This window comes from Aristolochia californica, unplaced genomic scaffold (genome assembly GCF_029961685.1).
Source record: "Aristolochia californica isolate CCGP_79_NKW_82.1479 unplaced genomic scaffold, dmAriCali1.0.hap1 SCAF_1, whole genome shotgun sequence".
Taxonomy (NCBI): domain Eukaryota; kingdom Viridiplantae; phylum Streptophyta; class Magnoliopsida; order Piperales; family Aristolochiaceae; genus Aristolochia; species Aristolochia californica.
Genome location: NW_027181770.1, coordinates 8,354,579 through 8,498,757, shown reverse-complemented (window position 1 = coordinate 8,498,757; position 144,179 = coordinate 8,354,579). Strand labels below are relative to the sequence as shown.

At 37.1% G+C, this 144,179-nt stretch overlaps 7 protein-coding genes and 2 pseudogenes across 17 annotated transcripts; 5 read left to right on the top strand and 4 right to left on the bottom strand.

Moving 5' to 3' along the window:
• The first annotated feature begins 140 nt into the window (after nt 1-140).
• LOC137945676 (protein farnesyltransferase/geranylgeranyltransferase type-1 subunit alpha-like) lies at nt 141-1,354 on the top strand (annotated as a pseudogene).
• Nucleotides 1,355-22,294: 20,940 nt separating this feature from the next.
• Nucleotides 22,295-28,012, top strand: LOC137945668 (endochitinase EP3-like). Its single transcript, XM_068791638.1, has 3 exons — nt 22,295-22,609; nt 27,176-27,455; nt 27,553-28,012. Exons 1-3 carry the CDS (start codon nt 22,295-22,297, stop codon nt 27,960-27,962), a joined length of 1,005 nt encoding a protein of 334 aa, XP_068647739.1. The 3' UTR covers nt 27,963-28,012.
• Nucleotides 28,013-39,338: 11,326 nt separating this feature from the next.
• On the top strand, nt 39,339-39,965 carry LOC137945661 (agamous-like MADS-box protein AGL29). The gene has a single exon (XM_068791625.1). It carries the CDS (start codon nt 39,339-39,341, stop codon nt 39,963-39,965), a length of 627 nt encoding a protein of 208 aa, XP_068647726.1.
• Nucleotides 39,966-40,696: 731 nt separating this feature from the next.
• LOC137945651 (protein farnesyltransferase/geranylgeranyltransferase type-1 subunit alpha-like) lies at nt 40,697-41,908 on the top strand (annotated as a pseudogene).
• Nucleotides 41,909-57,856: 15,948 nt separating this feature from the next.
• On the bottom strand, nt 57,857-62,486 carry LOC137958503 (uncharacterized). The gene is made up of 4 exons (XM_068805560.1): nt 62,110-62,486; nt 61,685-61,743; nt 58,910-59,091; nt 57,857-58,258 (listed from the first exon to the last, which is right to left on the bottom strand). Exons 1-4 carry the CDS (start codon nt 62,279-62,281, stop codon nt 58,183-58,185), a joined length of 489 nt encoding a protein of 162 aa, XP_068661661.1. The 5' UTR covers nt 62,282-62,486; the 3' UTR covers nt 57,857-58,182.
• A 9,352-nt stretch (nt 62,487-71,838) lies between these two features.
• LOC137958490 (B-box zinc finger protein 24-like) lies at nt 71,839-74,347 on the top strand. 2 transcript variants are annotated; one of them, XM_068805552.1, is made up of 4 exons: nt 71,839-71,959; nt 72,562-72,850; nt 73,487-73,792; nt 73,913-74,347. In XM_068805552.1, exons 2-4 carry the CDS (start codon nt 72,668-72,670, stop codon nt 74,141-74,143), a joined length of 720 nt encoding a protein of 239 aa, XP_068661653.1. In that variant the 5' UTR covers nt 71,839-71,959; nt 72,562-72,667; the 3' UTR covers nt 74,144-74,347. The 2 variants fall into 2 exon arrangements, with proteins under 2 accessions (XP_068661653.1, XP_068661643.1); XM_068805542.1 differs by lacking the exon at nt 71,839-71,959 and adding an exon at nt 72,033-72,262.
• A 5,163-nt stretch (nt 74,348-79,510) lies between these two features.
• Nucleotides 79,511-81,118, bottom strand: LOC137944658 (probable fructokinase-3). Its single transcript, XM_068790373.1, has 4 exons — nt 80,607-81,118; nt 80,056-80,388; nt 79,817-79,933; nt 79,511-79,734 (listed from the first exon to the last, which is right to left on the bottom strand). The coding sequence occupies exons 1-4, from the start codon at nt 81,018-81,020 to the stop codon at nt 79,609-79,611; spliced, it is 990 nt and encodes a 329-aa protein (XP_068646474.1). The 5' UTR covers nt 81,021-81,118; the 3' UTR covers nt 79,511-79,608.
• A 4,204-nt stretch (nt 81,119-85,322) lies between these two features.
• On the bottom strand, nt 85,323-88,474 carry LOC137958474 (two-component response regulator ORR41-like). 3 transcript variants are annotated; one of them, XM_068805538.1, is made up of 6 exons: nt 87,976-88,063; nt 87,000-87,522; nt 86,343-86,578; nt 86,080-86,226; nt 85,792-85,911; nt 85,323-85,665 (listed from the first exon to the last, which is right to left on the bottom strand). In XM_068805538.1, the coding sequence occupies exons 2-6, from the start codon at nt 87,007-87,009 to the stop codon at nt 85,582-85,584; spliced, it is 597 nt and encodes a 198-aa protein (XP_068661639.1). In that variant the 5' UTR covers nt 87,010-87,522; nt 87,976-88,063; the 3' UTR covers nt 85,323-85,581. The 3 variants fall into 3 exon arrangements, with proteins under 3 accessions (XP_068661639.1, XP_068661628.1, XP_068661619.1); XM_068805527.1 differs by having other exon boundaries at nt 87,000-87,827; nt 87,976-88,059; XM_068805518.1 differs by lacking the exon at nt 87,000-87,522 and having other exon boundaries at nt 87,976-88,474.
• A 3,217-nt stretch (nt 88,475-91,691) lies between these two features.
• Nucleotides 91,692-136,546, bottom strand: LOC137944604 (putative metallophosphoesterase At3g03305). 8 transcript variants are annotated; one of them, XM_068790313.1, is made up of 5 exons: nt 136,141-136,546; nt 135,330-135,571; nt 132,764-134,374; nt 131,693-131,834; nt 91,692-91,919 (listed from the first exon to the last, which is right to left on the bottom strand). In XM_068790313.1, the coding sequence occupies exons 1-4, from the start codon at nt 136,415-136,417 to the stop codon at nt 131,718-131,720; spliced, it is 2,247 nt and encodes a 748-aa protein (XP_068646414.1). In that variant the 5' UTR covers nt 136,418-136,546; the 3' UTR covers nt 91,692-91,919; nt 131,693-131,717. The 8 variants fall into 8 exon arrangements, with proteins under 8 accessions (XP_068646414.1, XP_068646423.1, XP_068646450.1 ...); XM_068790322.1 differs by having other exon boundaries at nt 91,692-91,904; XM_068790349.1 differs by having other exon boundaries at nt 91,916-91,996.
• Between the last annotated feature and the right edge of the window lie 7,633 nt (nt 136,547-144,179).

Genomic DNA, 144,179 nt, shown 5'->3' with positions numbered 1-144,179 from the left:
AGAGAGTTCCCAATCTGCCTAGAGACTCCTTTTGAAAACTGCTCAGGCAGATAATTGGCTGATCTTAGGATATGGAACCAGTTGATTTGTCCATGAGGAGACAATTTCTGAGACCTCATCAAGAATGTATCTGACCCTCCATGGGAACAGCTCGAGGTGCTTGGACATCCAATTGAGAGGAATAGGATATCATGATCAGTCTGCAGTTAATTTTAGGCACATCTTTCATGGTCCTTGCAATAGGTTTAGGCAATTCTGGGGATCAAACCTAGCCCTCTATTGTGCCGCATCATGCATGAAACTTCAATGACAAAAAGTCCCTTGACTTTCTTCATTAGCAAATGCCTTCAATTTTCTTCTTCTTTACGATACTATTTTTGTATTGTTTTAAATTCAATGGTAGTGTAAAATTATATTTGGCTTCCATTTTAATGTCTTTAGCAAGGTATACTATCCAAAGAATGGATCTCTACAGGCATCACAGATGTTGGGTTTGCAGAGAAACTAGGAACTGAAGCAACCAGTCTGGAACTTCAATTCACAAAGAAAATTCTGGCCCTTTGATGCTAAAAACTACCACATTTGGTCGCATAGGCTGGTGAGCTTAGTTTTAAGCATTAATAGCTGTGGGTTTTTAGGTCATATTTTAGGTGGATTTTTAGACTGAAAGGTTTCTATCTGCAGTGGGTTCTGAGACATTGGGAGGCAGGAAGACGAGCTTCGAGTACTGTGAAAAATTGCTTGAGGATGACATTTTCATTAATTCTGCACTGAATCAGGTCAATAGTCCCCGGAGGTTTTTTTTTTTTTTTTTTTTCATTTTCTCCTGAATATCATTTTTTTGCCTTAATCTAATCATCTAGATGGTATTGAACAGAGAAATTTCATGACGATCCACTCTCCCCTCCTGGGTGGTCTGCAAGCTGTGAGAGAAATCTGAAGTCAGCTTCACGGTGAAGGCCAGTATGTGTAAACCAGCAAATGAAACTCCTTGAAGGTACCTTAGAGGGTTAGTGAGAGATTCCAGGTGCCTTCACTTAAGACGAATCCCGACCGTGCTTTTTGCTTTGAGCCTGCTATTGGATCTTCTGTGCTATGGTTTCAAACCCAGCGTGAATTCACAAAAGTGTCATCGAAAGCTTCAAGCATTCTGCGAGTGACACATCTGATGTCAAGTTTGCTAACACCATTTGCTCTGTCTTGGAAAGAGTGGACCCAATTCTCGTGATGCAGAAGATTTTGTTTGGGGGAGGGAGGAGGGTATGCAGCAGTGACAAGTAGTAACCTGGCAATCTGGTCAGTTGGGAGTGGAAGGGACCATTCAATTCGCTTGTTGTGGTCACCATTCTGTAATTTGAAAAGCATCACTCCTAGGTGCTGGTTTCTTACTAAATGAAACGAATTTTTATTCCGGCCTCCAATGGCCCGTGGATGTTTCCCCTGTCTATGGGGTTTACCACGTTAAATATCTGTGTCTTCTCTCTCTAACGAAACTCCCTGTTTCCACTGCAATTTGTCCACTAACTTAACTTACAGAAATTATCTTCGTGAATGAACTAGTTATTATTACGATCGGTTGGTGGTTCGCTGTCGTCTCAGTTGATGGTGTTTATAATCAATATAAAAGAAGTCGTGGATAAAAGAAGTTATTCGTCAACATTTTTAGGCGTTCCAAAAACTACAAAACCAAAAGAAAATTGTTATTTTCCTATCCATCTGATCTCCTCAATAATTTCATCTCTTACTCACAATTCCAAGATATAGAATAAGCATCTCGTGAATAACCTGCTTTGCTGGACGGTCACTGCAATTTCAGTTGACATAGACACTTGACATAGTAACTATACTAATTTGAGAGATCAGATGGACTGACAGCAATTTCAGTTGCCCGTCAAGTTGGATTTGGTGGGTGTTTCCACCGGTATGATGGATCGGTTAATTCTTTGTTATGACCTTCTTTCTTATGCTGGTCCATTGGCCTCGCTGATCGAGGTTCATGGCCTCTTTAGTGACCCACACAAATTTCTCATGCTAGATATCAATAGCCTTTATTAGTGGAAGGGATTCCAAATCAGTTATTTGTTGTTGTTCTGTTAATGCTAGACCTCCTTTGAGATTTTTCAATATGTTCCACAAAATAAAAGATTTATTCTCCCATGCTGGAATTAGTATATCATTTTGCGAATGATGTAGTCGGGGGGTTGACTGTAGTGTCATGTTATTAGGCCTCACACTAGATACTCTTCCATGTGACTATTGAGCTAAAGGCCCAAGTCCCATTCAAGATTTATTCTTTATTTTTCATCTCTTATTCAAATCCTAACTCAAAATATTATTTTCTTCATGCTATTCTAATAGATCTTTCCAAGTACTAATGAAAATGTGACCAAATTGACACGATGAGCAAATGACTTTCATCCCAAGCATCTCTTTGCCTTCCAGTGTGACATCTTTTGCCTTCAAGAGGCAGTTCAGTCCTTGGGATAAATCGAGGCAAGCAACATCAGTGCCTGAATCTTCAAATTCATAATTTAGTTACAAAATAATTTTCTACTTAATGTCTAATATTTGAATGTGGGTTCTCTTACATCTATTTTGTATGTAGAAGAGAATATGTAGAAGTATTGGAACTGAACTATTTCTAACTTGTATTTTGTATAATGGTCAATTAATGGTATAACTTTGATTAGTGCATATGCATTAGTGAAAATAATTTAATTAATTTTGAAATGTGTGAGAATGTTGTTGAGAATTTTTGAAGTGCTATGGAATGTTTTTGCCATGTGGTGAGGAGATTCGGGTATTATACATATCCACCACATGGTATTTTTTTTATGGTTTGTGTTGGTATTTTTTTTTTATGGTTTGTGTTTCTGTGACGAGTAAAGGTTGTCTGATAAAGTTTTTCCGTGAGGACCGTCTCGAATTTAGATTATACATGGCTGCAAGAAGACAACCAAGTGGTCGAACATATGATATTTGGACATTCAATGATGATAGCAAAATGCTCGATCTCTTGGTCGAGCAAGTCATTCTAGGGAACAAGTTACCTAACGGGGTGTGGAAGTATGAGGTATACATGGACTGTGTAAATAAGTTCAATGAAGACACAGTCATGAAAAAAACTGTTGAGCAGGTGAAGAATCGAACAAGAGCATGGAAGAAAACATACAAAACGATAACGAGCTGTATCAACAATAGTGGGTTTGGTTGGGATGCAACCACACAACGAGTTACTGCATATAATTCTGTATGGCTTGATTACATAAAGGTCAGTAAATCTGTATGGCTCGACTACATGATGTACTATAAAATATTTTTTATGTTTTCCTCGTTAGTATAACTCTATTCTAAGACGTCTAAATGATATTTTATTCTTGTAGGAGCATAAAGATGCTGAGAAGTACAGACGTGAAGGCTGCCCCCTGTACGACAAATTAGCTATGGTGGTGGGAAACACAATAGCGATAGGGTCAGGAGCTTTAACCTTTGTAGATCAGGGCGATGAGGTGATCCGTGAATCGGAACATGTCCCGATGGATGAGCCAGAGGATGTTGATATAGTTAGGGATACTCCATCACCATTATTAAGCATGGATGAGTCTCTAGGTAATCAATCTGAAAGAAGTAAAAGGTCATATTCAAGTCGTCGTAGAAAGAGAACCGAAATGCCCGATAATGACACTAGTAGAAGAATCATTGATGCAATAGATCGAATTGCTAAGACATTTGAGAATTTCATGATGAAAGACGATATTGTAAGAGATTGCGTCAAAGCCCTCAGGGAAATCCTGGACTTGCCTACAGAATTGAAGTATCGCGCTCCTTCATGGTTGGATACACCAACTAAGAAGGTCATGTTTATGGAAATGACAGTGGAAGAGCGGGTCGAGTGGCTTAAATTTTGGTTTGAAAACTAATTGTAATGCGTTATAAATACACTATTTTTTTGGAATATTATTATGTAGTAGACATGATATTTGAATTATGACGTTGCAAGACTTATTAGTATGGTTTGTATTTAAATTTGATATATTGTTGTGTTTATATATTGCATAGATGAATATGGTGTTTTGAGTATGGATGTGGAATGTGGATGAATGTAGGACGTGATTGAATGTAGGATGTGGAATGTGGATGAATCTAGGATGTGATAGAATGTAGGATGTGGGAATGTCGATGAATGTAGGATGTGATTGAATGTAGGATGTGGGAATGTCGATGAATGTAGGATGTGGATGAATGTAGGATGTGATTGAATGTAGGATGTGGGAATGTGGATGAATATGGTTGTTTATAAGTGTGATTGCAAATAGGTTATGATTGAAGATTGATGTTTACTTGTGTTTATGAATTTTAGGCGATTGAATTTGTGGATTTCCATGGATACTATGACAGACAATGAAAAGGTTGCAACTATGGTTGCATTCACAACTTTGTTGATCGCCATGGAAAGGTACTATCTGTACCATTGCAACAGACGTGTACCACGTTCTTGTGGGATGAATGGTCCATTGTATTTGCAAAAGGCACTAGAAAAATCTCCAGTTAAATTTCGGAAAGTGTACAGGATGAACCAACTGGTATTTCACAAATTCGCAGATATACTTACTAGTAAAGGGTTTTTATCAGCCACAAAGACCATCTCAGTTGAAGAACAACTTGTATATTTCCTCCTAACTGTTGGTCAAGGACAAGTGTATAGTGTCACAACAGAGATGTTTGATAGATCAAACTGGACGATAAGTAAGTATTTCAACAAGGTGTTGGATGCAATCCTCAAACTTCACTCTCATTACGTCAAACGGCCTTCGGAACACACACACTCGAAGATTTTAACAAATTCAATGTTTTATCCCTACTTCAAGGTAACATCACTTCCTATAACTAAATAATTTTAGATTAATATACAAAGTTAGTAAATATTAATTGAAAATGTATAATTAGGATTGTATTGGAGCTATTGATGGAACTCATATCAAAGCCAACATTCCACTTGAAGATCAAAAGGTTATCTCTCACAAAATGTGATGGCAACATGTTCATTTGATATGCAATTAACTTATGTACTTGCTGGATGGGAGGGGTCAGCAGTCGATTCCCATTTACTGAAGGATGCATTGACTCGTCGAGATAAAATCTTTGGACCTGAAGGTAAGTAATATATTTTTATGCAGTAATTTTTTATCTATTTTATCTTCAATTATTTTATGTGGTATATAATTTTTATTATAGGAAAATATTATCTAATCGATGTTGGTTATGCAAATCTTCCGGGATTTTTGGCTCCATATCGAGGAACCCGATATCATCTGCAAGAATTTGGAGATAATATTCCAAGAAATGAAAAAGAATTATTCAACCGAAGACATTCATCTTTATGGAATATTATTGAGCGAACTTTTGGTGCTTTAAAAGCTCGATTTCAAATGTTGAAAGGCACTCCATTTCTTTCAAGATCCAGGGGAAAATTGTACATGCTTGTTGCATATTGCACAATTATATACGTGCAGAATATTATGATGATATATTTGAAGATGAAGATGATGATTCGGGTGGCGAGCTCGGTGGAGGAGGTGATGCGGTCCAATTAGGTGGAATGGATGATACAGACAGTGACGATTGCGATGATCTTGAGGATGTGGGTAGCCAAGTAACAAGCATTCGGAGGCAGAGTGCATTAGAATCCACAAGAGCCGCACAATTTCGAGATGCCATATCGACATCCATGTGGAACGATAAATGATGGTTTACTCTTATTACTTTTGAACATGCGTAATTTATATGTACTAAACTTGTAACTCGTTGATTGTAATATTAAAGGCACGAACTCGTTATTTGAATAATTGTTTTTAGGTTATTTTCAAAGTTGTATATGTATTTATTTATTATTATTTTTAATTTTATTACTATATTAAACTTCATATTTAAGTCTCTGGTAAATAAAATATAATTAAAGTATGCATTTGATTAATTAATTACTTTTAATTTTGTCAAAATATATTATTAATTAATACAATGCAAATCAATCTTATGTTATTAATATAATATTTTTTATTCATTAATCATATTTTTTTTATTTTCTCTATTGTATTAGTGATTTAATAGTAGTAATTAAAATATTGTTAACTCAAACACTTTGTTTAATTAGCTCATTTTTATAATTAATAAAATCAATGATTTTAAATTTCTAAGATGAAGATGAAGATGAAGTTGTCCACACTAACACCCATTTCGAAGATGAAGATCATGGTAGATGCATAAGATGAAGATGGAGATGAAGATCAAGATCAAGATCAAATTTTCATTTTGTTGACTAACCCCCCCTAAATAGCCGAAGATGAACTTGTAATGAATGGACACCAAAAAGAAACTTTTGAGGCTCTTCAAGAACCCAATGCAGTAGTGGCACATTCATATGGGGCTTATGAATTAGGACATGAACAAAAGAAACTTATCATGAAGAAGTTTTCATCTACCTTGAGGCAGCAAGCAACCCATCAAAATCTTGGGTAGTTGCAATGAACGTCTTTCTTGATTGTCTGAGTTATTTATCACTTGTAATGGCCGTCTATTAAATTTGAGATTTGGACATGCTTAGGAGGGGTTGGTGCACATTGAAAGTGAAAGTGAAAGTGAAAGTGAAAAGGAAAGTAAAAATGAATTATATTTTTTGTGTTAGTGTGCTCAGTAGAAAGTGGTGTAAATAACTTTTTTGTGTTAGTGTGTACAATGAAACATTTAGTGGAAAGTGCAGAATGAGTCTATTAATAAAATACTCTGATAGATTTAACTTTATTAAGATATTTTTATTTAACCTTTTAATTAACAAAACAAGATAATAATATACTTTTTAAATAAATATATTAAATCAAATAAAAATAATAATATACCAAAATAAACATGCTTACTTTTATTTTGTCTATATACTTGATTGAATTCTTACTATTACATTATCTAAATTATCACTCCTAAATTAGTAATTTAATATATCATTAAAAGTCATGAATATAACAAATAAATAAAATAACATATTTTTTTAGTCTAAATTAATACAATAATTACAAGGAAAAATAAAAATAAAATTTTAATTAATTATAAAAATTGAATATTCAAACAAAAATGCTTACTCTTAAATTTAGAGGAATGTAATAACTATTCTTACTTGATCAAATTCTTACTTTTATTATCTTAATTATCACTCTTAAATAAGTAATCTAATGTAGTATTAAAAGTAATGAAAATAATAAATAAATAAGGTATTTTATTAATAAAACAATACAAGTATTTCCATTAAAATCCAACTGAATTAGTGTAGTCTCAGTGTAAAGCTACGAGTGAAATGATGAGTGTAAGTAAATTCATTGGTCTCATGGAGTGAATTCACTGGTTTTTTCACTTAAACGAGTGAAAGTGAATTACCTGTGCACACACACTTTTGGAGCCAGTTTTCCTAGTAAAAGTGAATTTTCTTTTTACTTACACAATGCACTAACAAGCCCTTCACTAGTTCTTTCACTTTAAAGGTGCAACACATTTTCTTTTAGCTATGGCATTCAGAAAATATTAAAATGATTTGAAATCATCACTATCGCTTTTTAAAACTTTATTTTGGTGTTACATTGTAATTCAGCCATTGACACAAAACGAGTAAAAAAAATCCCATAAAAGAATGTTTAATGATCTGAAAAGACAATTAATGAGAGTTTGGAGGAGGTAGTTCTTATGAAACGCACTTGGAAGCTTGGATTGCTTCCCCATTTTACAATTAACAATGAACTATGCATATGAGTCTTATGCCATGACAAAAATTTATTGGCATTTAAATAAGAATAACGTAGAACAAGAGGAATATGAGCCTAGAGAGTTTTTGGTGGAAGCCTGAGTTTAAGAGAAGGACACTGGCTGGGAGGAGAGAGGGAGTCCTTTTGAGTCTTAACAGAAGATTGTTTGGACAAAAATGAGTTTGCCCTGCTTTTTGGCCTTTTGATGCTAACTGAAAAAAGATGCATTAACAAAAGAAGTAGTTGTTGGTAGCCCAAGTTCATGGCTGATACTAGCTATTGTGTCAAAGAAGTACATAAAATGGGAAATATAATCGAAAATGAAGAGATCACCAGTCTCCCTATAAAGTTCACGAAACTTTGATTGATGCAGCACAAAATCCTTGGCACAATTTATTTCAAAATCCCTATGAAAGAATCTTGATATCAGCTTGTAGATGCATCAGGCCTAACCTTTCTAGGAGGAACTACCTTATATGTTCACACTTCCAATTGTCAATTCTAACGATGGCCCAACAACAAAATACATCAGTAAGCAAATTTATGAACACAAAAAATAACAATTGAACACTTCTTGTTGTGTAGTTCATGTGAGAGAAGATAAACATTAAGCCCTTCTCACCCCTCAACAAACCACTGAATAGCCCCATCTTATGAGGATTATCAAGTTGTTAAATTCTTAAATAATTGAATAAGATACAGAGTCTAGTCATTCATTTTCTTTCTTGTAGATATTTCAGGCTATAAGTGTAGACATTTATTAACACTTTCATTGTCACTCCCAAGTGCTATGGCATCAACCACAATCTTACAACATCTTTTCTCTCATTTTTTTTCTCTGGTAGATTTATATGAGCTCCATACTCCGCAGCCAAGGGAATTTCCCCAAAAAAAAAGACATGCCTCTCACATAATCATCAAACATTGGAAACAAATGTTGTACATCACTGGGTAAATAGGGTTCAGAGAAACCAGTCTCGTCCAATCAACAACAAGCTATTAAAATTTTGTCACCAAAATAAGTCATTTACATGTATCCACCCAACAAGATTCATGCAGGGAAAGCACTCATAGCATTACTAAATAAAAGTTATCACCATTCTCAAGGAAAAAATGAATCATACAAGAAAAGTTAGCAGAAACATACCTTATGCTCTCTTTTTGCTCTCCATGATCATCAAGCAAAACTTACTAATATTCAACCACGCAAAATGGGAATTGGTCCTTCTATTCCTCAATGAAGCCAACAAGTTCAGGATAGAACACAAGTTTCCTCATGCATACCATATAATTGCACTAACATAACTAATTGCAGTGTCATGTACAATTGACCGTGTTCATCAACCCTTCTGATACCATATGAAGTGCATTCAATTTATCAGAGTGTACATCTAAAAAGATTAGATACAATTTTCTTTAAAAAAAGACAGATTCAAAGGAATGCAAAAAAAAACTTCAAATAAGCACAGATACACATTTTCCAATTTAGTCAAAATAAGTTGAATCAAGAAGAAATGAAGGATAATGTGCTAAGCAGATGTACTTTTTGTGTGGATTGAACGGTTCTAGTTAAACAAACAACTTCAGAATAGAAACATTGTTTGTCAACAAAACTATCATCAGAGCCATTTACATTTATGCAAGCCTGATGGGCCAAAAGTCGACAGAATCATCATCATCGTTCCTTTTCTAGCAACAGTTTTTTCACCTTTAGACAATGATCACATTGACAAACAATTGAGGATTGGACCTTTTGCTCAATGCCCGTTTGAGGGGTTTCTTGGATCAATGCCTCAGGTTGAATTCTTACAAGTATATGGAGCATCTCGTGAGCAAAAACAAGTATTCTGAAAATATTGACAAGTAGACAAACAAAGAAGCCAAAAGAAAATACTTACTACTAAAGACATTCAAACGATGTGAAAAAAATCTGGAATGACAACATTAGGAGCGAAGACAAAAAGGTTATGGTAGTTGCCTTTTGATTTTTTGAACAATCCTCATAGAGCTCGTCAGTTTTCTCAAGTGATGAGTTTTTCCCATCGGATTCCCCTCCTTCATGATGGGTATTTTCTCCTCGCCTCAAGGAAAACTTTTTATTACACTTCAATGTCTCAATAAATATAATTAAAAATAATTAATAAAACAAGATTAAAAATCATAATAAAAAAGAATTAAAAAGTATAATTGAAAAACATAATGAAGAAACATAAATGAACAACACCCCTCACGAGGCGAATACCCTCGGCTTGACACACTACCCCTTAGCCCAACAAACCACAACCAACCCTCCCTCCCCCTCCCCTGGCCCATTACCCATTGGTCGTAGTTTGTGACCTCTCCCATATGAACTTCAGTGTTTTGAAGTAGAATATTTTTCAATATAGTTGGACATTGTTAAGGGTGATTTGTGGTATATATTTGGTGCAATGCATAAAATGGATAAGAGTTGAATGAAAATTATTTTTAACAGACCCTTAAACAAAGAAAATGGAATTGAAACATCTTTACAAAAGGGGAGAGGAGTGGAATCCATTTCAGAAATCGAGAAGATTCTTATAGGTTTCAGTTGAATTGCAAAACACTTAAGGGATTCGAATCCATGACATAGTTTCCAACTCTTCTACCTTTTCCATTTAATATCCCAAACCATACTTCTTGAATTGATCAACACGATGTTATCCATGAGAAATGATGGTGCATCATAGTGGATGAGTAATCAAGTAGGGTTTGTCACTATGTTTGCTACTATCAAACTCCTACTTAGAATCTTATAGCAGGAAAAACTAACACTTACATGTCATGAAGCTCTGTTTTATAGTGGTCATTGTTTGAATATTTGAAAAGGTACTTACACTTGCAACTTGTTGAGGAAGCATTACAGTTAGTTCTTACATCTGATGTATTTGGTCTTGTCTTAGCATTGAGAGAATATTAATCTTAAAATTACAAAATTACAAAAATTTATAGAAATAACGTACCTTAGGAGTAGGAGAAATGAATAAAGAGGAGTCGCCATTATTTTGGCGAGACTCAAATTTGAGTAAAAACATAAAACTGATTGGGGCCTATCTTTAGAGCATGTGCTCGTAGTAGGGGGTATGGTGTATGAGAATGTAGAACAATTTTGACATGACCATTGACATTAGGATAGGGATGATGGTAGGGCTGGGGAGGTCTAGAATGGAGGGTTGAGGAGTAGGGTTATTGAGTTCCAAAGATGATGGTGGAGTGATAGGGAAATAATGATTATTTTTTTGGGGTAGTAACAATGATAATCTTTGTAGATATCATTGTAGCCTCAAAAAATGCTACGAAAGGACTACATTTGAGTTTCTTTGTACTAAGGTAGGAGTAAGAGAGACAACCAAAAATACAAAGCTCGGTGGTGTACTCAATTTTTATGAAAAAATTGAGTAAATTGGGTGATGGAAGTCTGTTCACGATATGAATGCTCGTAGGAAAAGCTTTTACTTGACAAATTAGAAAAAAAAGGATTTTACTATGACATAGAAGGTCCATCTCAGTAATGTGACTATGGTCTCAATGCATGCAGAGGGAAAGTGAAATTCAAGGGTTCACCCTCTGAATACACTTTCACTCGCTCTCTCAACGCTCTCTACATCCCTCTCTCTTGACTCTCTCTACATCCCTCTCTCTCAACGATGTCTGCATTCCTCTCTCTCGATGCTCTTTGCATCTATCTCTCTCGACTCTCTGCTCTCTCCTTCCCCTACCCTTGTCTCTCTCAATGCTCCTCTCTTTGATTCTCTCTCAATTCTCATCTCTCTCAATGCTCCTCTCGCCAATGACTGGTTGCTTCCTCTCACTTTGCTATCGTGTTGCTTCCCTCTCGCTCAGTCTTTGCTCCCCTGTGGTTTATGCTTGGCCTCACCCTAGCCCACGACAACTTCCACTCAACCGCCCTCTCTTCCTCTCAACCCTAAACCCTCATCCTTCTTATCCATTCCTCTCTGTTCATCTTTTCGACGCCCACTCTCTCAAAACCGAACCCTATCCTCTCGCAATCTCTCTTTTCCCAAAAAAATCAATTAATGATTTGTTAAAGTTATTTTTTATGTTTAATTGAAATCTAATTGAATTTTAATGTCTATGTTTAATTGAAAGTGCAATTTCTATGTGTTGGCTTTTCAATTGTTAGGGTTTATGGTTTTATTTATGTATTTAGGGTTTAGGGTTAATAAAGTTACAATTTCAGTGTGTTGAGGGTTTAGGCTTTTCAATTGTTAGGGACGAATCTTATAGGAGGTCATACAACATGTGGACCTTTTCATGAAGACAACAAGATGCTTGATCTCTTGATTGAGTAGGTCACAATGGTTTTTGGAAACATGAGGTTTTTGCTTACTACGTTAATAAGTTCAACGAAGACATAGTGAACAAAAAAATGCAAGCAGTTGAAAAACCGCAAAAGGACATGGAAGAAAATATACCAGATAGTGACTAGTTGTCTCAATTCTAGAGGCTTCGGCTAGAATCCGATAACTCAAAGAGTTATTGTAAGTAATTCAGTCTGCCAAGAGTATATCAAGGTAAGTAAATCTCACGTAGGAAAACATGTTTTTTGCATTACTAAGCACCATTCCAAGATTTCTAAAAGATATATTTTTTTTGTAGGAACACAAGGACGTTGATAAATATAGACGGGAAGGGTGCCTGCTATATGATAGATTGGTTTTGGTTGTGGGATAGTCCATAGCCATGGGGATAACTAGTCAAACCTGTGAGGAGCTAGGTTTGATGAGATAGCGGAGTTTGATGCAATTAGGGAGATCCCTTCACCATTCTCTAGCAGTAATGAATCTGCACATGAGCAGCAACAAAGAGGCCATCCATCATCGTAATCCAATTCTGCATCATTTTCTACGCGTCATAGGAAAGAAGTACCAAATGTCCTCTAATGACATTGGCATATTCATTGATGCTATGACCAGTATTGCAGAATCATCTATGAATGTTTTCCAAATTAAATATGTCAATACAAGACTTCCATGGTACGAAGCCCTCTTAGAAATCTCTGACCTACTAATAGAATTGAAATATCGAGTTTCTGAGTGGTTGGATAGTGTAGATAAGAAGGACATGTTTGTTAGGATGACAGTGGAAGAACAACGTGATTGGCTTTATTTTAACTACCATGAATTGTAATCATCAATGTTGTACTGAGTTTTTAATGGTTGTATTGAAATTGGGACGTTTGATCTTCATTAATTATGTTTTGTTAGTTATGACATTGTAGGACTTGGATGAAATTGTTATCAATCTCATTATGTTTTTGAATTATTATGTTTTTGTTAATTACTATGTTTGTGGATGAATATGTGATGTGATTTTAGTTGTGTATGAATACATATGGATGTGATTGTAGTTATGGATGTGGTTGTGGTTAAGATAGAAATGTGTTTGTGAAGAAGACAAGGATGTGTTTGTGTTTAGGTTTCTGCATTGATACAGGTTATGTTTCAAATAACGATATGAATATGTTGGTACATGGTTTGTTTTTGTGTTGATACAGGTTGTGTTTCAAATAACGATATAAGTGTGTTAGAACATAGTTTATTTTTGTGTTGATACAGGTGTTTTTGCATTGATACATGTTGTATTTCAATTAATGATATGGATGTTTTGGTATATGTTGTGCTTTTTTGTCGATACAAATTTTATTTTTGTGGTTCAAACATTAGTGGTGAAGTGAGTGATTTGTTTTTGCGCCTTTCTTTCAATTATTAAATGTGTACCTTTGCAGGTATTCATGGATAATTTATCGGAAAAACAAAAGATTGGCATTATGTTTGCCTTCACCACAATGTTATCTATGACAAGATATTATCTTGGTACTTGAAAGTAAATAATATATTTTTATGCAATAGTTTTTTATCTATTATTATCTTCAATTTTTTATGTGGAATATATCTTCTATTGTAGGTAAATATTATTTAGTAGATGTTGGTTATGCAAATCTTCCGGGATTTTTGGCTCCATATCGAGGAACTCTTTATCTTTTGCAAGAATTTGGAAATAATTTTCCTAGAAATGATAAAGAATTATTTAACCGAAGTCACTCATCTTTGAGGAATACTATTGAGAGAACTTTTGGTGCTTCCATTTTCTTTTGAGATCCAAATAAAAAAATTATAATTTCTTGTTGCTTATTACATAATTATATACGAAGAGAGGATTACAGTAATATGTTTGAAACGAAAGAGCATGATTCGGCTGGTGAGCCTAGTGGAGGAGATGATGAGGTCAAATTAGGTGTAAATAGTGTTGAAGATAGTGATGATAGATATGGTCTTGTGGATGAAGACAACATTTATTATTATATTAAATTAGAGATTTAAGAGTGGTAATTAAAATATTATTAAAGTAAGCATTTGATCAATTATTTTTGTTTAATTATTAAATTTTTATGTTAAAATATATCTTTTTTTATTAATAAAATAATATATTTATTTATTATATTCATTTATGTTTTTTTTACTTTTTATTATCTATTTTTTATAATTAAGTTGCACATAGTTAATTGTCACTCGTAATTATTGTATTAAATTAAAATAAAGCAGGTGTATATGGGCAAAAAATTTGATGATGAATTCCATAGATACGAAGATGAGTCTGGAAGCAAGTACTTGTAAATTCTCCTCCACCATCACTTAGAAAATTTTTAATATGTGCTGAACACAAGTTTTTGAAAGTGGGTAAAGTATCATAAAAATCTGATTTGAATTTCAAAGGATAAAGCCAAGTGAATCAGGAAAAATCATCAATGAAGATAATATAATATACATATCCTAAATGGGATTTGACAGGTGAAGGTCCCCATATATCACAATGAATAAGATCTAACACATAAGACGATTTAAGTTCATGACGTGGATAAGGTATACGATGATTTCTTGCAAGTTGACATGAACTACATGAGGATGGGGAAGGCAATAAAGAGGTAAGATAGAGATGCCCTTGTTTTTGTAAAGAAGATATAACATAATGATTTACATGTCCTAGGCGAGCATGCCATAAATCATAGAAAGCATGTAAAAATTTATTTTTAAGGACAGAAAGAAGGGCAGGGTTGCCACGCTCCAGCATATATAAGTCTTCATCTCTTTTACCAGTTGCCACCACCATTCCTGTGAGACGATTCTGAATTGTGAAAAGATTGTTAGTAAATGTAACGATTAAAGGAAAATCATACATTAATTTATTGATGGAGAGAAGATTTTTAGTGAGATGTGGAACATCTAAAACATCTAACAACTGAATATTTGGGATAGGAGAGAGAATACCAGTATGTGAGATAGGTAAGGAGGCATCATTCCCCACAATTACAGAGTCCTTACCTGTGTACGAAGCGGACTGATCTAGGATGGATGTGTTATTGGACATATGAGTGGATCCCCCAGTGTCCAAGAACCAATCAAAGGGTGTTGATCCAGTGAGAGCACACGATCATGTGAATGCCTTGGTAAGATGGACAGGAGACTCGTTGGACTCACTGCGGGCATAACGTTGGTTGCATCAACCAGCATAGCGACCATCAAGACGACATATCTGACAGCGAGGAGGGTGGCACCCTTGTGCTAAATGAGGCCGTCCTTGGTTGACATAATGGCGGCCATAACCATTTGTTCGGCCATGGGTTCGACTAGAGTCGCAGCGGATCGACCGATCTTATCCTCAGGGTGCGGCAGTGAAAGCAGCAACGTGAGAGACAAGGCTTTCTAATGATTTTTGAAAGAGCTTAAAACTCTCTACTCTATAGATGAGGTCAGAGAAGCAGGGGAGAGGTGTGAGGGCCATTCGTGTGACAGAGAAGGTGGAAAATTCGAAGCCAAGTCCACAGAGAAACTAATGGAGGTTTTCGGTGTTGTCGATAGGTCTGTCGATCGCGTGATAAGCGACAACAGATTGATTGCCGTGCTTTAAATACTGGAGATCGTCTTTGAATTGGATTTTTTGAGCCTTTGACCATGACTGAAGGCATTTTCCAATGTGAGCCAGACCTCGCGTGCAGTGGAAAGGCCAACGGCTTCGGCCATTGCCTCCTTGGTGAGGGAGGAAAGGAGGAGGCTGAGAAGGAGTTGATCCATTGCACTCCATTGCAAATCTTCAGTAGTAGGGATGGTAGAATCTGTGGCAGTAAACTGAGGTGGTGGCGTGAGGGTTCCATCCCTATAGGTAAGAAGATTATTACTTTCCAAAAGAGGAAGAAGTTGGCATTTCCACAAGAGATATGTTATGGAAGAAAATTTAATGGTAATCATATGGATGAGGGTATGAAAAGGGAGAATATGAGAAAAGGAGGTGGTATATGATAGAGATAAAGATAAGAGTTAGTTCGAGATAACTCCAACTATAAATATTGTATCTAGTTACAACACGTATCATTTATTAATGTAATATCTTATTTAATTAATTACTATATTAATATATTTTAATTCTACATTAAATTACTTATTAGTGTAGTAACCATATTTTTTTAGGTTAATTATCTGTTTAGGTATATGTTCTATTTAGGTATATTATAAAAAGTTACTTATTCTCTTGTTTACATCATATTTTTCATTTTTGGCTCTAACACTGGAAACTGTTTTTCAGTGCACTTGAACTCATCTACACTTACACCAGCAAGTAATTCACTTTCACTTAAAGTTGAGCCCAAAGTGCACTAACCCCTCCTAATCTAATCAATAGCTTGCTAGTTTTCTACTTTTCTGATGGAAAGCTACTTGTTCATAAAGACAGGTAAAAGTTCATACAATTCAATAGCTTGCTACTACTTTTTATTCAATAGACAAAAGGGATTTGGGGAGTTCTCCCCTAATATGCTGGAAGGACTGAGAAAAAGGGCAAAGTGAATAACATGAAGGAACAAAAATATATTTATGTGAATAATGAAATGAGACTAAGATGAATGCAGAGGCAAAAAGTCTTGCCCTCCCACCCGGGGGCTCCACCATCTATGCATGAAGGGTGCTTGGTTGCAGATGATGTCTGACATCATCTTAGACTGAATGGATTTCAAGAAAATAAAGGGCAATGAGAGAGATCTCATAGTCCACGAGTGGAAGCACGGAGAAGAATTTTATTCATTGTTATGATGAGTGCTGAAATTGGAAGGTTAGGACCTCTTGGTCTAAGTCCAAGCATGGCAGTCACATAGACTTTCTTATAGCTCTTCCTTTTTCTTCTCACATATGTTCTACAAGATGACTCTTGCTTAATTCGTAAACACAAAACCAGAAGAGATCACTATGAGAAGGAAGAGTTCAAGTCAGCTCAAACTCGTTTTCCGTCTCATGTACGTTCATACTTGCCTGCTTGATACACCCTAAAACAAATGACATTATTAACAACTTGACATTAAGAATGAAAATAGTAAGGAAGACTCTGCAATCTGCTTCAATTTTGATATTACAGAGTAGGTGCACTCTTGATTCGTTCAACTTATTCAGCTGCCGCCCAAAGTTTAAGTATCGGTCTTCCACTACGCTCTTATTTTTCTCTGTTTCAGCTGCTATAAGTAGAGGTCACTGATCTCTCTACTTACAACTCACCCATCCTTCCTATTCTCTTCATGTTACTGTTTGCACCCAGAATGAGAGCCATCTTTCTCGCCGTCGCTTTGGTCGGATTCGTCGGCGGGTTCTTGCCGGAGTCAGTTGTGGGCCAGAACTGCAGCTGCGCTAGAAAATAAACAAGACTACCAATCACCAACCAATATAAATTGTAATTAGAAAGGGGTTCACCATATGTAAACAAAGTTTAACATTGAGTTCAATAGGGGTTTCAGGGATATAATTATTGGAGAGCCTTATCTTTTTATATTTGTTGGAAGATATGCCCAAGCCCACACAACCAAGGAAGACCCACATATCCAAGAGTATTATAAGAGGGGTCACACAACCAAGGAAGGTATTTTTATATTAAATGAAAGGTATCTTTCTCTTATGACACAAATAACCCTAGTGACAAAGAGTGAACTTCTAGGCCCCAAAAAATAGCTTAACAAGTCCAAATTCTTCATTTAGAAAAAGGATGTAACATGAACTTTTTAACTCTTGAATAATAATTGTATAAACACTAGTAATAACAATATCATCAACATCAAGCACCATCATGACAAGTTATTCTACATAGTCAAAATATCACATATGCGTTGAGAGCGAGTGAAGCATTTGTTGAATACCTCATTTACATGATGTAGCATAGATTCATATTTTGTCTAGATGTATATTTTTGTATGTTTCAATTTGTTAACAAGCATATTTTATAATAGTTTTTTAACTACATTGAGTATATGTAATTTCATTAATTTATTTGATGCGTTCTTTATTTTTTATTATTTTATTAATATATTTTTCATTATCTATTAATATAAAATATTTATAGGGAAACAAAATTATTTTTTTAAAATTAAAATTCTCCTCACTAAATTTCAAATTTCATGGACAAGGGGGTAATTTTTTTTTCAGAAATGAAATTTCTACATGTGAAAATAAATATTTACAAGTAGAACTGTAGGCTTTACCTGCAAAAATTCGACTTCATGGGCAAAGGCTTTTGAATCACTTCCCAAAGATTTTGAATCTTTGCCCTCAATAAATTCATTTAGCAACTAAATATGTTAGATTTGATACAAAATATTTTTTTGCAAGTATAACATGTAGCAACGAAAATCCGCCAATGAAATCTTTGATGGAAGAAGGCTCAAGATTCCTGTAATTGTTCTAATTTTGATGATAACAAACTTGGACATATAATCATGGTATATGAGGAAATTTTGCAGAAAACAAGGGCAAATAAGTCACTCTAGAGAAGTTGAGTCCCTACAGAGGAGTTCAATCCAACAACATCGAAAGAAGGAAAGAGGCGATGAGCCCATGAAACAGAAGGTTTGAAAAATAAAAAAGGAGTTGACCCCATCAGGCAAGCATGAAATAAATGGTGTCAATCCTTTGGAAAAAAAAGAGTTGACCCCTATACTGAAGAGCATACAACAGGAATTGACTATGTGAGAGGAGTTGAACCCATCTAAGTAAGAAGTAATAAAAAGGAGTTGACCCCTCAAAACAAAGAGTTTTGAGAAGGGAAAAGGGGTCAACCCTAGCTTTCAAAGGAGTAGAAGGAGTCGATCCCTGTAGTGGAGTCGAATACAAACTCAAGCCATTTGTACAGAAAGGAGTCGACCCCAAGCACAAGAGTCGACCCCTTGCAATAGAAATTCAATTGTTTGGAATGCCAAACCAGATCTAAGAATTCAACAAAAAAAATTATTATTTTTTCACAATTTTTGGTCCTAGTTTTGCCTATGTTTACAAAATAAAAAAATAATCTTATCCACTTGTAAAGTAGTTTTTGATTGTTGATATTCATGCTATATAAACCAAACTCACCCCAAATATTTCGATACCCATGCCTCGATGAATTTCAAAACCCCCAAATGCCTCCATTGAGATTTGCAAGTTATAGCCCTCTCAAAAGCTAAAAAAAGAAGCTATTTTGCAAAGATTTTTAGTCAAAGCAAAGTGTTTTAGTGTTTAGATTTTGAAATTGGTTTTCAATAAATGGTTTATTGATTATTAAGTATTTGTCATTTAATTTTCATATCACATTAGGCTCAACATCTTCATATTGAGTGATTGATTAGTAGACTTCCTTATATTACCACCTTTCTAGTGTTTTGAGTGCCTTTTATTTTAAACATAATCCATTAAAGTGGTGAATTGCAAGTAGATTCACCTTAGGATTGGGTATAATCTTGTCTTTTGAGTTTGAATGAAACATTTTCTTATCAAGAGGCTTAATTGTGTTTTGACTAGATAAACTAATAACCCTTGCATTTGCAAGCCAATCTAGACTAGATGAAGCTAATTGATAGTTGATCAAAATCCCTTAATTAGGCTTGGATGCATACCTAGTAGCTCCTGGCCATACGTGCTAAGTGTTGGACAGGTGCAATAATTGAACCCATAGTACGTTTTTGTTTTAGATGTTATTGATTTTTAGGACTACATAATTACATCTTGGGTAAAGAAGAAAAGGAAGAAGAAGAAAGAAGAATGCACACGTTGAGGAGAAAAGAGGAGCAAGAATAGGGTTATGGACTTAGTCTAAACTCTCCCCCGTAAGCTCTATTTATAGATGCTAAAAGTACCAATATTACAATTATACCCTTCACCCTAGAAAGAGTGAAGAAAAGAAAAAAAACATAAACTAATTACATTAATGATACTCCAACTTATTCATATCTTCCAACACTCCCCTTCAATCTAGGAGGTAACGACAGTGATACCAACTTGAAAATAATAACATAGATGTAGTAGTAATCTCCTCCATCACGATGTCCCAAGGATAAGTATGAAACTAGGCACAGACTCCAAGGGTAGAAATGGGTGATAAAACATAAGTGGAGACCAATCTTAAATGATTTTGAACAAATATAGTGATAATAATCACTAAAGTGGGTAATGTCTCTAATTCACAAGACGTCAATAAAAAACCCAAGGGTACCAATAAAAAGTCTAATTGAACTTAAAAACACCCATATATATAAAAAGAACCAACCAAAGTAACACACCAAAAGGGTTGGGTCAAAGAGGGATAACGAGAGTTAAATAAAGGATGATAGGAGAAAGGCTGCTAAATAATAAAAGGGTAATGGAATGATAAGGAAGATAAGATGAAGAAGTCAGGGTCATTGTGTGCTTTATTTTCTTAAATAATTTAAATTCTTCATCATATGAACCAATGCCGACAACAATTATCAAATAAGATTGATGGCAACTCTCAAGAAAGAAATTTTAATCTTACATGGGGACATCTGAAACAGCAATGCAGATTAAGAGGATCAGAAGCTTTAGTAGTCTAGCATCTTTGAAGTATTATTGTCGTTGATGAGGTCTTCCCACACTTTGCTAATCATTCCAACTTTCTCGTACTCTGCTTCTACCCGACAACAAAGAAGACGAAGATAGACGGAGTAGAAGATTACCAGAGAGAAGAAAATTTCCAAACAAACAAATCAATGTTGTTCACGTCTTTGTGTAAGGCTTCTTTATGAGTTCTATACAACAATCTTTGAGCGCGTCAGAAAGGCCTGAGAAGCTACTGCTTCATGGTCTTTGTAACAGAAAGATAACCCAAAGCTAGAGCATAAAAAGCAGCAAACGTGCAAAGTAGAAAATACAACCAACAGATGAGGAGTAGCAGCAACGTGAAACAGAGTTTGTGAGGCAAATTCTGAGATGATTTTTAGAAAGCACGACCTCGGTGGTCTATTGTTTCTTCATACGCAATCCGATTTTCCTTGTGCTCAACAATACTCATTAAACAAGCAGTAAGTCAAAACTCTGGAGTCTTTGTTTATGCCCACCAGCAAAACACAATTACTTAGAAATCTTAGACGAAGTCTTGGTCTGCCAATGAAGACAACCAGACAATGTTGTACATGTTGGATGGGATCCTAAAAAATCATAGCTCTGGGTCCTAAAAATCAATCATTCCTCTGATATCATGTTGATTTTCAAGACTCCATATATTACATCTTGGGTAATGAAGAGAAGGAAGAAGAAGAGAGAAGTCCTCGCATTGAGGAGAAAAGAGGAGAAAAAATTGGGTTATGGACTTAGTCCAAAATCTCCCTCTTAAGCTCTATTTATAGATGCTAAAAGTACTAATATTACAACTATACCCTTTACCTTAGTAAGAGTACAGAAGAGACCAAAAACATAAAGTAATTAAATCAATGATACTCCAACTTATTCATATATTCCAACAAATGTCATTGAGTAAATCTTAGTACATGGATGCTTTAATTCTAGGGCAAGGGCTCCCTAGGAGTGGATTAGCAATATGAAATATTTAATGTAAACCATTGTAAAAAATTGAGGCGAGTGGTTAATTACTTATTTCTTGTTTAAATTGCTCATTGGTATTGCTTTAGTTTTAAAACTGTCATTCAGTTCCCCTCTAGGTTTATCTTTGTGAGACCTTGCAAGTAGAATCAGAATTAGTATACTCTTGAAGTTTGGTTAAAACTATAGGTTGAATATCAAAGATCCACCAAAATCTAGCCACAACTCTTCCCCTATATTTGTCACTAGCATATCTGTACTGAAACCCTCTTTGTTTGATAGAAACAATTATTCTTATTAGAAATATAGAATAAGATATGAGTTAATGGAAACAAATATTCTCATTGGCATTTGCCACTTTCTCTTAGAATGAAATACTACTCAAGGGCTCTACATTCCCATGAAATGGGAAGGTGACAAGGAAGTTGAAAAATCCCCAAGTAGAGTATACTAATGTGGATTAAAGAAAGTGTCCATAAATCACGAAGCATTGAACATGCTCCTTTGTTCTCTATATTCTATGTAGAACTCATGACTTATTGGTGCATCTAGTGGCAAGGAAGTAGGGCCAAACTTCTCAAGTAAAAGAAACCAAAATGAATATTTTTATAAATGTATATGAAAAAGTTTAAAATGGAGCCCAAGGAAGCAATTGAGAGCATGAGTAAAAGATTGAATGAAATCTCAAGCAAACTAGCACTATTAGACACTACCTTCACTGACAAACAAAATGTGAAGGTGGATAAAATCTTTAGGCGTCTACCCAAGCAGTGGATGCTTAAGGTTACAACCATAAATGACACTAGAGTTATAAACCCTATGACAATTGATGAGTTAATGGAGAATCTTCTTACATATAAAATGAGTCTTAAAGAATTTGATAAAGAAGAAAACATGCTAAAGAAAGTAACAAATGTTTTGTTGGTAAATGCTAGTGATGACTTTAATGTGAATCTGATATGGATGATGATGGCATAGCCTTGTTTGGTAGAAAATTCAAAAGGTTTTCTAGGTATAAGAAGAGCAAAGAGTACCCAATAAGAAGATGATAAACGAGCCAAAAGTTCAAAAAAGTGAACAACAAGTGCTTCAAATGTGGAAGCAATTATAACTTTATTGCTAATGGGCCACTCAAGATGAAAGAAGAGACAAAGCTAAAGAAGGAATAAGCCAAGAAACCCAAAAAGAAGTCATTGAAAGCTAAGATATGACACACAAAAATTTCTTGTTCAAAAAATGAACGTGAAGCCTCTGAAGAAGAAATGGTGAACTAAGCTCTTATGGTCTTGGAAAATGAGGTATGATTTGAAATTGAAAACGATGAATTTGATGTGGATAAGCTAATTGTCAAATGTTAATCCCTAGTAAAAAAATTAGAAGTTGATCAAGCTATTCATTGGTGAAAATATTTAGAAAGATAAATTAAATGCAATTGGCAATGAGAATCTCTCTAAACTAGACACATTAGATATCGATTAAATTTCACAATTGTTGTGTTAAGGTTGTTGAATTTAGGACCCCATGCTTGAATCCTCGAGCAAGATGAGAGAGGGAGAAGAGAAGAAAAGAGCAAAGAGAGAGAGAGCTCAGGTAGAGATGAGAGAAGAGAAAAGGGATAAGAAAGACTTTAAGCTAGTAGAGATATTCTTCCACGAATTTGAGAAGAGGAGAGCTTGATTGAAGACTTCAACCAAGACCCATATTTATACCATTTCTATTACATATTTAGGGAAACAATTCATGAAGATTTAGAATCCATAATTACATCAATCGTGATTAGCTAAATTACATCAATCAAAGGAAGATCAATCAATTACATTAATCAATGAAGATTACCAAATCTTCCACCTCTTGTGATGAGGATTCCATCTCGTGTTATGACTCATCATGCCATCTCGTGAGGGCATGGTGGGGTTGGTCCCACCTTCAAACAAAAGGAAAAGGTGCACAAAGATTTAGAACAGTTGAAAGATGTATGTATTAGCTATTGAAGAACAAATATGAAACATTAGGGTTTGGGCTTTTGAATTTTTTCGGGAGGGGGTTTTGGATTCGAGTTTTGGGTTCAGATTTTAAAAAACCTAAACCCTGGTCTGAATCCATGCTCAACCCTATTCTCAATACACATGTATCATAAATGGGGTTGAACCACTACTACTAACCAATAGCACACAGGAGTCGCTTAGTTCCAATTGAGGGTTAAATGGCATAGGAGATTGAGTTCTAATTGAGGGTTTAATGAAAGTAAGAGATGATTGTTCCCCACCAATTACAGAGATAACACGAATCAAGTCAATCTCCTCACTTGTATTGATCTCATGCTTCTCCTATAATTTGCAAAGAATACAATTTACTGATTCATTGGGAGCTGTAGATCCCAATCGTCGGCTTCGAAATGGAGGTCTTCATTACATTCGAAAGAGCAAAAACAGAGTTTTATTAGATTCTATAATCTACACATTTGGTCTAAAACTCTGAGCTTCTTTCACTTCTTTTAATTGATATTTTTAATAGGTGTTATTAAACCAACTCATGTACAATACCTGGTATCACAATTCATAGCTCAAAAGCATCTAATATCTTATCAATCGAAGAAAAGCGAGTCCAGAATGAAGATAGACATGAACTGAATTACCGAAGAAAAGTACCTCCAGGATAAGGTTAGGTAATAAGCATTACGAGCGAAAAAGAAGGACAATTCCTGGTTTTCGATGTCAATGTCCGAGGACCTTTCCTGTGACTAAAAATAGTTCCCTGACCTAACATGTTTTCACTTTCAGTTTCGTTCATCTGTTGCCAAATTCATGCAAGATGAACGAAAACTTTGAAAAGATTGATCATTCAGCAAAGAACAAAAGGTCCCAAATTTTTTTGAAAAATATTTACTTTTCTTTTTGGACAACACATTGCCGACTCACCCGGGAGATTTGACTGGAAATTAATGAATGCGGCTTCTTGCTTCATCGGAGGGAAACACTGTTCATCAAGTTGCCTGCGTACCCGCCGTTGGTATTTTCTCTGTTCATGCCTGCTTCTTACTTAGTCAAGGTCAAAGTCTGTATTGTTCATCAAGTTTATCAAGTTGCCTGCGTACCTGCCGTTGGTATTTTCTCTGTTCATGGTTGCTTCTTACTTAGTCAAGGTCAAAGTCTGTGATCCTATCGCCTGCGTCTAGGGGTGGCTTCGAACCGAGCCGGCTCGCGAGTGGCTCGTGTTTGGCTCAGTTCCGGCTCGGTTCGACTCGTTATATATCGAGCTCGAGCCAAACTCGAACTCAGAAATGGGCTCGTTTAGGTTAACGAGCCGAACTCGAGCAGAGCTAGGTTCGGCTCGTCGGCTCGCGAGCCGACTCGTTAATGAGGCAAATTTTCGGGAGTCTCGCACTCTCTCAAAAAAAAAAAAAATTCGGTCTTGCTCCCGCCTTCGCTCTCTTCGTCTCCTCCTTCCGTTCTCTCTTCTTCCTCCGAAATTCCCTCTCTCGGCCTCCATCTCCCTTCTCCCTCTCGTCGTCGGTGCCCCTTCCGCCGCTGCCGCACCTATTCCTTCCCCCCGCTCATCGCCTTCTCTGCCTCTCATCGTCGTCGCCGCCGACTCCCGTATCGCCTCGTCATACCCCAACTAGAGCGACTGCTCTGGACCCTCTCCCATCGTCGTCACCCCCCTACCACTGCCTGCTACCGCCATCAAATCAGCCGGCCACCGCTCTCGCCGGAACGGCACTGAACCCCCGGATACATGAAGTTCGGATACCTAAGTTGAGGGGGGATATTATTTTCCCCCCTCGACGCTCCGTCCCGCACAACGTGCGAACTCGCACGTGCAGTTCACACGTGCCAGTTTCGCACGTGTGGTTTTTATAAAAAAAAAAAAAAACTTGTAAATCCTATTCTCAGCCTGTTTTTCCTCTGGACGATGCAATAATACGTAAAAATATAGTGTGTTAAAGTTAGCATTTGATCAAATTTTCCTGTTTATTTTTTTATTTTTTATAATTAATCATGTACACAGTTAATTGGCTCACATAATTATTGTATTAATGTATAATAAACTGTAATCATTAAATAATATAATATATAATTTAATTAATTAATATATTAATTTATTTTAATTATACATTAAAATAATTATTTGTGTTGTAATCATGTTTGTTTTACCTAATTTGGGGTTTAAATATTGTGTTATAATTAAGTATACTATTATAAGTTACTCATTTTCTTGTTTTTTATATTTTTCTTTTTTTGGGGCACTTACACTTGAAACTGTTTTCTAATGTATATGAACTCGTCCACACCAACACCAAGTTTGAAATTGAATTTCATGTAGATGAATTAAATGAATTTGAAGTAGGAGATGAAGATGAACTTCAAATTTTAAGTTTGTTGACTAACCCCCCTTAATTATAATTCTCATATCCACAGTAGCTTCGGAGTCATTATTTAGTGTTGGTGGTAGAGTAATAGACTCGTATCGTTCTTCCTTGGTACCAAATACATTTCAAACTTTGATTTGTGGTAGTGATTGGGTTCGGACTCTTCACGGTATAAAGAAAAATCAAAAGGTGAATTTATTTGATTAATTATTTATTACGATATTTTTTAGTTTTATTTATTAAAATTTTGTTTTATGATTACAGCCTGAGAAGAAGAGTGCAGAAATAATGCTATATGCTACATGATTTTTCATGTTTTTCTCATCATGGTAATTTTAATATTTTTAACAACATTAAGTAACTAGTAGTGGAAGAGTATTTTTTTATCTGACAATAACTAATTTTATTTTTTTGTTTTTTTCATAGGTGGAGATTTTGCTCAAGCAAAGACGTATATTATTTTCTAGCATGAAGAGAAATAACTATAGTTTGTAAATTTATACTGGATTTATAGTTTTTATTTGGGTGATTGTAAATTGATAGTGATATTTCATTTAATTTTGTTTGTGTTTGATTATTGTATGAAATTTATTTATAATATTATGCAGTGTATGGAATGTTTAGACTATTTTATGGAGTGTATAAACAATTTCTTGGAGTGTTTATGGAATGTATAAACAATTTTATGGAGTATTTATGCAGGTATTATGTATGTTGATTATGCCCAATTTTAAATAGAGGTCATGTCGAATTTTATACAGGTATTATATATATAGATTATGCTTAATTTTAAGTAGAGGTTATGCCCAATCTTATACACTTATTATATATATAGGTTATGCCCAATTTTATGTAGAGGTCTTGTCCAATTTTATGTAAAATGTATGCATAATTTTATATATATTTTATTTGATATATATTTTTTGAAAAGTTTTAAATATATGTTGAGGCTCGAGTTCGGCTCGAAGCTCGGCTCGAACTCGGTGGGCTCGAGCTCGATAACAATTTTAGGCTCGAGATGAGGCTCGGTTCGAAGCTCGGCTCGAAATATTTAAATCAAGTTCGGCTCGAACATAGGCTGGTTTGGGCTCGGCTCGGCTCGGCTCGATGCCACCCCTAACTGCTTCCATGGCCCCGGAGTCTAGACCGATCGGACTAAGAGGGCTCCACAAGGATGTAGAGAAGACCCATGCGATGCGCCATCCGGTGGCAATGGGGTGTCAGTCCCTGACCTTGTTACTCAGGCGTTCTTCGACGGAATTAAAAACGAAGTCACCGGTGACTGTCCTGCTTGGGGCTTCTACACCCGGGCCGCGTTTCTAGAGGCCCTCAAGTCTTACGCCGGCTTCGAAACTGCGGGGTCGGCCGACGACTCCAAGCGCGAGATTGCGGCTTTCTTCGCTCATGCCTCACACGAGAGTGGACGTGGTTTCTTCTCTGCCATACATTTCTTTCCGTTATGTCGTCTATCCTTGAAAAGAGGACACCTTTACATTTAATTTGTTCTCGTCTTGTTGCGCAGGATTGTGCGTCGTTGAAGAGAATCTTGATCCAAACAACCCTTACTGCGACCGGGAAAGAGCAGCTGAGTACCCGTGTAACCCCAACAAGAGATACTACAAACGTGGGCCTCTGCAACTGACATGGAACTATAACTACGGGGCTGCCGGAAGGTGCATTGGATTGGACGGCCTAGGAAATCCGGAGATTGTGGCATCTGATCCCGTCGTGTCATTCAAATCGGCCCTCTGGTTCTGGATGAATAATGTCCACGCCGCCATAACGTCCGGCCGAGGATTCGGAGCAACGATCAGAGCCATCAACAGTATCGAATGCCGCGGCTCCTCCGGTCAAGCTGCTAGCCGCATTCAGTTGTTCCAGAAGTACTGTTGCCAATTGGGAGTCAGTCCAGGTGGTAACCTCAACTGTTAGAGCTAGAGCAATTACTTGTATAATAACATTCCAGGGGATTCCACCGTATATGGTACCTCTTTCTTCTTTCTGCTACTGTATGAGATTATAGTGAATAAAAGAGAAGAAATAACGGGAAGTAGTTTCCCTGTGGATTAAATTTTGTGTTCACCGTACGCTCCAGTGGCTTTTGTAGTTGCCTTCTGATTTTGCTAAACTACCCTCATAGAGCTCGCTAGTTTTTGCAAGTGAGTTTTTCTTTGGATTTCCATCCATATAAGAGTTTCATATGTTTGCCACTATCAAATTTGAGTAAAAACATAGAACCAATTGGGGCCTATCTTTAGAGCATGTGCTCCTAGTAGGGGGATGATGGGGTAAGAGTATGTAGAACAATTTCAATATGACCATTGACATTAAGAAAGGGAAGAGGTGATGGTAGGGCTGGGAATGTCCTAGAATGGAGGGTTGTGGAGTAGGGTTAGTAAGTTCAATAAGTGATGGGGGGAAGATGATGGAGTGATAGGGAAATAATGATTTTTTTAGGGATAGTAACAATGATAATCTTTGTAGATATCACTGTAGCCTCAAAAAATGCTATGAAAGGGCTAGATTCGAGTATATTTGTACTAAGGTAGGAGTAAGAGAGACAACCACAAATACGAAGCTCGGCAGTTTACTCAAATGTTATGTAAATTGGGTAGATGGAAGTTTGTGCATGATATGATTGCTCTTAGGAAATGCTTTTAATCGACAAGATTAAAAAAAGAGGATTTTTCTATGAAACAAAAGGTCCATCTCAGTAACGTGACTACGGTCCTATTAGTGCATGCTGAGGGAAAGTGAAAGTGAAACTCGAGGGTTCACCCTTTCAATTCACTTTCACTCGCTCTCTCGTAGCTCTATGCTTCCCTCTCTCTTGACTCTCTCTCTGCATCCCTCTCTCTCAACGCTCTCTACATCCTTTCTCTTGATGCTCTTTGCATCCCTCTCTCGACACTCTCTACGCTCTCTGCATCCATCTCTCTCGACTCTCTGCTATCTTTGTTAGGAATTAAATACCCTAATTCAAAACTAACGAGAGAAATAATAATAATCACAAAGAACACATGATTTATACATGTTCACCTCAAGGTGAGACTACGTCCTGTCTTCTGCCGTTGTTGTAGTTTACAAAGAAGATGAAATAATTTACAAGAAAAATCGCCCACACTTAAAGAGTTTTTCCCTAACCTCTCTCAGCCACAACTGATGATCCTTCTCCGGGTGATAACGCTAACAACGATGCCCCAAAATTTAAAGAGAAAACTACGATAACCATAATACAACTGTGAAATCTCCAAACTACCCTTAATAAAATAGTAGTCAATATATCGTGTACCAACTCAGTGTAAGGCATTAATTAAACTCCACAACTTAACAATCTCCCACTAGGAGACTAATCCATCATCAATGTCTCCTTTGCTGCAGAAACAACTTCTCAACCTTCAGATAGAAGTCCAACTAAAGTTGAACAAAACTTCAGTTTCTCAATCATAAGAGTCTTTGTCAACGTATCAGTCGGATTCTAACTCTCTTGAATCTTCTCAAGTGCTAATACTCCATCTTCAATGGCCAATCTAATAAAATGATAATGCACCTGTATATGCTTTGTTTTGGAATGATAAACAAAGTTCTTTGCTAAATGAATAGAACTTTGACTGTCACAATACAACACATTCTTTGCATGCTTGAGACCTAATTCTTCCAAGAAATACTGAAACCATACCATCTCTTTGCTAGCTTTGGTCATGGTGACATATTCTGCTCAATAGCTGAAAGACCAACTATCTTATGCAACATAAAGATCCAACTAACTTCTTTACCTTCCAATGTGTATACATATCCAGTGGTACTCTTCCTGCCATCAATGTTTCCAGCCATGTCAACATCTACATAACCCTGTAATCCCAAGTTTGACTTTCTCAAACGTACGGCCGAGTCCAGAGTGCCTCTCAAATACCTGAGAATCCACTTCGCTGCTGCCAAATATTGTTTACCTGGATTACTCAATTATCTACTCATAACTCCCACTGCAAGAACTATGTCTGGTCCTGTGTACACCATGGCATACATGAGACTGCCAATAGCAGAAATATAATGCACATTGGCCATGTAGGCTCTGTCCTGCTCTGTAGAAGGTGATTGCTCCTTATATAGCATAAAGTGACTAGTCAAAGGAGTACTCATTGGTTTTGCATCATTCATGTTGAATCTGCTCAGCACCTTCTTCACATATTCTTTTTGTGACAGTTTCAAGACATCAATATCCCTAGTAGTCCCCATCCTAAGGAATTATTTTGCAGCACCCAAATTCTTCATAGTAAACTTCTTGGACAACTCCCTTTTTAACTTATCTATTTCTTGTTTGCAAGCACCTGCTACCAACATGTCATCAACATATAGCAGTAGAATAATGTAGGAGTCATCAAGTTTCTTCACATAACATCAATGATCTGCCTGGCACCTCAAGAAACCAATACTACTCATGAAGATGTCAAACTTCTTATACCACTGTCTTGGAACTTGTTTAAGACCATAAAAGTTCTTGGAACCTGTTTACACACCATTTTCTCCTTTCCTTGTGTTTTGAAGCCATGTGGCGACCTCATGTAAATTTTTTCCTCCAAATCACCATGAATAAAAGTTGTCTTTACATCCAACTGCTCTAAGTTCAAGTCTTCATATGCCACTAGTCCAAACACTATTTTAATAGTAGTCAATTTCACTACTGGAGAGAAAATCTCAGTGTAGTCAATGCCTTCTTTTTATTCAAAGCCCTTTATAACCAGTCTTGCCTTATACCGCTTGCTGTCATCATGTTTATCTTTTATTCGATAAACCCATTTATTCTGGAAAACCTTCTTCCCTTTTGGTAACTTAGACAACTGTCATGTCTGATTAGATAATAGTGAATCCAAATCATCCTTCGTGGCCAACTCCAACTTAGTTGATTCACCAACTTGCATGACTTCCTCATGTCTCACTGGGTCACCTTTATCTATCAACAAAATATAATTCAATGCGGGGGGGTATCTTTATGGTGGTCTGCTAATTCTGGCAGATCTCTTGAGTTCATTCACAGGAATATTCTGATTTACTTATGGGGGTATGTTTTCCTTATCAATATTCTGATTTACTTTTGGGGGTATGTTTTCCTTGTCTTCTTGAGAAATATTCTTCATCTCAATACCTAGAAGATCTCTCAACTGAATCGCTTCAGACTTCTTAGCTTCATTACTTGTGCTCTCAGAATCTGTTCCCAACCTATCTTTATAAAGGGCACCTTCATTGAAGATCCCATCTTGTCTCCTGATAACCTTACGACTTTGGTCATCCCGTAAGTGATAGCCAAACTTGGTACCACCATAGCCAACAAATAAACATATCTTGGATTTAGCATAAAGTTTACTTCTAAATAGCATAATCAATGTGAATATAAGAAACACAACCAAACACTTTCAAGAAAGAAAGGTTTACCTCTTTTTCACTCCAAACATCTTTTGGTATTTTGCAATCCAATGGTATTGAAAGACCTCTTTTGATCAAATAGGCAGTGGTGATAATAGCCTCAGACCAGAACATCTTTGGAAATCCCGCATGTAATCTTATGCTCCTAGCACTCTCATTAAAAGTCTTGTTCAACCTCTCAGCCATACCATTTTGTTAAGGTTTCCCAGGAATGGTCTTCTTCATCTTGATTCCATTATTAGCACAATACCATTTGAAATCATCATCTATGTATTGTATTATCTGATTGCAGGCACTTCACCTTCAAATATATCTCTTTCTCAACCATTGTTCTCCATCTCTTGAATGTATCAAAAACATCATATTTCTTTTTTAAAAAATAAACCAATACCTTTCTGCTTGCAACATCAATAAATATCACATAGTAATTAGAACCACCAAAGGAGGTAATAGTTGAAGGTCCCCACACATCTATATGAACCAACTCCAATTTCGCTTTCTTTTACTCCTTTCTAGCCTTAGAAAAGCTAACCCTTTTCTGTATGCCACAAATATAGCCTTCACACAAACAGTTGTTTACAGATTTCAACCCTGGTAGCTTCCCTTTGGACTAAAGTACTTTCATTTCCTTCTCACTCTTGTGACCGACCCTATAGTGCCACAAATTAGAATCAGTATCAACATCAGCAATTGCAACCGTGTCTCTGCAATTGGAAATGATGTAAAAAGTTCTAGTTTTAACTCCGTGCAACAACCATGGCTCCCTTAGAGACTTTGCAGGCAACACTATTAAAAGTCACATTATGACCTTCATCATCAAGCTGCCCTACTGAAATCAGATTACGCATTAGTTTTGGCACATTTCTCACCATGTGAAGTTTCCACATTGACCCGTTTGACATCCTCAAACTGACATCACCAATACAAACAATATCCAAAGGTTCTCCATCAGCACGATACACCTTCCCATGATATCCAGCAACATAATTCTCCATGATCTTGTGGTGCGTAATAGTGTGAAAAGAAGCTCTTGAATCTAACATCCAAGAGTCAATAGGGCTATCAACCAACAAGAGTAAATCATCATGTACTTCTTCAATCACCGCATTTGTAGCATCACTTTTGTTTTCATCCTTCTTCGGTGCTCCACACTTCTTCTTTATATGACAAGACTTGCCACAATTCTAACATTCCACATTCCTTCCGAATTTGGTCTGCTCCTTCCGTTGCTTGACTTTCATCTATTGCTGCCCTTGGTGGAATTCCTCTCGAAATTCCTGCCCCTAGTATCAATATTTAGGGCAGAATTAGATGTCGACGATTCTCCGGAGTTTTTTTCTAAAACCTTCCTCATGAAGAATAGTATCCCGAACATCATTAAAGATCAACTTCTCGTTGCCTATAGAATTGTTGATTGCATCCCTCATAAGCACCCAAAAATTTTGCAGAAACGCCAAAAGAATTAAAGGACGAGCCTCATTGTCAAATTTGATTTGAACGGAGGTCAATTGATTGACAATCATGCTAAACTCATTCAAATGCATTGCCATTGATGTATTTTCTGTCATCTTTAAATTAAATAGTTTTTTCATGAGATGTATCTTATTATTTGTGGAAGGCTGCTCATACATATTAAACATAACCTTCATCATTCTCGTTTTGGTTTTCTCCAATGCCACATTATGAGCGACATTCTTCGATAGTGTCAACCGGACCACTCACAACACTTGTCTATCAAGGAGATTTCACTCATCATCTTTCATACATTCTGGTTTCATGCCCAAAAGTGGTGAGTGCATCTTTTTATTATACAGATAATCTTCAATTTGCATCCTCTAGAACGCAAAATCCATACCATCAAACTTGTTGATTCCAAGTGTAGATCCTTCTCCGCCAGCCATTGCTCTCAATCACAAACCAAGCTCTAATACCACTTGTTAGGAATTAGATGTCCTAATTCAAAACTAATAAAAGCAATAATAATAATCACAAAAAAAGAAGAAAAAACAAGCACAAAGAACACAAGATTTTTGCAGGTTCGCCTCAAAGTGAGACTATGTCTTGTCTTCCGCCACTGCAGTAATTAACTATGAAGATGAAATAGTTTACAAGAGAAATCATACACACTCAAACATTTGTTTGTAACCTCTCTTAGCCACAACTGATGATCCTCCTCTGGGTGATAACCCTAACAACGATGCCCCCAAATATAAAGAGAAAAATAGGGCAACCGTAATACAAGAGTGAAATCCCCAAACTAACTTTAATGAAACAACAGTAAATATATCGTAGACCTGGCAGGGACTCCACCCCTGAACCCCCTAGGGAGGGTGGCTCCCCACCCCCACGGCGACCATACCTCGAAGTTTGATCCGCATACCGGCTCTGCTTGAGGAGTTAATTAGGCTCCATAACTTAATATTTTCCTTCCCAACCCTCATCTCGCTCAATGCTCCTCTCTCTGCTTCCCTCTCAACTCTCATCTCTCTCTACGCTCCTCTCGCCGCCGACTGGTTGCTTCCTCTCATCGTGTTGTCGTGTTGCTTCCCTCTCGGTCGGCCGCTACCCCCCTATCGCCTTTGCTTGGCCTTGCCCTAGCCCGTAATGCCTTCCTCTCAACCCTAAAAGCCTCATCCTTCTTATTCGTTCCCCTCAGTTCATCCTCTCGCCACCCACTCTCTCAAAACCGCACCCTTTCCTCTCGCAATCTTTCTATTCCCCAAACACCTTCTCTCAGCTCCTCTCTTTCTTTGATTTCCCTTTTTTTTCCTCGACTTCCCTGTCTCTCGCCACCCCCTCTCTCGGACCCTAAACCCAAAATTTTTTCTCATTCTCATCCTCTCGTCACCCCTCTCTCATAGCCCAAGCCCTAGAAAATTTCTCTCAACCACACTCAATCGAATTTTAATCTAACCCCCATTCTATAAATGTTCGATATTCTCTTTTTTTATTTATGTGTGATTGAATGGTATTGAATGCTTGATTTTTGTGTTTAATTGAAATTAAAGTGATGATTAAATATCTATATTTATACAATTTAAGTGAAATTTAATTGATTATTGAAAATCTTTGATGATTTAATATAAATAAAAATTCAATTAATGATTTATTAAAATTATTTTTTGTGTTTAATTGAAATCTAATTGAATCTTAATGTATGTGTTTAATTGAAATTGTAGTTTCTATGTGTTGGCTTTTCAATTGTTAGGGTTTAGGGTTAATAAAGTTACAATTTCAGTGTGTTTAGGGTTTAGGGTTAATTGAATTTAAAATTCTTGTGTTTAATTTTAATTGGTTATGGTTTTAATTTCAAACCGTGTGAATAAGGTCTTGGTAGATAGTTAATTTTCATAAAAGTTATTTTATCTTTGAATCTTTCTCATCAAATCCTATCGGTATCTTCATTTGCTAACTTCTTGTTTAGGGTTTAGTTAGTTATTTTTTACATATATCTCCATTGTTATTAAATGGTCCACTTAGCATACTGCTTTTTATGGAGAAAGTAATTTCTTTCTCCTTGTTCGACGAGATAGACGAGTTTGATGCAATTAGGGAGATCCCTTCACCATTCTCTAGCGGTAATGAATATGTACATGAGCAGCAACAAAGAGGCTAGCCATCATAACAATCCAAGTTTGCATCATCTTCTACTCGTTATAGGAAGAGGTACCAAATATCCCCTAATGACACTGGCAGATTCATTGATGCGATGACCAGTGTTGCAAAATCATGTATGGATGTCTTCCAAACTAAATATGACAATACAAGACTTCCATGGTACGAAACCCTTTTAGAAATCCCTGACCTATAGAGAGAAGTGAAATATTGAGTTCCTCAGTGGTTGGATACTGTAGATAAGAAGGACATGTTCATTAGGATAACAGTGGAGAACATTGTGATTGGCTATATTTTAACTACCGTGAATGGTACTCATCGATGTTGTACTGAGATTTTTATGGTTGTACTGACTTTGGGACGTCTGATATTCATTAATTTTTTTTTTGATAGGTATGACAATGTAAGACTTGGATGAAATTGTTATCAATCTCATTATATTTTTGAATTATTATGTTTTTGTTAATTACTATGTTTGTGGATGAATATGTGTTGTGATTGTGGATGTGTATGAATATATATGGATGTGATTGTAGTTATGGATGTGGTTGTAGATATAGATAAGGTTGTGGTTAAGATAGATATGTGTTTGTAGTGAAGATAGGGATGTGTTTGTGTTTAGGTTTCTGCATTAATACAAGTTGTGTTTCAAATAACGATATGAATGTGTTGGTACATGGTTTATTTTTTGTGTGTTTATAGGTTGTGTTTCAAATAAAAATATGAGTGAGTTGGTACATAGTTTGTTTTTGTGTTGATACAATGTTTTTTTTTGCGTTGATACATGTTGTATTTCAATTAACGATATGAATGTTTTGGTATATGTTGTGCTTTTTCATTGATACAAATTCTGTGTTTTTGGTTCAAACATTAGTATGCGTCTTTCTTTCTATTAATAAATGTGTACCTTTGCAGGTATTCATGGATAATTTGTCAGACAAACAAAAGATTGGCATTATGTTTGTCTTCACCACAATTATGTTATGTATGGCAAGATATTATCTATTTCATTGTAATACACATGTACAACGTTCTTATGGGTTTGGGCTTCCATTGTATTTGAAAAAGGCATAAGAAAAATCACCTGTTAAATTTGAAAAAGTTTACAGGATGAATCAAAATGTGTTTCTCAAATTGGTTGAGATATTAAAGAGTGCAAAATTCTTATTAGATATAAAGACTATCTTAGTGGAAGAATAACTTGCATATTTTTTCCTCACTGTTGGTCAACAACAATCGTACAGTGTCACATCATAGATGTTTGATAGATAAATTGGACCATAAGCAAATATTTTAATAAGGTGTTGGATGCTATTATCAAATTACACTCTTATTATATCAAATGGCCTTACTTTAAGGTAACAACAAAGCCATTTGATGAATAATTTTAGGTTAATATCAAATGTATGTTTGTATTAATTGAAATTATGTCATTAGGATTGTATTGGGTTATTGATGGAACTCATATCAAAGCTCACACCCCGTTTGATCAACAACTAAAATTATGGAACAGGAAGGGTTTTTCTCTCACAGAATGTAATGGCAACATTACATTTGACATACAATTTACTTACGTACTTGCTGGATAAGAGGGATTAGCAACTGATTTACGTTTGACGAGATGAAATAAACTCTGGCTACCTAAAGGTAAATAACATTTCTTTACATATTATTTTTTATCTATTATTATTTTCAATTAATTCATGTGGAATATATCTTTTATTGTAGATAAATATTATTTAGTGGATGATGGTTATGCAAATCTTCCATGATTTTTGGCTCCCTATTGAGGCACTCGTTATCATTTACAAAAATTTGGAGATAATCCTCCTAAAAATGAGAAAGAATTATTCAACCAAAGACACTCATCCTTGAGGACTACTATTAAGTGTACTTTATGGGCCTTAAAAGCTCAGTTTGTGAATACTGAAAGATGCTCCTCCATTGGTTTTGATATCCAGAAAAAAAATTGTAATTGCTTGTTGTGAATTACATAATTATATACATACAAACGATTACATAGATATTTTGAAAATGAAGAACATGATTTAAGCGATGAGTCTGGTGGAGAAGATGAAGAGGGCAATGGTGTAAATGATGATGAAAATAGCAATGATAGTAATGAATTTTTGGATGATGACAACCAACAAATAAATATTCGAAGTGACCATGATGTACCATCTGCAAGAGTATCATATTTCTTAGATGTGTTAGCTACCCATATGTGACGTAGTTATTGATTATTGTATTTAAATGAATATGAACATTTAGGTTATATTTCATAGGTACTAACTTGATGTTTTTAATATTAAATATTTAAACGTGTTATATTTGTGTTGTACTTGTGTTACTTGATCATGAATTGATTTTTTATATTAAATATTTAAACATGTTGTTATTTAAACGTTTACTTTTATACTAAAAATTGTGCACTTTTACAAATCTATCAATTCATGATTAAGTATTTTTACAAAGAAATTATTTTATCATAGCATTAACATAAATTAACCTCTATCAAAGTTTTTATAATAAAGTATCCTATTTATTTATTTATATAATGCATGAATTTTAATCATATATTTAATTATAATTTTAGAGTGATAATGTAGATATTGTAAAAGTAATTATTTGATCAAACATCTGAAAATTATAAAAGTAACCATTTTTTTAGGTTTTTTTGTTATAATTAATTAAATTAAAAAAATATTTTACTTTCTAAGTAGTTTATTAATTTATACTACTCTAAAATCTATATCATTTTTTTAATAAAATACAATATTTATTTATATATTTATTTATTTATTTATTTATTTATTTATTATATTCATGACTTTTAAAACTATATTAAATTACTAATTTAAGAGTGATAATTAGGATATTGTAAAAGTAAGATTTTGATCAAGTATCTAGACATTAATAAAAGTAAATATTTTTGTTTAAGCATTCTATATTTTAAAATTGATTAAATTAATAATTTATTTTAACTTGTAATTATTTTATTAATTTTGACTAAACTAAAATCTATCTTAATTTTTTATCTTATTTTGTTAATTAAAAAGTTAAATACTTCAAAGTTAAAACAATCAAATAAATTTATTCTCTTGCTTCCACTACATTTTTTATTGTGCACATTAATACAAGAAAGTACTTGCTACTGCACTTTCCATTGAGCACACTAACATAAAAAAATAATTCATTTTCACTTTCACCAATAAAAGCTCTCTTAGGCCCCTACTAAGATTCCAAAGCCAAAGGAAGTGTTATCAAATATCAATTTAAGAAAAAGAGTCGCAGGAAGGACATTCACCGAAAACATCAATGTTATAAGCTCTCCATCTGGTTTTAGTAATCAGGCAACTAAGAAGTGACATTAATTTGCATTGAAGGGAAAAGTTTAGGAATGATACATTAATATTTTTATTTTTTTCCTTTTTCCATATTTTTTTTCTGATTCTGTTAGCCTTTCTATTTAAATTTTAATTTTTTATTATTTATTTCCTCTATATTTGTCCTCAATTTTCTCTTCCATATCTTCATAATATATATTTTTTTCTCTTTTTAACTACCAAGATTGAACAATATTAGCTACAAAAAAATTTGATTCTCCTAGATAACTTTTTTCCTATTAACAAAAGCGGGAAAACCCTCCGAGGGAAAAAAAACTATCTCTTTTAAAAAGAATAATAGTAAAAAATATAAATATCTAATAATTTTAAATATATACTAAAATTAAATTATGATTAAGCATTTCATAAGTTTACAAGCTCTTTTAAAAAGAATAATATTATAAAAAAATTTAATGTAACTAATAATTGTTGAATAGAATAAATTATTTAATTAACCAATTCACATGTTGAAGTCTAATTAAATAGTTAATTAAATAACACTTGGATTAATCAACCAATTAACCCATTTAATGTAATAAATAATTATTTAATTAATCATTGTAATCAATATAGAATACATAAAGGAAAATAACAATCAATTATTTACTAATTTTCAATATAACTATTTTAAACTTGTGTTTTAGAATGATGGAGGTAAAAGACTCCGTTTAGAATAACATGCGCTGAGTCAACTCCAATGGCTCAGTCGAGTCTCTTGACACCGGGTTAACACTGATTAAGTAACACGTTTTTCCCGTTGTTATATATCTATAAAGCTTGGCATATCCTAACGGGAATCTCATTTTCTTTCTTCACCGCCAAGTTTTGGCGCGAGAGGAGAGCAGAGCAGCGCGCCGGAGCAAGAAAAGCGAGCGAAAGAAAGGCAATGGGGAAGAGGAAGGTGGAGATGAAGAAGATTGAGGATCGACAAGCTCTGCAAGTCACCTTCTCCAAGCGGAAGAAGGGACTGTTCAAGAAAGCTTATGAACTCTCCATTCTTACCGGCGTTAACCTCGTCGTCGTTGCCTTCTCTCCCGCCGGCAGGCCATTTTACTTCGGAGACGAGGGTTTGATCCACCGCTACCACCAAGGCGAGACGAACATGATTCCGAAGACGGTGGAAGACGAAAATTTCTGCCTCGACAAGATCGACTTGGACCAATGCAGCGTCGTCGCCAATAGGGAGGAACAAGAAGCCAATGCGGCAAAGGCGGCCTCTGAGGAGCAGTTGACGGAGTGTCACCAGACACAACAATTGCTTCATGATATTGAGACTCTGATGGCAACCGATCAAGAAGAAATTTCGCCAGAATCGGAAGTCGACGGAGTTGCACTTACACAAAGAGTTCATGAGCTTGAGAGGTCTCTGATAGGGACCGATCAAGAAGGGGTTTCGCCAGCATCCGAATTTGACGGAATGTCCTCGTCCGAACCTTCGGCTTCATCGGAAGATTTCTTTGATGACCTGCCGCCGCTGGATGTCCCCGACTACTTTCTTGGCTTCCAGACCTGATCTTGGAATCATCCCGCGTTGAGGTTCAGTTCTTTAATTCTTTACACTGTATTTATTGTCTTCACAGGGTGTGTTTCTGTAATTTGACGGAGTGTTTCATATTGTCTTCAGGGTGTGGCAGTTATTAATCACAATGCACACATCATATTGTCTTCACTTCAACAGTGTCGTTTATCAATGAACTAGCTATCTGCTCTCTGTTCTTCTAAATTGTCAGTGATGATATTATGCCTCAAGATTGCAAGTCCTATGTAGTCTGATTGAATGTTCCTTAGGTTTTTCATGACTGTCATTTTTACTGACTTTCCTAATTCCTTAGCATCAGGGGAACAAAATTCTAGAGCTGAGTTTCCATCTTTCATCTCAGTCAAATCATGGGCAATAGAACTTGTTTAATTTATCTGTTGAAAGAAAAAACCATGTTGTTCAAAAGTTTTGCACCTTTATTTGACATCAGCATTGTAGGCCACACTTTTTTTTCTTCTTTTTTTAAATGGCGGTATGATTTTATTAAGGGATGCAAATTAGCACCCAAAATAACAAGGAATGCTTATACAAGATATAGAATAAGCATCTCATGATTACAGTGGGAGAGAGTTCCCAATCTGCCTAGAGACTCCTTTTGAAAACTGCTCAGGCAGATAATTGGCTGATCTTAGGATATGGAACCAGTTGATTTGTCCATGAGGAGACAATTTCTGAGACCTCATCAAGAATGTATCTGACCCTCCATGGGAACAGCTCGAGGTGCTTGGACATCCAATTGAGAGGAATAGGATATCATGATCAGTCTGCAGTTAATTTTAGGCACATCTTTCATGGTCCTTGCAATAGGTTTAGGCAATTCTGGGGATCAAACCTAGCCCTCTATTGTGCCGCATCATGCACAAAACTTCAATGACAAAAAGTCCCTTGACTTTCTTCATTAGCAAATGCCTTCAATTTTCTTCTTCTTTACGATACTATTTTTGTATTGTTTTAAATTCAATGGTAGTGTAAAATAATATTTGGCTTCCATTTTAATGTCTTTAGCAAGGTATACTATCCAAAGAATGGATCTCTACAGGCATCACAGATGTTGGGTTTGCAGAGAAACTAGGAACTGAAGCAACCAGTCTGGAACTTCAATTCACAAAGAAAATTCTGGCCCTTTGATGCTAAAAACTACCACATTTGGTCGCATAGGCTGGTGAGCTTAGTTTTAAGCATTAATAGCTGTGGGTTTTTAGGTCATATTTTAGGTGGATTTTTAGACTGAAAGGTTTCTATCTGCAGTGGTTCTGAGACATTGGGAGGCAGGAAGACGAGCTTCGAGTACTGTGAAAAATTGCTTGAGGATGACATTTTCATTAATTCTGCACTGAATCAGGTCAATAGTCCCTGGAGGTTTTTTTTTTTTTTTTTTTCATTTTCTCCTGAATATCATTTTTTTGCCTTAATCTAATCATCTAGATGGTATTGAACAGAGAAATTTCATGACGATCCACTCTCCCCTCCTGGGTGGTCTGCAAGCTGTGAGAGAAATCTGAAGTCAGCTTCACGGTGAAGGCCAGTATGTGTAAACCAGCAAATGAAACTCCTTGAAGGTACCTTAGAGGGTTAGTGAGAGATTCCAGGTGCCTTCACTTAAGACGAATCCCGACCGTGCTTTTTGCTTTGAGCCTGCTATTGGATCTTCTGTGCTATGGTTTCAAACCCAGCGTGAATTCACAAAAGTGTCATCGAAAGCTTCAAGCATTCTGCGAGTGACACATCTGATGTCAAGTTTGCTAACACCATTTGCTCTGTCTTGGAAAGAGTGGACCCAATTCTCGTGATGCAGAAGATTTTGTTTGGGGGAGGGAGGAGGGTATGCAGCAGTGACAAGTAGTAACCTGGCAATCTGGTCAGTTGGGAGTGGAAGGGACCATTCAATTCGCTTGTTGTGGTCACCATTCTGTAATTTGAAAAGCATCACTCCTAGGTGCTGGTTTCTTACTAAATGAAACGAATTTTTATTCCGGCCTCCAATGGCCCGTGGATGTTTCCCCTGTCTATGGGGTTTACCACGTTAAATATCTGTGTCTTCTCTCTCTAACGAAACTCCCTGTTTCCACTGCAATTTGTCCACTAACTTAACTTACAGAAATTATCTTCGTGAATGAACTAGTTATTATTACGATCGGTTGGTGGTTCGCTGTCGTCTCAGTTGATGGTGTTTATAATCAATATAAAAGAAGTCATGGATAAAAGAACTGATCAATTTAACCAAAATAATTCAATTCAACTTAGGGGGTTAATAGCCGGAAAATAAACCAAAATAAAAATAGTAACATTAAACCAAAAAAATTGATCCCTTGATTAAATAATATTTTAGATCAACCGCGTCATAATGCCAACAACGGCGGGCCAACAAGTAGCGGAGGTGACGCTCCAACGGTATGTCGGAGGCCTTGTAACAAAGACGCGATGCTGCTCTGCCATGGAGCGGCGGCAAGCACCTGCTACGGAGGGAGTGCAAAGACGAGAGAAAGAAGAGAGCGGCAAAAAAAAAAAAAAAATTTGAGGGATGAAGGCCGAGAGGGAGAAGAGAGTGCGAGAAAGAAAAAAAAAATTCGACGTGTCCCGAACGATGGCTTCAAGTGGATGATTCGCAATTTTGGAGCGGCGGCAAGCACCTGCTACGGGGGGGGGTTGACTGTAGTTTCATGTTATTAGGCCTCACACTAGATACTCTTCCATGTGACTATTGAGGTAAAGGCCCAAGTCCCATTCAAGATTTATTCTTTATTTTTCATCTCTTATTTAAATCCTAACTCAAAATATTATTTTCTTCATGCTATTCTAATAGATCTTTCCAAGTACTAATGAAAATGTGACCAAATTGACACCATGAGCAAATGACTTTCATCCCAAGCATCTCTTTGCCTTCCAATGTGACATCTTTTGCCTTCAAGAGGCAGTTCAGTCCTTGGGATAAATCGAGGCAAGCAACATCAGTGCCTGAATCTTCAAATTCATAATTTAGTTGCAAAATAATTTTCTACTTAATGTCTAATATTTGAATGTGGGTTCTCTTACATCTATTTTGTATGTAGAAGAGAATATGTAGAAGTATTGGAACTGAACTATTTCTAACTTGTATTTTGTATAATGGTCAATTAATGGTACAACTTTGATTAGTGCATATGCATTAGTGAAAATAATTTAATTAATTTTGAAATATGTGAGAATGTTGTTGAGAATTTTTGAAGTGCTATGGAATGTTTTTGCCATGTGGTGAGGAGATTCGGGTATTATACATTTCCACCACATGGTATTTTTTTTATGGTTTGTGTAGGTATTTTTTTTTATGGTTTGTGTTTCCGTGACGAGTAAAGGTTGTCTGATAAAGTTTTTCCGTGAGGACCGTCTCGGATTTAGATTATACATGGTTGCAAGAAGACAACCAAGTGGTCGAACATATGATATTTGGACATTCAATGATGATAGCAAAATGCTCGATCTCTTGGTCGAGCAGGTCAATCTAGGGAACAAGTTACCTAACGGGGTGTGGAAGCATGAGGTATACATGGACTGTGTAAATAAGTTCAATGAAGACACAGTCACGAAAAAAACTATTGAGCAGGTGAAGAATCGAACAAGAGCATGGAAGAAAACATACCAAACGATAATGAGCTGTATCAACAATAGTGGGTTTGGTTGGGATGCAACCACACAACGAGTTACTGCATGTAATTCTGTATGGCTTGATTACATAAAGGTCAGTAAATCTGTATGGCTCGACTACATGATGTACTATAAAATATTTTTTATGTTTTCCTCGTTAGTATAACTCTATTCCAAGACGTCTAAATGATATTTTATTCTTGTAGGAGCATAAAGATGCTGAGAAGTACAGACGTGAAGGCTGCCCCCAGTACGACAAATTAGCTATGGTGGTGGGAAACACAATAGCGGTAGGGTCAGGAGCTTCAACCTTTGTAGATCAGGGCGATGAGGTGATCCGTGAATTGGAACATGTCCCGATGGATGAGCCAGAGGATGTTGATATAGTTAGGGATACTCCATCACCATTATTCAGCATGGATGAGTCTCTAGGTAATCAATCTGAAAGAAGTAAAAGGTCATCTTCAAGTGTTCGTAGAAAGAGAACCGAAATGCCCGATAATGACACTAGTAGAAGAATCTTTGATGCAATAGATCGAATTGCTAAGACATTTGAGAATTTAATGATGAAAGACGATATTGTAAGAGATTGTGTCAAACCCTCAGGGAAATCCCGGACTTGCCTACAGAATTGAAGTATCGCGCTCCTTCATGGTTGGATACACCAACTAAGAAGGTCATGTTTATGGAAATGACAGTGGAAGAGCGGGTCGGGTGGCTTAAATTTTGTTTTGAAAACTAATTGTAATGCGTTATAAATACACTATTTTTTTGGAATATTATTATGTAGTAGACATGATATTTGAATTATGACGTTGCAAGACTTATTAGTATGGTTTGTATTTAAATTTGATATGTTGTTGTGTTTATATATTGCATAGATGAATATGGTGTTTTGAGTATGGATGTGGAATGTGGATGAATGTAGGACGTGATTGAATGTAGGATGTGGAATGTGGATGAATCTAGGATGTGATAGAATGTAGGATGTGGGAATGTGGATGAATGTAGGATGTGATTGAATGTAGGATGTGGGAATGTGGATGAATGTAGGATGTGATTGAATGTAGGATGTGGGAATGTTGATGAATGTAGGATGTGATTGAATGTAGGATGTGGGAATGTGGATGAATATGGTTGTTTATAAGTGTGATTGCAAATAGGTTATGATTGAAGATTGATGTTTACTTGTGTTTATGAATTTTAGGCGATTGAATTTGTGGATTTCCATGGATACTATGACAGACAATGAAAAGGTTGCAACTATGGTTGCATTCACAACTTTGTTGATCGCCATGGAAAGGTACTATCTGTACCATTGCAACAGACGTGTACCACGTTCTTGTGGGATGAATGGTCCATTGTATTTGCAAAAGGCACTAGAAAAATCTCCAGTTAAATTTTGGAAAGTGTACAGGATGAACCAACTGGTATTTCACAAATTTGCAGATATACTTACTAGTAAAGGGTTTTTATCAGCCACAAAGACCATCTCAGTTGAAGAACAACTTGCATATTTCTTCTTAACTATTGGTCAAGGACAAGTGTATAGTGTCACAACAGAGATGTTTGATAGATCAAACTAGACGATAAGTAAGTATTTCAACAAGGTGTTGGATGCAATCCTCAAACTTCACTCTGATTACGTCAAACAGCCTTCGAAACACACACACTCGAAGATTTTAACAAATTCAATGTTTTATCCCTACTTCAAGGTAACATCACTTCCTATAACTAAATAATTTTAGATTAATATACAAAGTTAGTAAATATTAATTGAAAATATATAATTAGGATTGTATTGGAGCTATTGATGGCACTCATATCAAAGCCAACATTCCACTTGAAGATCAACCAAGGTTTTGGAATAGAAAAGGTTATCTCTCACAAAATGTGATGGCAGCATGTTCATTTGATATGCAATTCACTTATGTACTTGCTGGATGGGAGGGGTCAGCAGTCGATTCCCATTTACTGAAGGATGCATTGACTCGTCGAGATAAAATCTTTGGACCTGAAGGTAAGTAATATATTTTTATGCAGTAATTTTTTATCTATTTTATCTTCAATTATTTTATGTGGTATATAACTTTTATTATAGGAAAATATTATCTAATCGATGTTGGTTATGCAAATCTTCCGGGATTTTTGGCTCCATATCGAGGAACCCGATATCATCTGCAAGAATTTGGAGATAATATTCCTAGAAATGAAAAAGAATTATTCAACCGAAGACATTCATCTTTACGGAATATTATTGAGCGAACTTTAGGTGCTTTAAAAGCTCGATTTCAAATGTTAAAAGGCACTCCTCCATTTCTTTTAAGATCCAGGTGAAAATTGTACATGCTTGTTGCATATTGCACAATTATATACGTGCAGAAGATTATGATGATATATTTGAAGATGAAGATGATGATTCGGGTGGCGAGCTCGGTGGAGGAGGTGATGCGGTCCAATTAGGTGGAATGGATGATACAGACAGTGACGATTGCGATGATTTTGAGGATGTGGGTAGCCAAGTAACAAGCATTCGGAGGCAGAGTGCATTAGAATCCACAAGAGCCGCACAATTTCGAGATGCCATATCGACATCCATGTGGAACGATAAATGATGGTTTACTCTTATTACTTTTGAACATGCGTAATTTATATGTACTAAACTTGTAACTCGTTGATTGTAATATTAAAGGCACGAACTCGTTATTTGAATAAATTTTTTTAGGTTATTTTCAAAGTTGTATATGTATTTATTTATTATTATTATTAATTTTATTACTATATTAAACTTCATATTTAAGTCTCTGGTAAATAAAATATAATTAAAGTATGCATTTGATTAATTAATTACTTTTAATTTTGTCAAAATATATTATTAATTAATACAATGCAAATCTATCTTATGTTATTAATATAATATTTTTTATTCATTAATCATAATTTTTTTTTATTTACTCTATTGTATTAGTGATTTAATAGTGGTAATTAAAATATTGTTAACTCAACACTTTGTTTAATTAGCTCATTTTTATAATTAATAAAATCAATGATTTTAAATTTCTAAGATGAAGATGAAGATGAAGTTGTCCACACTAACACCCATTTCGAAGATGAAGATCATGTAGATGCATAAGATGAAGATGGAGATGAAGATCAAATTTTCATTTTGTTGACTAACCCCCCCTAAATAGCCGAAGATGAACTTGTAATGAATGGACACCAAAAAGAAACTTTTGAGGCTCTTCAAGAACCCAATGCAGTAGTGGCACATTCATATGGGGCTTATGAATTAGGACATGAACAAAAGAAACTTATCATGGAGAAGTTTTCATCTACCTTGAGGCAGCAAGCAACCCATCAAAATCTTGGGTAGTTGCAATGAACGTCTTTCTTGATTGTCTGAGTTTTTGATCACTTGTAATGGCCGTCTATTAAATTTGAGATTTGGACATGCTTCGGAGGGGTTGGTGCACATTGAAAGTGAAAGTGAAAGTGAAAGTGAAAAGGAAAGTAAAAATGAATTATATTTTTTGTGTTAGTGTGCTCAGTAGAAAGTGGTGTAAATAACTTTTTTGTGTTAGGGTGTATAATGAAAAATTTAGTGGAAAGTGCAGAATGAGTCTATTAATAAAATACTCTGATAGATTTAACTTTATTAAGATATTTTTATTTAACCTTTTAATTAACAAAACAAGATAAATAATATATTTTTAAATAAATATATTAAATTAAATAAAAATAATAATATACTTAAATAAACATGCTTACTTTTATTTTGTCTATATACTTGATTGAATTCTTACTATTACATTATCTAAATTATCACTCCTAAATTAGTAATTTAATATATCATTAAAAGTCATGAATATAACAAATAAATAAAATAACATATTTTTTTAGTCTAAATTAATACAATAATTACAAGGAAAAATAAAAATAAAAATTTAATTAATTATAAAAATTGAATATTCAAACAAAAATGCTTACTCTTAAATTTAGAGGAATGTAATAACTATTCTTACTTGATCAAATTCTTACTTTTATGATCTTAATTATCACTCTTAAATAAGTAATCTAATGTAGTATTAAAAGTAATGAAAATAATAAATAAATAAGGTATTTTATTAATAAAATAATACAAGTATTTCCATTAAAATCCAACTGAATTAGTTTAGTCTCAGTGTAAAGCTACGAGTGAAATGACGAGTGTAAGTAAATTCATTGGTCTCATGGAGTGAATTCACTGGTTTTTTCACTTAAACGAGTGAAAGTGAATTACCTATGCACACACACTTTTGGAGCCAGTTTTCCTAGTAAAAGTGAATTTTCTTTTTACTTACACAATGCACTAACAAGCCCTTCACTAGTTCTTTCACTTTAAAGGTGCAACACATTTTCTTTTAGCTATGGCATTCAGAAAATATTAAAATGATTTGAAATCATCACTATCGCTTTTTAAAACTTTATTTTGGTGTTACATTGTAATTCAGCCATTGACACAAAACGAGTAAAAAAAAATCCCATAAAAGAATGTTTAATGATCTGTAAAGACAATTAATGAGAGTTTGGAGGAGGTAGTTCTTATGAAACGCACTTGGAAGCTTGGATTGCTTCCCCATTTTACAATTAATAATGAACTATGCATATGAGTCTTATGCCATGACAAAAATTTATTGGCATTTAAATAAGAATAACGTAGAACAAGAGGAATATGAGCCTAGAGAGTTTTTGGTGGAAGCCTGAGTTTTAGAGAAGGACACTGGGTGGGAGGAGAGAGTGAGTCCTTTTGAGTCTTAACAGAAGATTGTTTGGACAAAAATGAGTTTGCCCTGCTTTTTGGCCTTTTGATGCTAACTGAAAAAAGATGCATTAACAAAAGAAGTAGTTGTTGGTAGCCCAAGTTCATGGCTGATACTAGCTATTGTGTCAAAGAAGTACATAAAATGGGAAATATAATCGAAAATGGAGAGATCACCAGTCTCCCTATAAAGTTCACGAAACTTTGATTGATGCAGCACAAAATCCTTGGCACAATTTATTTCAAAATCCCTATGAAAGAATCTTGATATCAGCTTGTAGATGCATCAGGCCTAACCTTTCTAGGAGGAACTGCCTTATATGTTCACACTTCCAATTGTCAATTCTAACGATGGACCAATAACAAAATACATCAGTAAGCAAATTTATGAACACAAAAAAGAACAATTGAACACTTCTTGTTGTGCAGTTCATGTGAGAGAAGATAAACATTAAGCCCTTCTCACCCCTCAACAAACCACTGAATAGCCCCATCTTATGAGGATTATCAAGTTGTTAAATTCTTAAATAATTGAATAAGATACAGAGTCTAGTCATTCATTTTCTTTCTTGTAGATATTTCAGGCTATAAGTGTAGACATTTATTGACACTTTCATTGTCACTCCCAAGTGCTATGGCATCAACCACAATCTTACAACATCTTTTCTCTCTTTTTTTTTCTCTGGTAGATTTGTATGAGCTCCATACTCCGCAGCCAAGGGAATTTCCCAAAGAAAAAAGACATGCCTCTCACATAATCATCAAACATTGGAAACAAATGTTGTACATCACTGGGTAAATAGGGTTCAGAGAAACCAATCTCGTCCAATCAACAACAAGCTATTAAAATTTTGTCACCAAAATAAGTCATTTACATGTATCCACCCAACAAGACTCATGCAGGGAAAGCACTCATAGCATTACTAAATAAAAGTTATCACCATTCTCAAGGAAAAAATGAATCATACAAGAAAAGTTAGCAGAAACATACCTTATGCTCTCTTTTTGCTCTCCATGATCATCAAGCAAAACTTACTAATATTCAACCATGCAAAATGGGAATTGGTCCTTCTATTCCTCAATGAAGCCAACAAGTTCAGGATAGAACACAAGTTTCCTCATGCATACCATATAATTGCACTAACATAACTAATTGCAGTGTCATGTACAATTGACCGTGTTCATCAACCCTTACGATACCATATGAAGTGCATTCAATTTATCAGAGTGTACATCTAAAAAGATTAGATACAATTTTCTTAAAAAAAAGACAGATTCAAAGGAATGCAAAAAAAAACTTCAAATAAGCACAGATACACATTTTCCAATTTAGTCAAAATAAGTTGAATCAAGAAGAAATGAAGGATAATGTGCTAAGCAGAGGTACTTTTTGTGTGGATTGAACGGTTCTAGTTAAACAAACAACTTCAGAATAGAAACATTGTTTGTCAACAAAACTATCATCAGAGCCATCTACATTTATGCAAGCCTGATGGGCCAAGAGCCGACAGAATCATCATCATCGTTCCTTTTCCAGCAACAGTTTTTTCACCTTTAGACAATGATCACATTGACAAACAATTGAGGATTGAACCTTTTTCTCAATGCCCGTTTGAGGGGTTTCTTGGATCAATGCCTCAGGTTGAATTCTTACAAGTATATGGGGCATCTCGTGAGCAAAAACAAGTATTCTGAAAATATTGACAAGTAGACAAACAAAGAAGCCAAAAGAAAATACTTACTACTAAAGACATTCAAACGATGTGAAAAAAATCTGGAATGACAACATTAGGAGCGAAGACAAAAAGGTTATTGTAGTTGCCTTTTGATTTTTTTGAACAATCCTCATAGGGCTCGTCAGTTTTCGCAAGTGATGAGTTTTTCCCATTGGATTCCCCTCCTTCATGATGGGTATTTTCTCCTCGCCTCAAGGAAAACTTTTTATTACACTTCAATGTCTCAATAAATATAATTAAAAATAATTAATAAAACAAGATTAAAAATCATAATAAAAAAAGAATTAAAAATTATAATTGAAAAACATAATGAAGAAACATAAATGAACAACACCCCTCACGAGGCGAATACCCTCGGCCTGACACACTACCCCTTAGCCCAACAAACCACAACCAACCCTCCCTCCCCCTCCCCTGGCCCATTACCCATTGGTCGTAGTTTGTGACCTCTCCCATATGAACTTCAGTGTTTTGAAGTAGAATATTTTTCAGTATAGTTGGACATTGTTAAGGGTGATTTGTGGTATATATTTGGTGCAATGCATAAAATGGATAAGAGTTGAATGAAAATTATTTTTAACAGACCCTTAAACAAAGAAAATGGAATTGAAACATCTTTACAAAAGGGGAGAGGAGTGGAATCCATTTCAGAAATCGAGAAGATTCTTATAGGTTTCAGTTGAATTGCAAAACACTTAAGGGATTCGAATCCATGACATAGTTTCCAACTCTTCTACCTTTTCCATTTAATATCCCAAACCATACTTCTTGAATTGATCAACACGATGTTATCCATGAGAAATGATGGTGCATCATAGTGGATGAGTAATCAAGTAGGGTTTGTCACTATGTTTGCTACTATCAAACTCCTACTTAGAATCTTATAGCAGGAAAAACTAACACTTACATGTCATGAAGCTCTGTTTTATAGTGGTCATTGTTTGAATATTTGAAAAGGTACTTACACTTGCAACTTGTTGAGGAAGCATTACAGTTAGTTCTTACATCTGATGTATTTGGTCTTGTCTTAGCATTGAGAGAATATTAATCTTAAAATTACAAAATTACAAAAATTTATAGAAATAACGTACCTTAGGAGGTAGGAGAAGTGAATAAAGAGGAGTCGCCATTATTTTGGCGAGACTCAAATTTGAATAAAAACATAAAACTGATAGGGGCCTATCTTTAGAGCATGTGCTCGTAGTAGGGGGTATGGTGTATGAGAATGTAGAACAATTTTGACATGACCATTGACATTAGGATAGGGATGATGGTAGGGCTGGGGAGGTCTAGAATGGAGGGTCGAGGAGTAGGGTTATTGAGTTCCAAAGACGATGGTGGAGTGATAGGGAAATAATGATTATTTTTTTGGGGTAGTAACAATGATAATCTTTGTAGATATCATTGTAGCCTCAAAAAATGCTACGAAAGGACTAGATTTGAGTTTCTTTGTACTAAGGTAGGAGTAAGAGAGACAACCAAAAATACAAAGCTCGGTGGTGTACTCAAATGTTATGAAAAAATTGAGTAAATTGGGTGATGGAAGTCTGTTCACGATATGAATGCTCGTAGGAAAAGCTTTTACTTGACAAATTAGAAAATAAAGGATTTTACTATGACATAGAATGTCCATCTCAGTAATGTGACTATGGTCTCAGTGCATGCAGAGGGAAAGTGAAATTCAAGGGTTCACCCTCTGAATACACTTTCACTCGCTCTCTCAACGCTCTCTACATCCCTCTCTCTTGACGCTCTCTACATCCCTCTCTCTCAACGATATCTGCATTCCTCTCTCTCGATGCTCTTTGCATCTATCTCTCTCGACTCTCTGCTCTCTCCTTCCCTACCCTTGTCTCTCTCGATGCTCCTCTCTTTGATTCTCTCTCAACTCTCATCTCTCTCAATGCTCCTCTCGCCAACGACTGGTTGCTTCCTCTCACTTTGCTATCGTGTTGCTTCCCTCTCACTCAGTCGTTGCTCCCCTGTGGTTTATGCTTGGCCTCACCCTAGCCCACGACAACTTCCACTCAACCGCCCTCTCTTCCTCTCAACCCTAAACCCTCATCCTTCTTATCCATTCCTCTCTGTTCATCTTTTCGACGCCCACTCTCTCAAAACCGAACCCTATCCTCTCGCAATCTCTCTTTTCCCAAAAAAATCAATTAATGATTTATTAAAGTTATTTTTTATGTTTAATTGAAATCTAATTGAATTTTAATGTCTATGTTTAATTGAAAGTGCAATTTCTATGTGTTGGCTTTTCAATTGTTAGCGTTTAGGGTTTTATTTATGTATTTAGGGTTTAGGGTTAATAAAGTTACAATTTCAGTGTGTTTAGGGTTTAGGCTTTTCAATTGTTAGGGACGAATCTTAGAGGAGGTCATACAACATGTGGACCTTTTCATGAAGACAACAAGATGCTTGATCTCTTGATTGAGTAGGTCACAATGGTTTTTGGAAACATGAGATTTTTGCTTACTACGTTAATAAGTTCAACGAAGACATAGTGAACAAAAAAATGCAAGCAGTTGAAAAACTGCAAAAGGACATGGAAGAAAATATACCAGATAGTGACTAGTTGTCTCAATTCTAGAGGCTTCGGCTAGAATCCGATAACTCAAAGAGTTATTGTAAGTAATTCAGTCTGGCAAGAGTATATCAAGGTAAGTAAATCTCACATAGGAAAACATGTTTTTTGCATTACTAAGCACCATTCCAAGATTTCTAAAAGATATATTTTTTTTGTAGGAACACAAGGATGTTGATAAATATAGACGGGAAGGGTGCCTGCTATATGATAGATTGGTTTTGGTTGTGGGATAGTCCATAGCCATGGGGATAACTAGTCAAACCTGTGAGGAGCTAGGTTTGATGAGATAGCGGAGTTTGATGCAATTAGGGAGATCCCTTCACCATTCTCTAGCAGTAATGAATCTGCACATGAGCAGCAACAAAGAGGCCATCCATCATCGTAATCCAACTCCGCATCATTTTCTACGCGTCATAGGAAGAAGTACCAAATGTCCTCTAATGACATTGGCATATTCATTGATGCTATGACCAGTATTGCAGAATCATCTATGAATGTTTTCCAAATTAAATATGTCAATACAAGACTTCCATGGTACGAAGCCCTCTTAGAAATCTCTAACCTACTAAGAGAATTGAAATATCGAGTTTCTGAGTGGTTGGATAGTGTAGATAAGAAGGACATGTTTGTTAGGATGACAGTGGAAGAACAACGTGATTAGCTTTATTTTAACTACCATGAATTGTAATCATCAATGTTGTACTGAGTTTTTAATGGTTGTATTGAAATTGGGACATTTGATCTTCATTAATTATGTTTTGTTAGTTATGACATTGTAAGACTTGGATGAAATTGTTATCAATCTCATTATGTTTTTGAATTATTATGTTTTTGTTAATTACTATGTTTGTGGATGAATATGTGATGTGATTGTAGTTATGGATGTGGTTGTGGTTAAGATAGAAATGTGTTTGTGAAGAAGACAAGGATGTGTTTGTGTTTAGGTTTCTGCATTGATACAGGTTGTGTTTCAAATAACGATATGAATATGTTGGTACATGGTTTGTTTTTGTGTTGATACAGGTTGTGTTTCAAATAACGATATAAGTGTGTTAAAACATAGTTTGTTTTTGTGTTGATACAGGTGTTTTTGCATTGATACATGTTGTATTTCAATTAATGATATGGATGTTTTGGTATATGTTGTGTTTTTTTGTCGATACAAATTTTATTTTTGTGGTTCAAACATTAGTGGTGAAGTGAGTGATTTGTTTTTGCGCCTTTCTTTCAATTATTAAATGTGTACCTTGCAGGTATTCATGGATAATTTATCGGACAAACAAAAGATTGGCATTATGTTTGCCTTCACCACAATTATGTTATCTATGACAAGATATTATCTTGGTACTTGAAAGTAAATAATATATTTTTATGCAATAGTTTTTTATCTATTATTATCTTCAATTTTTTATGTGGAATATATCTTCTATTGTAGGTAAATATTATTTAGTAGATGTTGGTTATGCAAATCTTTCGGGATTTTTGGCTCCATATCGAGGAACTCTTTATCTTTAGCAAGAATTTGGAAATAATTTTCCTAGAAATGATAAAGAATTATTTAACCGAAGTTACTCATCTTTGAGGAATACTATTGAGAGAACTTTTGGTGCTTCCATTTTCTTTTGAGATCCAAATAAAAAAATTATAATTACTTGTTGCTTATTACATAATTATATACGTAGAGAGGATTACAGTAATATGTTTGAAGCGAAAGAGCATGATTCGGCTGGTGAGCCTAGTGGAGGAGATGATGAGGTCAAATTAGGTGTAAATAGTGTTGAAGATAGTGATGATAGATATGGTCTTGTGGATGAAGACAACATTTATTATTATATTAAATTAGAGATTTAAGAGAGGTAATTAAAATATTATTAAAGTAAGCATTTGATCAATTATTTTTGTTTAATTATTAAATTTTTATGTTAAAATATATCTTTTTTTATTAATAAAATAATATATTTATATAATATATTTATTTATTATATTCATTTATGTTTTTTTTTTTACTTTTTATTATCTATTTTTTATAATTAAGTTGCGCATAGTTAATTTCTCGCATACGCTGGTGAGCTTAGTTTTTAAGCATTAATAGCTGTGGGTTTTTAGATCATATTTTAGGTGGATTTTTAGACTGAAAGGTTTCTGTCTGCAGTGGGTTCTTGAGACATTGGGAGGCAGGAAGATGAGCTTCGAGTACTGTGAAAAATTGCTTGATGATGACATTTTCATTAATTCTGCACTGAATCAGGTCAATAGTCCCTGGAGTTTTTTTTTTTTTTTGTTTTTTCATTTTCTCCTGAATATCATTTTTTTGCCTTTAAATCTAATCATCTAGATGGTATTGAACAGAGAAATTTCATGACGATCCACTCTCCCCTCCTGGGTGGTCTGCAAGCTGTGAGAGAAATCTGAAGTCAGCTTCACGGTGAAGGCCATTATGAGTAAACCAGCAAATGAAACTCCTTGAAGGTACCTTAGAGGGTTAGTGAGAGATTCCAGGTGCCTTCACTTAAGACGAATCCCGACCGTGCTTTTTGCTTTGAGCCTGCTATTGGATCTTCTGTGCTATGGTTTCAAACCCAGCGTGAATTCACAAAAGTGTCATCGAAAGCTTCAAGCATTCTGCGAGTGACACATCTGATGTCAAGTTTGCTAACACCATTTGCTCTGTCTTGGAAAGAGTGGACCCAATTCTCGTGATGCAGAAGATTTTGTTTGGGGGAGGGAGGAGGGTATGCAGCAGTGACAAGTAGTAACCTGGCAATCTGGTCAGTTGGGAGTGGAAGGGACCATTCAATTCGCTTGTTGTGGTCACCATTCTGTAATTTGAAAAGCATCACTCCTAGGTGCTGGTTTCTTACTAAATGAAACGAATTTTTATTCCGGCCTCCAATGGCCCGTGGATGTTTCCCCTGTCTATGGGGTTTACCACGTTAAATATCTGTGTCTTCTCTCTCTAACGAAACTCCCTGTTTCCACTGCAATTTGTCCACTAACTTAACTTACAGAAATTATCTTCGTGAATGAACTAGTTATTATTACGATCGGTTGGTGGTTCGCTGTCGTCTCAGTTGATGGTGTTTATAATCAATATAAAAGAAGTCATGGATAAAAGAACTGATCAATTTAACCAAAATAATTCAATTCAACTTAGGGGGTTAATAGCCGGAAAATAAACCAAAATAAAAATAGTAACATTAAACCAAAAAAATTGATCCCTTGATTAAATAATATTTTAGATCAACCGCGTCATAATGCCAACAACGGCGGGCCAACAAGTAGCGGAGGTGACGCTCCAACGGTATGTCGGAGGTCTTGTAACAAAGACGCGATGCTGCTCTGCCATGGAGCGGCGGCAAGCACCTGCTACAGAGGGAGTGCAAAGACGAGAGAAAGAAGAGAGCGGCAAAAAAAAAAAAAAAAATTTGAGGGATGAAGGCCGAGAGGGAGAAGAGAGTGCGAGAAAGAAAAAAAAAATTCGACGTGTCCCGAACGATGGCTTCAAGTGGATAATTCGCAATTTTGGGCCGAATCATGATTCCATGATTTTAGCCTAAGACGATGATATTAACATTGGTGCATCACTAACAGCCTAATTGAATAAACTATGTAATGCGCGTGAACTTCATAGTTGACTAAAAAAGGATTTAGAGGTGCACACACACTGGATTTCAAGGTCGTTTAAGACCGTTCAGAAGCAAAATAGTAGCAAGAATATTTCATTGGAGATTTTTCAATATGTTCCACAAAATAAAAGATTTATTCTCCCATGCTGGAATTAGTTGAAATCATGTATATCATTTTGCGAATGCTCTTCCTAAGGGGGGTTGACTGTAGTGTCATGTTGTTAGGCCTTACACTAGATACTCTTCCATGTGACTATTGAGCTAAGGTGGTAGGTAGCCCATCAAAATCTTGGGTTGTTGCGGAGAAAGTCTTTCTTAATTGTTTGATGTTTTCATCACTGTAGTGGTCGTCTAAGTAATTTGAGATTTGCGCATGCTTAGGAGGGGTTATTACACTTTGAAAGTGAAATGGAGAGTAAAAGTGAATTACTTTTTTGTGTTATTGTCCTTAATGGAAAGTGTAGTGTAAATTTTTTTTTTGTGTTAGTGTGTACAATGAAAAATTTAGTGGAAAGTGGAGAATGAGTTTATTAATAAAATACTCTGATAGATTTAACTTTATTAAGATATTTTTATTTAACTTTTTAATTTAAAAATAAGAAATAATTTATTTTTTAAATGAAAATTTTAAATTAATTAAATGTAAAAAATAAAATACCTAAATAAACATGGTTGCTTTTATAATGTATAGATACTTAATCAAATTCTTACTTTTACATTATCAAAATTATCACTCTTAAATTATTAATTTAATATATTATTAAAAGTCATGAATATAACAAATAAATAAATAGAATATTTTATTAATAAAATAACATATTTTTGTTTACTCTAAATTAATAGAATAATTACAAATAAAAATAAAAATATTAATTTAATTAATAAAAAAATTGAATACTTAAAAAAAAATATTTACTCTAGATACTCAGATCAAATTCTTACTTTTATGATCTTAATTATCACTCTTAAATTAGTAATTTAATATAATATTAAAAGTCATGAAAATAATAAATAAATAAATAAAATATTTTATTAATAAAATAATATGAAATATTTCCAGTAAAATCCTACTAAATTAGTTTAGTTTCAGAGTCGAGCTTCGAGTGACATGATGAGTGTAAATGAATTCACTGGTTCTGCGGAGTTAATTCATTTTCACTCGTAAAAGTGAATTCACTTTTACTTACATAGTGCACTAACATGTCCTTCACTAGTTCAGTCACTTTCACTTTCACTCTCCACTTACACAATACACTAACACTTTTTGAGCCACTTTCCCTAGTGAAAGTGAATTCACTTTTACTTACACAGTATACTAACAGGCCCTTCACTAGTTATTTCACTTTCGCTTTAAATGTGCACTAACACCCCATATTTTCTTTCAGCTACGACATTCAGAAAATATTAAAATGATATGAAACCGTCACTATCGCTTTGTAAAACTTTATTTTGGTGTTAAATTGTAATTCAGCCATTGACTTAAAACCAGCAAAAATAAGAACAACATTGAAATTAGTAGTAGTTGCTGACATAAATAGTTGCTGCTAGCATTGACATAAGAAGTAAAAATATGAATTTCCATGTTTTTTGGCCATATGATGCTGACTAAAAAGAGCAGCATTGACATAAGAAATAGTTGTTGGTAGCCTAAGTTCGTGGCTGATAGTAGCTAATGTGTCACAAAAGCACTTAAAATGGGAAATGTAATCGAAAATGGAGAGATCACCAGTTTCCTATAAAGTTCACGAAACTTTTGATTGATACAGCACAAAATCCTTGGTGGAATTTATTTCAAAATCCCCGTGAAAGAATTTTGATCTCAGCTTGCAGATGCACTGGGCCTGACCTTTTCTTGAAGGAACTGCCTTATATGTTCACGCTTCCAATTGTCAATTCTGAAGATGGACCAATAACAAATTACATCAGTAAGCAAATTTATGAACACAAAAAATAACAATTTTTCTTTTTATGTAGTTCATGTGAGAGAAGGTAAACCTTAAGCCCTTCTCACCCCTCAACAAGTCGCAAAATAGCCCCATCTTATGAGGATTATCAAGTTGCTAAATTCTTAAATAATAGAATCAGATAAAGAGTATAGTCATTCATTTTCTTTCTTGTAGATATTGCAGGTTATCAGTGTAGACATTTCTTGACACTTTCATTGTCACTCCCATGTGCTATGGCATCAACCACAATCTTACAACATCTTTTCTCTCATTTTTTTTTTTCTCTAGTAAATTTATATGAGCTCCATACTCCGTAGCCCATTGAATTTCCCGGAAAAATAAACAAGCCTCTCACAGAATCATCAGACATTGGAAGCAAATGTTGTACATCACTGGGTAAATAGGGTTCAGAGAAATCAGTCTGGTGCAATCAACAAGAAGCTATTAAAAATTTGTCCCCAGCATAAGATATTTACATGTATCCACCCAACAAGATTCATGCAGGAAAAACACTCCTAACATTTTACTAAATAAAAGTTATCACCATTCTCAAGAATAATAATAATAATAATCATAAGGGAAAAGTTAATAGAAACATACCTTATGCTCTCTTTCTGCTCTCCATTATCATCTAGCAAAACTACTCGCGGTGGAGAACCAAACTGATATTCAACCTTGACAAACGGGAATTGGTCCTTCTCTTCCTCAATGAAGCCAACAAGTTCAGGATAGAACACAAGTTTCCTCATGCATACCTCTATAATTGCACCAACATAAGTAATCTGCAGTGTCATGTACAATTGACCATGCTTATCAACCCTTACGATACCATGTAAAGTGCATTTGTATTATCAGAGTGTACATCTAAAAAGATTAGATGCAATTTTCTTACAAAAAGACAAATTCAGAGGAATGCAAAAAAACTTCAAATAAGCAGGGATACACATTTTCAAATTCAGTCAAAATAAGCTGAATCAAGAAGAAACCAAGGGGAATGTGCTAAGAAAATATATTTTTGTGGATTGAACTGTTTGAGTTAAACAAACCAACTTCAAAACAGAAACATTGTTTGTCACCAAAACTATCATCATAGCTATCTACATTAATGCAAGTCTGATGGACCTAGAGTCGACAGAATCATCATCCTCGTTCCTTTTAGTCATCAGTTTTTTCACCTTTTGACTATGATCAAATTGACAAACAGGTTTGAGGATTGAGCCTTTTGCTCAATGCCCGCTTGAGGAGGTTTCTTGGATCAATGCCTCAGGTTGAATCCTTACAAGTGTATGGGGCATCTCATGAGCAAAAACAAATATTCAAAAAACACTAACAAGCAGACAAACAAAGAAGCCAAAAGAAAATACTTATTACTAAACATTCAGATGATGTGCAACAAAATCTGGAATGACAACATTAGGAACGGATACATAAAGGAACAACTAGCATCAATTTTATTTTCAATTTTGAATACATATATGCAACACAGTTAACCTCAAACCTCAACGAGAACTGAACACAAGATCTCACACTACAAATACCCCAATGTGACAACTGAACCAAAGGCCCATTCACAAGACCAAGTAGTATATTTATGTGAAAAAATAAATGATAGTTATTTCAAATGATGTGGAAATAATCAATAGGGATCTGAAGTGCACTAATTAGAAAGATTTTATCAATGACAGTAGATAGACCTAAAGAAATTGAGAAACCCTAAAACGGGAAAAGTGGAACCAGTGAGAAAGATTTGATGAAAGCCAAACCAGTGACTGAATTAGAAAATGATAAATTACGTTAGAGCAGGAGAATTCATGCACCCATCCCAAAGACTATGAAGATACTGATAAGATCATCTTTGTATCTCTAATATAATAGCAACCCCTAGGGAAAATGAGGCCAAAGTATCCTCCCATTGAAGTCGCTTGCCTAGCAGATGACTTTGACACCAAAGAAAACAAGGAGCCTCTAATTTCTCATTGACATTTATTGCCAGGGAGGAGCTTCTCTACTCTTTGTATCCCTACTCTAATAGTATTGAACCACAAAGAAAATGAAGCCAAAGTATTTTCTCAATGAAGATCCCAGTCAAGTAACACATCTCAAGGAAACAAGAGCCATTCAATGTGTCATCCAAATTTATCATCAGAAAGGAGCTTCACAAGTTCATATCCAAATAAATGCAAGATATCCTCTTTCAGCTCTTTCATCAACTTCCCTTAGTGAATCATGCAAAGATAGAACTAACAAACAACAAAAAAAGGGAGCATGAAATTCCCAAGCTTCCATAAATGACCAAAATTATTGCTGCTGATGCTATCAATCCAAAGACAAAAAAACAGCTTTTATCACAGGTCTGTCAGACACCCTTGTGACCATCATAGCAGTCAAAGCCGCCTCAAGAAATAGTGGTATGAGCCAACTGAACAGGTCCTGTAAACAATGACATTGTTTTTGGGCAAATGTTTTAATAATGCAAACTTTTCCAACCCTTCAAGAGTAGGAGTAGGAATCATCACTTTAGCACGTTTACTGAGAAGGATATTAGAGCCACAAATGGTACCCACCAGAAACGTTAACAGTAGTTTCCATGCTAAACAGGAAGAAATGTCTTCCCACGTGATCTTCTCCTAAAGCACAGAAACAGGTTAGGAAGGCGACCAAATGCCTATGAGCCAGCACTCTCTTGGAAATCGAAGTTTCAAAAGAAACAAATCCTATGGGTGGAAGCACAAAATCATGGAGGACTAGCACCATCCACGGCCCTCTCTAACAGTAGAAGAATTTTACAATGAAACTAAATACAGATTTTCTTTATCAAAGCTACCCTTGAAAACGTTTGAAGTATATCCCTAAAAAAGGAAAATGCACTGAAGTGGCAACCTGCAAAGAAAGCCAGTGTTCTTTCATAGAATCAAAACACTCTCAAGGATCAAGATGTGGAAATAAAATGAATCACATAGTAAGTTCTGCTTCATGAAATTACATGATATCCCTCATTCTCCATTCCCACAACGGAAAGGCTAACAATCCACAGTTTGACTAGAGAAGTTTCATCATCTTGAGTGACATCATTTCTCATGTGTAGCACTATGTGGGACTAATCGACAGCAAGATGGTTTGCCAGTATCAATACAAATAAATCACTAGTGCAGCATCTGTCTTGCACCAAGATCCTGAATCACTTAAAAGTGACCTTATGCAGAGATTACTGTTATGAATAACGGAATTTACACCAGAAGCATCACACTTTAAGTTCATCTTAAAAGATAGAGGAGTGGGAAAAAAGAAGACGCTACACCAGCATCGAATGCAATCACAAGCAAGTATGCAAGCCAGGGGAAATTAGCAAACTTGTCGATTGACAGCTATACATACCTTGTTCATGGAATCATCAGAATCCTCCGTGCAACACTTGCGACAGTCAGATACCAACTCTATAGCCATAGACAAAGAAAGATAAAATTCAGGAGTATCCACTTAAACATTTAAGATACCTGCATGCTCATTCCTACGATGCAATCATAAAAGCCGGCATGGAATCCGTGGGACCAACTGACTCAAACTCAAAACGGAGAAGATATTGATATGCAAATAATGGACAAGAAAATTTTCCAATTTCTCCATACAGAAATAACATGCTAAGTGTTCAGAGCATCTTGACTTATGTTTAAAGGATAAAACAGCATTGGCCGCGCACGTTAAAACAGATCCTCTTCAGATGCAAAAAGAAAAAAAAAAAGGATGGATGGAGAAAACAATAAAAAGAACCAGATATTGACGGGAAATCAGATGTCGCGTACCTTCGCTTTTCACGAACTCAGCGAAAGTATTGCAATCGGAGCATAGAGCCATACCGGTAAACCCTAAATTTTCGCATTCTCGGGAACTCAGCTGCTGCCCAAAGACAAGAGGAATTAAGAAAAAGAGTAGTTTGAGAACGCATAGGGCACCCGTCTCTCGATCTCTCGCCATTTTTGGATGCAACCTGTCGATCGATCCCTCTCGGTCCAGAAGAAGACGGGTCACCGCCGTCAAATGCTTCGATTGACAGGCTTTCGGTGGCTGGGAGCGGTAGCACGCAATAATTCCCTCGTCGGAACCGAGTCCCGCATTGGCCAGCCACACTTTATCGCGACCCCGAAATCTGAATCAGAAAAACCCCCAAAAAATCCGAATCGGCATCTCCACTCTATCCCCGTAAATCCGACCAATTCCCATTCTATTTTCATAAACCTGGCATGTCTCAATCCCGTTTTATATTTTTGTCTTATATGTTCGGATCGGATTTGGGAAATTTTGTTCTCGACTTAAAAAATCAGACTTAAACCCGACCAATTCCCGTTCCATTTTTGTATGTCCGACCCGTCTTAATCCCTGACGGGTTTTTTCTCCGCCCCGTTCATAACTGTTGGGGTGAAATTAAAAACCTGCACAAGCTTTATTTGGATCAGCTTGGGTCAGGTTTGCCATAAAACCTGACCTCGATGCACATGGCTAACCTACCCATGGAGGCCAATGGAGGCCTATGGTGATGCCTAGATTTTGAGCATAGCATAATGTAACATATAAAGCCAAACTTAAGGCCCGGAATTATATGGATTATACCTTGGAAATCATGAAGACTAACTTGTTCTCTTACCAACTAGTTGCCAAAAACCACTAGAAAATATGGGTACCGAGTCTCAAAATCCTAAATGTTTATAAATTATTTGGATGTGTGTGTGTGTGTGTGTGTGTGTGTGTGTGTGTGTGAGAGAGAGAGAGAGAGAGAGAGAGAGAATATGGGTGTTGAGACTTTTTCTAAGGAAAAAATAAACTCTCCCTCACCAACTCTCATTGTGTAAGGAAAAATGGGAGTATAAGTAGGGATAAAAAAATTGGTAAAATTGTTGCTTGAGAGAGAAAAATGTTTCAGGTTTTTATGAGGTCAAGTTTTGAGGTAGAGATTCGGGTTTTCAAAAACCCAACCTTCATTGGACCATGCCCACCCCTAACAATCTGAATTTCAAGGACCCAATGGAATCCCAATTTTGTGTCATAGTAACATAAATACAATAATAATAAAATAAAACTCAAGTTAATTCTCAAAGTTGCTACTAATATGAGCTATGAAAAAATATTCTAAATTTATCCTTCAATTGTTCATTATATAGACAGAGGAAGTGAACTATTGACATCATATTATCTAAAAAACCTACTTGAAACATTTTTATACAAAAATAATAAATAAAATATCACAACATGGTGGAAGATGAAGTAAAAATAATAAATAAAACATAATGAGAAAAGGCATGCCAAGATGAAGGGGGAAAAGATGAGGCTAATAGGGTGCCATACTCAAATGATTTGATTGAGTTGGCGTATTGACCATTCAAGCTTTAATTTGGTATTAGAGCAAAGATCCATCAACGAGCGACACACAAAGAACCCAAATTCTAGTCCTCGTCTCTCCAAATCAGAATTTGAACTCTGGGTTCCAACGAGAATCGACATTGAACACTACATTCGACCTTTGCCTATGACTTCGTCTTCCACATTCAACCATGACTCACTCGAGACAAATCAACTTCCCGTTCATCAACCCTTCTTTCTCCCATTCCTCTTTGTGTTGTTGACGCCCACAACCCTTGACCGCAGCCACTCCTCCACGACCTTATCCTGTTATGACAATAACGAGACAAGTAATCACATGGCACAAAGAATTTACGTGGTTCGGCAAATTGCCTACGTCCATGGAGCTGCAGAGGGTTTTATTTCAAATCAATTGATCACAATACAATAGTACCTGATTTCCACAAAGAAATCACAACGACGCAAATACAGCGTCCCAAGAGAGTTTCTCTCTGTGTCTTCTCACAGCAGGACACAACGTGTTGCCCTTTTCTATTCAAACAGAGTCGCCTTTCTTTGCCTTCTCTTTCGGCAACGATGAGGCACAACAACCTCTCTTCTAGCAACGCATAGCAGCCTCTCTTCCGGCAATGACGAGCACAAAAACCTCTCTTCAGGCAATGGCGAGAATGGATCCGAGCTACTGTTTCTGGACAACAACAGTGTCGACCTCACTCTTCCGATGAAGACGAGGTACATCACCCTCTCTTCAAGCAACGACGAGAATGGACCCAAGCTGTTGTTTCTGGTAGCAACAGTGTCGACCTCGCTCTTCTGGCGACGACGAGGTAATTTTTCGAACCACGTAAAATCTTTGTGCTGTGTGATTACTTGTCTCGTTATTGTCATCGGTTTTTTCATAACAACTGGTATCAGAGTTGGGCACGTCACGCCTTCGAATCCCGCCAGAGGCAAAGTGGGCACTCTGCGGGAGGGTAGAGGAGGCGGGCGTAGAGGACGGACCCGGAGCCTCGTGTGAGGGGGCGTGTTGAGATTTCACGCTCACCCCGGTCCTATGGTTAAGTACGCTAGTCTTCCGCTCCTACAAGGCCTGTCTGTTGGGATGTATTGGCTAGGTACTTCAACATTTAGTATCGGAGCAGACGGATGGATGATTGTTTGAGGGGAGGCTTGGTGGTCCTTTGTTCCAGGGGAGGATTGTTGGGTATACGACCAAAGTCTTACATTGGTTAGAAGTGGAGAGGATCTTGGATATATAAGTGTGGACATTATCTCTATTGGTATGAGGCATGTTGGGGGGTAAAACCCAAGAGCAAATCCATGAGGGCTTAGGCCCAAAGTGGACAATATCATACTAATGTGGAGATAAGTTGTGTCCATAGTCCTTACAAATCTCTTTCGGCGACGACGAGGTACAACAACCTCTCTTTAGGCAACGACGAGAATGGACCCGAGTTGCTGTTTCTGGGCAGCAACAACGTTGACAATGATGAGGAGATTTGTAAGGATTATGGACACAACCTATCTCCACATTGGTATGATATTGTCCATTTTGGGCCTAAGCACTCATGGATTTGCTCTTGGGTTTTACCCCAAAAGGCCTCATACCAATAGAGATAGTGTCCACACTTATATATCCAAGATCCTCCCCACTTCTAACCAATGTGAGACTTTGGTCGTATACCCAACATATCCATCATCAATGACACCCAAAAGCTTACAAACATCCCTCAGCCATTGTCAAGCTACATACGCTACACACATTGTTGTCCTCCTCATTGAGAAACCACCTGCTACTGCATCCAATTGTTAGCCAATACCATCACAACCACCGCTACCAGTCGCCGACGGCGAGTTTCCTCAATGCCTAATTTCTCCCCTTCGACCTTGGATAGGAGCATCTATAAATCATAAGCTTTTGATTGATCTGAAGCTCATAGAGATTAAAAAAACCAAAGGGGTTGAAAAAAGATCTTTTGAGCCAAAAAGCTGCCTACTGTCATCGCCCTTGGGTTCGGCCTCCTCACTATCATTGTCGCCCTTTAGCCATCGTCGATTGTAGCTAGAAACGTCAAATTGACTATCTATCGTTGCCCACAATCGAATCTTCCCAACACCACCATCTGCTGATGTCGTTATTAGTAGTAGCCCACTTAGTGACACCCGCTTGCCGAGGCTATAAATCCTTGTGCCAACCGGTGACCACGTCCGACACTGCAACTCCCTTTCTATCACTGAATTCCACATCTCCACCATTGTTGTCTAGCCATCATCTAACTCCACATCTCCACCATTGTTTTCTAGCCATCATCGAACTCCACATCTCCACCATTGTTGTCTAACCATCACAAAATTCATTGTATTATCTTATATTCAGCAGTGGCTTCATACTCATTTATGGAGAAAGTAAGTCTTATTTATTTATTAGCGATAGAAATTAAAGAGGGAATGTGGGACAAGTGAAAATTCTTAATTGACGTATGCGATGCTAATTAGATATTGGATTATAGAGAAAAATAGAGAGAAAATAGATAAGAAGAAAGAAGAATCGGGAATGAAAAATAGGAGAACAGAAGAATAATTTAGAAGAAGAATAATAGTGAAGAAAGAAAACGAAAGGGGAAGAAGAAGAAGAAGGGGAGTGAGAGATGGAGAGACTAGAAACATGGATTTTATTAATTCATCTTCAAAACTGCCTTCAACATGCTTTTACAACCTATAAATAACTAACATTGAAATTTAAAATTCAAAATAGATATGATCACTATTTGATCAAATCCAATAAAATAAAGAAAAGATAAACTAAAAATAATTGCAATCATAATTGGTGGGTCCACTAGAGTTAGATGGGCATATTTGTGTTTCAGGGTCTTAGATTTTAAGTATAGTTCACAGGGTCTCAGATTTACTTGAATTCAAATAAAAACTCACAAATGGGGGAGACACAATTTATATATGTAAGTATTTGCACTTTTGTTTTTTGTATTTTCCCCTCTTTTTAGGTAGATTTTATTATTATTATTGTTTTTCTTTTTCTTCACACATGCGAGTAAGCACGTGCAAATTGGCACGTTTTGTTTATTTGTTTAGTTTTGCAGAGGCAACGCGAGGGAAACCGACTGTAGCGGGGCTACTCAGTTGCGGTGCAGGTGATCGTTGAAGGCAGAGATGTGGAGTTCGACAATGGAAAGAGAGTTGTAGGATCGATTGTGGTCGCTGGTTAGCCCAAGGATTTGCAGCCTTGGCGAGTGGGCATCTGTGTTCAAAGCTATAATGAGCTGTCGGTAAATTTGTTAGTTTGATTGTAGGAAACAATTTGTTTTCGTGATTCTTTTCCTTGATTTTAAGATCTAAATTAGACCTAAATTTAGGATGTAATGTATGTTAAATAGCCTTCGTTAGGAGAAGAATAGATCATTGAAAAATCATTCTTTGAAACATTTTGTTTGACATGGTATCAGAGCAGGAGAATCATTCTCCCATTGTTGAGAACAAAGCATCAGCTTTGTCCCGTAACTGAAGAGCAGAGCAGCCACTATGTCGCCGGAAAAAAAACCCAGAGTAGGTTTGCTCATTAGTCGTCGTGAAACCAACTGTATTTTCGAATGTCGTCAACGACCCCATCACAAAACCGAAGACTCTTTGTCGTTGTCGTGAATGAAGAAGACGTTGTTGCATTATTTTCTTCGTTTGTCACTGTAACACCAAACCGTCAACTCCGACAAAACTTTTGAACATCACCAACAATCGCACCATCAACTTGACAAAGAAGGAGGCGCACTGCTCTCTGTTTTTGTCATCTACAAAATCAGGCCGTTGCCGAAGAAGAAGACGTTGGTATGAGGAAAAATTTAATCGTGTTAACTTAGGTCCTGTGATTTTTTTTTCTCTTGTACAGCGACCCGAATTCGGATCAGACCAAACCCTTTCGACCCAGAAACAGGAAGCAGATCGGTCCGCAAGAAAAAAAATCCAGGCCAACCCAGTGACAAAAATTGATGGCTACCACTACAAGCGCATCAATCGAATTGTTCCCAGCACCACCACCGCAGATTATCATACGCAAGATAATTTTTCCTTTCCAACGGGAATCATCCTCGATGAGACCAATTGCCCATTATGGTCTCTACTCATGGAGATATGTATTGGACCATCTTTGCTTTGGTTATTTTAAGAAATTGCAACCACAACTTTTTTCAAGTTTGAATTATTTGGATTTTTATTGTAACACTTGTGAACTGGCTAAGAACCCCCGTATCTCTTTACCAAGTTTGAATAAAAGTTCCTAACCTTTTGAAGTTATTCATTAGCAAAGGTTCTCTCTATTTCTAGAGCTCGTTACTTTGTGACATTTATTGATGAATACACTAGAATGACATGAGTATCCTTACTTATAAAAAAAGGTGATGTGTGTCTAGCATTTCAGAAATTTCAGAAAATGATACATACTCAGTACCAAAAGCAAATTTGTGTTTTGCAATCTAACAATGGTACTAAGTTTGTTGATGCTTCTCTCGGAAATTTTCTGACCCATCATGGAATTCGTCATCAGACCTCATACACCTATACTCCCAACAAAATGGATTGGCAAAGACAAAGAATAGACAACTTTTAGAAGTAGTACGTGCCTCCCTCTTTGGCATGAAATTGCCTTGGTTTTATTGGGGCGAAGTTGTCAAATTTGTTGCCTACCTCATCAATCGAACACGTTCTCAAGTAATAAATTTTCAAACTCCTCAATGCAAGCTGCAATCTCTGATTTCCATTCTCCATCTTCTAAACCTTGATCCCAAGATTTTTGGGTGTACCGCATATGTTCATATCCAAAAAATCTTGCGAAATAAACTTGATCCATGTGCCAAAACGATGTGTCTTTGTTGGCTACTCTAAATTTGTAAAAGGATATCGGTGTTATGATCCACACACCCGAAAACTCCATGTGACTCTAGATACCTCCTTCCATGAATTAGTGCCTTACTATTTAGGGGGAGTCTCTTGGAGTTCTCTTCATTCAAGTGAAGAGAATGTTCAATAAGAGAATAGCGGAGGTGCTGAGTTTATTGAGTTAGAAGCAGTGAATGGATTTTTTAAGCAACTAGGTCGTCATGATTTGCAACAAGACTCTGATCACAACCATGAAGCCGAGAGTGAATCATTAATTTCTCCTAAAGAACCCGCAGAGTTGCCTTTGTCTGCACCATCAACTGAATAATCAACCTAGAATGTTTCTTCTCAGGTAAATACGAATTTTGTGTTTGATGAGTCTAATGAAACATGTGTTCTTACAGAAAATATAACCCCTAGATATCCACAAAGATTGAATAGGGGAGTTCCAAAAAAACAACATCAACCTGATCCTGAAGCCAAGACCAAATACTCAATCAACAACTATGTGTCCCCCCATAGGTTAACTAAATCATATGCATTTACTGTTGATCAATTATCCAGGGTTTCTATTCCTAGTAATGTGCAAGATGCATTAGCTGGTCTAAAATGGAAAAAAGGCAATGAACTAAGAGATGAGGCTCTAAAAAAGAATGCCACTTGGGAACTTGTTCCACAACCTAAAGGAGTGAAGACAATTGGATGTCGATGGGTGTTCGCAGTGAAACTCAAACAAGATGGAAGTATTCAAAGATATAAAACTCGACTAATTGCAAAGGGATATAAGAAAAGGAATGGGATAGACTATCAAGATACTTTTGCACCAGTAACTAAGATCAATACAATTCACATTTTTATATTTATAACAGTAAATCAGACTGGCCTCTGCAATAATTTGATATTAAAAATATCTTTCTCAATGGAGACTTAGAAGAAAAGTCTACATGGAGCTACCACTCAGAGTTAAAAGTGGTTATTTGTGTCAAGGTGAAGTCTGTAAATTGAAGAAGTCATTGTACGGGTTGAAACAGTCACCTAGAGCATGGTTTGGGAGATTCTCGGCTATAATGAAGGAGTTTGGCTATCAGTAATGTAACTTAGATCATACTTTGTTTATAAAACTCAAAGAAGGAAAAGTAACAGCTGTAATTGTGTATATTGATGATATGATTATGACAGAAGATGACCCATGTGAAATGCAAGCTTTACAGGAGTATTTAACCACTAAATTAGATATGAAGGATCTCAAACAACTTAAATATTTTTTGGGAATTGAGGTTGCAAGATCGAAACATTGAGTCTTCCTTTCACAACGAAAAATATGTGTTGGATCTTCTAGCCAAAACTGGAATGTTTGATTGTAAACCAGTAGAGACACCCATAGAAATTAATCATAAGCTCGGAATTCTCCCAGATCAAACCCCAGCAAACAAGGGGCGTTATCGACGATTAGTTGGAATACGCTAAACTTATGAATCTCTATTGTGATAACAAGACAACCATGACAATTGCACAAAATCCTGTTTAACATGATCGCACTAAACCTGTTGAAGTTGATCGTTATTTAATCAAGGAGAAACTTAATGTAAAAATTATACAATTTCCTTTTATTCAATCTGAGAGTCAACGGTTTGATATGCTTACAAAGACAATATCAAGGAAGACATTTTATGGTATAATTGACAAGTTGGGCATAACCGACATCTATGCACAAATTGAAGATATGCACAAATTGAAGAGGAGTGTGTGAAAAGCTGTAATGAGCTGTTGTAAATTTGTTAGCTTAATTAGAAGAAACGATTTGTTTTGGTAATTTTTTCCTTAATTTTAGGATCAAACGAGACCTAATTTTAGTAAGTACTGTATAGCCTGGTAAGAGAAAATAGATCGTCGACAATTAATGACGGCATCGGTGGAAGGCATTGTCGACTGACGGCAGAAGGCATTGTCGAATGACGATGTTGGCAACATCGGCCAGCGTCAGGACGGTTCGGTTGCAGGCCACGATGGATAGTTAGCATGACATGTCCAATGATGGTAGTGTCGGTAGAGATGCTTGCGCGAAGGGCGACGACAACATGATACTTTTTGGGTCACAAGATTTTTTTTTCAAACCATTTTTGTTTGTTTTGTTTTTTTTTAATTCTCTGTGAGCTTCAGATTAATTTGAAGTTTTAATCCAAGGTCGAAGGGGAGAAATTGGGCACTGAGGAAACTCGACACTGACTGGTAGCTGTGGCGGCAACGACATCAGCTAACAATTAGCTACTGTAGCAGGTGGTTTCTCGAAGAGGAGGACAACGACGTCGTGGCGTCTATGGCTTGACGATGGTTGAGGGACATCGGTTGGCTACTGGGTGTCATTGATGACGGATGGGGCGGTGGAGGAGTCATCATCGATGAGGGTTGTGAGCATCATCAACGGAAAGAGGAATGTGAGAAATAAGGGGTAACAAACGAGAAGCTGGTTTGTCTCGGCCGAGTCGCGGTTGAATGTGGTGTTCAACGTCAATTCTCGCCAGAACCTTGAGTTCGAGTTCTGATTTAGATCGACGAGGACCGGAGTTCGAGTTCTTCGTGTGGCGTTCGCCGATGGATCTTTGCTCTGAAGAAAAGAAGGAGAATAAGAAATAGGAGATTTGAGAAGAATAATTTAGAAGGGGATGAAAAGTAAGAGGAGGGAGAGACGAAGAGACCAGAAACATTCTTCGTCTACATAATAGAGAGGAAAGTTGAGACAAAGAGAAACCTCACTCAAAAAATTTGTCCAGAGAAAGGGAAACCATTTCCCCCCTTGTCTCTGCGTTCATGCAGAACATGGGGGAGGGACAATTTCCCTCATTCATGTTGTCGCCCAAAAAAATGAGAGCTAAAAGGATGAAAACAGATCAAAGAGTTTATTACCAAGAGAGTTCTCGGGGAGGAGTCTTGGCTGTGGGGGAAGACTTGTTGGAGGAGTTCTGGCCGACGTAGAAAAGATCAAAGAAGGAGAATGAGAAAGGACGTGAGAAGTTGCAAGGAAACAAAGGCGACGAAAAGGCGCCACCGGAATGATTCAGCTAAGTTGGCTGGTTGACAATTCCAGCGTAGCGATAGACGTTCGGGTAGAATGACAACTAAATATAAAAATAGGGTATTACTTAATTACAAAGTTTTAATCGATTATTTTGATAAAATTCCCTAAAAACTAACCGGATAGAAAAAGAATTGCTCTCTTTCTTGCCACTTTGATTGTTGTAGCCCTATTGAACTTTTATATTTCTCTTTCACTCTTGTAATCGGCGCATGGTCAGGTGGTCGGTGCCCTGCCGGAAGGAGCTCATTGGAAGTGATCACCAGAAGTCGGCTGCACTGGTAGCACGGACAGTCGACTTGGGAAGACAAAGAGGCAGCAGCCCTGAGTTGGGTTTAGAGGTAAGAGTTGGGGTTTAAAAGTCCAAACCTACTACCAACCTCAGAATTGTTAAGAGGGGAATGAATGTTTAGACAAGAAGAGTACAGCCGTCTTGTGAAGGCTGGCCGCTTCAAATGTGAAATAAAACTGCGATCATTTGTACCCACAAGTTCGGGTAGCGATTCACAGCCGCAGGTTACAGTCCCCACGAGCAGACAAGGAGGAGAAAGGCGAGCAAATCGGAATCACTGCGCTATCTCCTCTCCTCCCCCTCTCAACCAATCTTCTCCTTTTCAAGCCCTCTTTCTTCTTGTCTTTCCCAGGTTTGTTCTTTTTATATTTGCTTTAGCTCTGATTTAGCCCACTTCCCAAACCCACTTCTTCTCTTGCCTCTCTCGATTTTCTCTTGTCATTTTTGGATATTTAGCTGCAGAGAAAGATTAGACATTTCATGCTCCTGGTCTCCGTTGTTCTCAAACAAAATACCAACTGGCGATTGCCCTTCTTTTCTCTCTTTCTCTCTCGTCTTTTCCCCCTATACCCATTCTCACTTTCTATCAGTTCGTGCTAAGAGGTATCTCTTGTTTCCTGAAATAGAGGGTATCTTTTCTTTTTTTGGCAGCTTTAGTTGAAGATTAGCGATTCCTAGGACATCATGGATGCCTCTTAAAAGTTGTAGAAAGTGTGGAGGAAGAGAGCGAGGAAATAAAGATTGAAGTGAAGGGAAGATGAAGATCCAATGCGACGCTTGTGAGAAAGCTCCGGCGACCTTGATTTGCTGTGCAGACGAAGCTGCGCTCTGTGCAGACTGTGATGTTGAAATTCATGCAGCCAATAAGCTAGCAAGCAAACACCAGAGGCTTCTTCTCGAATGCCTCTCCGACAGGCTTCCGCGCTGCGATATTTGCCAGGTAAATATGTCCTACCCTTCTACACTTTTTTTCTTCCGCCTCCAATTCCTACCTGTTCAAACCAAGCACTAATTTAATTTTGAATTATTAAAATTACTACGAAGTGATTACATGAAACGGATAACCGATTCAGAGCCCACTGTATGCCTGATCTTTCTCTTGCCTGATTCATCTAATCACTTCTTCTTAATCTTTTTTTGAGATCGATTGAATCGATTAACACCAGCAACAGGCGCCTGCGGTTTCAATTCATTCTTCAGTTTATCTTATTCATAGTTTCATACAAGAGGAGTCGAGAGAAAATTGGTTTAAATTGGTTTCAGAGATTTTACAAAATTGGTTCATCCTTTGAAATATTTCGATTGTAATTTGGAATGTAAATCGTAAACTCAAGTGGCTCCAACGAACTTCATTTCTCAAGAGAAACGCCCAGAATGACATAAGGATGTTCTGGACTGTTGTGTCTGAGGGGGCCACGTTGGAGAAGGGGATAGCATGGAAACGACCATGATTGACTCTTCTGATTCGTCTTACGGTGGCTTCCAAATCCACGATGGCTTTAGTTTTACTGTATGCGAGTTTCTGAGCACTGTGCTGTTGCACTGTTTTGTTTGCCCCACTGTGTCTTTGTTGCAGGAAAAGACGGCTTTCATTTTTTGTGTGGAAGACAGAGCCCTCTTCTGCCGGGACTGCGACGAGCCGATACACGCCCCCGGAAGTCTCTCCGGCAATCACCAGCGTCTTCTCGCCACGGGAATTCGCGTGGCTTTGAGCTCCGCCTGTGCCCAAGACACCGAATCCGGAAGCTTCGAGCCGCCAAACCAGAACACGCCCTTGGTTCCTCCTAAACCGTCCTCACCTCCGCCTCATAACTACCCCTCGCCCCTCCCTTGGCCTGTCGACGACTTCTTACATCTTCCCGTTTTTGAGCCAAACGACAAGGTGGGACAAGTTCTCTAATCTAAGTCAGAATCTCTTTCAATTTGGTTTCTTTTGGATGTTTCAAATTCAGACTTTCTGCAACCGTTTGCAGCCTAATCTTTTTCCTGATTTGGTTCGCAGAAAGAAGCGAATGGTTTTGGGCTGGAATGGCTTAACGACATTGGTCTATTTGATGAACAAGTTCCTCAAGCTCCAGAGAGCTTGGCCGCTGCAGAAGTTCCTCAACTCCGTGTTTCAACCACAAACAATCCACCTTACTACAGACCTGCCAAATCACACTTCTCCCCCAAGAAGCCTCGGATTGAGACATCTGATGACGAAGAGTACTTTACTGTGCCCGATCTTGATTGACAATGAACATGCATTTTCTGTCTATCCTCCTTTCTGTAGGCCTTCCAAAGTAAACCCTTTGATGTGTCACAATAATCTCTATTATATCTTTTGATACAACTCTTGTCATTATTTTCATTGAACTACTAGCTGAATACTGTATAAGGCGAAGTCACAAATGTTGAAACATCTTATATCACAGGGAATTTGGTTTTTGAATTTGATTATTTATTAGTAAATCTTTTGTGATGGAAGGGTATCTGTCTTTGGTGAAGATGGATGGTATTTGTTGATTCCTTGCATGTTCATCTAAATTGAATTAGCTCTATTTATATTTTTGTATTGATTCTTAGTGTCCACAGGGTCTGAAGCCTCTGAGCTCCTGTTCAACAGTTGCTTAAGTGTATCTATCCACAGTTGATATGATTGTTTTCCAAGCCTGACATAGTATGTAAAAGCAAAGTGTTCCTGACTACAGTTCCATTAACCTGACTGAAGGTCCAATTTTTTTTCCAGTATGAGAGTTTTCTGACAGAATCTGAAAACATGTGAGTTTGGAGATGAGATATTCTGCTTATCTTTTCGTTCAATGACTCCCTTTCTCCTAATGTGGCAGAATGATGATTGAAAGATTTGTATTTCAATTAGCTAAACTAAAATAAAGAAGTATCCTCACCCATCCTCAGCAGCCTCTCTTAAGCTATGATGGAAGTCAAGGGATTTAAGAAAATCCTTTCTCACAGGAGTTTCTTATCTGAATAGAATGAAAAGAAGTATGAGTAATATCAGATACATTTGTATCTTTCCGGTTCTTCTAATTGGACTTACCTCTGTTATGTCTAAGTGTCATATTCATGCAATTTATTCTTGCAAGAGCTGTCGATGCAGTTCTCGGTTTTTCGGGGCAATACAATCGGGGTTCCCTAGATATGCGAACCTTCATTAGATTCATAGTAACAATACAGGGAATTTATTATCAGTGTAAACCTTAATTGAACTTTTTTTGTCAATGTCTATGATTTATCTTGATGATCTTCTTCTAGGTTTGCATTCTCTGCTTAGTTTTCACTTTCACTTGCCTTTGCTATGTCTAACTGTCGTAGTTATGTTAAATTTGGTTTCGCGAGAGCTTTGTAGAATAAGAATTCTCAGGTTTCGGAGGAACACAATTAAGGCTCCTTTTGTTGGATGGGCTGCCATTATATTTAAAGTTGATAATTCAGGTGCATTCCACAAATATAGAACTTGGCTGTTCTTTGTCTTTTTGTTAAGAATTTATGGTTCATCTTACAGAATTTTCTTTTGGGGTTTCCATTCTCTGCTTGCAGTCCTCTTTTTCTTATAGAACTTTTAGCTACTGTTTTGCCTGCTTTTTTCATAACAGTATTTTTTTCTAATGTTAAAATTAGTCTTGTAAGATGTTTCGATTTATATACTGTGATGAAAAACAGATTGCTGTGCCATTGAGTAGCAGAAATCTAGTTAGAAGATGCTCACTTGGATGATAAGCAGAACAAGTGTATTTAGTTTATCAGTTTCTGTTCAGTTTCAATTTATGTATATACAATTGACTTTGACAGTATCATGTTACTTTTGTTTCGTAATAGCTTTTGGGGAGTGTTACAGTGGTAAAGGTTGGAATGGGCTAAATTGTTTCATCTATTATGATAAATTCAAGTTCTGTTATCGTTGCTTTGTAGTACTTCATTTGAAGAGGGAGAGAGAGAAGAAGATTAGAGAAACTTTTATGATTTTGATAGTAATCTCCATAAATCTTGCAAGGAAAAAGGCATATCAGTCTCAAGGACATACATAAGTTCACTATGTATTGAACAAAAACTTTGATGAGTGAACTGTCAGTACAGAAACTGATTAAGGAAGCTGTTTGTTCATATTTCTAGTGGCTCTTGGTATGGTTGATTTTTTTGTTAAATTACTTCCATTGAAGGTTCAAACATGGAACATATATGTTGTGAAAAAAAAAAAAAACAGTGTATTATCTTGAATATTGTGAAAAACCAGAGAATCATTAAGGTTTTAGGTATAAAACTCTTCATTTTTCCTGGAATTTACCTTTATTGGAATCAAACAAGATGCATATATGAAGTTAGTGAAAAAAAAAAGGTGTTATTAGCTATTGAATTTTTGGAAAAAAAATATTTCATTGACTTGTTGTAATTAGAGTACAATGAACCTCTATTTATAATAGAAGAAATAAGTAGAATCTAATTACAATTAAACTACCCTTGTCCCAGTTACACTCAAAGTTAAACATTAAAAGATAAGTTCTAAAACAATTGAATATAAATAGAAGACTAACATAATTAAAATACCTTTAATTGAGACTATTTTGCGATACCTCTTCTTGTGATACTCTTGTAAGACTTTACCATATTAATTCTAGCTTTGTGAGACTTTTTTATTGGGAGAGTCATGTAAGATTCTTCCATATCTACTCTTCAATACTCCCCCTCAAATTGAAGTTTATAATTTTAGCTTATAATGAAAAGTATTTTTGGTCTTCAATCTTCATTGGCTAAAATATTTCATAGATGTTAAATCTTCATTATTTGTTTCCCCCCTTGAATATTTCGATCACATAAAAATACCACATGTGGAACAAAATACATTTTTCTTGTACTTCTTCTATTTCTCCCCCTCAAATTGGGGATAAAAAGGACATGGAGACCTAATTTGGACAAAACACAATGTGGAAGAAGAAAAACACTCTTAATTATATAACAAAGCTTCATATACCAGTCATAACGGTCATAGTATAAAACACACTCTAATCAATTTTAGAGGCAAAAAAATGACCTAACTTCAGGCTTAACAAATAGAGTACTCAATTTTTAGAGGTAGTTCAAACAAAAATCACTTTTGGAGTGAAAAATGAAAGATTTGACTCAAGTTGGATGTTGGACACACTTTTATACTTTTTAGGTAGCAGGTTTAAGCATTGCTATGAAGTGATGAAAACACTAGAAGATAAACTAAAGAAATACTAGAGGCGAATAACTTTAACCGAAAGGAGGCGATTATGCAACACTCATACTTCGAAACGAATCTAGAATATGACTTTAAAAAAAAATAGGGAGACTATAATGGAACTTAATAAATTTAACTAAGTATAACTTTTTTTGCAGGTGACCACAATTTTCAGAGTTCATGATGCGTGAGATACACAATCAAGTAACAAAAACGCAAAACTTGAAAACATCATCGAAGTAGGAAATTTTTGCATACCTTGAACGAGTATGTCATGGAGTGATTAATTCATACCAAAACTCTCTAATTACAAGATAAATTTGGTTAAAAAAACTAGGATTCTAGGATAATTGGGAAATCAATTCACACCAATTCATAGAGAGTCAATAGGAGCGAATAGGAAAAATGATAGATTTCTGACTTCAGTTCATCAGATATTAATATATCTCCCACGATATAGATCATAATCACAAACTGTTTATTGTTTAAGAAACTAAACGCAAATATCTTTAATTTGATACCTAATTTAACATAAAAAACTTTGTTCTTGAGTATGTTATGACTTCTTTATTTTCTTCATTCCATAGTTTGACGGTTGATAACTCTATTGCGAATATCTCCTTATATATAGATATGAAAATTTCTCCTTTTGAAACTAAACTTTGATACATTTTATTCAAGTGTAATATTTCTTCATAAAATATACTTCTTTTGAGAGAAAGAATCCAATAGATTTCAAACATTGTAATTTGGCTGAAATGAATACTATTTTTTCTTTGGTTAGCATGACCATTGAGTATTCCAATATTGATATATCCTAGAAAATTTAGATTTACAATTAGTATGATAGGTAAGAAAATAGATTTACAAATCATTTTTTTAGATATAATTCTCCATATGAAGTCCTGTTTTTTATGGCATAAAATGCCTAAAAAATTAAAGTTTTCTGTTGTTACTCGAATCTCTCTAGCAAATTGACCTTTGCTTTTTCAAATATCGACTTTATTTATAGAAAACAATTGCCAAACTTTTTTTTGTGTTCGAAATTAGACTCGAAAACCTTTCCTTTAATATATAATTTTAAATATGAAAAGTTCAGTATGGAGGTGTGAATGCCAAGAAAACAACATGTACTTGGACATAAGAAAAAAAAAAAGTAAAAAAAAAAAAAAAACACTACGAACCTAAACTATTAGATGTAGATTAGAAAATGATCACATTATCTTTGTGGGTTGATTGAGTCAACTCACATAACCCAAGAAGCAAGTAGAATCTAATTATATTTAAACTACTTATGTCTCATTATACCCAAAGTTAAACACTAAAAGATAAGTCGTAAAACAATTGAACAACTAAACATAAATAAAAGACTAACAAAATTAAACTACTTTTAATTGAGATTTCTCTTGTGAGATTCCACTATATTAATTTTGGCTCTATGAGACTTCTTATTGTGAGAGTCATGTAAGAGTTTTCCATATCTGTTTGTCAAGATTAGCTATTTAGAAGCCATTTGGTTTTACATTGTAGTTGCTACTATGAACAGTGTCATAGAACTATTTCTTGGAGGGCTTATTAGTAGGACAGAGAGCTAAGGTTGAGTTACTAATAATTGTTAATTGACAATTAATTGTGTTGATTGTTTGTCAAAAGTTTCATCAAATTTGAAGTTGTTGGAACTAACAAATGAAACTTTTACCAGAAACAAAGAACAGATTTGTTCATTTCACCTGTCTGGATTTGTTGGAACTAAGTTAAAAGTCACCTTACTTGCTCTTGTCTTGCTGCAGATGGCTTCGTAGGTACCCAACCTACCTGTTCAGTTAAGATCTGGTGTGTGATAATATCTTCCAGTTTCTTGTTACACGTTTCATGGCTTCCTCATCAAATTGCATTGATAAGACCCTTCACAAAATGGAGAAGGGCAGACAGGAAAAGAAAAACCCTAATTTTCATTTGTAGAAAGGAAAATTCTTGGTTATGGTTATTTCCTACAGTAACTGATGCTATGTTTTGTCCGTTTACTTTTAGACTAATAAATCTAGAGCTTTGAAAGACAATACTGATAAGAGTGAAGCTGAATCAATATCTGTCCTGCAGAACAAGATGTTTATCACACATTCCTAACATTAGTAGATCTGTACGCAGCTCAACAGCATTTTCATGATTGTAGTTGTATCAAAATCTCTCATGCTGATCAACATTTCCATCAAGCAAGCTACATCGACCATTTCTGACGTTTGCATAAAGAAGAAAGAAGCGGTTTTCTGCAGATAGGAATTGACCATTTCTATGATCTGTTCGTGAGAAATGCTGTCACCAACCTTGCAGCGGTCGATGGTAGGAGCAAAGTATAATAATTTTATTAAGCAGAACAAAATCACAACATGAAATCAGAAATATTCAAAACTGAAAACGCAATCTTTACCATTTTTTGACCATTAATTCATCGCAGAATTCAAAAGAAACACAGAGAACAAAAATGAAAAGGAAAGATTTTATGCTTTAAGAAGCTCCAATACTTCTGCCTCAGTCGGCAAGGCGGGGATGGCTCCCTTCTTGGTGGTGGTGATGGCTCCGCAAGCGTTTGAGAATTTGAGGATTTCCCTCAATCTTGCTTCGTCCTGAAATTACAAAACCAGTTAATTTTCACTTTGAATCAACGATGCTTGTTAAGAAGAGGAACAAAATCGTCATCTTTCTTACTGTAATCACGGATCCATCGTCGACGATCTTGCTTAGCAAAGAACCAACGAATGCGTCGCCGGCTCCGGTAGTATCCACCGTCTTCACTTTGAATGCCTCCACGGTTCCGCGAAAATTCTTATGTATTTTACCAGAAATGGACAAAAACAAGTTGAATTCGGATGCTTACGGAATTGCAGACGGAATTGGGAATAAGAGAAAAAAAAAAAAAAAAGACAGGAAATGGGGCGCCTGTGTACCTTGGTGAAATATTTGCATCCATTCTCACCCAGGGTGACCAAGAGCAGTGTCAACCCAGGATGCCACAAAGTTAAAGCAACTTCGTCCTCCACCGAGTTGTTGCCCGTCAAAAATTCCAGCTCGACATCGCTAACCTTAATGATGTCTGCGCGATCCCAGATACTCATGATCTGGGTACGAGCCTCTTCGGCTGATGGCCACAAAGGTAAACGGAGGTTAGGATCGTAGGACAGTAGCGCCCCGGCGTCTCTCGCAACCTCCATTGCCCGTAGATGTGCAGATCTACATGGCTCTGTAATCAAGCTGATCGATCCGTAATGAAAAATCTTAGCCTGCAAAATTCAGGATTAGATTATCGGCCAGAATTGATCAACTATGTTCTTCAATAAACCGGGTTAATTTTTATCAAAGAGAAGGGTAATAAGAGGAAAAGCATGAAACAACTGTTTCGTCTGGTCTACTGGATTCCCGCACAGAAAATCGAATAAATTACAAAAGAAAAACATGATTTTTACCGATGAAAGACTAGTAGAAAGAAAGATGGACTGACCTTTCTGATGAGTTCGAGATTTAGCTCGTCTTCTCTCAAGAGCATGTCCGCACTAGGATTCCTATAAAACATAAACTCGCGTTCTCCATCGGATCGGAGAGTGACGAAGGCCAACGCGGTGCGTGCGCCTTGATCGAACAAGATCCCTTCGTTGGAAACTCTGTTTTCTTTCAAGATGTTGGACAACATGTGACCAAACTCGTCGTCACCAAGCTTACCAACAAAGGCGGCTTTCCCGCCGAGACGTGAGACAGCGATGGCGACATTAGCAGGAGCACCGCCCGGCGCTTTGAGAAATCCAGGCGCCTCTGCGAGAGAAACTCCAGAAACGGTCGGAACGAAATCTATAAGCATCTCACCGAAGCTGACGATGAGGCCATTTCCACCAGAGGCGCCACCGTTCTGGAGAGCCATGGAGAGAAAGAGATGCAGAAGCAGAGGAGGTTTCGGAGAAGGGAAGGAAGGAGAAAAAAGTCCGATTAAACGGGGGAAGGACGGTGTTGTTTGGGTAGGTCTCGACGCCTAGACATTTATAAAAAACAAAAAAATAAATCTGATAATATTAAATTTAAAAAAGCCATTAAAACAGCTGAACCGATTACGCGCTCATCTGGTGAGAAATGAGAATAGGCTTGATCTGGGTCCAGGCGGGTCCAATAGGAAATTGCTGTTGGGGAGTCATCATCTGTTTTTATCCATAAAGCGATGTAATAAAAACAGAAGAAGAGAGAGGTCATAAACCACGGGCGTATTAAAATATCTTTTTAATTAATAAGAAGGGAGGGGGCGTGAGTCTCGTTGAGAGTCAACAGTGAGAGGCTGCAGATCCCGAGTATGACGAGATCAAAATTCGAATACCAGAAGCCCAACAAACTGTAGGCGGCGACGCTGCTCTTCTATATCCAGTCTCCAGTCTCCAGTCTCCAATCTTCAATCTCCGTTCCAGAATCCAGAGTATTATCCAAAACCAGAACTGAATCGTAGCGGAGAAACGGAGATGTCTTCATCTTTTGCAGAGTAGCGAAAAGAAGCGGGAAGAGAGCGAAGAGTCGTGACAAATGGAAACGCTGGCATTTTGCTGTTGTGTTCTACGGAAGGTAAGGTCCAAACTCCAAAATTCCAATTAGTCTGCGTTGAAAGTGATCTGTTGGGAAAAAAAAAAAAAAAGGATCCGATTTATGCCACGTTCAACTATCCGCCTGCGATGTGGCCACTGTCCGTCTTCTCCTTGTACAGAGGGATCGAGACAAGGGAGCAGATCCTCGAGGCTCCAGCACCTGGAGCCTGTCCATGTTCACTCACGTGATCTGCACGTGCAACCTATCCTATTTTTTATTTTTATTACATCGCCTACGAGATATTCGCTCACAGTGATCACAGGTTGGAGACAGTTTTTCCATACCCAACCGCAGAGAGAAGATGTAAAATGAGAGATTAGGGAAGAGTCAGGTTTATAGGGATAAAGATAGGGTAGAGAAGGGTAATGGGGACATTTTGATTTTTTTATTTAAATTTCAAGTTTCGAGTTCTGAATTGAGTTCAGGTTTCGGAAAACCTGACTTTGACCTGACCAGTGGCCATTGATTGGCCCTGGAGTAGCTTAATGCTTTAGGTTAAATTTTTTTTCTAATTTTTTGTTTTAATAATTGAAATTTTATTTTCTATCTATCTTATAAAAAAAAATTGGAATAAAAAATATTACTTTTGAGTCGCCTTAGTTTTCAGGCAAAGGCATGAACAGAATCGCATAATTTGGACATTTATACTTTTCAATTAAAACAAGAAACATATGGCTCTGATAGCATGACCAAACCCTGCCCTTGTACTCTTTTTTTAGAATTTTAAAACACTTCTGGTGGAAATTGCTTATACTTTAATCCTCTCACCCCCTTTTACTGCGTTCTTCTCCTGGTTTATGGGCAGGGATTATCATCCCTTCTGTTCAGGAGATAAATTTTTTAATCTTTCCTTCTGTTTAGAAGGGGTAATTTCACAAAGACGGTAAGGTTGACCTTCTAAGTGTTGTTTACTTACAGACTGTTGTTCTCTTACTCGAGCCAAAAGAAGAAGGCTTTGCTGAGTCGCTTTTAGAGGGATGTGATGGTTTAGATAAGAACATTACATTTCTCTTTCCAATATTAATGATTTGGATACTAAATTGGTTGCCATGCATGAGGGGGTACCTCATACACCCTCATATTTGACAAAGATGTGCTTGTCGTTAGCCAGTTTTACACTGAAGTTTTCATTTTACAATGGTAGGGAGTGGGTCCATTGAAAAGCATGGATTATCATCCGGAAACTGACAGGCAAACGAAGGTGGTGAATGATGTCTCAAGAATTATTTACAAAGTTTTGTGGAGTGAGTTCCATAGCTGCAACGAGCATGACTCCTTTCAAGGGTTGTCTATAGTAGAGTTAATGGAGGTAGATGAAGTTGTGCTCTTTTTAAGCATATTTGTCTGAAATCGCATGGCGCAGACAGTAGAAAACCCTCCGAGAGGAACGGGAATTCGAAATAGGTGATTAGGTTTACAAGTAGATGACCTTCTATGACCAAATCAGGAACTTGCCTTTCATTATTTTGGGCCCTTTAAGATCTTTAAAGCTTGTAGGACTAGTAACTTACAACTCAATTTTCTTGTATCTTCTTCTATTCACCCAACTTTGAGTTAAAGAAATGACTTGGGGCTTCCCCCAACTCTTAATCCATGGACCTAAGATGGTCGGTTAGCGAGTGAACTGTAAGCATAAAATAATTTTTATACACATTATGAAATTCATAAATAGAATTTTAATGGAAGTGTGAACAATAATTTACCTCCAACCATCGCGATCAAATTCCAGAAGTTGAAGATTCTCTCGTCTATTTAGAAGGTCCCCGATGGAAATTTCACAAGTTACTTTTACTAGACCAAATCCATCTTCAGAGATGTCAAAATTGAGTTGTAAGTTACACTCAGATTATGCAAAATCGATTATTTGACTTTCATTTATTCATACTCAAAAACTCTTATTGTTTTTGCAAAGAATGGGGAAGCCTCCCCTTCCCTCCTTGCACCTTTGTAAAAGATTCTTATCTATAGGTACTACTTATCAATTCTGCTTCTTCTTTGTTTCCATAGATTTGTTATTTCTGTGCAACAAAAACACGAAAAGTATGCGTCGTTATTGATTAAGAATAGGGCAAAAAGCTTCCAAAAACCTTTCCTTCAAATAATTCATTCACCAAACTTGGTGGTCGTTGGCAATAGCATCTGAAGTAGGTCCTTTTGTCTACAACAACAAGCAAAACTGCTTTTACGGGGATCTGAAGTTGGTCCTTTGTCTACAACAACAAGCAACGTCAAACATTGAAGTCGGAGAGGCCACCAGCCAGAGTCCCAATCCACATTGGCAATAAAAACAAGGGTTAGTTGATCCGATTTTGGATAATTGTTTACATCTGTTAGTATTCTACTCAATATTTATACCCTTACCACCACCTACTACACTGAGAGTACTGAGATAGATGAAGACCACTCCTTCCATTTTATGTTGGACCTGAATAATATGTCTTGTATGTTACACAAAATCAGAATTTCTTATCAAGATTATTAATTAATTAGCAGGAGAACCTATGTATGATTAAATGGATATTATCCATAGTGATGTCTAAAGAATTGCAGGGCTTTTTAAGCCTGATCAAATTTTACTAAGCTGTCGCCATAGAGGCCAACGCCTTCTCTCTTAGCAGAAAAACCCATTCGGGTTTTTATGGATCCGATGTTATGGATATACAGCTCCATCAATGTGGTGATAGCCTTGTCTGAGACCTTTTCATGGTTGCAGAAGAAGTGATTGGTCATGGACCTTTGCGGTCTCTTCTGTTGAAACAACTGTGGGCGTAATAAAGTGTGTATGGCATTGAATTGATATTCTAATATCAGGCATCATTCACTGCCCTCTGCTGGAAGGCAGTGGGTCAGAGCAGGATGAAACATTATGGGCATTTCTATCAGTTAGTTCAAAATCTGAAATAAACGGATGTAGGTAACAGTAGTCTCCTGTTAACGTGGGCTTCCAGAAACGGACAACCGGGGGCTGGATTTTCTTCTGAAGTTGTCTACTTGCGCCTGAAAGATTTGAAATCGAGCTAGAAAAATTGGAACATTATCTGTAAAGACTAAAGAGAGATCAGAAGAAGATATCACAGAACGGTCAACAATGATGTCAAGAAGATATTGCCAAACAGTGAACAATGATGTCGGCCTCTAAAGTCCGAAGATACCTTGAATTGCAGAATACAAACAGCTTCAGCTTGTACGAGTAAGTCTTTTTCCGTACTCTCTGGATCTTTTAAGGCAGCCATTGACGTCTTCCACAGTGAGTCCACTCAGCTTTTGCTTTGCTATTTTGCCCTGCACACTTGCTTAGTGTTTGTAAGAACGGATGCAGGTGCATGCACATTCCCTTGGAATAATTCTAGCCACCAACAAAGGCGATTGCAACGTTGCTTAGCTAACGATATCAGATCCCATTTAGAGGGCCATTTGCAAATGGCAGGTAAATCCATGTTTGGTTCTGGGGAAGGAAAAAGAGAGAAGCATTTCATACTAAATGACAAGCAATCTTCGTCTCTTTTTCTCTTAAGAAACAGAGCGTCAGTATCAGAACAATTGCATTTTCTTTCTGTGAATTCTGAATGTTCATGAAGGCTGGTAGAGTATTTCTACATTTTTGTTTTAATGGCGGAAGTCAGTGCAAAATACTTTTATACCATTTGATTGGATAAACTCGAAAACAAAATCTGGCCTAGCTACATAAATCGAAGCCAGAGACTATGAGACTGCGTGAGTTTTATATACAAGAATGGCTCAAGATGAAACCAAAAGAAAGAAAGAAATATAAAAACTCCCTGCAAACTAAAATTCCAGTCATTTACACCGAGAATCGGCAGTCCAATGGCGCCACTCTCCGGTCAAATAACACACTTTCATAAAGGGCGTATTATTGGGGGTACAGGGCGCTCTAGACCGTATCTTGCGAGAAGGCAGACCAGTTCATCTCTCGACAGCGGCTTCAGAAACGAAAACAAGACATCAGTTAGAAACTACAAACAGATTTGTCTCACTGAGAAGAATCAAAATTCATCATCTATCCTTCCACCGTTTAGACGATTTATTTGTTGATGTTGCCAACATACCTTGGTCTTGAACTCGTCAGCTCCTGCTTGAAAGAACATATCCTTGTCCGACGGCAAGCTGTTTCCTGTCAAAGCTATGATAGGAGTCTTCACTCCCAGCAGTCTTAGCTGTCGTGTTGCCTGCATTAACGTAAGGACGACAAAAGATAAATGGAAATCAATCAACGCGAGTTCTGGAAGAGAAACTCGTAAAGGATCTCTAACGCAGAGATACTAACAGGAAGGTCGTGATCAATGAATTGGTCACAAGAAAAGAATAAAACGAAATAATGCAGAAATTTTGCTCACCTCATGGCCGTCCATCACTGGCATTTCCTTATCCATGAGAACAAGATCGAAATTCTTGCCTTGCTTGAAGTAGTCGACAGCTATCTGACCATTTTCAGCTTCTTCAAACAAGACATTCAGGTCTCTGAACAATTTTCTCAGCAGTATCTGCACATATTTACTCTAGCATTGTCACTCCAAGCAGAGATCAAGCGTTTCACGCACACCACAACGAGACTTCCCAAGTCAAAAAAGTAGCGGCAAAGAAAGAAAACAGTATTTACCCTATTAATTTCAATGTCTTCAACCAGCAAGATCTTTCCGGCGACGGGATCGGCACTCCCGGGCGGAAAAACAATATTGCGACCACCGGAACTCATGCTGCAACTGCTAGAAGAATCAGGCGGTTGAGCGGACAATGATCCGGAGAGCCAAAAGCAACGGTTTCCAGAGAACAGGTTCGAGTGGTTTAAGAATCTCGGTGCCATTGAAGCGTTATTTTCTTCCGTAAACGAGATCTCTGACGAACACAGACACTCAAGCGTCAGTGAGCCGAAAATAGACGCGCGGAAAATGACATAGTCCCGGCAAATTGCTGTAAAAACCCGACTTTCCCAAGGAATAAAATCTGGACCAGATCTCCCGATTGGCGGGAAAATGACGTTTCTCGGAAAATTCCCAAGGAATTTCGACCCAACCGCCACGCGATTTTCCTGAAAACGGAAATCCGTAGCCCCACCGGCCACAGAATTGGCCGGAAACAGCAATTTTGATAAAACAGTATAAAAGTTTTAAAAAAAAAATTCTTTACCAAAAAAATTAATTTAAATTAAATTAAAAAAACGTCCGTACAAAAATTACTCAAAATACCGACCAATTGACCATATTTCAGACAACAAACAAACCTGACCCACAGTGACAGAGTCAGACACGATCTATACCGTTAATCATCGACGGCGAGCCGTCCGATCGACATCCCGAGGCGCAGCAGGAGTACACACGTGGAGCAGATTTGGTAAAAACTGTCCCGACAATGAATGATTGTGTGAAATGGTAAGAAGGCAAAGGTGAGCACGAGGTAAGTGGTCCCCATCGGATTCCAACTTTTTCCTCAGCAAGTTCAATCCACTCGGGTCCTCAATCACATGGGTGACGTGGAACCGATCAGTATCTGCCGCGTAGAACGCCCATCCCCATATGACATTTCCCTATCTTAACATGATGCGAGTATCGACATTCGCCACTACGGCCACCGGCTCATATTCAGTGAAAATCCGGTGGCGGACCATCCAACCGGTGCCAGAGTGCGTATTCAGGAGGGTGAACAGTGTACGCGGATGCAGAAAGGACGACGAGAGAAGAGGAAAAAGAGGCGAGCAGAAGGGAGAGACAATATTGAGGAGCTCTGACAGAGGAAAAGACGTGAGAGAGGATAGCAGGGAAGGGTGGGCACCAGTACCTTACCTGAGAAGGAAAAAAGAAGAAAAGAAAATTTTCAGGTGAAGAGGCCGAAATGGACTGTAAAAACACCACACTGGGGAACTTTCAGATTTTACAGGGAAACTGCTATTGCTCCGCATCGGTCCTGATTGTGAAAGACGGAAAGAAAAGCGGAGAGGAACACAAAGAAAAAGAAAAAAAAAAAGTCTCTATTCTGGTGAACAAAACCACAGGACATCGAAATCTAGTTCGGCAGATGAAAGCATTTTCGCATTTCTTTTCAGCTTCCAGTTCATTACAGGTCTTATTTTACTGGAATTCAAGGATCCCTGCTCAAAACAAACACAAATATAAATCCGTGGCTCGAGTCGCCTACTTTTTGCTTGATGTGTCCTAAGCATGTTATGCAGTGGAGGCAAAGGCTTGTCTGAGAGTAAGAAACTCGTACCGGAAAATAAAAAAATGCAAAAGATTTACCTGCTCTTCTCCATTCAGAAAAGATCTCCAGCGATTGACGCACGCTTCTCTTCCCCTTCAATCCCCCTTTTCTGATTCTGACCCTCATCGTCTCCACCCAATTCCCTTCCAAAACGACCCACCCCACAAACACCAATGCAAACCAGAGAGAGCCAACGGCCCAGTCGTAATCAATACAAGACAGAATGGCAACCACCAAAATTCCCGATCTCGCAAGCCCCTTCTTGCCTAAACTCATCACCCCACCCGGAAAAACCAAATGATTAAGAAAGAAAATCGTATCCTGGAATCGAAGTTGCAGAGATCAAAGAGAGCGTCACGTAAAGTACCGAGCAGAACGAATTCTTTATTATATCTTTTCGTATCGCCCTTACGGTGGAGGGGGAGGAGGATATGTGTTGAGGAATGAAAGGGGAGGAGGAATGGGAGTAGCTTGTGGTGTCGTTGGGTCGTGTTTTCATGGCGGTTGCTTCAAGACATAGACATAAAATCCCGGGGAAATCAAATCTTAGATCTTCTGATAGGAAAAAAAAAGAGGAAGAATAGGCCAATTTTTCAAAGCAAAAGGATCCCGAAAAGACGGCTCTACCCTTTTCTTTATTTTTTTTTTTTTTTTTTCCGTCCACACCTCTGACAATCGGCTCGGCTCCTATTCATTTGACTCGTGGCATGGAATCCCAGTCGCGAGAAGAGACCTTGGTTCAGGCTCCGCCCCCGCTTCTGGTCAGGTCACCCCCGCTTGGTGGACCCCACCGAGCACATGGCGATCCCGGATAAGCGATTACACGTAAATAAAGTGTATCGCTAAGATCATCCATATTTCTCCGTGGGGACCATAAAAAAGCGACCAATCCAATGCCACATGCACATTTTTTCTCCGTGACATGACTTGCTAAAGACACCCTTGCTGATATTTAAAATCTTGACAATATCAATTTTAGATTCGACTATATATACTACTTGTCTTACCTCAATTACCCGAAATACCCCTTCCCATCAAACTTGAATGCCCCCGGATTGAGGATCGCCGTGGGCCCGGCGATTCGTCTTCGTCGTCTCACAAAACCTGTCCGGCATGCCGTGATAAAGGAGGCAGGGCAGAGATGACCCGCTCGCCGGCTTTTTACACAGCGGGCCTCGTCTAGTGCTCTTGGCTTGGATTCCGATCATCCCAGCTTCGGCCAATCAAACCGAGTCGAGTGGATGGAAGGTGTTCTAAAAATGGGTGACAAATTCTCATACGTGGACCTGTCATTTCATGGGATGTTCCAATTTTGTATTATTTTAATATCTTTTGGGGGCATTCAGGAGATGCAAAAGTGGTGGTCCATCTTGATTAACCGATCGGAGCCGAGTGTTAATCGTACAGCTTCTTATTAATTAGTTAAAAGCTTTTCAAGTTACGTCTCGACGGAGCTAGGGACGATACGCCGAGGAACAGGCAAAAAGGAGGTAGCGCGTCCAAGAAACAAGGAGCCGAGGAAGGGCAGGAAGCTGATCAAGACCTCTCGATCGAGGCGGAGCCCACAAAATCTTTTGGTATCCCCGTCGGAACCTTCCGTACTTTCTGGGCGTTTGACGCGGGCGTCAACCGGACGACCAGTTAGAGAATCGAAGAAATACGCAGAACCTTCTTCCTCCTTCCTCTCCTTAGATTTCACTTGTTTTTACGACGGAGTCCACCTGGGGTAGGTTTTTTTTTTACCTGCGGAAAGCCAAAACAAAGAAACGAACCCAATGAAGAAAAGCAAGAGCCCTCTTCCCTCCTCGCTCTCTGCGTCCATGGCTCTCGCCCGTCGCTTAACACGTGGAGAGTTGGCTTATGCCGATACCATCCGATTTGATCTTTTCCCTATCCTCCTGTCCCGTTGCTACAGATCCACGCACTCATCGATCGGTGGCCCATCGGCATCACACATCTAACTCCGGTCGTAAATCATCCGCAGTAAAAAACGGGGTGGTGCACGGGTGCGCTGGTGGCCCCTACATGAGTGATAAAACCCACCCACCTGGCGATTAATGTCACCTACGAGTGGGCTCCGTTTGGGAAATCTTAGGAGACTCCATTTCTTACCTACCCCAGCCCGGTTACGTAATTTACGCGGAGGGAGAGAGAGAGAGAGATTAGTTTACCAAGTTAAAAGACTGATTAGGGGTGATTACCAAAAGAGGGAGCAGAAAATTCGCCTCGTGTGAAGAGATAAGAGGAAGACGAAAAGCGTCAACGGTCAACTTCACATTATGTGAGGACGTCATCCGAAAGTAAAAAACGTATGAAGACTTTTGTCCCCGGCGGGTCCCGTAAAGATTTCCCGATTCGGGAGATGAAGAAAAACCAAAACCCTACCCACCCGTCTTTGCCACCTCAAAGCGCTGATTATCCCACTCATGACTTGGAATTCCCACGCCAAACCGCTTTCTTAGGATGCCTTAATCCGATTGGTTACTGTTTGGGGGTCTGGAATCGAAAATGAAAAAAAAAAACGTAAATCTGGAGAGATGATGGGCGGAAAGGAGGGAGGTTGATGGGGGAGATCCTCACGCTCTCAGATATGGATCCGCGCGCATGCAACGTCGCTCTCGCTGATCAACAATTCACGAGCTTTTTTCGGAATTTTAGATTTCACGGAATGCCGGAATTGAATCGGAAATACTTTAATAGCAGCAGTAGGTGGAAAGACTTTTCTGGCGCCTCTCTCTCTCTCTACAGTCTTCCACTTTTCTTTCTGAAAACCTAACTTGGTCGATGAAACGAACGGCGGTGGGCGTTCGGACTTGCTTCCTCGTACATTCACGAGACTCTGCATTTAATGTGCACAAGGAGAAGACAAACCTGTCCCGACACAGGTAAGATCAAACATTTAGGGTATTTATCTGTGCTTTTATCCAAAACGGTTTGAGATTTAGGGTTGAATAGAATTTGGCGGTAATTGGGAGACAAAATAGAACCTTGAGGCTAGGGTTTTTGTAGCAGGCAAATGATAGATGAATTTGATGAGAGCTATCAATGGCCGTGAAGTCGTGAATTTGAAGGCTCGTGGTAAGTGAGGCCAGCGGTTTCTTCACGGGGTTCTGACGCTAACCGAGAGGTTTGAGAGGCCTATTCGGAGATGTTCGTAGAGAATGCGAGGAATTTGCTTTCAAATGCCTCTTCCATAGTCTCTATCATTTGCTCTGGTTCTTCCGGTTCGGCTGAAGCTTTAAAGAAGCACGTGGAGGTAGCTCGCTGTACACCATTTTTGAGACAGCCATGATGGATATGACTGGAATCGACACTGTTTAACATTGAGAGCGTCACCAGGCTTTGGAATTGTTACTCGAGCAAACCAGGATCGTCGAGAAATGCTCCCGAATGCGTCTTACAAAACCGCTCAGCAGATCGGAAGCGACAGGGATGGCAAATTCAAGATCTTAATCATATCGTAAAGAGACAAAATCTATACAATTCACACTACTAATTCTGATCATATTTCACCCAAATGTTTCAGCAGCACCTTAGAAATCTCTTAGACCTGAGAGCTTGAAAGTAGAAACCCATTAATATTATTCTTTTAATAATATTTATTCTTTGAAATTTGAACCCAAGAATTCACTGGAGAAAATGCTAGTGATATCACTTTTTACTCTAAATTGGGCAAAAAATGAGTTTATTCATTTTCCATTGTAAATTGCTAGCAATCCACTTTTTAATCATTTCTTGGAATCTCGTTTCCATTTGTCAGTAAAATTGAGGTCACTGATTTGATCAGGGAACTCTCTCCTCATGCGGTGAAAGTACAAAACATTCTGATAAAAAGAAGCAACTCATATGCTGCATAAAACAAAATGAATTCTCGTTCATTGACAGTTGCTGCACAGCGTTCTTCTTTGCCCTGTCACATACCAGAATGACCTCTCCCTGAGTTCCCTTTTTTTTGTGAAAGACTACCCTGCAAACCCTAATGCTAAAAATCATCACAATAGATAATGACCATCAGCTATCCAAAAAGATTTTCTGCTGGGGATTTATCTTCAGCAAATCCTGTAAGGAATCAAACCTAAAGATTTACTATCATTTGTAAAATCAATATTTGGGTGAAGGAAGAGGTGAAAATTGAGAGAACAAAATAGAAATGAAAAGAAGAAATTTTTGAAGATGTGCACAAATTCTCTAACTTCTTAAATAGGTGGTTTGAGTTACAAATTATAAACCTTAATATCCTTATATCTCCCTAACTACACATCTTATGTACATGAAAATTTAACCACTGATATAAATTTATCATGCAGAACAAGATTACATAAAGAAAACTAACTATTGAAGTGGTAAAATAACAAAAATACCCATTGAGGATAAAATTACCAAAATACTCTTGGATGTATTTTCTAAAACTTTCCTTCAAGCTGGAGCATATATATCCAAGAGTCCCAGTTTGTTGTAAAATGATATAAGTTCTCACTTGCCAAGGGTCTTGGTGAAGATATCTCTTAACCAATTTTCAAATTGACAAACGGAGTTACTACCTCCTTTTTCATCACCGCTTCTCGAATGAAGTGGCAATCTATCTTTATATGTTTAGTCATCTCATGAAAAACTGGGTTACTTGCAATAAAGATCGTATCCTGATTATCACAAAACATGTTCATCGGCTCATCCTGGTTGAAACCCAACTCTCGTGAGACTAACCTAACCTACATCAACTCAATCAATGTGTGAGTCATCGCCCTGTGTTCAACCTCTGCACTAGACCGGGCGACAACATTCTGCTTCTTACTTCACCAACAAGCTAAATTTTCTCCTAGGAAGACACAATATCCAGAGGTTGACTTTTTATCCAATTTGGACCCTACATAATATACATCCGAGAAAACACCTATCTTCATATGATTGTTAGGTCTATAGAAAATATATTTTCATGGTACTCGAAAAAACCTCAAAATTTATTGTGCAACTTCCAAGTATACTTTTCGAGGACGTTCCATAAACTGGCTCACTACACTTACTGCAAGAGAAATGTCGGGTCTAGTAACTATTGCATAAATTAACTTTTCCACTAACCTCTGATACTGTGTTTTGTCGTTTAATTCATCATTGTGCTCATCATGGAGATCATATCCCACTTCCATTGGGGTATCAACTAGATTGACTCCCAACAAACCATGGACTTGAAGCATATATGTGATATACTTACCTTGTGTCATCACAACGCCTTTTTCACTTTTCACCACTTCAATACCCAGAAAGTATTTTAAAAAATGTGATTTGGGGAGAAAATAGAAGAGGAAAATGAGTTATGGAAAAGGAGAAACCTTGTAATCCAAGCCAGAATGGCTTGTCTAGCTTATTTATAATCAGGGTTTAAGTGAAAATTTATAAAAGGACAAAAATGTCCCTCAACAGTCAAAATTACATATCTCCTAAAATAAATATCTAAATTGAATAAAAATTAAAGTAGAGATAAAATAAGACATTCCTTATCTAATAGCTATATTTTAAGAGAAAAATGTAACGTGAATAATAAATAAAATGACCAAAATACCCCCATGGACTTGTATTTTAACATATTTCAACCATCCCAAGTCTTTAGTTTGAAAATATGCAGACAAATGAGACTTGGTATCCTCTATACCAGAAATATCAGTCCCAGATAATATAATATCATCTACATAAACCAATAACACCACAATTCAAAAGGACCTCTTCATCACAAACAAGGAGTCATCACAAAAACTCTTCAAGAATCCCATAGATACCTTAACTTGGCTGAATTTTCAAACCTAGCACGTGGACTCTGCTTCAGCCCATAAATTGTCTTCTTAAGTCTGCATATTTTATGTGTCTCCTCCTGAGTAACACATCCTAGAGGGTGTTCCATATATACCTCTTCTTCTAGATCACCATATAAGAAGGCATTTTTCATGTCCAATTGATATAGGGACCACACCCGATTCACTGCAATTGAGAGCAAAATACGGACAAATGACAAACAAGCAACAAGAGAAAAGGTTTCAAACACATCAATACCAAAAGTTTGAGTATACCCCCTTCGCAACCAATTAAGCTTTATACCGCTCAATAGAGTCATCTGCATTATATTTGATAGTATAAACCCAACGACAACCAACAACTTTGACCCCAGATGGTAGATCACATAGTTGCCAAATGTCCCAATCTATCAAAGCATTCATTGCAATATCCATAACTTGTTCCCAATGAGGAGACGAGAAAACCTCCTACACTGAAGAAGGGATAATGTAGGTAGAAATGGACAAAACAAAATTTGTATAGAAGTCAGATAAGGAACAAAAATAAGCAAACCGAGATTACAGATACCTCATACCTTTACCTTTCCTGACACCCTTCCTAAGTGCAATAGGAAGATGTAGATAATTACTTCCAGGATCTTGAGATGAAGTAGATTCATGGTTCGATGAGAGAGTCAATGGCGATACTTCTTTCTAGCGTTTATATACCTGTAATGGTTTCTCGACAGTGACAGCTTGTGACGGTCCAACGGGCACATCAACTGGTACAAAGGTAACTAGTGCCGGTTCAGGTGAGACAACATGATCAGAAGGTAAAGCCACAAAGAAAAATAATGTGTTATGGTCCCTAGCCATGGATCTAGTAACTCGGCAAGATACTGATGAATCCAGCACGTACACGGGTTTAAACTCTGTAAAGAACCAAGAATTTCGTCTCCAACCACTCTAAGTTGGAAACAGAATTCCTTTTCTCTCACGAATGGGTTCAAACACTATTCACGAGGTAATTTAAAAATAGAACTCCAACCTTATGAACTTAGGAAAAATCAGTCTCAATTTACCTTTTTTTAACTTAGGTAAATCGTCTCCTCTGTTTTGCCGTGAAGGACTCTGTTTCGCCATGAAGGAACCCTGTTTCGCCGTGAAGGAAGAAGAGTTCTTCTTCTTGGACAGGGTTTGATCCTCTTCCTTCTTCTTCCGTCCTCGATTCCATGAATGAAGCAAGGCCTCTTGCAGTCACGATGAAGCAGCAATTCCTCTGCCCTCGCCTTGGCTGAAGAAGGGGTTCACGCAACCCTTCTTCCTCCTTAGTTCCGTGAAACACAAGGTCTCTCTCCACCCCGTCAGGTAGAGATTCCCTCTTCTCTTCCCTTCTCAACCTCCTAAACCACTCACAAAAGCACCAACGCCGAAGGGAAGGTTCACGCCCAAAATCCCAGAAGAGGGAGCTCGAGGAGAACCTAGATTAACCTAATTTACTCTAGTTTATACTAATTCCGAACTTAGCTTTATTTCTCCATCCTTACCCCTTAAATAGGGTAATTAACATCAACATAGGTTAGGGTTATAAAACCCAATTCTACCCCTACCTTTAAGTCTTATTATAAATCAATAAAATTCGAAATTAAAAGCAACATAAATAATAAAAGTAAAGTAGATGACTCAGTCTTACTGAGTCCATAACATAATGGTACATCCTCAAAGATAGTAACATTAGCAAATACAAATGTTTTTCTAATGGACAGGTAAAAAATATTTGTACATGTTGGAAGATGTGCCAAAGCCCATACGACTAAAGAAAACCCACAACTCCAAGTGTGTGGAAGATGGGCTCAAGCCCACAAGACCATGGAAGGCCCACACATCTAAGATAGGTGGAAGATGGGCTCAAGGCCCACACAGTGATGATATTATGGTAAATAAAGAGTCATATTATAAAGATGACATTTATGTAATTAGTTTAAGTTTTAGGGGTATTATTGTAGTATTATAATCTTATTCATCTGTAAATTGAGCCTCAAGGGGAGGGTTTTTTTCTCCTGTTTTCTCTCCAAGATGTTATATCTCCTTTTCTCCATGAGTCAATCCATGGAGTCTTGAAAATCAACATGGTATCAAAGCATTAATTTTCAGGACTCACACTTATGGTTTTCAAAATTCGAAAAATCTATCATTTATTTTCATTTGCTCATATTGTTGTTATTTTTTTCTGTCTTCTGCTGGTACACCTACTCCGGCAGATTGCTCAATTCCAGCCAGCAAGTGTTGTTCCCCTACAGCCACCCCCAAAAACCGGTCTTGTTGAAGACGCTGTAGTGATCAAGGTTCATTCGATTGGTAGATGAATCCCACTTATCCAATCTTCTGCTATATCTCATTCAATAGCTGAGTCTACAGAGAGGCATGTTCCTAAGTCTAATATGTAAAGAGAACCCATATCCTTTAAGTGCCATAACAACCTTTACCAATTGGTCTATACTTCGTCTTCCTTCTTACTGATGGTAGAAGAATCCAACAGAGACGGATCATCAAATCCTTCGTTAGCTCTAGAGATAAGATGGTTGATTTCGAGAGAAGGATCAAGACGACGGGTTTTATTGAGAAATTTCACGGCACGGGCCTTGTCCCCATTATTGGGGCTTGTTGTCCGATCCTCAGGCATTTCAAGGCTTCGTCTTGTTTCCGTCCATCGGAAAGATTGAATTATTAAAGAAAGAAAAAACGAGATATGAGATTTCCTACCAGATTTCTAAAAGAAGACAATGGAAGATAAATTTGTTAAGGGTTTCTTAGAGGACGTATGATCGCACAGACAAATCCAAAGTCTACTGATCCGCTGAGTCATCTTGCCATCGTTGCCTCACTGCTAGATTATAGTAGATTTTGAAGAATTTTTTTTTTCGGATAGGAAAGTTGTTGATTAATCTCATTGATCCAGACTGTCGGCTGGTTTATATCAGGAAGACTCTAACTGGCTGGAACTTGCTCTGTATTCCATAATTTCTGACTTGTACTAAAGTTGCTGACGTTATCGTGTTCTGCTTCATTCCCGGTGATGTTTGTTATTTCAGAAAGTTCTTTGGCTCCTCAAATTGATAATCCAGTCTCTCCACCAGCTTGCTTGTCGTTTCTGGATGTTGCTGCTGTCTCGCTTTGTTCAGAAGCAAGACGACAACATCTTGCCAAATTAAAAGTTTCGCTAAGTTAGTAAACTTGATTTAATCGATTAAAAGAGACCCGGATTGGGCCGAGTTAACCCAATGAACCAACAACCTGAGCGTCACTTACTGCTTCTGTCCCGTTTGGGTTAACTCGAGCCAACTCGAACCGAGTCAACTGGTCTGGGTCAACCTAACTCGGCCCACTTGTTTTCTGCCTCAGTTATATGTGTTCGGGTCCCGAGTTTTATACCTATTTATTCCGCGAATCGTCTATATTGGTATACTACTTGACTCGGCTCAACTCAGTCCCCTATCTCTAGTTGGATTATTACCTTGAAGTATTGGCAACTTATTACTTCGTTCCAACATATTATTTGGTGCACTTCCTTATTCTGATAGACTCTCAGTAGAATATTTCATGTCTCATTTTTTAAGGATTTTTATTATTTGTTACATGTTATTTGGGCCCAGATCCATTTCAGCTATTGCGATTATGTCTCTCTATTTGAGACATTATTATTGAGGATTTTTCCGTTGTTGATTATTGTCAACATTGGTTATTCTGATGAAGAAGAAAGTATAAGGTGGCCCCAGAATATTATCTTCTAGTGATTACCTTTTACCCCCTTATTTGACATTTTTACTCCTACCATTTGAGAGTTGATGCCCTGTGTTGGGACACCATGATGGAGGAGTTTATTACTACACCTATGAGCAATGCCTATAGACCCACTCACTACCTACAGAGGATAGGAGTATGCCCAACATCCAGCATGAGTCAAGTTTATTCACCCAAGAGGTGTTTTTTTTCGCTACCCTGAGAAAGTGGGTAGACTCTGTGCCCCCACAGTAGGGCTACTTTTTCACTTGTGAAATTGAGCAGAAATTATTTTTTGAGTATGACAATTGGATTGGAGTATGGAGCAATGTCTTACAGCTATGAATGATTTTACTCTCTCTTATATTATGCCACCTAAGTCTCTTGGAAAAGATCAAAAAGACCACTAGCTTGAGGGGGAGTGTTGGAAGATATGGTTGATTGCCATTTTATACGGGAAGATCCTATACGCCATTTGCAACAAGTAAGGTGTTCATGATATTCCCTCACTCCCCCTCAAGCGGGGGAGTATTGGAAGACGGATCTGACCAAAGAAGGCCCACAAGTCCAAGTGTGTGGAAGATGGGTTCAAGCCCACAAGTCCAAGGAAGGCCTACACATCCAAAAGAGGTGGAAGATGGGCTCAATGTCCACAACTCAAGGATAAAATCCACAAAGCCACATAATGATGGCATTATGGTAAATAAAGAGTCATCTCATTGATGTAATTAGTTTAAGTTTTAGGGGTATTATTATAATATTGTAATCTTATTTTTCTATAAATTGAGCCCTAGGGGGAGGGTTAGGACAAGTCCATAACCTTTTTCTTCTTTTGTTTTCTCCCCAAGATGTCGTCTCTCCTTTTCTCCATGAGCTAATCCATGGAGTCCTGAAAATCAACAGTACTCCTTCTGTGTATGAGAGTACACCAAAAATACACACTTCACTACTCTGGGAGATAACTTATCCCTGGAAGATCTAAATACGTGAGCAAAGTAGACACATCCAAACACACGAGGAGAAATAACAAATAATGGCGCAGAGGGCAAAAGAACCTGCATAGAAATTTTTCCTTCTAACACAGATGAAGGCATTCTATTAACCAATAAACAGGTTGTAAGAACAGTATCTCCTCAATAAGGCTTGTGCATATGTATCATTACCCTATCTCCCTCCAGTAAATGGTAATTCTTACATTTAACTACACTATTTTGATGAGGGTTAAAGACACACGATGTTTGATGAATAATTCCTTGTTCTTGACAAAAGACTCAGAATTTATGACTCATGAACTCGATGCCATTACAAGTACACAAGATATAAAATGAAGCAGTAAATTGATTTTTATTTTATTGAAGAAAAGTTTGAATACATCAGAGGCCAAAGTAAAGCCAAGTACACTTACTAAAATCATCGATAAAGGAAATAAAATACCTATGACTTAACTAACTAATCATAGGACAATGACCTTAGATGTCTGAGTGAACAATCTCAGATAGATGGCCGATTTTATGAGACAACACTAGAAACGAACTTTTGAAATGCTTGCCCAGTTCACTCGACTCGCATTAAAAAGAAGAACTCAAAGAAAAGTCTGGAAAGACGAGTCATTTTTGCTACAAACAGATGACCTAGCCGCAAATGCTACTCTAGAGGAGAATCTATAGTATGTAATGCCTGGATATTACTTTGTCGATGATTGCCCATGTAGTGTAGCCCATCTCTCTCACGAGCGGAACCAATCGTCTTCCTCATTGCGATATCCTGAAAAACACAATGAGTAAGATAAAATTTGAGTGAACAACTCATTGACTTGGCTAGTTCACTAACCGACAACAAATTTAGAGGAAACTTAGGAACAAAAAGTTGACTTAAGAAACAAAAATGAAGCAGGATTAACATTGCCTACTCCTTAAATAAGAGAGGTAGAACCATATGCAAGATTAGTATGTTTGACATAGAGACTTTTAAATCGGAAAACAATGACAACATACCTGATATGTGTTTGGAGACTCCCGAGTCATGAACCTAAGATGACGACAAGTGAACATGATAAACTGCCATACCTGAATCAACACTGGTAGAACTGGGAACTAAGATGGAAGCATGAACTATAGATGTTGAGATCTAGGCAACAGAGATCTGGGCCATGCGTTGAGCAATCTGTTGTTACTAATGTATCAATAGGCGCATTTCATCTGGAGCACTAAGTGTAACCGACATAGAAGAATCTAAACTCTCACTTCTACTATCAAGAGTTGTAAAATTAGCCTATGCAAGCTTCCCAAATTTAACCCAACATCTGTAAGAATAATGACTATTTATGCCACAATGATCACACTTCTTTTATGACTTACCATCACCATGTTCTCTGCCTCTGCTTGGGCCCTCCCTATCTCGGCCTCTACCTCTACCTCTACCTCTAGAGGAATTTGTAGGGGCTGATGTAGTGTTGAAAGTATTAACAACAATGACTTCCATTATTTTACGTCCTTTACCTGTTCTAGGTACAATAGTCTTCTCAACCCTCATTTTTCGACTAAAAGTGGTAAAGAGAGTAGGAATTTCATATAAAACTAACACCCGGGCTTTAATAACATCAAATTCAGCACCTAAACCATCCAATTTTTTTGCAATAAGCAACTGATTTTGTTGTTTCCTTAACTCATTTTCATCTGTAGTAAACAGATGATGTACATTGATGTCCAGCCATATGCCAAGAAATGCACAATAATATTCTATAACAATTCGATTTTCTCTTTTCAACCCAAAAAAGTTTGTATGCAATTCATAAACTCGAGAGAGACTACTCTCATATGCATATAAAGATTCTAGACATAGTCTTTGTGGTTTCACAGTATATCACCTGATTTCTAGGAGTAGAATCAATACTATTGACAATCCAGGCCATAACCTGACTGTCTTCCGCCTCCCGATCATCATTTAGAGGCACTGGAGGATCATCTAAGATAAACTTCTACTTCTTACTACCCTTAAGATACATTTTGATAGACTTAGCCCAATTAAGATAATTAAGCCTTGTCAATTTTTCCAAAGTAATCATGATTGTATCTTTTCCATCAAACCATTATTTTCTCTAGTTGGGGTATAAACTTCTCATGTCTCAACCATAATACTAATATATGATCACAAAATAACCAGTTTAAGCTTCTAGACAATTTCTAGATTTATCACCAAAGTGTGTCAGAGTGGTTCCGTCCACTCTTGTAGGCGGTAGCTTTTCGCACTTAACAGATCGGTCTGTTGGGCAGTATTGGCTAGCCACTATCATGGTATCAGAGTTGGGCACGCCATGTCCCGCGTTCGAATCCCATGAGAGGCGATCAAGAATGGGTAGGGTGGGTGTCAGAGTGGTTCCGTCCACTCTTGTAGGCGGTAGCTTTCCGCACCTAAAAAATGGGTCTATTGGGCAGTATTGACTAGCCATTGTCATGGTATCAAAGCTGGGCACGCCACGTCCCGCGTTCGAATCCCGTGAGAGGCGGTCAAGAATGGTGGGTGTCAGAGTGGTTCCGTCCACTTTTGTAGGCGGTAGCTTTTCGCACCTAACAAATCGGTCTATTGGGCAGTATTGGCTAGCCGCTGTCATGGTATCAGAGCTGGGCACACCACGTCCGGCACCTGGCGATGCTGATGCATTGTCAAAATGGATCATCCTGGATGCTAGAGTCATGACTTGGATACTTGGATCCATTGAGCCTCACCTAGTCCTTAATTTGGGGCCCTACAAAACTACAACAGATATGTGGAATTACCTCCACAAGTTTTATCCTCAAACCAGCACGGCCCGTCAATTTCAAGTTGAATATGAAATGGCAAATTTCACCCAAGGCAGTCGTTCCATTGAAGAATATTTCTTGGGCTTCCAAAATCTGTGGGCTGACTACACTGACATTGTTTATAAGGATGTCCCTGCTGCTACTCTCTCTATTGTGCAAGTTGTACATTAAACCAGTAAAAGGGATCAATTCTTGATGAAGATCTGTCCAGAATTTGAGATTGCTCGATCACATCTGATGAATCGTCATCCAGTGTCGTCACTGGATGCTTGTTTGGATGAACTTCTCTGGGAGGAGCAGCGCCTTGCTACTCAGGCTGACATGGAACCTCGAGTTCAGGCTGATATCTCGGCTCTTGCAGCTTATGTAGCACAAGGAAGAAATAAGGGTCGGGACACCAGTTCTGTTCAGTGCTTCCACTGCAAGGCTTATGGTCACTTTGTTCGAGACTGCCCCAAGAGGTCATGTAGCTACTGCACGAAACCTGGTCATCACATCGCTGTTTGTCCTACACACTCTGAAAGGAGGAGGAATATCGCTTATCATGCCTCCACCAGTACTTCTAATTCTGCAGCATTGCCACCAGTTCAACCACCCTCACTCTTAAAATGGTGCAACAGATGATTATATCTGCCTTTTCTACTTTTGGTATCTCAGGTAAGCAGAAACTCTCTACTCACCCATTGTATTTTGATTCTGGTGCTTCTAACTACATGACCAACAATGTTGTATCTCTTTCGAATGTCCGAAAGTATGATGACAACCTGCACATCAACATTGCTGATGGCAGAACTCTGCCTATCAGTGTTGTTAGTGATCTCTCTCTGTCGTTAGCTGATGTCTTTGTGTCTTCGAACTTGTCAACAAACCCTCTGTCTGTTGGTCAATTGGTCGATAAAAACTGTAATGTTCAATTTTCTTGCTCTGGCTGTGTTGTGCAGGATCAAGCGTCGGGGAAGGTGATCGTCAAGGGGCCTAAAGTGGGCAAGCTATTTCAACTTAAAGTCTTTTTATCTACTGTTATTCCACGTTCTCATGTACTTTCTTTTGCTTGTAATGTTGTTGAATCTGGCACTAAGATGTGGTATAGACGTCTAGGCCAACCAAATTCGGCTATACTTCATACATTATTTAAATCAGGTTTATTAGGCAATCAAGACTGCACTTCTCGTTATACTTATTTTGACTATTCATCATGTAAACTTGGTAAAAGTAAAACTCTACCATTTCCACATCATGCCTCACATGCCTCCCACTGCTTTGACCTTATTCATAGTGATGTCTGGGGCATTGCTCCTGTTGTCTCGCATGCACAAATTAAATACTTTGCCACCTTTATTGATGACTTTAGTCAATTTACCTAGGTCTGTTGGGCAGTATTGGCTAGCCACTGTCATGGTATCAGAGCTGGGCACGCCACGTCCCGCATTCAAATCCCGTGAGAGGCTGTCAAGAATGGGCGGGGTGGGTATCAGAGTGGTTTCGTCCACTCTTGTAAGCGGTAGCTTTTCGCACCTAACAGATTGATCTGTTGGGCAGTATTGACTAGCCGTTGTCATAGTATTAGAGATGGGCATGCCACGTCCCGCGTTCGAATCCCGTGAGAAACGGTCAAAAATGGGCGGGGTGGGTGTCAGAGTGGTTCCGTCCACTCTTGTAGGCGGTAGCTTTCCACAACTAACAGATCGGTCTTTTGGGTGTATTGGCTAGTCGCTATCATGGTATCAGAGCTAGGCACGCCACGTCCCGCTTTCAAATCCCATGAGAGGCAGTCAAGAATGGGCGGGGTGGGTGTCAGAGTAGTTTCGTACACTCTTGTAGACGGTAGCTTTCCCCACCTAACAGATCGGTCTGTTGGGCAATATTGGCTAGCCGCTGTCAAGTGAGTCCCACCACAAAATTAAAGTTAGGGCAAAGAAACAGGATATGCTCACTTCAACAATCAAATAACTAGTAATTTTCAGCTATTTCAACCAATATCATGCAAAAGTGGTTGCAATTAGTGCTGACATCATCAATTGGGTTATGATGTAGGCATCCAACAATGGGTTGGGTGATGCAAATCTCAAAAAAAAAAACCAATTAGGGCAATCAAAGTGTAGAGAATCCTTCAATGATTCATAAAAACCAATAACCCTCAAGTTATGACAGAGAAAAGAAAAAAAAACTTAATTTTGATTAACCAACATTTTGGGTCCTTGATTTATGTGACACAAAGCACATGTCAGGTATGTCCTCACTATTTTCTGACTTAAAAGAGTTTATTCTTGTTAAACATGTTAATCTTGTTGATGGGTCAATTTCAATGGTACAAGCAGTGGGAAACATTACTCCTGCTCCTTTTCTTTTCCCTCAATCTGCACTATTAGTTCCAAAATTTCCTTTAAATCTCCAGTTAGTCAATCAAATGGCTATGTCCATGAATTGTTCTCTAATTTATCCTACAATTTGTGTCTTTCAAGATCTCGTGACAAGGAAGAAGCACATGTTAGGTATGTCCTCACTATTTTCTGACTTAAAAGTGTATGTTCTTGTTAAACATGTTAATCTTGCCGATGGGTCAATTTCACCAGTACAGGTAGTGGAAAATATTAATCCTGCTCCTTTTCTTTCCCCTCAATTTGCATTGTTAGGTTCAAAATTTCCTTTAAATCTCCTCTTAGTCAGTCAGGTGGCTATGTCCATGAATTGTCTCTAATTTTTTATCCTAAAAATTGTGTCTTTCAGGATCTCATGACGAGGAAGATGATTGATTCCGTTTGTGAGAGAGGAAGACTACACTATCTGGACAGCCACAACCCAAACAATGTTTTACATACATTGCACAAAGCAAATTCACCTCTTTAGTGGCATTTCAAACTTAGTCATCCATCTCCTACGAAATCGATTCAAGTAGTTCTAGATCTTCCTTGTAGTATTATTTTTCAATGCGAGTCATGTCAATTGCGCTAGCATCACCAAAACTCTTTCTTGTTTCATCTCATAAGACAAGTAAACTTTTTGAGATTGTCAACTCATATGTCTAGGGTCCTTGTCATGTAACTAGCTAGTTTGGTCATAGGTATTTTATTCCGTTTATTGATGATTTTAGTAGATGCACTTGAATTTATCTCATGCGAAAAACATTTGAAGCATGTGATGTATTTCAACTATTTTATAATAAAATAAAGAATCAATTTGCAACTTCTATCCATATCTCGCATATAAACAATGGTCTTGAGTTTATGAACTATAAATTTGACTCTTTCTGTCAGCCACAAGGAATCATTCATCACACTTCTTGTGTGTTCACTCCACAACAAAATGGAGTTGTTAAACACAAAAATCGTCATTTACTGGAGGTAGCACACACTATGTTGATTTATATGAATGTACCTAAGCCATATAGGGGTGATGCTGTTCTTACTACATGCTTTCTAATAAATAGAATACCATCTTCTACTCTTGATGGTAAAATTCTTATTCAGGTTGTTTTACCTACTACACCTTTGTTTCCAGTATCACCTCGTGTGTTTGGGTGTGTATGTTTTACACATATCTTTGATCCGTCCAAGAATAAATTATCTTCGTGGTCGGTTAAGTGTATATTTCTAAGATATTCTCAAACAAAATAAGGGTAAAAATGTTATCGTCTGTCTATGAGAAAAACATTTGTGCCTGGAGTAGTTACCTTCTTTGAGGATATTTCATTTTTTTAAACTTCTCCATCTGAGTTAGTTCCACCTGAACCTTTTGTACCTAGTCTGGTTATTCCTCTTCTAGTCGATGAATGTGTTCTAGCCTCACAAGATGCTCCTACTAAGAAACCACTACAGATATATCAGCACCGACCACAACCATCTCACTCTAATCCAGTCCCCCTCCTCACATCCAACTATGATTCTTCATCATCTCCTGATCCTGAGATAAGAGATTTGCACCTTCCTTTTGGCCTTCGGAAAGGCGCTCATAAAAGTACTCGCCACTCTTTATCTCATTTGATTCATTGTCTGATCATTATCATAAATTTCCTTTGTCCATCTCCACTTGCATTATTCCTTCTTCAATGCAGGATGCTTTGTTGACTCCTCATTAGAAGAAAGTTATGGATGTTGAGATGGAAACATTAATTGACAGGGGGACTTGGGAATTATGTGATTTACCTCCAAGTGTTGTTACAGTTGGATGTTGGCGGATCTATATTGTTAAATATAACTCTGATGGATCTATTGAACAATATAAGGCTCGTCTCTTTACCAAAGTGTATACGCAGACATTTGGTGTGGGTTTTTCTGAAACTTTTTCTCCAATTGTTTGCTTGTCTTCTATTTGTATATTTATTTCTGTTGAGTCCATCAAAGTTAGTCTCTGTTCCAACTGGATATTAAAAATGTCTTCTTATATGGTGACCTAGAGCAGGACGCCTATATGGAGTAACCTCCAGGGTATGTTTCTCAGGGAGAGAAACATTAGGTATGTTGACTCAAGAAGTCTCTTTATGGCTTTAAAACAAAGTCCACAGGCATAGTTTAAAAATTTTAGTCAAGTGGTTATATCCATGGGATTTCGTAGAAGCCCCTGTGTTCACTCACTATTTATTCTGAAATGACCATCTGGAATTATTATCTTATTGGTATATGTATATGATATCATCTTCCTTGGGAGTGACAAATCAGGCATTAAAAAAATTCAATCCCATTGGCGAATCATTTTCAAACTAAGGATCTGTGTCAACTGAAATATTTTTTAGGTATTGAGGTTGCAAGAAGCAAGGAAGGAACAACTCTGATTTCGAGGAAATATATCACTGATATGCACTAAGAATATGGACTTCTGGGGGCTAAATTTTTAGATACACCTATGGAAGCAGGATTTGATCTTCATGATGATCAAAGTTAAAAACTAAAAGATAAAACAAAGTATTGAAGGCTAGTAAGCAAACTCACTTATCTTATCGTTACTAGACCAAATATTTCATTTGCAATGAGTGTAGTAAGTCAGTTCATGAAGCATCCACGTAAGATTCACCTAGAGGTTGCACAAAGAATCTTGAGATATCTAAAGGGAGCACAGAAAAGGTCTGATTTTCAAATCTAATAATCAGTTGAGGATTGACATTTTCTCTGATGCTGACTATGCATGTTCCAAGCTTGACAAAAAATCAACCATATGATATTGTGCATTTATGGGAGGAAATCTAGTTAGCTGAAAAGTAAAAAGCAGAATGTAGTTGCACGATCTAGTGCAAAAATTGAGTATAAAGTGTTGGCCCACACCGTCAGTACTATGGGTAAAATCTATTGTCTGGGAATTTGGCCTTGATCAGAAGGATCCAATGACTATGTATTGTGACAACCAGACAACAAATTTCATTGTAAACAATCCAGTCTTTCATGAAAGAACAAAGCATATAGAGGTAGATTGTCATTTCTTACGAGATGCAGTATTGAGGAAAGAGGTAATTACACCATATGTTCTATCTCATGATCAACTCGATGGTATCTTAACTAAAGCGCTGAGAAAGCATGAATTTTTTATCTTCTATGGCATGCTGGGACTATTCGACATATACTCTCTAATTTAAGGGGGAGTGTTGAAAAACAAGAATAGGGGTATTTTGGTTATTTTATCTTATCATTATTTATATTTCTTGATGTAATCTTGTTCTACATGTTAAACTATGTCTATGGACCAAATTTCATGTAAAGAGGATATATAGAATAGGAGAGATAGAGAATTAGAGTTTTCACCTAAAGTAAGGGCATTTTTATAAATTATACTCCACCCTGATTATAAATAGAGGTTGGGGGACGTGCAAGTCCCCCCAACACTGTCACTTTCGCAAATTTCTCTTCTTCAACTTCTCTCCCTCTCATTCTCTCTCCTCAACTTTCTTTCTTCTTAACTTTTTTATCCTTGTATGAATTCTTCAGGTTTTACACAAAGCACACAGTTTTCCTTATTCTTCTTATTCGTCTAATTCTTTAAGAGATAGAGAAGCCAAAGTTTCAATAGCAGAGGAGCAGGATGATGACTTCTTTTTCAAATTATCTTGGCTGCTTTACCACACAGTTTTGGCATAAATACCCAGTCACCTAAACTAACAACTTTCGGTAAAATATAGTGGGCTATGGACATAATGCAAAGCTTCATTTAACCATGAGGATCCCTTTAGTCACAGCCTTTTAGTAGCTTATTTGAGCTGGCACTTAAAAAGAGCTATAATGTTGATATTGTACTGCAATTATTTTCACTATACTTTTTAAGTGTTGGTTGCAAACGCACACCCAACTTAACCCTGTACACATGATAAGAGTTGAACTAAGAAACTCACAGAGAAACCACCCCTTAAGAGTCATTGAGGGAAAGGCTCAATTGACATTTTGTTTCAAATGTGTATGGTTCAGTATTTGCATCAAAATATTCTTTCTGGCGATACGTCTTGTAACTAATTTAGTTCATTATCTTGATGGGGCTATGCTAGGTGTATGTTTTTTTATCCAGGGCATGCTGCAGACTGGTATATTTGGAAGATTTGATTATTATTCTTAGTGACAAGTTCTATTGATATGATAGTTAGACTTGTCATTTACAATTTTTTTTCCTTGGTAGCAACCCTGCTTTCTTTTGTTTGACACTATTTCATGCATATGACTAGCACTATTCTAGCTTTCATTAGAAACATTTCTATTTGTCTTTGCCTCTATCCTTTACACAGAATGAGCCCTCATTATGCAGTATGTCATCTGGTGTTTTCTGCAAGATTTCTGCTCAGAAACCTGAAATTTCATCACCAAATGGAACCAGAAATATTTTCCGTGTAAGATGTCTTCATACTCATGGAAACCATGGAGAGTTCCGAAGATGATATTGGTGTTGACAAAAATGGCAAGGAGAAGAAAGAAAGGAACAAACTAAAAGGAAAAAGAGCAGTTCTTAGGTGGTTGAATTCTTCAGATGGTAAAAGAAGAAAGAATATGAAAGAATCACTGCTGAAGAGATGCTTTTATACAAACTGAAGAAGGTAGTTTTCTTTTCTTATTTGTTTCGTTTGCTTGATTTAGGAAGTTATTCTTTGCTCTTTACTCCTTTTTCTGTAGACCAAAAAGGTCTGTAAAGTTGAATTTTTTGTTGTTTATCCATACAGTTTCAAGAATTGCGTACTCATCCTATTATTTAGTTCCTTCATGGGTTTATGAATTATGTAGTAGTGCAAACTCTGTGTAGTTTTTCAGTCTGAACATTGCATTAATACTTTGTCCATAGAATATACAGAAAGATTCTTCAGAACCCAAGAGAGCCTAAGTCCATAAAAAGAAAAGCAGAATTTTCTGCTTTAATACTCATCTAACCCAAAGGAAAGGAGAATCTCCAGCATCCTTGGGGCCTCCACGGAGGACAGATTAATATACCTCATAGGTTTGAACAACCTTCCATACATAATAAGCAATTTAGATTTTTCAATCTGTTATTCATATGGTGACAGCATATACACTGTCATATGCTGAGAAAGTTTCTGGTTGGATAGCTCTTAGTGAAGTAGTTTTCTTTTCTTGAATAACCTGTCACTGGAACTTATCATTTCACTTGTTCATTATTGATGAGGTTTCCAGGCCAGAAGAAAGGAGTCTCGTCTATTAGAGGCTTTAAAGAAGATTGAGCCTCCTGATTCATCAGAACCAACCCATGACCCAGAAATACAAACACCAGAGGAGCACTTCTTCTTCCTTAAGATGGACCACAAGAGACCAGTAATGTGGAACTTTCAGAATACCCTTTTGAGCATCCAAATGGGTCTGAAGATTCTACATCTGAGACTGCTGATTCTTCTATAGATAATTCAGAATCTTAGTCAGATATGTTTGAAACAAATTATGATGGAGAGCACGAGAAAAGAGAACGGCCTCTTTTTTTGGATGCCATTGAAAGAGTACCAGTAGACGATAATAGAGATCCAGAGGATTTTGAGGAGCACCTATGCCAGATCTCCTTTGCATCTAAGAAACCTAATTTGCCAGAAAAAGATGTTGAATTGTCAGAATTTGGTGAGGTTGATAGGTTCTTTTTGCAGGCGAGTTCACTTTGGAGAAATAGGAGAAAATGAATTTTGGATACTCTGCAATGGAGAAATGAAAATTTAGTACAAGATTTGTTCAACTTTTCAGGGTATTAAACTAACCAGTAAAGTGGCCATGAGTCGGGTTCTGATCAGGTCAGGTAAACTTAAACCCAGCCCATCTCTGTGAAAGCACTAAGAGCAGAGGAGGAAAGGGACTGATAGGTTTCTTGTGAGCTCCAGCCCCATGAAGTAAACGCTCAACCCCTCTTTTAAGTCGAGAGGTGGAATTTTGGGATAATAAGAGGTTTCAAAAGATGAGGTTAAAAGAGAGAAAAAACGGAAAATGATGAGATTTTTCTAGAAGCAGAGGGTAGTAAGGTTGGAGAAGGGGGGGGGGGGAAGGGAAAGTGATTCTTTTTGCTAGATTTCTCCAAGAAAGAGGTATTTCACACCATTTTCTACTATTTTTATGTAAGTTTCTTTACTTAATTGCTTTATTTGTATTTGGAGGTTAGATTAGTCTTCTATAATCAGCCAGTTTCAAGCTATTGGATGAAATTTTTGAGGTTATGAAGTGGAATTGGAAGTGGTTTTACTTTAAGGATGTTAAGTATCTTGTAATTCTTATTTCAATTTCACATTCTCTTTCCTAAAAATTTTAAACCTCAAATTGGATTAAAAAAAAAAAACTTAAGGAAAATACTTTATAATATCTCTAATTTACATATGGGTTGTTCCCGAAGTTGCCAAGTAGTTTTTCCTTCTCATTCAAGGGTTTTTCATGTCAAAATTGGTATTTTTATTTGACTTAATGGATTGTTCCAATCTACCCTAAACCCTAAACTTTTTTTATAATCCTTGAAATTATTTGCCTATCATTTTCGAATCCCAACTAATGTAAAATTGCATTTGACCCGGTTTCATGGGGAGACTCAGGCCTCCAGAGTTGGTAGGACTCAGCCAAACTAATAAGCCTCCAAATGATTTCTAGCACGAGAAACTGATTTAGTCTCAAAAAATAAAAGAAAATGAAAACCACATGAAAAAGAAAAGAAAAGAAAAGAAAATGAGGATTTGACCATTATTATTCCTAAAAATAATTAGTAAATAGGATAATTTTATCATTATTTCACTTTCACTAACTATTTTTGGGAATAATAATAGTCAAATTCTTATTTTTTTTTCTTTTTTTTCTTTTCTAGGGGTTCCAAACAAACCCTTAGTCTCAAAAAGGAAGACCAACCATATACCCATAGTAAGTATTGAGGGAGACGCGAACCCCATTTGAGAATCAGCTGCTCACATTTCAGGTATCATTGTTTGTTCTATCTATCGTCAAGACACATTTCATGCAATTGGAAACTGAGCCACAGTACCAGGAGAGCAAGGAACACATCAGTTTAAGGAGCAAAAGTTTACTCGTAATGAAATGCTAACTTACATGATGGATAAGGACACTACAAACAGATAAGAGTCAAACAGAATAGCATTTTTATGGTTAGCTGCAATGAAATCTCCTGCCAGAGGAGCAACTGAATCCAAGCGGATAACAAAAACATTGCAAGAAATCAATGGATATTAAACTCGTGATTTATAAACCGCAGATCATCGAAGGCTTTTTTGTCCCCTAATACAGACTTGGTTGGACACGCATTCTTAGTGACAACAAGTTGAGCAAAGGAACCGACATGATGTTCAAATTTCAAGGTGACTCAAGTCTGTCCATGCTGCTCTACCTGTAACATCCCTTAGATGCCTTAAAGGTTTTTTGCTCTCTGGAGCCCGGATAGTCGCTTACAAACAACATGAATTCGACAGAGACAAGGCTGGACTTCTATAAAATGTGACTGGTACTTTTGCAGAGATGCTAGCTTCATGATGGAATCCGCAGAACCTGGAATCAAGGCAGTGCTGGAATCCCCATCGTCATTGGTCCCATGAATGGGATCCTTTCCCGTGAACAGGAAAGGTCCTATTCACAGAACCAGTGGGGATGAGAATCTCAAGAGGGACCAGGATTTGTGGGTTCAGCAGATCCCCTCTTATTGGCTTCAACTTCAGGCAGCCTTGATGTCTTCGTTCTACAATCCATGTGCTGTGAACAGTGCTCACTTCTAACCCTGCTTAGAGTGTTATGCAGGCTGTATGTTGCTTAAAAGACTCCACAGCAGGCACTGCCAAAGGTCATATATAAATTATAAAGGTGACAGATCAGACCGGGTAACAGAATTAATTGATCTCCAGAAACAAGACCATTACTGTGCTGTATATGACACATGACTCAAAGAGTCAAAACAAAAGCTTTGAGAACAACCACCCTCCGCCATAACTAACAACATGACAACCAACAATACAAATTTATCCTACATGGAGGCTGGATATTAGAGGAATTTATAATCAATGTCACACGGGAACAGAATATTGTTGAACTCATGCTTCCATAGCATTCAATCATCGAGAAGACAAAAGAAAATCAACAGACCCTCAGACTATATAGAAAACAGGTCACTACAATTTCACATAAAAGTAACGATGGATATGATTCGAAACAACGGAGTTTAGACAGCAACAACAGAAAAATCACAAAACAACCCCATCTGAACATCATTAGATGCTACAGTTAAGAAAACCACACTTTGCAATTAAAATCAGCAATACAGTAACATCATAGACAAGCACATGCCCTTACTTATTCCTGTGAATAGTCAAGAGCAAATGGAAAATGTTAAGGTCTAAGGCCCATCCCAAAATGACTATCCAACTTAGGAAACCTCTTTCCCAGCTAATAAACTCAAGATTTTTGTACTCACTAATCCATGTGGAACTATTCCTTAACACTTCCCCTCACGTGTAAGCCCTCTTTTGTGGCTCTACAAGTGGATAGTTTTAGGTGTAGGCCCTCTATTGTGGCTCTACAAGTGGATAGTTTAGGTGTAAGCCCTCTTTTTGTAGCTCTACAAGTAGATAGTTTAGGTGTAGGCCCTCTTTTGTGGCTCTACAAGTGGATGGTTTAGGTGTAGGCCCACATATGAGTACCTGCTCTGATACCATGTGAAGTTGGGTCCAAGGCCCATCCCAAAATGACTAGCCAACTTAGGAAACCTCTTTCCGAGCTAATAAACTCAAGATCTTTGTACTCACTAATCCATGTGGGACTATTCCTTAACAGAAAAGATTTGAATGCAACAATGCTCACGCACGTACCAAATGTAGATATGCTTCGGTCAAAGAAAAAATACAACATGCACTACCTTTATTGACAAAAAAAAAAAAACACTTTTGTAGCTTAGTTCATAACTTCATTGTTGAAATATATGTAAAAGAGTATTTTGGTTATTTTCATGGGATAGCAATAATCTTGTCTTCATATTGGAGTTATATGCTTCAATTTTCGTTTACTTTATGAGTTGTTTTTAGGGAGTTATAGTAGGTTATGAGTAGAGGAGCATTATTGTAACTTTGATGTATGTTCACTTAAGTGAGTGTATAATAAACAAGGGGGTCGACCTCTAAGCCTTACATGCATTGGACTTCGTGCACACTTTCTTCCCTTTCTCGCTCTTCTTCTCTCTTTCTTTCTTCTTAATTTCTAAATTTTACATGGTATTAGAGCATGCATTCAGTTGCGGAGAGCCTCAAGCCTCCTTTTCTCTTCTCTTTAAGCCTGTGATGACTCCAGGAGGGGAATTTCAGAATTCTCTGCTAATTGAAGTTCAAGGTCAGATTTTTCCTTTTATTTTTTTGTGAGCTTGTGCTGTCAACTGAGCAGTTTTAAGAAGTATTTGTGCCCCTAGAGGGTTGTGTGTTGGGTTTTTCCCAAACCTGGATTTGTGCAGGTCTCCAAACCTATGCCTATTGCCTGAATCATCAGCCAATATGCTGATGTCATCTACATTCTTGGTTAATCTTGCTGGTTTATATTGAATTACACTGGTTAGGAGGATAAATTGAGGAGGTGATTCAATTTGCAGTTTAGGTACTCTAATTGTATCTATTGTGGGCTGCACCTCATCAAGGCTGGCAGTTTTTGGTGCTGGCTGGTGTGTTAGCATGTTCCATCTTGTTTATTGTGTGGATTACTGTTTTTTTAGTTTTTCTTTATCAGACAATGGCTGATTCAGGTGAAGTTATTACCTCTGAGAAGGAACTTGAAAATTTAGAAGATAAGGTCACAATCTATTAATGAAAAGTTGAATGGACAAAATTATCTGGGTCGATCCAAGTTTGTTCGAATATATTTTAAGGCTAAGAGGAGGATTAAATACTTAGGGAAGATCCTAACTTCAATGAATGATAACAGGGAAGTAGAGAGAACCAAGTCATGACATAGTTACTTAATAGCATGGAGTCGAAATTCAGAAGTCAGGTTATGAATCATGAGACAGCCAAGGAAATTTGGACCTCTCTGGAGTCTCTATATGATCAAAAGAGTAATTTGTCACGGATTTATAAATTGTATGCCAAGTTTTTTACTTAAGGAGGGGAGTTAGAACAGTGACTGATTATTTCAGTGAGTTGCATAACATATTCAAGGAGATTTGGATTTATCACCCCTTTACCACTAATGAGACTGAGCTTCCCAAGTAGCAAGGACAGATCTATGTGGCAAAATTTATTGATGGTTTGGGCTCTAAATACGATGTAATCCAAATCCAAATACTTGTAGTTGATGATGTGCCCTCACTAAAGTATTTAACAGGGAAGTGCGACCAAAAACGATTGTGGCTCCACAGACCATTAAGAAGAATAAGGGGATAAAGGCTTTTTGCCCTCAATATATAACCAGTTCAAAGTGGTTCAATACACCCCATGGACACGGAGGGGGTGGTTGAGGACGAGGCCAGGATAACTTTGGTCATGGTAGAGGCTGAGGTGATCGTAGGAGTGATAGGTGTGTCCACTATGTGTGCAACAATCAATTTTCATATGAGTGCTCAGACAAGTTTGGCAAACCTCCATGGGCCAATTCTGGTGTTCCTGAAAGCAATTCCCAGTGCTCGAGATGAACTCCAACAATTGGCTTGGCAGATTGCACAATTGACCTCATCTTCCACATTCATGAACCAGAATGATTCTATGGCCACAACTGCCATGGCTGGTTCAAGTATTTCTGCCTTCTATGCGACTCCAATCACTTCGTAGGTGATTAATTCTGGTGCATCCTCACACATATAATGAATGTCCGCATTATTGTCTCCATTTAAACAAGTCACCCTTATTGATGATCCCTCCTCACCTGTTAGTAGAATAGACCAGGTTAGCCTATTTCATCCTCAACTCTAGAGTCTATCCTATTGTCCTAAATTTCATATTAACCAATTATTTGTTAGTCATATTACTAAATTTTTATAACGTTTGATACTCTATCCAGCTCATTTTGTGTCTGGAGGACGAATGTTTTAGGGCATGAGGGAGAGGGGCTCTACTACTTGGAAGGTCCACCACAGTAATCCTCTTTGACTCTTCAAGCAGTTGTTTCACCCTTTCAGGGGCACTTGCAGCTAGGACATCCCTCCCCAACTAAGTTGCTTCTCATGTCTCACCCTTCTTGTTAGGCGCCTAGTGTCTTTGGTTACCAGTTTTTGTTTCCTTTATTGATGCTTTTAATCGATCTATATGGGTGTATCTCCTACGAGAGAAATTCGTAGTCTTTGAAGTATTCTAGAATTTTTTAGAGTGAAATAAAAATCAATTTGGTGCTTCACTTCATGTCTTTCGCTCTGACAATTGAGTTTAATTTATGAACCATAAATTTGATTTCTTTTTTAGAGCTAATGTTAACATTCATCAATTGTTCTATGAATACTCCATAGTAAAATGGGGTAGCAGAGAGGTAGAATCATAACTTGGTTGGAGTTACATGAACCATGCTTTCCCAAATGCAGATTCCAAAATTTTACTTGGGCGATGCTATTCTAGCTGCACATTTTCTCATTAACAGGATGCCCTCTTCTATGGTTGGTGGAAAGATGCCATTACAAATTCTTAAGTCCACCAATGAGTTGTTTCCTCTTTGTCCTCAAGTTTTTGGATAAGTTTGTGATTTGCATGTCTTTGGTCAATATCTTGATAAACTATCCCCTAAATCAACTAAGAGTCTATTTCTTAGATAATCTCGTACTAAAAAATGATCAAATGTTATTGTCTATCCACAAAAAGTCGTATGTCTGTTGATGATACCATTTTTTTAAGATGTTCCCTATTTTACCATCTAATGAATCTGTTATTCCACCTCTTGATGTGAAGGCTTGTGATCCTAGTCCTAAGGAGGATGTTTCTAGCACTATGCCTATTGTAGCTCAACAGAAGCCAAAGCCATGGCAAGTTTATCAACACAAGAAACCTCGCAGACTTCCGCTCCCCAAACCTTGTTATTGCCCTCTTCATCTATAGCTCCTAAAGTAATTGATTTGAATCTTCCTATTGCCCTTCAAAAGGGTATACCTGTTTGTACTAAACACCTATTATCAATGTTTGTTTCTTTTGATTACTTGTTTGGTCAAGACCTTTGCCTTGTAATTGTCTTTTTGTCCTATTCCTTCTTCAGAACAGGATGCCTTGTTTTCTCCTCAATGGAAGTAGGTCATGGACATGGAGATGAAAGCCTTATTTGTAGGGGTACCTGAACATTTAGAGGTAGCCAAGGATCTAGGTTTCCTAAAGTATTTTCTTGAGATTGAGGTAGCAAAAAATAAGGCAGGAATTGTAAAAAAGTAAAGATTGAGGAAGAGATGGAGAGAGAATGGGAGAAGCTCTTGAACGAGCTGTATTGGGAGACATGCATGACCCCCTTCTCTATTTAACTAAGTGGATTGGAGTAATTACAAAAATGCCCCTCACACTTAATGACTTAACTCCTTATACCTCCCATTCTACATATCCTATGTACATGAAACTTGAACCATTAAACATACAAAACAAGATAACATAGAAATATAAATCTAATGATGAGGTGAAATGACAAAAATGCCCATGAGCTGGAACATATATATCCATAAGGCTTAGCTTGTCACAGAAGTTTACAAATTCACGCTTTTCCAAGGCCTTGGTGAAAACATCTCTAAGTTGATCTCTAGATCGGACATATGGGGTGACCACTTCCTTTTTCATCACAGCATCCCGAATAAAATGACAATCCAATTCTATGTGTTTTGTCCTCTCATTAAAAACCGGATTACTGGCAATAAAGGTAGTTGTCCGGTTGTCACAGAACATAGTCATAAGCTTATTCTGATAGAAACCTAACTTTTGTGAGACAGATCTCACCCACATTAACTCACTAACAGTGTGAACCATGTTAAGTTGTGGAGCCTAATCAACTTCCTACGCTGATTCGATACGCGAGTCAACCTTCGTGGTAAGGTCGTCGTGGGGGTTGGAAGGGAGGCGGGGAGCCCCCCTCCCCAGGGGTTTGGGGGCGGCACCCCCGCCAGATCCACGATGCATTGACTGCTATTTCATTAAGGGTAATTTGGGGATTTCATGCTTGTAATCTAGTTGCCCTAATTTTCTCTTTATATTTGGGGGTGTTGATGTTAGGGTTTTATCACCCGAAGTATTATCAACCCGAGGAGTATCATCAATTGTGGCCGAGAGAGGTTAGAGAAAAACACCTGTAAGTGTGTGCGATTTCTCTTGTAAACTATTTCATCTTCATAGTGGACTACTGCAACGGCGAAAAACAGGACGTAGTCTCACCTTGAGGCGAACCTGTATAAATCTTGTTGTCTTTTTTCGTGCTTACTTTTTTCTTCTTCGGTGATTATTATTATTGCTCTCGTTAGTTTGGAATTAGGGGGTTTAATTCCTAACAAACCATTGTGCAATATTCTGCTTCAGCACTAAACCGAGCCACCACATTCTGCTTCTTACTCTTTCAACTGATTAAGCTGCTTCCCAAAAAAACACAATAGCCAGTAGTTGACTGCCTATCAAGTTTGGAACCAGCATAATCAACATCAAAGAAAGCTTCTCAAATGATCACTAGGTTTAAAGAAAAGACTCTTTCCTGGTGACCCTTTTAAGTATTTCAAGATTCTTTGTGCTGCTTCTAGGTGGACCTTACATGGATTCGCCATAAATTGGATCACTACACTCACTACAAATGAGATATCTGGTCGAGTAACAACTACATATATGAGCTTACCAACTAATCTCTGATAGATTGTCCAATCATTCAATTCTGCACTTCCATCATCATGGAGATAATGACCAACTTCCATTGGGGTATCAACCGGTCAGGCCTCCAAAAATCCATATTCCTGTAACATATCTATTATATATTTTTGTTGTGTCAACACAAGTCTTTCCTTACTTCTTGGCACTTCAATCCCCATAAAATATTTCAAGAACCTTAGATCTTTAGATTGGAGTTGTGTTACTAAAAGGGACTTAACTTCTTCAATACTAGAAATATCACTACCAGATAGCATAATGTCAACAACATACACCAACAATACTACAACCTCAGATGGCCTCTTCAGTACAAACAACAAGTGGTCACAATGGCTTCTAGAGAATCCCATAGACATCACCACTTAGCTAAATTTTTCAAACCAAACCTGTGGACTCTATTTTAAGCCATAAATAGCTATCTTGAGTCTACATACTCTATGCATCTCCCCTGAACAACATACTCCAGAAGTTGCTCCACATAAACCTCTTAATCCAGATCACCGTATAAGAAAGCATTTTTATATCTAGTTGACACAAGAAAAATCCCTGATTCACTACAATCAACACCAAAATACAGACAGATGATAATCGGGCAACGTGAGAGAAAGTCTCAGAAACATCAAAGCCATAAGTTGTGTACCCCTTAGCTACCAACCGAGCCTTAAACATCTCAATAGATCTATCTACCTTATACTTTACTGTATACGCCCATCTACGCACAACAATTGCAGCCACTGGAAGTAAATCACATAACTACCAGGTTTCTCTTTTTAAAAAAGTTTTCATATCCACATTCATGGCCTGCTTCTACTAGGGAGAAGAGAGCATCCTGCACTAAAGAAGGAATAGTGCAAATAGAGAGAGGCAAGGCAAACTTTTTGAAATTGTCAAACAAGGAACTAAAGGGGAAAAAATGAGACAAAGGATAACAGGTACCTTTTTTGACACCGTTCCGAAGTGCAATAGGAAGATGTAAATCACTTACCTCAGGATCCTTAGACGAATCAGAGTCATGGTCCAGATTGAGAGAGGAATTGAGAAGCTAAGAAGGGGGGACCTACCGACGTCAATACACCTGCAATGGCTTCTTAATAGTGACATTTGGTGAAGGTCTAATGCAATCATCAACAAGAAGAGGAATAATTGATCCAAAAACTAGAGAAGAAGATTGTATAACCTCTTAAGAAGTCAACGTAAAAAAAGAGTATCCTCAAAAAACGTAACATCAGCAAATACAAATGTTATTCTAGTATATGGACAAAAACACTTGTATCCATTCTGTCCTAAGAAGACACACTTGACAGCACGAGGAGACGGTTTGTCTCTGGATGGTCCAAAACATGATCAAAACATACAACCAAACACATGAGTAGACATAGGAAACAATGGAACAAAAGGCAACTAGACATGAGGAATTTTACCTTCAAGAATGGAAGATGGTATCCTATTTATCAAAAAACATGCAGTAAGAAAAGCAACACCCAAATAGGACTTAGGGACATTCATACGGAACATCATTGTATGAACAACTTCAAGCAAGTGAAGGTTTTCAAACTCAACTACTCAATTTTGTTGAGTAGTAAATACACAAGAAGTTTGATGAATAATCCCTTGACTTTTGATAGAAAGTGTCAAAATATGCGATTCATAAATTCAAGACCATTTTCGGTATGCAAAATATAAATTGAAGTAACAAACCGATTCTTTATTTCATTGTAAAAAAAATCGGAATACATAAAAAACTTCAAACTTCTCATGAGGAGGTAAATCAAAGTATACCTACGGAAATCATCAATGAAAGAAACGAAATACCTATAATCAAACAAATTAGTTACAGGACAAGGACCCCAAACATCCAATAGGACAATCTCAAATAGTTGACTAGTCTTATGATGTAAGACTGGAAACAAACTTCGATGATGTTTGCCTAGTTGACATGACTCACACTGAAAAGAAAGACTGGATGGAAATTCTGAAAATACTTGAATCAGTTTTAGCAACGACGGATGACCAAACCTCAAATGCCACTATAGAAGTGAAGCTGCAAAGTGTAGTGTATTTAGGGTATTATCTGGCAAGTGGATCTCCAAATAATACAAATCTGCATCTCTCAAATCAATTGTCTTTGTCATCACGAGATCCTAAAAGATACAATGAGTAAGATAGAATGTCAAAGAACAATTCATAGACTTAGCTAATTGACTAACAAACAATAGATGAGGAGATAAAAAAGATGCATGAGTGACAGTGCCAACTCCTTGAATCGAGGAAACAAACCCATCAACTACATTAACATGTTTTATATTCAAGGATTCCTTTAGATCAGAAAACAGACACAACATATCTGACATATGAATGGCAGCCCCTAAGTCAAGAACCCAAGTAGACTAGGGATGCACATGAAGAGCAAACATACCTGAGTTGGTCAAAGTAGTAGTACGAACAGAAGCATCAGCAATAGATGTTGAAGGTAAGGCAACTGAAATCTGAGCCATACACTGCATAATCTGTTGTTGCTACGGAAGTAACTGTTGCATCTCATCTGGGCCCCCAGAGTAACAGGTGTCACAACTTCAAATATATTCCCACTTTTGTCATGAATAATAAAGTTGGCCCATGCTGGCTAGTCAAATTTAATCCAGCATCTATCCAAGTAATGGTTGGTTCACCCATAATGAGTACATTTTCTCTTAGGTCTACCATCACCCCAACCTCAACCACAACCTAAGCCAACACTCTCTCTCCCTGTGCTAGTATCTATACGGCCTCTAGAAGAATCTGTAGAACCAGAAACAGAACCTGAAATATTAAGTGCAATTGCTTCCACCATCATAACACCCTCACCCCCTTTGGGTACAATGGTTGTCTCAGCCCGCATAATTTTGTTAAAAGTAGTGGATAACATAGGTGTTAAGTTGGGTCCAAGGCCCATCCCAAAATGACTAGCCACCTTAGGAAGCCTCTTTCTCAACTAATAAACTCAAGATATTTGTACTCACTAATCCATGTAAGACTATTCCTTAACACTCCCTCTCACGTGTAGACCATCTTTTGTGGCTCTATAAGTGGATAATTTAGGAGTATGCAGTTTAGGTATAGGCCCTCTTTTGTGGCTCTACAACTAGAGATAGTTTTTAGGTGTAGGCCCTCTTTTGTGGCTCTACAAGTAGATAGTTTTTAGGTGCAGGCCCACATGAGTACCTGCTCTGATACCATGTTAAATTGTGTCCAAGGCCCATCCCAAAATGACTAGCCACCTTAGGAAGCCTCTTTCTCAACTAATAAACTCAAGATATTTGTACTCACTAATCCATGTGGGATTATTTCTTAACAATAGGCACTTCATTTGAGGCTAGTACCTGGGCCTTAACCCCATCAAATTCAGCACACAGACCATCATGAAATTTTGCCACAAATAGTTTATTCTATTGTTACTATAACTCATGTCCATCTATAGTGAATGGATGATACACATTAATCTCTTACCAAATTCCCAAAAAGGCACTCTAGTACTCTGTAACTGATTTATTTTCCCTCTTCAGACCAAAGAAATCTATGTACAGTTCATACATCCCGGACAGATTGTTCTTCTAAGCATATAGACTCTAAAGAAACCCACATAGCTTTGGCAGTCTCAAAATTCATCACTTGATTTCTCAATTTAGAATCAATGTTGTTAACAATCCAAGTCATAACTTGGTTATCTTTCGCTTCCTAATCATCATTTGTAGGGACTGGAGGATTATCTCGAATAAATTTCGTCTTCTTCTTGGCTTTCAAATACATCATGACTGATTTAGCCAATAGAGATAGTTTGATCCTGTTAATCCCTCATAAGTGTAACAATGGTATCTTATCCATCAGGCCCTATAACATCACTGGATGGGGTAGATACTTCACTTGAATCAGCCATACAAGCAATATAGAATCACAAATCACCACAATTTCACTTCTCAAATAATTTCTCGTAGATCAATGATGTGGGCCCTACGTCAAAAATTAGGGTTAGGGCAATAGTTCAATGTGCACACTTCAATCAATCTCAAATTAACACAAACTTCAATTTCAGAGAAAACAATCCCAAAAACCCTTCAATTAGGGCTGACACCAACCTAGATTAGGGTGACACAAGCAATGGGATAGGTGTAGGTGGCGCACATCCCAACAACAAATCAATAAACCCTCATAGGGCAATTAAATCATAGAAAACTGCTCAATAAGCAGTAGAACTAGTAACCCTAGGGTTATGGCAAAGAAAGAAAGGATAAAAATTGAGTTTTTACAAACCAGTCATTGAAAAACTTGAGAGATCCTTCTTCAAGGAGATCGTCCTCTTCAAAAAAAAAAATGGTGTTTACTAACTAAGAAGCGCTCCAAGATGTGATCTATTACTCTAATACCATGAAAAAGCAAAGATTGAGGAAGAGAAGGAGAGAGAATGAGAAAGAGAGAAAAGTGAATGGTGAGAAGCTCTTGAATGAACTACGTGGGGGTCGTGCACAACCCCCATCTCTATTTAATTAAGAGGATTAGAGTAATTACAAAAATGCCCCTCACTTACACTTAATGACTTAACTCCTTGTATCTCCCATTCTACATATTCTATGTACATGAAACTTGAACCATAGATACAATTACATACAAAACATGATAACATAGAAATATAAATCTGATGATGAGGTGAAATGACCAAAATGCCTCTGAGTTGATTTTCTAACAAATTGTTTTGACACAAAAAAAGTATGTCACATATATGATACATGCGTATGGTCTGTTGGGAGCAAAGCCTATTGAGAAACCCGTGGATGTGAATCACTTCTTCATGAAGCTGATAGTACAAAACTCATGGTAGAACCATGTTAAGAAGGTTAGGAGGCAAACCTATTTATGCCACAGTGACCCAACTAGATATCTTATTTGCCATGGTATGGTCAGTCAACTTACGGAACATCACTGGAAGATCCATTTAGAGGCAACACACAAGATATTAAGATATTTGATGGAGGCACAATGAAAAAGGTTGTTGTGTGACACTAGTTACTGTGTGTTTATTGGAGGAAATTTAATTAACTGAAAGAACAAAAAACAGAACGTTGTTGCCTGTTCCAATGCAAAAGCTAAGTATTGAGCAATGGCTCATACAATCAATTAACTCCTACAGGTGAGATTGGTTATGCAAGACTAGGGCTTCACCACCAAAGACATCATCATGATTTGATGTAATAATCACGTTATAATATTCGTTCCGAGTAACTTAGTGCTTCATGAACAAGACACACATCTGTGTTTTCATGATAACTGGAGCAATTGTCATTGCATATGTTAAATCAATCGATTAGCTTGGTGATTTTTTTACTAAAGCCTTAGACAAACAAGAATTTGGGAACTTTTGTAACAAGCTAGAGTTTCTTGATATATATGTTCCAACTTGAGGGGGACTGCTGAAATATATGTAAAAGAGTGTTTTGGTTATTTACTATTGTCATATGTTTCTCTCTCTCTCTCTCTCTCTCTCTCTCTCTAGGAGAGCAACATATTGGTTTTATATGCTTCAATTGTCCTTTTAATCTGAGTTGTATTCAGGGAGTTATAGAGGTTTATAAGTAGAGGAGCATTATTGTAACTTTGTTGTTTTTTCTCTTAAGTGAGTATATAATAAAAAGGGTCCATCTCTGACCCTAACATGTTGTTTGTGCTCTCTCTCTCTCTCTCTCTCTCTTTCTCTCTCTCTCTCTCTCTCTCTCTCTCTCTCTCTCTCTCTCTCTCTCCAACCCCCAGTGAAATGACTGGTTTCAATCTGTAGCTTTCGATTCTTACAAATTATCGTGGGTAAAAGAATTTTTTTCATCCCCCTGAATTTAAGGTGGATAGAAATGCCATACAAGCTGAATTTTTCCATCCCAACAATTTAGGTTTTCGAAAATGGTTCTTTGAAACTAATGGGAAGGAACAACAGACACAAATGTATAATGCATTTTATGCATACTTAGACACAGACATGGTTATTATGCCTTTTGTTACATGGTTCAAAACCCATAAATGGAAGTAGGTTCCTATTGTTGTGACAGAAGATCACAATTCCGACGAAGTTCCAATAATCTCTACCATTACCAAAGATTGGACTCTTCAATCAGGAGTACAAATCAAATCAGTGCATCCTCCCACTGATCCTTTACAGCTAGAATTCCCTAGCACTTCTTCTGATCCGAAGAAACCTGTAGAGGTTGTTGCTTTTGTTCATCTTGAAGGACAAGATAATCCTTCAGGACAAATTCGAAAACAAAATAATTTTACCAACGATTAACTTCTTGTTACGATACAAGTCTATCAACAATTTATGAGTATACTCGGCCTTCAACGCCTATCTGGCAACACAGCCTAACTCAACGCAATTTGAGTGACATCCCATACATTCTCAAGAAACATGATGAACAATAAAGCCCAGACAGTAGGGGTCGTTAAGTGTTATTCATCTACTAATTAAAGTATAAAGAAATTATAACACCATAAAAACATATCGGAACATTCTCAACTTAGCCTTTCATGGCTCTGATACCAAACCAACGGAAGATAGGATAGAACAAAACACAATTTCAATCAGAATATACCAGACTACAACTTTCAAGTATAAAGTAAAATACTTACAAACAAAAGGCAAGCACACACAAGCACACTGAGCACCCTTGGAATCAATTTCAGAACTCTCCAAGTGATGATTTACAAAATAAAACTCAGCTCCTTATATAGACGGAGTGAGGTAAAAGAACATAGTGGATTTCATAAAAATTTACATCCACCAATCGAACTTAAGCTATATGCCTCTATGATTGAGGCGGCTAACAAGAGCCTCCATAATTGAGGACAATTGGATGCTTTTGAACTGTAAGATAACTTGCAACCCATAATTAATCCGTTTTTCGAATAGCCTTCAACCTTTTACTGTTGTAGGGGCTACTTTCCCAATCCCAGACGAATTCATGCATAGAATATGGCCGACCAAATATGGTGATAGTACCGTTGTTGAGGCGACTGATAGGCCAACTTTCGGTGGGAGGATAAGATCTCCTCTTGATGGATTCTTCTGATTTTGACATCATGTTGATTCTTTTTAGTTTTAGATTCCATAATTTGAATCATAGTTTTCATATAATCCATCATCGTGGGTTCTTCTTCATTAGGTTGGTTATAAAGCAAAGAATCAGCCTGATGATCTCCATTTTCATCTTCATCTTCTTCTTCCTCTTCTTCTATGTCATCTTCACCTTCACTAGATCTGGCAGAGATAGAAATATCATCTTTGTCCTACCTGGAGGACGATGGTTTACTTTCATTAGCAATATCATAAAGGGATTCCTTCATTGAATCCAATAGCTTACTCATAAGCTCGGCTTCCGAAATATTCGGATATTTAACTCTTAATTGAGTTTTAAAATGATTGAACATATTTTTTGGTTCAAAATAAACCTCTGAGATTTTTGGTCCCAGTAGATTCTCATTATGGAGAATGACAGCTTTTAATTCTGCGATTTTTGCATCAGCATTGGGAAAAATTTTCCGCCATCTTACATGAAAGGTTTGCCCCAATATTGGCAGTCCTTCTTCATTGAAGGATGTAGTACAATCCCATCGCCAAATTCAGGGAATGGCGAAAGTCATTAGGAAAATGAGCAGATCTGCTCCTTGTTGGATTTTACCAAGAGCTTTAAGCTCAGGACTGGAGATAGCCCAGAATTTAAATTGAGCCTTAATGGGCTCAGGGAGCACCTCGATAGGGGTCCAAATTTTGTCCACCAATTGTATACCAAATTGGGTAAAGATGATGACCGTCGGAGAACATCCTTGGTCCATTGAAAAAACCATGAATGTCTATGATTGGAGTTCTGATACTAGAACGCATTGGACCAAGCATCAATATAGTCCCAATAATTAAATTCCCTCTCATTGTGAAGTGCCAGTGATTTGGCTAGATCAAATTGACCCCAAGATGTGGGATGCATAAAATTTTGTATAGTACATTTACTATACGTCTTGGGGCTATTCCATTTGTTATTGTTGCTCAGTGTATGATGATGCACTAAAACCGAATTGACAAGGGCTAAAATTGCCTCATAAGTGAACCATCGCTTTCCTGCTCTGATGGGGCAAAAAGCTTCACCAAGCCATTTTTGCATCATTTCCCATGAATCCATGGTGCCATCTAATTCCTCCTTATTGATGACCAAAATTGTCTCCTTTTTAGGAAGAGTTATAAACTAGAGCGTCTCTTTATATGAGACTAAGGCTTTGTCCTTTGCAATTTTAGAGGAATTTCCTCCACCACGGCCTCCACCTCTAGTCAATCCACCTCCTCTGATTGGGGGTGGGTTACCCCTTCTGAGGTTAACCATGATTTATATCACCTTGTAAAAATTTGTGGGTTAAGAAATCAAATAGGGAGTTTAATTCTCCTTTGATATGTTCAATATCAAAATCAAATGCGCTTAATTCCATCTGCCATCGAGCAAAGATTTGCTTAGATGCAAGATTTTTCACATCTTTTTTTCATAATGGATTTGGCTACAGAACAATCAACTTTGAGCAAAAATGTTTGATTTATAAATGTTAAAGAATAGTCCCACATGGATTAGTGAGTACAAAGATCTCATTAATAGGGAAAGAGGCTTCCTAAGGCGGATAGTCATTTTGGGATGGGCATTGGACCCAACTTCACATGGTATCAGAGTAAGTACTCGTAAGTGGGCCTGCACCTAAACTATCTACTTGTAGAGCCACAAAAAGAGGGCCTACACCTAAACTATCCACTTGTAGAGCTACAAAAGAGGGTGTACACCTAAACTGCCTTCTCATAAATTATCCACTTGTAGAGCCACGAAAAGAGTGTCTACACGAGAGGGGGAGTGTTAAGGAATAGTCCCACATGGATTAGTGAGTACAAAGATCTTGAGTTTATTAGTTGGGAAAGAGGCTTCCTAAGGTGGCTAGTCATTTTGGGATGGGCCTTAGACCCAACTTAACAATAAATCATCTTGAAATTTGGATATGCATTTGATAATAGCAAGAATTTCTTGTTTTATGGTAGAATAATTTATTTGTGCATTTTTCCATGTACCAGAAGTAAAATGAACAAGTTCTTCCTTATTACTATCTGGGTTTACTTGTTTTAAAATGCCCCCATAACCTTTATGTGAGGCATTAGTTTCTACAATCTTCCTATAAGAAGGATTGGCTAGATTAAGACAAGGAAGTTGTCTAACCTTGGATTTTATTAATTGGACTGCTTGAGAATGTCTATCAGTCCAAAGCTCAAGTTTCTTTCTAAGTCTTTTATACAGGATTTCTGAATCCTGTGCAATATTGGGATAATAATCCGCAATATAATTTAAACTTCCAAGAAATCTTTGGACTTGAGTTTTCTCCTGGATTTCATTGGGAAATTTAGAAGCAAATTCAATTCTTCGATCAATAGGGATGATTTTGCCCTTATGATATTGTGACCTAGAAATCAGATTGAGGTCTGAGAAAGTTTCATTTTGGGGGCAGAAATTACTAACCCATGTTTTCTAATAAAATGTTTGAAAACATTTAAATGCTTAAAATGAGTGTCAACAGATTTTGAATAAACTAATATATCATCAATATAAACAATTGTAAATTCAGAATAATTGAGAAAATATCATTCATGATATTTTGAAATTCTGAAGGAGCATTTTTTAGTCCAAATGGCATAACATTCCATTCAAAACGTCCAAAAGGAACAATAAAAGCAGTTTATACTTATCCTTTTTAGCAATTTGAATTTGCCAATAACCAGATTTTAGATCAAATTTAGAAAAGATTTTTGCTGAAAATAATCGATCTAACAAATCTTTTTTATTGGGGATTAGATATCTTATTCATTTTAAACAATCATTGAGTGGTTTATAATTAACCACAAATCTAGGAACACCTCGTTCCTTCTCGGCATTTTTATTGACATAAAAAGTAATACAACTCCATGGGGAGAATGATTTTCTAATTTATTTTTTATCCAATAGATTTTGGATTTCCTTTTTGCATAAATCCAAATATGATTGTTTCATTCGGCTAGGTCGTGCCTTAGTCGGTATATTTCTTTCATTAAATTCATCGGTGTAAGGTAAAGAAACAATATACTTGTGTCGTTCCGAAAAGGTTGTGGAAATATCTCTACAAAATTCTCTAGAGAGAGTTTTGTGAAGAGAATTAGTTTTCTCTTTAATTTCTGAAGATTCTAATTGTTGTTCTAAATTTTAGAACAAGATTTCTTTGTAAAGGAGATGATTCATTTGATTTTTTTTTACATTTCTCAATTCTGCAATCTCATTGATAAAACTTACTTTTGGTTGAGATTTGAAAGATAAATAAATTGGTTTTTGATTGATTATACCAAGAATTCCTTGGTTATCAATGCCTTTGATTGGCATTATTTTTTCCAAAAATGGAGTGCCTAATATGACTTGTTGAGTCATATTTTTAACCAATAAGAAATCAGTTATTATGCACCAATCTTTAGTGCAAATAGAGGCATTATTTAATTTTCATTTCTTTACCATTAGCATTGGCTAATGTTTGAGTTGTTTTCTCAAAGTATTGAGTTGGAATTAATCCTTCTTGGATGCAGTTTAAATCTGCTCCACTGTCAATTAAGGTTGTCAAATCTCTTAGGACATAATCTTGATCAATCACTAAGTTGATTATGGTATACCACTTATGATGGGTGACCTTAGTGATTTGATGAAGAAAAGATTCATCAGATTGTTTCCCAAATTGTTTTTCAATCTTTTTATATAAAGATTTTAATTGTTTTAGTTCTTGCTTGATTTCTTCAATCTCTCTTTTTAATTCATTGAGAGAACTAGGTTGTTTAGAAGAGGTAGAATCTTCCAAATGTTTTATAACTTCTTTCAAGGAATAAGGTTGAACTCCTTGAACCCCATTTGAGGATTTCTCAAGATAATCTTCAATTAAATATCTTTTCATAAGAAGATCATCTTCTTGATCTATGTCCTCTGAGGATTCCTTTTGATCTTTTGTAAGAAAATTTATCTGATGCATCTTGGCAACAGATTTAAGGTGATTAAGTTTTGAGCAACTGCATTCAGTTGCTTCTTCTGATTCACTACTGGAGGAATAATATGAACTATTATCCTCAGAATCTGAATTTAAGAGAATTTTGACCAGTTGGATTTTTAATCCTTCATCAATGTCAAGTTGGTTAAGTTTTTCTTTGGTTATACACTGATTAGAATAATAGCCTATTTGCCACATTTGTAACAAACAATTTGTTTTTTATCTGGAGTTTTTCTCTTGTGAATCCTGGAATTAGGATTCCTGGATTCGGGAAAAGCCTTTTTATGAAACTTTTGTTTATGATAGTTCCTACTCTTTTTGGAATAGGAAGGATCATAATTTTTCTTGCCTTTTCCCTTTCTTTGATGGGGAAAATGCTTATCTATGTCGCATGCAAACTGCTCAGAGAATTCTCCTAGCTCTTTTACCAATAAGATTTTGTTTCTTTAGTTGAGCTTGGAGTTTTAAGTCATTGCATAAAGCAAGACCTTCTTGAACTATGGCACCGGTTAAGTGACCATAAGTATAATTGTGGTAGTTAATTAGTCCGACCTCATTACCTAACTTTTGCAGCAAAGAGAGTAGGTAAGTCATCGATGAATTTGGCTTTCCAATATTCATTATTGGCATTTCTTCTTTACATTACCTTTGTGATGAAGACATCCTTATACCATCGAAAATGGCTGAGAGTTCTACATCTAAGGTTTTGCAACACTTCTCTCCCTTTATTTGTTTGGGAGATTAAATTGCCTATAAAATGATGTAGGATACATAAGCTAAGGGTATAGACCGCATCTTCATCCCCTAGTTGGGTCTGTTCAGATTCAATCTTAATGATTTTTCTCGATAAATATATCTCTTGTTGTTGTTCAGCGATGAGGACATTATCCCACCATCCTTTTAAGGCTCTAGAGAATCTTGCCGTAATCATTTCAGCAATACTCTAATCGGAATTTTTATGTTGCCGACATATGGTACTGTACATTAACATTCTTCAACACAATTCGAAGATCTGATATTCGAATAAGCCATCCAAATTCCATTCATATATAGATCTTCCATCATAAGACTTTTGATCTATATACAGATTTTCTTCATACAATAGGTCCAAAGGTGTAGGCCTATGGTAATAGAATTTGTGACACGCATCCCATTGGCGCGTGGATTTCGTATCATAATCTAATTTCTGAACACTTGGTTCTTCCATCTTTGTTTGAAGTATTTCTTCAGTATGACTGATATTGGTTAATCCTAACTTTGATGCAGGATCTGAGTCAAGACCAATATCAGTATCAATTGATGGAGTGATATCCCCGGGTTGTGAAGAGGAAAGAGTGTCTGAGAAAGCAAAAACTTTATCATCTTCACGTTGTTCAACAGTATTGATGCTAAGTCCTTTGAGTCGGGACAATAATTCAGAGAGATACTCCTGATTATTATCAGTTTTAAAGTTCTTAATTGGAATTGGGGGTTTAATAAAGGGTTTATTATCCTTAATTAAGGGTAATTTTGTATAGGGATGATCTGGAGGAGGTGGTACAAATCCAGCGAAGGTCCAATAATCTCTACCATTACCAGAGTTTGGACTCTTCAATCAGGAGTACAAATCAAATTAGTACATCCTCCCACTGATCCTTTGAAGCTAAAATTCCCTAGCACTTCTTTTGATCTGAAAAAACCTCTAGAGGTTGTTGCTTTTGTTCATCCTAAAAGACAAGATAATCCTTTAGGACAAATTCGAAAACAAAATAATTTTACCAATTTAAATCTTCAGACAATCAATCAACAATTAAAGTATCAGAGCCATGAAAGGCTAAGTTGAGAATGTTCCTATATGTTTCTATGGTGTTATAAGTTCTTTATATTTTAATTAGCAGATGAATAACACTTAACGACCCCCACTGTATGGGCTTTATTGTTCATCATGTTTCTTGAGAAAGTATGGGACGTCACTCAAGTCACGTTGAGTTAGGCCGTGTTGCCGGATAGGTGTTGAAGGCCGAGTATACTCATAAATCGTTGACAGACGTGTATCGTATCAAGAAGATAATGAACAATAAAATCCTAACTACATGGTTCGTTTTGGTTTATTCTTTTTCTGGTTCTCTTATAAGTTGCTTATAATCACTAAGATTCATATAGGACATTCCTCTTCAAACATGGCATCCAGTAGTAGCAGTACTGGTGGAGGAAGAACAAAAGTACTCAACTGGTTGAATATAAAGTTCAACAACAATTAAATGATTGGACAATTTTGTCCATTAAACCAACTTTAATTTAAAAAAAGGGTATTTTCACCCTTACGAGTACCATGGGAATTAAAACCATGAAACAAACAATCAAGATTCAACTCTAAAACTATTAGAGTTAAATGATTAAATCAATATCTTCAAAATACTAATAAGCATACAGATATGCATATTGGATGCATTCAAATTGCATTTAAACCTTTAACCTTATTAAGAATGAATACCTATTTACAGGCCATTCTTCGCGATGGAAGATGTTTGGATTGGAAACCCTATCTTATGGGAATAGTTGAAACTAGTCTTAGTAGAGGACCAGTTTATTTCAATGTCCATCCTAATTTAACTCTATCTTTAACTGATAGAAATTTGTTAGAAGCCCTACAACTTAGGATTCTAACTCAGTAATATAATTTTATTCCTGGAACAGAAACCATAGTAGTGATTGTTAGAATTCATTTCAAAATCACGAATACCTTAGCTCCTAAGGTTCTCTCTCTCTCTCTCTCTCTCTCTCTCTCTCTCTCTCTCTCTAAATTCTACATTCATGAAGATGTGCTATGAAAAAATATATATATATATATATATATATATATATAATGGTAAGCTGAGATAGTTACATTACTTGATGTCAGTTTTAAGTCGCAAGCTGTATTCCCTCTTAGTCATGTAAGAAACCCTTGCTATCCAGACAAATAGGCATAACAAACAGAATTGGTCAAGAAACCTAGTTCTTTTAAAAAAAAAAAAAATTCTTTTTCTTTTATATTAAGATTGCCATGTTAACTTCCAACAATTCAATCCTCAAAAAAATAAAAAACTTCCAACAAAATTTCCTCAACATCGTAAAACAGAAAAACTTTTACCTTCTAATGAGTTAACATATGAAATCTAACTACCTCGAGTCTGGAATATTGCATACGCCAATAAAAATGGGACCGGTAAGCAATATGTGGAGGAATGAAGAAACGGATTCATCTCATAAGCTTTCACTAGAGCTCTGCAATGCTGTCAAACATAAATAAAGAAAGCAGTCAAATGACAACTATGGAAGGAAAATTTTTAAGAATGAAATTTGTAAAGATGCTCTCATAGAATGTAATACAAATGTCAAGAACCATTATTAGTGGGTAGGCTGTACTACTGTAGGTGAATGAACCATGTTTTTGAGTTCCAGAGGCTGTTGAAGCATTTCTATTGACATTCCTTGTCTTCGGGTTTTTGCTCCCTTTAATAAGAAAAAAGAAAAAGCTACTAACAATGTATGACAATTATCCATTATCTATGTTTCCTCTGCCAGATCTCTTCTAATTTCCTCCTGTCCAACCGTAACATCCAAAAAACTAAAACAACAAAGTTGTTTTGTAATTTCATAGTTAAGAGTACTGTAAATTTGGAAAATTCCCTCTCACGGTAGACTTGAAATTTTTGCAAGGTATGATTTAAGTAAACAAAAGCAATTTCAAGGTGAAAAAGAAAAGAAAAAAGAAGTTCAGAACCAATCCATCAAAAGAAATAAGAAGTGACCATGCCTTCGAAATATCAAGAATTATGTTAGAATGCATAAATTTAGAATACATATAAATATATAAATATATATATATATATATATAGAGAGAGAGAGAGAGAGAGAGATAAATAGATAAATAGATACATATAGAAAATATAATTGACATGGTCCAAAGTGCCAAAATTGTCTCCATTTTTAGAGCAGCATACAAATTGCTTCTGATGGAAACAAATGAACACATATAAAGAGACTACAAACCTTACAAAAAATTCGAAAGAAAAAAAAAACAAATGAATAAACTAATCTCAACTTGATAGAAATAAATCTTTTATGAAGATGACAGTGACAATGACAATAATGATAATGATGATGATGATGATGATGATGATTATGAGTAAAAAAGAAACATCATAATGAATAAACTTACCCTATAGTGTATCCACAAGATCAAAATGCTAACCACTATGAGAAGTTTCCTCATCCATCGCCATTTATAGAAGCAAGATAGACCAAGAAAATTAGGGTAACTAGCAAGGTGAGTCACTGGAATCATCTTCTTTTTACTGCCTTCATATATCACATCATCATTCTTCTTTCCTGATTGTGATAGATAATGCATTCGATATGCTGCTTTTTCCGCAGCCAATGCCCCCGAAATAAACATAGTTGGCAGCAAAACATAGAGAAGATGAGGTAGAACAATCACCATTACATCTGGAACTCCCATGTATATGATTTCATCACTTCCCGGAGTATGTAGCATCCAGCCCCTATGGGTCAGGGACCCAATAGTACCAGTTTCTGTAAATACTTGCCCATGAAACCAAGGAAAAAACATCAAGTACAGCAAATAAACCAAGGTAAAAACCCACAATGGTGTAGTCTTGGATAGCCCTACCAAGACCCACCACAACCCTTTTGATAAGCATTTCCACATATCACTGGTCTTGAGTTCCAAGCTGGAATTTTTATGAGTGTAATGCTTCTTTCCTAATATGAGAAAAAAATTTGGAACAAGCATTAACAATAAGAGAAATAGAATGGTAGACCACAGCATCGGATGATATAAGGAGGACCACTGACAACCCATTACAAAAAACTCTTTCCATTTCCAATCAACTCGTGCAGTGATCCCATTAAGAGAAAATGGCCTCAACTGACTGAAAGTGGACCCACCTGCAGTATCGTTTGCTTCAATTTGGAGCCAAAAACGAACAGGAGATGGGTCCACAAATGCTTTCCAATTCCATGGGGCAGAATAGAGGTCACCCCTGCTTTGGTTTCCATTATGCTTTTTCATTCTTTCCTCCAGTACCAACTCAAACTTTCCAGACTTGGAATCATAAATCCTCACCACAACTGAAGAAACCTTGGTCTCTGAGAATACCAAAACTCTCACTCTATCATACGATGAGGTGTCCATGAATTGGCATTCAAACTGATATTGAGTTGAGACTCTTTGCATGATTCGTGAATCAATAGGAAATGTAGGTAATATAATTGTTTTCTTAGCCCCAAGACTGAGATCTAGATCAACAAAGGAGACATGGCCATGATCTACGGCTAATATCCGCATAATCCTACTCTTCCTCCAATCCCCTATTTCCCACTCCCAAAATTCTTTGATTGGCAAGTCCTCATTTGAGCAGTTCTTACCAAGTTCAATACTTTGCATATTTCCTTGGTGCATGTTTAGTTGAATATACTCATGCAAAGGATAACCAGATATATGGTGTCGCTTCAAGTTCTTGCCAAATCGAGTGTGTAGGTGCCCACAGAGATAAGCTGATATGGAATGTTTGAGGAAAACATCTTTTAGGCTTCTCCCCAAATCTGTAGCAGCTGAAAACGACAAAGGAAAGTGTCCAAAAGTAATCTTTGTAATAGATCTTATTGACTGTGAATCCCATTGTGAGAGCTCTGAATCTAGATCAGCAAGAATTTGGTCTGTTGGATGCCCAAAAAGGTTTGTTGGTCCCCGGAGACCAACACCCATTGTGCTATCAAACCCAACAAATAAATGCTTCCATCCATTGTTCTGCACATAGTAGTCAAGGAATTGAGCATTTGGTATAGCAGCCACAAAACTAGTAAATGGAAAAAAATTAACCATTTGGCTTTCTTTTCTATTTCCTTTTTCACAATGATTATTATTTTTGATACATATAGTTTACCAGAGAAACATATATGCAGGCACATATCATTGATCAATGCACTGCCAAAGCAAGTATAAGTTATAAAAAAAAAAAAATCACAACACGTACAGCTCTAACATGAAGTCTACAAGTACAATCTCTAACCCCCCCGAAGCCAACCCCACTCACAATAGGCTGAAGAAAGGATTCAGGATCACTCAATTAAGGACAAACCAAGAGATGAGTGAAACCCTACTAAATGAATAACTACAAGCAACACCTTCAATACCAAATTTTGAAAAGAGAAATATTTCAAAAGACCATGAAGCAGAGAAACTGCCTCTGCCTCACATGCTACACCTTATGGTTGTACTAGCTCTGCCCATAGTTTAGACCATAATCTTATTTTGGCAAAGCCCAACTGAGTTGTCATAAAGCCATTGAAAGGGAAAAAGACCAAATCTACAAAGCTATAAAAGTCTTGAACACTTTATAAGGAAAACTTACTGAGTTGTTTAAGTTGAAGCCACTTGTAAAGGGTAGAGGGTAAGATGGGGAATCAACTGTATCCCTTGCAAATACCAGGGAATTGCCAGTTAAGAAATATTTAAGTAACTCTATTTATGAACACATAACAGCTTTGCAAAGAAATTTTCCATGGCCAGTTAATCCAGACTTCAATTAGTGCAACCATATATCAAGACGGAGACAGGTAGAGTCCTAGACACTTCAAAGAACCAGAAAACTAGCAAACATCTATCTTTAAACAGGTTTGTGCAGTAAGGTTTAGATGACTGGATAAAAATTTAAATTTTAATAAAGAGAAGATAACGAGTCCTCCAGGCAGAGATCACTCACCTGCAAAGTAACACTGTAGACATTTCTGGTTCTCCTTAATGCCCCATTTATACTATACTTCTGGAAGAAATCAAAATCACCGCCAACAACAGGTACACCAAATTTATCATGGTTACCTCTAAGATCATAAAACACTTCATTGTCAAGTCCACTCCTTTTGATGACATCTTCCATTACTCTGCTGTACTCCTTCCACTCCTCCTCGTCTTGCTTCATAGTCAATAAGTCTTTACTTTTTCCATCTGTGAAAAGAAAATGGGTTGATTCAGCAATGCAAAAACTTGCCAGGTTTTAAGGATAATTCTGTAAACGTAAACACCATCATTTCATGATTTGACTTATCTTTATGAAATTATTTCTACTTTAATTCTTGTAACCAATCAGAGTATCTTTGTGAATCAAGATTTAGTAAGCAAAGCGTCCAACTTAAGAAATCTAGATGGATGACCTAGGTAGAAGGGCACTAAAAGACGTTTAGATAACGTAATTGAGGGTCGAGACAGGCCAAAATTGTTTCTAGCTTGATTTTTAAGATAAGTTAAAAAGAAAAGAGCACGGCTGCTCTACTACCATGCATACAACAAGAGAAGTTCTCAATATAATTGGCATTTAATATACCACTAAATTGACAAAATAAACATTGCATAAAAAGTGCAGTCAATAATTTCAGAAAAGGAAAAAAAAAGTTTGAGTAAAAAATTCAAAATAACAATACGTGAAAATGCAGGGAATCAAAAGAGAATTTTTCCACTATTCGTGTCTCAAGCTAAAAAACAGAAACCCAAACAGAAAAGAGCAATCCTAAAACAACCTGTGAGATCACCAGTTATCATAACCAGAGATGGTCTGATTAGAGCTAAAGCAGGACCAACAATTCGTGCAAAATCAATAGCCCTTTCTGGGTGAAAAACACTGAAATGGAGATCAGAGAGCTGAACCACCCAAACTACCGAATCAGGGCCTCCTTGAATCTCAATAGTACTTCTCGAGACATGGTTTATCTCTTTAAGTGTTGCATTCATATGTGGATCGGAGAAGGCATATGAGAGGCATAAAAGGAAGAAGAGGACGAAAACGAGAGGACTCATTTTAGCTTCCAGGTCGAGGCATGGAAGAGGCTAATCGCGGAATTAAGGGAGATGGGCGATGAGAAATGTGATGTTCATCAAGAGTTCATAAATTGCCGGCGTGAAAAAAATTATCCAAAGCACACACAAAGGAGCATAGAGGAAAAGAAGCGCGACTTTGCGAACTTCTCAGTAAACACATATTTTAGTTTAAATTATAATTATTGAAGGATAAATATAAAATGAGAACTTCAAATTTTCAATTATGCACTCACTCTATTTAGTAAGTGGACACTGAAGTAATATCTAATACACATCAGTTTAAAATTTTATGGAAACTCATGGAAACAGGTCTAATTATCAGCAAATAGAAGGTATGAAAAGGAATACATATCGATCTTTATTGGCGGGTAGGAAGGAAACTCAAACTCATGGCTCTGAACAAAATAATATAGCAATAAGAGTAAGGTTTGGTAAGGAACAAACCTAGAAGAGGATAGAGAGAGTTGCAGCTAAATTTGAATCCTTTAATGGAATCCTTCGTGTACGATTGTGTTCTCAAATATTTTAATGTAAACAAAAAATTCACAATTAATGTAACAACACATATTGTTAGTTCACTGCCAGAGACTTTTCTCTCTAAACTTTTTCACTTTAGAGTGAAAATTCATCTAAGTAAAAACCGAACAACATCTTAAAAAACAGACTACAAGGGTCAAATTACAACACCACCCAACACTTTGGATGTTATCGTATATATATAATAGCTTAAGTGGGGAGGGGCCTTATTGTAATTTTATGAGGGTTATTTCTTACAGGACTATATGAGAGAAAGGAGGAAATCGGGAAAGGTGAGCTCTCGAAAATCTCTGTGTAATATGAATTATGGGGAAATATTTTGACATGATATTTGAGCATGGTTCGTAGGTTTTATTTTTTTTTCTCAGAGCTTGTTCAGCGCCATCTGAGTTGCATTTGGCAATCATCAACGAGTACTCCTTCAACATTTTCGGAGCTATCACGGTGGGTTATCTTTCCCCTCTTTCTCAGTTTGTCGGTTCTCGCTTCCAGGTTCTCGGTTCGCCTTCTACAATAGATTTCAGAGGTTTCTGTGTATGTTCTTGGTCGCTGGATTTCTGTTGGATTTGTGTAGGTTCTAAATAGTCGTTGGATTTCGTTCCATTGGGGTTCCATCAAAGGAAAACGAGGAGTTCATGTGTTTTCGGCGAGGTTTGGCGAGTTCATCAAGGCGGCCTATTCAAGGAGTGAGTTCAGTGAGTTTTTTTCTTCTTCGAAGCTCTAGTGGGTCTCCGTCAGTTTTTTTTTCAGATAATTAGTGGTCAGATACAGTGCAAAAAGGTCAGTTTATTATTATTGAACCAATTCTAGTGAGGAGAAAGGGGGGGTGTAGCATGTGTCTGTGAACAGAAGCATTGAAGACTGTGGTTAAGCATTTTTTTTCACCAGAAATCAGCTTTTGAGATTCGTTCCTGGTGGCATTTGGAAATGTGGGTGTCCAAGACAGAGCATTGAAGGTCTTCTGGAAGAGGTGTTTTCAGAGTTTCATTTTCTCTTGGTTGTAGGCGGAGACCTATTGCGAAGGTTGGGTTTCGTTGGAATTTGTCGTTGCTGTTTGGATTGTATCATCATGGATTTTCTCATGTCATCTGAAAGGTTAGACTCGTTTCCTATACTTTTCACATGTAAAAATTACACTGCCTGGGAACTTCAGTTTCGTTTATTTGTTATGGGAAAAGAGTTATGGGGTCATATAGATTGGAGTGATCCCGCACCTTGCGAGGTCGGGGCTTTGTCCAAGTAGAAAGTCAAGGATGTTAGGGTCATGACCTGGATCTCCGTTGAGCCTCACTTTTTTCTCAATCTAAGGCCTTATAAAAATGTCACTGACATGTGGAATTACCTCAACAAGGTTTACCATCAAGTCAATACAGCTCGGTGTTTTCAATTGGAGTATGAGATGACTAATTTCACATAGGGCAGTCTCTCAATTGAAGAATATTTTTCTGGTTTTCAAAATATTTGGGCTGACTATTCAGACATTGTTTATGATAATGTTCCCATTGTCGATCTCTCTGTTATTCAAGCAGTACATGAAACAAGAAAGAGAGATCAATTCTTGATGAAGCTCTGTTCTGAATTTGAAATTGCTCATTCTAATCTAATGAATCGTCATCTTCTTGATGTGGTAAGAACTCTTTTACTTGAATCATCTATTCCTTCTCATTTTTGTGTGAAGCGTTTTCTACTTCGGTTCATTTGATCAATCGCTTACCCTCTCCTATTACATCATGTTTCTCCCTTTTTTAAGTTGTTTGGCCATTCTCCTTCATATTCTGATCTTCGGACTTTTGGTTGCGTTTGTTTTATGCATCCCTGCTCATGAACACCATAGACTTACAACTCAATCCGTTAAGTGTGTTTTTCTTGGTTATGCTATACCTCAAAAGGGTTATGTTTGTTATGATCTGCATGCTCATCATATATGTGTTTCTAGGAATGTGGTTTTCTTTGAAAATCAATATTTCTTTCCATCTCATGTTGAGCTACCATCTGCATCTTTATCTCTCCTGTCGAGCTTTTATGATTCCCCACCAATTGTGGAAAGGTTCAAACCTAGTTTTGTGTATGGAAAGACGTGGTCGACATGAGTTTGGTTCCACTTCCTCTCTGCCCCCTCATGATCTTGACCTGGAGCCTGCTCCTACTCCTGCTCCTGCTTCCACCACTCTTTGTCGGTCTACTCGGCCCCCTAATTGGTATGGTTTCTCCTCCATTGTCTCTCATATGGCTACTTTATCCTCTATTTCCATTCTCTCTTGCAACAAACAGGCCATAGAACATGAGTGTTAGCAAAATGCAATACAAGCAGAACTTCGAGCACTTGATGAGAATCACACTTGGGATATTGTTCTTTGCCCCCCTACAATCAAGCCTCTTGGGAGTAAATGGGTTTTCTCTATAAAGCTTCACTCTGATGACTCTTTGGATCGGTACAAAGCTCGCCTAGTAGCTCTGGGCAACAAACAGGAATATGGGATTGATTATGAGGATACATTTGCTCATGTTGCCAAAATGACCACGGTTTGAACCATTTTAGCTATTGTTGTTTCCCAGTCATGGCAATTGCATCAGATGGATGTGAAGAATGTTTTTCATCACGTTGATCTTCAAGAAGAGGTCTACATGAAGCTTCCCTCTGGTATGACTATTTTTTCTCCTTATGATGTTTGTAAGCTATACCGTTCTCTGTATGGACTCAATCAAACTCTTTGGGCTTGGTTTGAGAAGTTTCACAGTACGTTTCTTACCTTCAAGTTTACACAAAGTCAGTATGATTCTTCTCTCTTCTTCAGTATAGTCCTTCTCTTGGTTTATGTGGATGATATTATCATTACTGGCACTGACTATGGTTTGATTACTAAGGTTCAGTAGTTGTTGCATGCCACTTTCCATATAAAAGATCTTGGCCAGCTCACCTACTTCTTAGGACTAAAAGTACATCATTGGGCCAATGGTATTTTCCTAAACCAGCATAAGTATATTCAAGATATTATTACTTTGGCTAGTTTGGAGGACACTTCTTCTATTGATACTCCTATGGAGGTAAATATCAAATATAGGAAAGATGAAAGGGATCTTCTAGATGACCCTACTCTCTATCGGCGCCTGGTTGGGAGTCTCATTTACTTACTACTATTCGCCTCAATATCTCCTATGTCGTTCATCAGGTCAGTCAGTTTATGTCCTCTCATCGACGTCTCCATATTGCTGCAGCTCGACGCATCATCCGCTATCTTCGAGGTTCTCCTACTCGTGGGTTATTCCTTCCTACAGGCTTATCCCTTTAACTTGTTGCTTCTAGTGATGTTGATTGGGCTGGGTGCCCGGATACACGTCGATCTACTACAGGTTGGTGTATGTTTTTAGGTGATGCTTTAATTTCTTGGAGATGTAAGAAACAAGATCGTGTTTCTAAATCCTCTACTAAGACCGAGTATCGTGCCATGTCTACTTCTTGTTTTGAGATTGTATGGCTACGTGGTCTTCTTACGGAGCTTGTGTTTCCTCATATTACTTCTACCCCTCTTTATGTTGATAACACTAGTGCTATTCAAATTGCCACCAATCCCGTTTTCCATAAACGCACCAAGCACATCAAGGTTGATTGTCATTCTATCTAAGATACCTTGGAGAGTCAGGTGATATCTCTTCCTTACGTGGCAAATGTCTTCACCAAATCAATGACTCGACAATGACATCAATTTTTGGTTGGCAAATTATTGTTGGTTGACTTACCGGCATCCATTTGAGGGGGGATGTGTATATATATATAATAGCTTAAGTGGGGAGGGGCTTTATTATAATTTTCTGAGGGTTATTTCTTACGAGACTATATGATAGAAAGGGGCAAATCGGGAAAGGCGAGCTCTCAAAAATCTCTGTGTAATATTGATCTCTCTGTGTAATATGAATTCTGGGCAAATATTTTGACATTGGACACTTGTAGATTTTCAACAGTATTTTAATAGACATACTAGGCCAAGACCCAAGAATGTGATTTTCAATACCACATGCTTACACAATGACTTTTACTCACTACAACAACAACACTACTTCATAGCCTTTTGCTTAAAAAATATAATAGACGACTAAGCAGTAGCTTAGATCTACAAAATATTTTAAAGCAACCTATCCAAAACGACATGGCTTGCTCTGAATTAAAGTGGCATTGCCTTGTCAAGGCTTCACCCAAATTGCAATGGTTACTCAATTTAGCCTAAAATGAAAGCATCTCAATAGGCATATGTCACAATTTAGGTACTAACATATAGGTATACCAATCCTAAGTACCTATTCTTTGAAGTAGCGGTTCAACAGGTCTTGATTGACCAGATTTTAAAATAAAAGCACAAGATAAAATTACACGTCGATCTACTACAGGTTGGTATATGTTTTTAGGTGATGCTTTAATTTCTAGGAGATGTAAAAAACAAGATCGTGTTTCGAAATTCTCTACTGAGGCCAAGTATCGTGTCATGTCTACTGCTTATTTTGAGATTGTATGGCTACGTGGTCTTCTTACGGAACTTGTGTTTCCTCATACTACTTTTACCCCTCTTTATGTTGATAACTCTAGTGCTATTCAGATTGCCACCAATTCCGTTTTCCATGAACTCACCAAACACATCAAGGTTGATTGTCATTCTATCTGAGATACCTTGGAAAGTCGGGTGATATCTCTTTCTTACGTAGTCGATGTCTTCACCAAAGCAATGACTCGACAATGACATCAATTTTTGGTTGGCAAATTATTGTTGGTTGACTTTCTAGCATCCATTTGAGGGAGGATGTGTGTGTGTGTATATATATATATATATATATATATATATATATAATAGCTTAAGTAGGGAGAGGCTTTATTGTAATTTTCTAAGGGTTATTTCTTACGAGACTATATATATATATATATATATATAATAGCTTAAGTAGGGAGAGGCTTTATTGTAATTTTCTAAGGGTTATTTCTTACGAGACTATATGAGAGAAAGGGGAAAATCGAGAAAGGCGAGCTCTCGAACATCTCTGTGTAATATTGATCTCACTGTGTAATATGAATTATGGGAAAATATTTTGACATTGGACACTTGTAGATTTTCAACAGTATTTTAATAGGCATACTAGGCCAAGACCCAAGAATGTGATTTTCAATACCTTTTGCATACACAATGACTTTTACTCGCTACAACAACAACACTACTTCATAGCCTTTTTCTTAAAAAATATAATAGACGACTAAGTAGTAGCTTAGATCTACAAAATATTTTAAAGCAACCTATGCAAAACGACATGGCTTGCTCTGAATTAAAGATGGAAGTGGCGTTACCTTGTCAAGGCTTCACCCAAATTGCAATGGTTACTCAATTTAGCCTAAAATGAAAGCATCTCAATAGGCACATGTCACAATTTAGGTACTAACATATAGGTATACCAATCCTAAGTACCTATTCTTTGAAGTAGCGGTTCAACAGGTCTTGATTGACCAGATTTTAAAATAAAAGCACAAGATAAAATTACACGTCGATCTACTACAGGTTGGTGTATGTTTTTAGGTGATGCTTTAATTTCTAGGAGATGTAAAAAACAAGATCGTGTTTCGAAATTCTCTACTGAGGCCAAGTATCGTGTCATGTCTACTGCTTGTTTTGAGATTGTATGGCTACGTGGTCTTCTTACGGAACTTGTGTTTCCTCATACTACTTTTACCCCTCTTTATGTTGATAACTCTAGTGCTATTCAGATTGCCACCAATTCCGTTTTCCATGAACTCACCAAGCACATCAAGGTTGATTGTCATTCTATCTGAGATACCTTGGAAAGTCGGGTGATATCTCTTTCTTACGTAGTCGATGTCTTCACCAAAGCAATGACTCGACAATGACATCAATTTTTGGTTGGCAAATTATTGTTGGTTGACTTTCTAGCATCCATTTGAGGGAGGATGTGTGTGTGTGTATATATATATATATATATATATATATATATATAATAGCTTAAGTAGGGAGAGGCTTTATTGTAATTTTCTAAGGGTTATTTCTTACGAGACTATATGAGAGAAAGGGGAAAATCGAGAAAGGCGAGCTCTCGAACATCTCTGTGTAATATTGATCTCACTATGTAATATGAATTATGGGGAAATATTTTGACATTGGACACTTGTAGATTTTCAACAGTATTTTAATAGGCATACTAGGCCAAGACCCAAGAATGTGATTTTCAATACCTTTTGCATACACAATGACTTTTACTCGCTACAACAACAACACTACTTCATAGCCTTTTTCTTAAAAAATATAATAGACGACTAAGCAGTAGCTTAGATCTACAAAATATTTTAAAGCAACCTATGCAAAACGACATGGCTTGCTCTGAATTAAAGATGGAAGTGGCATTACCTTGTCAAGGCTTCACCCAAATTGCAATGGTTACTCAATTTAGCCTAAAATGAAAGCATCTCAATAGGCACATGTCACAATTTAGGTACTAACATATAGGTATACCAATCCTAAGTACCTATTCTATGAAGTAGCGCTTCAACAGGTCCTTGATTGAGCAGATTTTAAATAAAAGCACAAGATAAAATTAGATTGGTTTTGAAATGAGGGAACAACACTTAAGGTAGTTCAATTTAAAAATAATTTCACAATACAAATCCATAAGTATCAATATGAATAATACGATCTGATTTCAAAGTATGAGATCTTCAATATAGATATACTTGAACAAGTGCCATCAATAGATTCACAATATGAGCAAGTAACATCTTGGATTTAAGAATTTCAGTCTCCACTGTCCCAAATGCTTTTAGTTAAGATGCAAATGTCACTTCAAACTTGGTTACTAAAACAAGCAATATGATTTTAAAGATCTCATACTAGACATGAATTCAGGAAAGTCATTTCTTTTTTCTATTCGATCTATTAGTTCATTTACAAAATAGAAATAGAATTCTGCTACCTTCTCTTCCCATTTTACCAAAACAAGTCCAATCACTAGCCACCAATTCCATTGTATGTAATAGTTTTTTTCTTTAACCAGCAAATAATGGCGATTGAATTGACAAATCAAGGCAATTGGAGGTCCCTCCAATGGTTATTTTTGCCTTAACGCCAAAACCCAAACTTTTTCTTCGTCTGTGACTTCATGTCTTTCTCCTAACTCACCTGCCGCCATTAGGTCGCCCAATACTAGAAGTGGGTAGATT

What these genes read in the sequence shown, in the direction of transcription:
- LOC137945668 (XM_068791638.1), top strand. Translation starts at nt 22,295, where the DNA reads ATGGAGCCCAAGGAAGCAATTGAGAGCATGAGTAAAAGATTGAATGAA. An exon ending in ATGCTAGTGATGACTTTAAT is followed by an intron (nt 22,610 to 27,175) that starts GTGAATCTGATA and finishes CCCGGAGTCTAG; the next exon opens with ACCGATCGGACTAAGAGGGC. An exon ending in TGCCTCACACGAGAGTGGAC is followed by an intron (nt 27,456 to 27,552) that starts GTGGTTTCTTCT and finishes CTTGTTGCGCAG; the next exon opens with GATTGTGCGTCGTTGAAGAG.
- LOC137945661 (XM_068791625.1), top strand. Translation starts at nt 39,339, where the DNA reads ATGGGGAAGAGGAAGGTGGAGATGAAGAAGATTGAGGATCGACAAGCT.
- LOC137958503 (XM_068805560.1), bottom strand. Translation starts at nt 62,281, where the DNA reads ATGGCGAGAGATCGAGAGACGGGTGCCCTATGCGTTCTCAAACTACTC. An exon ending in CTGATGATTCCATGAACAAG is followed by an intron (nt 59,092 to 61,684) that starts GTATGTATAGCT and finishes ATGACACTGCAG; the next exon opens with ATTACTTATGTTGGTGCAAT. An exon ending in GAGCAGAAAGAGAGCATAAG is followed by an intron (nt 58,259 to 58,909) that starts GTATGTTTCTAT and finishes GTCCATCTTCAG; the next exon opens with AATTGACAATTGGAAGCGTG.
- LOC137958490 (XM_068805552.1), top strand. Translation starts at nt 72,668, where the DNA reads ATGAAGATCCAATGCGACGCTTGTGAGAAAGCTCCGGCGACCTTGATT. An exon ending in CGCGCTGCGATATTTGCCAG is followed by an intron (nt 72,851 to 73,486) that starts GTAAATATGTCC and finishes TCTTTGTTGCAG; the next exon opens with GAAAAGACGGCTTTCATTTT. An exon ending in TTTTTGAGCCAAACGACAAG is followed by an intron (nt 73,793 to 73,912) that starts GTGGGACAAGTT and finishes TTTGGTTCGCAG; the next exon opens with AAAGAAGCGAATGGTTTTGG.
- LOC137944658 (XM_068790373.1), bottom strand. Translation starts at nt 81,020, where the DNA reads ATGGCTCTCCAGAACGGTGGCGCCTCTGGTGGAAATGGCCTCATCGTC. An exon ending in ATCTCGAACTCATCAGAAAG is followed by an intron (nt 80,389 to 80,606) that starts GTCAGTCCATCT and finishes TGAATTTTGCAG; the next exon opens with GCTAAGATTTTTCATTACGG. An exon ending in GATGCAAATATTTCACCAAG is followed by an intron (nt 79,934 to 80,055) that starts GTACACAGGCGC and finishes AAAATACATAAG; the next exon opens with AATTTTCGCGGAACCGTGGA.
- LOC137958474 (XM_068805518.1), bottom strand. Translation starts at nt 88,213, where the DNA reads ATGAGTTTAGGCAAGAAGGGGCTTGCGAGATCGGGAATTTTGGTGGTT. An exon ending in AAGACATTGAAATTAATAGG is followed by an intron (nt 86,227 to 86,342) that starts GTAAATACTGTT and finishes AAATATGTGCAG; the next exon opens with ATACTGCTGAGAAAATTGTT. An exon ending in CTGACGAGTTCAAGACCAAG is followed by an intron (nt 85,666 to 85,791) that starts GTATGTTGGCAA and finishes TCGTTTCTGAAG; the next exon opens with CCGCTGTCGAGAGATGAACT.
- LOC137944604 (XM_068790313.1), bottom strand. Translation starts at nt 136,417, where the DNA reads ATGAGTCCTCTCGTTTTCGTCCTCTTCTTCCTTTTATGCCTCTCATAT. An exon ending in GATAACTGGTGATCTCACAG is followed by an intron (nt 135,572 to 136,140) that starts GTTGTTTTAGGA and finishes TTCTTTTCACAG; the next exon opens with ATGGAAAAAGTAAAGACTTA. An exon ending in TCTACAGTGTTACTTTGCAG is followed by an intron (nt 134,375 to 135,329) that starts GTGAGTGATCTC and finishes TACTATGTGCAG; the next exon opens with AACAATGGATGGAAGCATTT.